The 121,896-nt window shown below is 43.7% G+C and overlaps 2 protein-coding genes across 9 annotated transcripts; both read right to left on the reverse strand.

The window, feature by feature from the left end:
• Positions 1–34,459: 34,459 nt before the first annotated feature.
• Positions 34,460–72,037, reverse strand: FECH (ferrochelatase). 6 transcript variants are annotated; one of them, XM_019013878.4, is made up of 11 exons: positions 71,640–72,037; positions 65,132–65,258; positions 58,334–58,453; positions 56,492–56,640; positions 51,595–51,729; positions 48,014–48,120; positions 44,287–44,385; positions 39,961–40,068; positions 39,378–39,542; positions 36,435–36,494; positions 34,460–35,966 (listed from the first exon to the last, which is right to left on the reverse strand). In XM_019013878.4, the coding sequence occupies exons 1-11, from the start codon at positions 72,031–72,033 to the stop codon at positions 35,832–35,834; spliced, it is 1,599 nt and encodes a 532-aa protein (XP_018869423.2). In that variant the 5' UTR covers positions 72,034–72,037; the 3' UTR covers positions 34,460–35,831. The 6 variants fall into 6 exon arrangements, with proteins under 6 accessions (XP_018869423.2, XP_055224178.1, XP_063555317.1 ...); XM_055368203.2 differs by having other exon boundaries at positions 65,114–65,258; positions 71,640–71,849; XM_063699247.1 differs by lacking the exon at positions 71,640–72,037 and adding an exon at positions 71,305–71,603.
• A 13,713-nt stretch (positions 72,038–85,750) lies between these two features.
• Positions 85,751–108,224, reverse strand: NARS1 (asparaginyl-tRNA synthetase 1). Of its 3 annotated transcripts, none has more exons than XM_004059465.4 (14): positions 107,064–108,224; positions 105,923–106,005; positions 101,196–101,354; positions 101,020–101,109; positions 98,981–99,059; positions 97,014–97,084; positions 94,746–94,832; positions 92,832–93,053; positions 92,522–92,721; positions 92,003–92,138; positions 90,928–91,041; positions 87,904–88,035; positions 87,447–87,578; positions 85,751–86,878 (listed from the first exon to the last, which is right to left on the reverse strand). In XM_004059465.4, exons 1-14 carry the CDS (start codon positions 107,071–107,073, stop codon positions 86,747–86,749), a joined length of 1,647 nt encoding a protein of 548 aa, XP_004059513.1. In that variant the 5' UTR covers positions 107,074–108,224; the 3' UTR covers positions 85,751–86,746. The 3 variants fall into 3 exon arrangements, with proteins under 3 accessions (XP_004059513.1, XP_018869425.1, XP_063555318.1); XM_019013880.3 differs by having other exon boundaries at positions 105,923–106,002; positions 107,064–107,302; XM_063699248.1 differs by lacking the exon at positions 105,923–106,005 and having other exon boundaries at positions 107,064–107,197.
• Positions 108,225–121,896: the final 13,672 nt, after the last annotated feature.

Raw genomic sequence — 121,896 nt, forward strand, 5'->3', positions numbered from 1 at the left:
TCACCTACAGATATGGGTCTGTTTTCATTTTCCTGCTCAGAAATCAGTGCACCTTTTGAATTTGTAAGCTTGTGTTTTTCTTTAATTGTTAAGCTCACACTACTTCAATTTATGTGTTCATTTCCTCTTTCCTCCTGTTCTTTCTCTCATCACTTGAATGCTGGATCTCTTGGAATAATATTTTGTCTCTTAATTTTAACTTCATGCTTTTCATCTTTTCACCATTTTGCTCTGTAGTCTAAGAGATTTTATCAAATTCATCTTCAGTCATTTTATTATATTTTTTAATTTTGGCAATTATATCTTTAATTTCCAATTATTCTTTTTTGTCTTCTGGAGATTCTTTTTCATAGTAGCCTGCTCCTTTTTTTTCTTCTACTTCTGGTTCCTTCTTAAACAAAAAATTTTTTGAGACAAGGTCTCCCTGTGTCACCCAGGCTGGAGTGCAGTGGCATGATCACAGCTCACGGCAGTTTTGACCACCTAGGCTCAAGTAATCTTCCAATTTCAGCCTCCCTTGTAGCTGGGACTACAGGAATGCCCAAGAAATTTTTTTTTTTTTAGAGATGGGGTCTCACTGTGTTGCCTAGGCATGTCTCAAACTCCTGGATTCAAGTCATTGTCCTGCCTCAGTCTCCCGAAGTTCCGGGATTACGTGTATGAGTCACTGCACCTGGCCAAAAAAATATTTTTCAATTTACACATAATAATTGTATGTATTTATGGGGTACATAGTGATGTTGCAATACAGTGATCAAGTTAGAATAATTAGCATATCCATCATCTAAAACACTTAACATTTTTGTGTTGGGAATATCCAATATCATAGTAGCCTGTTCTTGTTTTATGGATGCAAGATCCTGGATCTCTCTGAGGAGTCTAGTAAGATTTTTAAAATTCTCTCCATTCCTGAAATACATTTTTTCATTGGGTTTTGTTGTTCATGTTAATGTTAGTCTTCTCTTGTGTGCAACTTGCTTCGTTCATTGTCTGTTGTCCTTGGGTTGGCAACATTGTCTACTATGCATTCATCTGCATGAATGAAACACTAAGTTGACTAATATGGGAAGCCATGGTGGGCTTCCTCCAAGAAGGTATACATTTCCATACATGACCTCACCTCTTATCTGAATTGGGATGGTTGTGGTGGCTGACAGTCAACTCAGCTCTTGAGAGCTGGTACCTCCTTACACCCTTTTCCCCAACCCAAGGCCACAAATTTAAAAAGGCTTTATAGTAGGTGTATTAGTCAATTTTCACACTGCTATAAAGAAATACCCATGACTGGGTAATTTATAAAGGAAAAAGGTTTAATTAACTCACAGTTCCACATGGCTGAGGAGGCCTCACGAAACTTACAATCATGGTAGAAGGCAAAGAGGAAGCAAGCGCCTTCTTCACAAGGTGGCAGGAGAGATATCGTTTGAAGGAGGAACTGTCAAACACTTATAAAAACATTAGATCTCATAAGAAATCACTCACTTCCATGAGAACAGCGTGGAGGAGACTGCCCCCATGATCCAGTCACCTCCCACCACGTCCCCCCATCGACACATGGGGATTACGGGGATTACAATTCAAGATGAGATTTGGATGGGGAAACAGAGCCAAACCATATCAGTAGGGCACCAGCATCCACACAGGGAGCTCTAGCCTTCTCTAGGCAGCTCAATTCATTCTTAGATACAGCTCCATTGTGATTTATTAATTGAATCTCTTACAGAAACTAGAATCTCTGGGCTGTTGATGCTGTCCCTACTTTCATTCTTAGTGCCGTTATGGATTTTTCATTTTTAGATGTCTTTACTGTCCTTTCACTGGGATTTTGTGTTCATCTGCCATCTTGCACTAAAGGATCAATTACCTTTAAGGGAACTATTCTTCCTCCCCTAAAGCCATGGTTACCTATAAGATAATGAACAAGGTTTTGACTTTTGAATTTTATTTTCATGCTGGAATTTCTATTGCTACTTTTGTCCAAAGCACAGTGTTTTACACTGACAAATAGTGATCCATCTCAACAGAAATTTAAACAGAGCCCAGGTACATGGGTATGTTCCAATTTTCCTCTCCAGAGTTCTTTTTTTTTTTTTTTTTTGAGACGGGGGTCTCACTTTGTCGCCCATGCTGGAGTGCAGTGGTGTAATCTCGACTCACTATAACCTCCACCTTCCAGGTTCAAGCAATTCTCCTGCCTCAGCCTCCTGAGTAGCTGGAATTACAGGTGCTCATCACCACACCTGACTAATTTTTGTATTTTTAGTAGAGACGGGATTTCACCATATTGGCCAGGCTGGTCTCGAACTCCTGACCTCAAATGATTCACCCACCTTGGCCTCCCAAAATGCTGGGATTACAGGCATGAGCCACCGTGCCCAGCCCAGAGTTCTTAAATTGAAACATTTTTTAATGAGATGTGTAGAGATATGGCCAACTCTTGTCTTCTCCCTTAATAATCAGTGGTTTCATAGAATTGAGAAGTGAGGGTTTTTCTGTAATGTTCCATCTACAATAGAGTGGGAAAACACTGGTCTAATGGTGAAGGGAAGTGGATTCCAGTATCTGCATAGTCACTCTCAGTTCTGGTGATGGCCCCCAATGCTGTGCCTCAGTCGCCTCATCTGTAAAGAGGGCATAAACATTCTTCTTGCATGTCTCACAGGGCTGATATGAAGAGGAAAAGAGCTGATGTGCTGACACATACTCAGTACTCACTGAGTATTCGTTCATTGATTAAACGAAGGGTTCAAGGCAGGGGTCTCTTATTAAGGCTGTGGCTGCTCTGTGGCTGAAGGCCATCAGAGACGATCAACCTCCTTGGCAGCAGCCAGCTTGGCATGCAGAGTGGATCAAGCTCTGCCATCTCTCCCAGAGGTCTTTCCAGGATGATTTTGGTGGTCACTGCAAAAGCAAAGATATACTAATCACCCTGATCTGACCACTGTACATTATATATATGACACCATCACTAGGTATCCCATAAATATGTATAATTATTATGTGTCAATTAAAACTTTTTTTAGAGCAAAGATAGCCCTCTTCATGGCCTTCCCCAGCTTGCTGGCCACTGGCCTTGAGAAGCCAATGGTTTCTTATACGATGGAAGAGAAACAGGAACAGCTGCCCATGTTAATACACCAGGAAGCCCAGGGAGCCGATGGGAGGCTGGGGATTATGAAGGGCCTAATCTCATACTCTTCATGTAGACACGGGGGACCAAGTGGCTCTGAGAGGGACAGGATGTGCTCAGTTAGTGACAGAGCCAAGACTAGAGTGTTTTGTACTTGTGTGTACTCATCACAGATGCCATCACCCAAGACAACACCTCACCCTAAAGCTCCATTTTGAAGCACTTCCTGGAGTAGGTATCTCTTCTTACCATTGCGAAGCTGGGTTTTGGGAAACCGCCCTAAACCCACCTCAGGCCCAAGAAGGCTTTGACCCCAAATCCATACAAACACCTGCTGGAACTCACAGTTGGAAGAGATCTCTTGGAGAGCAAGTTCCACTTGCCCAGTCCCCAGGCCACTCTTTTTTACAGTGACCTCCAAAGCCTCTGGACCCAGCTGCCAGCTCCACTCCCGGCTCCGAGGTCCCCCCTGGCAGGAGCACACATGCCACAGCTTTGCACCAAATCCCCAAAGTGCCCAGCACATTCCAGGCTCCCACTGTCTCCAAGGGACCCTAGGGCCCTGGTAGAGAAGGGTAATGGCAGGAAGCCATAATATATTAAAACAGCAGATTAAAACAAACAAGAGCATTTTGGATCGTATTACACATCACTTTCCTCACGTCTGACAACAGAAAAAAATCAAAGGCGGTAAAAGACAATCGTAGACCATAATGGTCCAATAACTTGGTGATAAAAGTGCTTGTGGGAGCAGCGTGGGCGTCGGCGGCTCCGGGTGCAGGAATCAAAGCCCTCTTCCAGATCCACAGTGGTGTACTCAGAGGCATTACTGCTTAAGTGCTCGTTTAAGACTTCCTCCAAAATGCAGCGCACTTGCTGGAGAATCATAATTAGGTCCCAACTGTGGGCCATATTCACACATTGTGCATCATTCTTAAAGATGACAGAAAAAAAATTACCCAGGGCTATGTGGCATGGATATTAGATCTTTTACCATTGTCCTCCATGAAAGAAAAAAAACCACTTAATAATCCCCCGTCTAGACTCATAGCTTTTTGAATACTGAGCAATATGACTTAGTTTTGTTTTCAAATGGAAAAAGGAAAGCTGAGAAAACAGAAGGCTGTGAGCAGTGGAACTCTGGGGTTTATTTTACAGCCTATAGATGTGGTCAAATCCATAGGAAACTGGAGTGTAAAGGATCTTCCATTTATGAGGCACTGTCCAAACCAAAGTCAGACCAAAATTCCAGAAAAACCTCAGATCGCGTTAGGCAAGAGTATACCACCCCAGATCTGATTAAACATTTGGAACATGTCAACTTCTGAAAAACACTTTATTTCTTTATTTATTCATTTATTTTATTTTATTTTATTTATTTTTTCAGACAGGGTCTCACTCTGTTTCCCACCTGGAGTGCAGTGGCAGAATCTTGGCTCACTGCATCCTCTGCCTCCTGGGCTCAAGCAATCCTCCCACCTCAGCCTCCCAAGTAGCTGGGACTACAGGCGCAGAACATCACGCCCTGCTAATTGTTTTTTGTATTTTTTATAGAGACAGGTTCTCACCATGTTGTCCAGACTGGTCTTGAACTCCTGGACTCAAGCATTCTACCCATTTACTTAGCATCCCAAAGTGCTGGGATTACAGAAGTGAGCCACCACACTCGGCTGTCATTTAATAGTCTGTATGCTGAAAGAAAATGCCACAAAAATGTGCAGCCATTTTTCCATGTCTCCTCCCCATTTCCTTCCCTACCCAACCCAAGCCCATTTCCATCCCTATGTTTTGGCTCATGGGAAAGAGCTTTCTAGGAATTGAAAAACAAATCTGCCCATGACTCACATTCTCCATGCCAGCCTCAGTGCCTGGCTCACTGCTGCCTTTGCCCCCAGGGCAAAGGTTTCTTGGGAGAACTTCGTTCAGGTCAGGTCAGCTCCCCAGGAAAACAGACCTAAACCTGAATTGAGGTCATCCTCCTCATTTTTAATCTGAACTTACCTACTGCTGTCATTTTTTCATCTGCTTTTTTCAACTGATCCCCTACCCCAAAAGTGGCATCTATTTATTGTTTTTTGTTGTTGTTTGGGGTTTTTCTTGTTTGTTTGTTTTCATTTTTGTTTTGAGAGGGAGTCTTACTGTGTCGCCCAGGCTGGAGTGTAGTGGTGTAATCTTGACTCACTGCAACCTCCACCTTCCAGATTCAAGCAATCTTCCAACCTCAGCCTCCTGAGTAGCTGGGACTATAGGCGTGCACCATCACGCCCGGCTAATTTTTTGTGTTTTTGGTTGAGACAGGCTTTTGCCATGTTGCCTAGGCTGGTCTTGAACTTCTGAGCTCAAACTATCCACCCCCATCAGCCTCCCAAAATGCTAGGATTACAGGCACGAGCCACCATGCCCAACCTATTTATCTCATTCTATTCACATAGATTTATACATGTGACTTATAGATTTATCTAAAAATAAATAGTATATTTTCATGACAACGCTGGGTGGTCAGTGACAGATTGTTATTTTTCGCTTTACAGATTCTAAAATCTGCACTTTCATAAGAGCCTCATAGCTAATGAAGGAGGTATATTATAAGTCAGTGAGAAATGAATGAATTCTTTGAATGTGATTTGGAAAAAATTGGCTCTCTTGGTGGTGTAAACATCTAAATCCTTATCTCACATCATAAAATAAAATAAACCGACATATTAAAATTATAATACCTGAAAAACATGGAAAACCATAAGAAAATGTAGATAAGTATTTATTTAATCGTTGCATTGAAAGAAGTTTCTAAGTATAAAATAATGAAGGAAGTCACAAGGGAAAGGACTAACAGATTACACAAATATTGTAAACATCTAGACGTCAAAAAATTAAAAGCAAACAATAAACTGAAAAAATATTAGCCACATACATGACAGGCAAAAGGTTAATATTCTTACTGTACAAGGCATTCATACAAATCAATAAGGAAAAAAAACAGAAAAATGGGTAAAGATTACAAATAGATAATTTACAAAAGAGAAAATACAAATGTTTGGCTAATACACATAAGAAAGCTATTCAGCCACAAAAGGAATCCAAAAAATTAAAAATAAAGTCACCAGAGATAGCTTCCTGCTTATCAAATCAGAAAAAAATAGAAATATTAATAGTACCGGATGCTACAAAAGTGAAGTGAGAGAAGAATATAAATTATATGACCTTTCTGGAAGGCAGTTTGGGCAATATCTATCAAGAACCTTGAAAACACTCGTGTTTTCTGACCTGGTAATTCCTTTTTAAGGACTTCATCCTAAAAAGTAATTAGAAATGTGGGCTAAGCTGTTTGTAAAAGATAATCCTTAGAGAGTGAGTTATACCAGCAAAATATGTGAACAATGTCCCTCACCCAGAGAGTGGCTTAAATTATAGTGCATCTATATAATGAAATATCGTAAAGACATTAAAATCGAAAAATAATTTTAGTGGCAAGGAAAAATACCCATGCAATAGTGTTAAATGACAAATGCTGCCTGCAAAATAGTCTATAGTATCTCAAATATATAAATATATGCTTAGGAGAAAGAACTGTAAAGTAGTATCAACAGTGTTTACCAGTGAGTTGAAGAATAGTACATACTTTAAAAAACGCTTTTCTAATTTTTTACAATAACAGGTATTTATTTTATAATCAGAAAAATAGAACTGAGAAAACCCTCTTTTTATTTTTTAATACTGATGTTCCATTTATGTTTTTAAATTTTTTATTTTAAAATATTTAACTAACAAAGATTGAATATATTCAAGGTGTACAATGTGATGATTTGATATACGTAGACATTGTATAATGATAACCACAATCGAATTAATTAATACATCAATTACCATCCATGCTGTCCATTAGATTTTCAGCACTTGGTCATCTTATAACTAAGGTTGAACCCTTTGACCCTGTCTCCCTGTTTTCTCCAGCCCCCACCCCCTGGCAACTGCTATTCTACTCTCTGCCTCAATGAGTTCAACTATTTTAGGTTCCACAAATGCATGAGATCATACAGTATTTGTCCTTCCATATCTGGCTTATTTCACTTAGCACAGTGACCTCCGGGTTCATCCATGTTGCTGCAAACAAGCTTCTCTGTTTTCAATGAAAAAGTTTCAAAAAGGTAAACATCATAATGGAACTCCACATCTGGTCACATAAATCCATAACCACAGTTTTTTCTGCCCTGTGAATTTTTCATTTTACAGTAAGGACAAAACATACAAGTATGAAGCCCACAATACTTTAAAATCACTTCTGAGTTGGTCAATATACATAATTGCAAGTATATAGTTATTAGTAATCAATCCTAATTAGTGTTTCTGTGTTTTGCTTTGTCTATTTAATATGATTTAATATTTAAGTGCTCATGTGTCAGCATAGTCAACATGTGTAACTTGTTGACAGTGTGGCAATCACTGCTATGTGTTCACCAAACAATTCCCCTTCCACCCTGGGCTTATAGCAAGACTACATTTCCCAGCCTCCCTTGTAGTTAGATGTGGCCATGTGACTGGGTTCTGACTCCTAGAATGTGGGTAGAAGTAATGTTGCCTCCAGACCTCTGAATCTGGCTCATGAAACTTCCCTTGCAATCCTCTGTTCTCCCTCTCTTCCCTCATGGATCTATCAGATACAGGGAGGAAATGGTGGAGCCACTAAACACAGAAGCCTAGGTCCCTGAGTGATGGCATGCAGAAACCTCTCTCCCCAACAGACCCACACTGGGTTGTGTGTAAGAAATAAACTTTTATTGTGCTAAGCCACCGAGGTTTGTGGTTATTTGTTAAAGTAGTTGTCCTACCCTAAGCCCAAAGACTTAGCTACTATCCCATTGTCTTGACAGATCATAGTGCTTAACCACTTTCCCTTCTTGGATATTTTCATTGTTTCTAAATAATGCCATGATTATCTTTGAAAAAAAATTATGGTTTTTCATTTGCTCCTTTTGGCTTATGCTTATGGAGTATATTTCACAAAGTGGCATTACCAATGCATTATTGGAGGATAATGTTCATAGTTCTTGTTACAGTACTACCAGACTGCTTTCAAGAAATATTGGAGCAAATGAGTGCAGCATCACCAATACATGCTGTTTCCCACATCTCCAGCAACACTGGGTTTTATTATTTTTAGCTTTGTTTGCCAATGCTGTGGCACCAACTAGAAAGTGCTTCCAAGGTCATTTACACTTGCAATACTTAGTGAGAGTTCCTATACTATAGAGTATGTGGCAGATAATGTTTTGATCTATGAACCTCACCCTACTTACTCACCCTTTGGCCTGCCCTCTGATATAGGCAGCCACAGGGACATTCACACGCCTCGCATTAGTGAAGTGATGACATTGCAAAATACAGTAAAAGGAATCAAGCTTTCACTTCTGCATTACAAAATAGGCTTCTGGAAACTCACAGCAGAGACCATAGTTTTAAGGGGGGAAGAAGCTTTCTGTATTTCAAAGCCTGGCTTTTGAGCATAAGAAGCCTCAGGCCTGAAAGACTCAAGGCATACGGTTCAGGCATAAATAATAGATTTGGAAGAATATGTGATCAGTCAGAGCCAGACAGCCCTGCCCCACGCTGGATAAAGTTTCCCTGGACTGAGGCAGTGGAGAGGTAGAGAAGGAAGAAGAGGCTTAAATGGTGGGTCCTGAAGGCAGAAGGCTGCGACAGGAGCAGCAAGAGGCAGATGGACGCTGCATCCCCTACACTGCTCATGTCCACGTGGTACAGTGGAGAAGGCTGTATGCAAATGCCACTCATTCAGGAGGGGTTCCTGCACAGATGCTGTCTTGAGCACTGTGGATATGGCAGTGAATGAAAAAGACCAAGTCCTTGCTTCTGCGGAATGATGTTCTAATGGGGGAAATAGACGTCAACAAACAAATAAGCAAATACGCAGGCAGACCTCGCTACAGTGCGCCTCACAGACATTGTGTATTTTACAAATTGAAGGTTTGTGGCAACCCTGCATGGATCACGTCTGTCCGGGACATCTTTCTGACAGCATGAGCTCACTTCATGATTCTGTGTCATCTTTTGGTAATTCTCGTAATACTTTGAGCTTTTTCATTATTATTATTGTGTCTGTTACAGTGATCTGTGATCAGTGATCTTTGCTGTTACTATTATAATTGTTTTTGGGTACCACCAACTGCACCCATACAAGATGGCGAACTTAACAGATGAATGTTATGTGTTCTGACTGTTCGGACTCCCTATGCCCTGAGACACACAAATATTGAAATTAGGCCAATGAATAGCCCTACAATGGGATCTAAGTGTTCAAGTGAAAGTAAAAGTCACACAACTCTCACTTTAAATCAAAAGCTGTAAGTAATTAAACAGTGAGGAAGACACAGTGAAAGCCAAGACAGGCTGAAAGCAAAGCTTCTTGTGCCAGTTAGTCAAGTTGAAAATGCGAAGAAAAAGTTCTTGAAGAAAATTAAATGTGCCACTCCAGTGAACACACAGATGATAAGAAAGCGAAACAGCCTTATTACTGATGTAGAGAAAGTTGTAGTTGGTCTGGATAGAAGATCCAACCAACCACAGCATTCCCTTAAACCAAAGCCTAATCCAGAACAAGGCCCTAAGTCTCTTCAATTCTATAAACACTGAGAGGAGAGGACAGGAGAGGAGAGGAGAGGAGTGGAGGAGGAGGAGGAGGAGAAGAAGAAGGAGGAGGAGGAGGAAGAGGAGAGGAAGAGGAAGAAGGAGGAGGAGGAGTAAAGAAAGAAGCAAGAAGAAGGAAGAAGAAAAGAGGAAGAGAAGAGCAGTTGGAAGCTAGCAAAGTTTGGTTAGGGAGGTTTAAGGAAAGGAGCCGTTTCCACAAACATCAGCACTTGAGGTAAAGCAGCAAGTGCTGATGGAGAAGCTGCGGCAAGTTATCCAGAAGATCTAAATAAGATTATTGATGAAGGCAGCCACACTAACAAGATTTTCAATGTAGATGAAACACCCTTACATTGGAAGAAGATGCCATCTAGGACTTTCATAGCTAGAGAGGATAAGTCAATGCCTGGCTTCAAGGCTTCAAAGGACAGACTGACTCTCTTGTTAGGGTCTAATGCAGCTGGTGACTTTAAGTTGAAGTCAATGCTCATTTTCCATTCTGAAAATCCTAGGCCCCTTAAGAATGATGCTAAATCTACTCTCCGTGTGCTCTGTAAATGAAGCAACAAAGCCTGGCTAATAGCACATCTGCTTATAGATGGTTTACTGAACATTTTAATCCCACTGTTGAGACCTACTGCTCAGAAACAAACAAACAAACAAGAAACTCTTTCGAAATATTACTGCTCATTGACCATGCATCTAAGCACCCAAGAGCTCTGATGGAGATATACAAGAAGATTAATGTCGTTTTCATGCCTGCTAACACAAAATCTATTCTGGGGCTCATGGATCAAGGAGTAATTTTGACCTTCAAGTTGTATTATTTAAGAAATACATTTTATAAGGCTATATAGGTGCCATAGTGATTCCTCTGATGGATCTGGGCAATGTGTGCAAGTCACTTTATCATAATATTTGCTTTATTGTGGAGGTCTAGAACTAAACCCACAATATCTCTGAGACATGCATATATATATATACACACACACATATATATATACACACACATATATATATGTGTGTGTGTGTGTGTGTGTGTGCCTGTGTGTGATATATATATATATGTGTGTGTGTATGGTGTATGCATATATGTATATGATGTCAGTGGTGATAAGCGCTCTGAAGACAAATAAAACAGGACAGAGACTGGTGGATGGTGGAATTATTTTAAATAAGGTGGTCAGAGAAGGCCTTTCTAAAAACATGATATGTGAGCAGTTGAAGTGGGAAGGGAGCCCTGAGCATATTTGGGCATAGAGCATTCCAAGAAGTAAGAACAGCGAGTGCAAAGGCCGAGACAGAAATGTGTCTTGGCATTGCCAGACCTATAAGAAGACCAGTGTGGCTGGAGCATGTGAGACAGAGGGAAGAAGACGGTGGAAGGGAGAAAGTCAGAGAGACAGCAGATAGGCCAAGGCACAGTGGATGGGCTGTCTGGACAGACAGGATGGAGGCAGTCTTGGTTAACACAGGGCCTCTCTCCTCCTTTCCCAGCATGGTGTCTAAGTCCCAGAAGGCACTGAGGGGTCAAGGCAATTAGAGTAGTGTGCCCAGGGGGACAGTGTTTGGATGTGGTTGATGGTCCTCGAGGCCTCCACCGCATCCTCCTGGCTCCGCACCACTAGCCTCTGTGTCCACTTTCCACTCCCTACCTCTGGGCCTTTTCTAAGCTACAGCAGACAGTTGGCTTTCCCCGTACGTTTGTTTGCAGGTTGCTGAGCAAAGTTCGGAGGAGAAGTTGGTTCCTGGACCCTGGCATCCCTTTTTCCCCTGCTTTGCATCTGTGATGGTTAATATTGTCAACTTGATTGGATTGAGAGATGCAAAGTACTGTTCCTGGGTATGTCAGTGAGGGTGTTGCCAAAGGAGATTAACATTTGAGTCAGTGGGATGGGAAAGGCAAACCCACCCTCAGTCTGGGTGGGCACCATCTAATCAGCTGCCAGCAAGGCCAGAATAAAACAGGCAGGAGAAGATGGAAGAGCAGATTTGCTGAGTCTTCCAGCCTTCATCTTTCTCCTGTGCCGGATGCTTCTTGCCCCCAAACATCAGACTCCAAGTTCTTCAGCTTTTGGATTATTGGACTTACGCCAGTGGTTTGCCAGGGGCTCTCGGGCCTTTGGCCACAGACTGAAGGCTGCACCATCAGCTTGACTGAAGGCTGCACCATCAGCTTCCCTACCTTTGAGGTTTTAGGACTCAGACTGATCCACCGCTGGCTTCCTTGCTCCTCACCTTGCAGACAGCCTTTCATAGGACTTTACCATGTGATCCCATGAGTTGATTCTCCTTAATAAACTCCCTTTCATATATGCATATATCCTATTAGTTCTGTCCCTCAAAAGAACCCTGAGTAATGCAGCATCCTTGCTCCTACTTAAGGCCACACTACTGCTGGCTTGGCCCACCATCATGTATATGTACCAGTTTCAAAATCCCCACGCCTTCCTTGAGCTCAGGAATTCAGGCTGAAGTCAACTGATTATGTGAAGAAGTAACATGTACATTGAAATATGAGTTAAGGCCAGGCATGGTGGCTAATGCTTGTAATCCCAACACTTTAGGAGTTCGAGGCAGGAGGATCACTTGAGGCCAGGAGTATGAGACTAGCCTGGGCAATATAGCAGGACCCCTTCTCAAAAAAAAAAAAAAAAATTGCCAGGTATGGTAGCACATACCTGTGGTCTCAACTTCTGGGGAGGCTGAGGTGGGAGAATCACTTGAGTCCAGAAGGTTGAAGCTGCAGTAAGCCATGATTGTACCACTGCACTCCAGCCTGGGCAACAGAGTAAGATCCTGACTCTAAAAAAAATAAAAGAAAGAAAAGCAAGGAATGAAAGAAAACAAAAGAAAAGAACCCTCCATGGAAGTTAGTTGCTAAGCAAGATAAATCTCTAGGTGAACATGGAAGAGGAGTTTTTCCTTTTAGCAGCTTCTTACCTATTTCTCCACTCTGGCAGGTGAGCGCGCGCACACACACACACACACACACACACTCGCATGCACACCAACACACCCCTGCATGCTCCAGAAGAGCAAGGATCAGGAATCTGGTCCCAGCTATTGACAGATGGCCACTCCTGTTCTAAATGAACTGCCGGCCTCGGCCTCCCTTTCATCTCAAAGGCCATTTGCCATAACCTCATTCATCTGTGCAGACTGTCAAATTCTCTCTCCCAGACTTCTCCTGTGACCTTCATTTTATTCTCTGCTCATGCCTGAGTGTGGCAGCTGAACTGGATTGATTAAAGTTTTAGCACTGTCTTGTTTTAATTCAAGAGCTAAACTGAGCATTTAAATGAACTCGCAGCAGGACTGATTGGCAGGCTTCTGGAATCTGATTAACATTCCTCCTGAGGCACTCTTACCCTCCTTATCTCTGCTCTGTGTCCGGGTTGGTTTCTGGGTGAAGTTCACTGTTGGTTTAAAATGACATCATTGGAGCAAGTGAGAGTAGACGAATGTTCACTTCCATCCATCCATCCATCACTGGAGACCCTAGGTTCATTAAGCGTGTGCCCGGCACAGTTTCCCTCTACATCCCATAATTCATCCATGGGTCTAATGAACCAAGATGGAGTTTGTCAGTTTCCCCCAGTTTGACTAGATGGGACAATTCTTTGGTGCTCAGAATCTTTTATCCTATAGAGAGAGACTGTGAGGGGAAGAGAGAGCAACTCTCAGCACAGTGACATAAATGTCAGTGCACATCCATTCATCATTTCTACCTACAAACACAGTGCCCACAAGAGCCGGGACACTGAACCCACACCCTTTCTTCTGCAGGTCTTGGTCTGATTGCTATTTTTCAGGGAATCACCTGGCCTCTCCATTCGGTTATCCCACTGTAATTGCCTGTGGTTGCTAAGACAGAGGAGGAAGCATGGGAGGACAGGCCTAGGCATCCATCGCCCAGGGCTGGATCAGGCATATAACTTCATACCATGCCCCCTCTAAACTCTCAAGGGCCTTCTCATCCATCCATCCATCCACCCACCCATCTGTCCGTCTGTCCATCCATCCATCCATCTATCCATTCATATATTTAATTCAGCAAGTATTTATCACTTGCCTTCTATGTAACAGGTACTGTGCCAGATGCTGAGATTTTTAAAAAACATACCCAGGAGGTTGTTCTTATTCAGGGATGGTGTGTTAGGCTGTTCTTGTATTACTATAAAAAAAAATACCTGTGCTGGGTAAATTATAAAGAAAAGAGGTTTCATTGGCTCACGGTTCTGCAGACAGTACAGAAATCATGGCGCATACTGCCTGCTTCTGGTGATGGCCTCAGGAAGCTTCTACTCATGGCAGAAGGTGAAGAGAGAGCAGGCATCTCACAGGGTGAGAACAGGAGCAAGACAGCGAGTGGGGAGGTACCACACTGTTTTAAACAACCAGATCTCACATGAATTCAGAGCCAGAACTCACTGGTCACCAAGGGGATGGCACTAAGCTGTTCATGAAGGACCCGCCCTCATGACCAAATACCTCCACCAGGCCCCACCTCCAACCCTGGGGATTACATTTCAGCAGGAGATTTGAAGGGGACAAATATTCAAACAATATCATATAGTAAGGCCAGCAGATTAAGAGATGACCACAACTGAAAAGATAGTTTGTTACTTACGGTTCCCAAGAGAAGGGGACACACCACGCCACACCATTCAGAGCCACACAGGGAGGCACCAGGTGGAGTCAGGAGGCAGGAGTGAGGGAAAAGCATGGGCAAAGTCTTTCCTTCATTTGTGGTTCTCAAGGGAAGGAACGGGCGAGGCAGGGTAAGCCACTGAGCAAGTTTAGGATTGGATAGGCTGAATAACGTCAGCAGGCTCTGGGCTGTCAGGGTGGTCCCCAGTTGAATGGTATCTGGCCCTAGGGTGATTTTGGGCAGAAGGATAACGTCTAGGGTTTCCTAAGCCTGATGAAAGGAGCCAGTTTGGGGAATGGACTTGGGATGAGTTGGTTTGCATATCAAAGGCATCTTGCAGGCAAGTTGTTTGCTACCTGTAGGAAATAGCCAACCCTGGGAAGGATAGTCCCTTCCTGGGTCCGCAGGGCCCCAAGATGTCAAAGCATCCTAAAATACAGAAAACGAAAACGTGGTTAATACATGGGGTTTCAGAAAATGATGTCTGCCCTTAAAGACTTCACAGACTTCAAAACAAACAAGAGTTTCATAGCATATGGCACAAGCTGTGCCAGTCACCTTTGGGGATGTCTGCCCAGCCACAACCCTCCCATTCGTGGGAAATACACCCCAGATCTAAAGGGGTGGGCTCCTCAGTGGCCGGCCAGCTTTATAGTCCATGGCCCATGCCCCTGGCAGTGGCTAATTGGACCAAGATGGACACATGGTCCCAAGCTCAGCCAATCAGATTTCCTCTCCCACTAATTTGGGATTGCGATTCAGAGACCGGTAGACCTGTGCTGGCGGGAACAGCAGCTGGTAAACACAGGAGCCAGGAGACAGTCTGACTTCACCGTATGTATATCTGTGATCTCCAACCCTGGGTGCACAGTGGAGTCACTGAGAGTTTTTAAGAAATACTGAGGCCAGAGTCCCAATTCAGACCACTTCAATCAGAATCTCTGAGGATGGGGCCCAGGTGTCCGAGCTCCTGTCCCAAGCCTGACTCACTCCTCACACCCACAAAAGTGAACTGTCCTGGGCCTGAGTCCCCCCTCCAGGAGCATCACCTCTGGCCCTGTCCCTTCTTGCTGTGTAGAAGTGACAGGACTGTGCTATGATTGTTGTGGATATTCCACACACACATAGAGTCATGGAGCACAGCAACAGGGAGGGGGCATGCTTAAATTAACATATAACATTCGTGCATTTGCAAGGGGTGCATATGATCTTTTGTTGCATGTGCAGAATGTGTAATGATCAAGTCGGGATATTTAGAATCTCCATCACCTTGAGCACTTATCATTTCTATGTATTGGGAACATTTCAAGCCTGCTCCTTTAGCTATTTTGAAATGTACAATTCATTGTTATTAATTACAATCACCCTACTCTGCTATTGCACATTAGAAATTATTCCTTCTGTCTAACTGCACATTTGTACCCATTAACCACTCTCTCTTCATCCCCTCCTCCCCCACATACACACAAACACTTCCCAGCCTCTGATAACTATAATTCTACTTCCTACCAGAGGGAGCATTTTTTTACCCAGACTGGAGTGCAGTGGCACTTTCTTAGCTCATTGCAGCCTCCAACTCCTGGGGCTAAGCAATGCTCCAGCCTCAGCCTCCTGAGTAGCTAGGACTACAGGCTAAAGCCACCATATCAAGCTAACTTTTTTTAAAAATGTTTTTGTAGAGACATGGTCTCAATATGTTGCCCAGGCTGGTCTCAAACTCCTGGCCTGAAAGCCATCCTCTGTATTTGTCCATTTTCACACTGCTGATAAAGACATCCCCAAGACTGGGAAGGAAAAGAGGTTTAATTGGCCTTACAGTTTCACATGGCTGGGGAGGCCTCAGAATCATGGCAGGAGGCAAAAGGTAATTCTTATATGGCAATGGCAAGAGAAAATGAGGAGGAAGCAAAAGTGGAAACCCCTGAAAAACCCATCAGATCTCATGAGACGTATTCACTATCATGAGAATAGCATAGGAAAGACCAGCCCCATGATTCAGTTACCTCCCCCTGGGTCCCTCCCACAACATGTGGGAATACTGGGAGATACAATTCAAGTTGAGATTTGGTGAGGACACAGCCAAACCATATCAGCCTCCCAAAGTGCTGGGATTACAAGTGTGAGCCACTGTGCCTGGTCCAGGGGGAGCGTGTTAAATCAATGGTCTCCCACTCAACTTCTGATAAAATGAATGTCCATCAAAAGAAGATGTGCAGTGCACCCAAGAAGTCAATACATCAATTAACCAAGAAATATTTTTAGGAAGAGAGATGAATAAGAGGAAAGACAAGGTTCCTGGCCTGGGGGAGCGTTTAGTCCAGCTGGAGAGGGCTTTAGATGTTGATGTAGGTATGTACACATATAAATATGAATGCACGTGGCAGTCTACTTGATTCACATTAGTAAACCAAGCATGATACACACTGGAAGAAAGGCACTCCATACGATCAGAAAGGAAACATTCCTCTGGGCTGGGCTAGTGCAGGAAGACTTCCTGAAGGTGGGGGCATTTAACCTGGTCTTGTGAAGAAAGGTGAGTTTCAAACAGGCCCATGGGCCAGGGTAACCAGCTCTGTAGGTGCTTGAAGGGCAGCCATCCTCTGAACTTGGTGTGCAGAACAGGCCCCATCAGAAGGCATTCTCAGCCACAGCCTCGGGCTGTGTCCTCCTCCTTCCCCACAGAGTGAATTTTTTATCACTCAAGCAAACCAGAGAAACTCAAAAACTTGAACTAATAATGGTGGCCCAAGTCCAAGCATAGGTACGGACCCAGATGAGGTCCTCTAACCTCTCAGAAAGCAGGTATCAGGAGACAAAGGGGGTGATTGGGTAACTAGGGGAGACAGGAGACCTGGACTCACCCCTGCACAGATGCTACCTTTCAAAGACACAGGTGCTACCTTTCAAAGACACAGGTGCATCAAACACTGGAACCCAGATCCACTCACAGTCAAACTGTGCCCCTTCTTTAAAATAGCTGCTCTAGGGAGACAGAGATGGAGAAGAGCTTTGCACTCACTGCTCACTCTTCCCAGGAGCTAAGCCTAAATACTGAGGGCCTGGACTAAGAATAAAACTTAGTCATGGCTGGACGTGGTGACTCACACCTGTAATCATAGCACTTTGGTAGACCAAGGTGAGGGGACCGCTTGAGGCCAGGAATTCGAGACCAGCCTGGGCAGTATAGCGAAACGCTGTCTCTACAAAAAATAAAAATTCAAAAATTAGCCAGGTGTGGTAGTGCACAACTGGAGTCTCAGCTATTTGGGAGGCTGAGGTGGGAGGATTGCTTGAGCCCAGGAGGTCAAGGTTGCAGCGAGTCATGGTAGCTCTGCTGTACTCCAGCCTGGGCAACAGAGTGAGACCCTGTCTCTTAAAAATAAAATAAAATAAAACCCAGTCATTCCAAAGCAAATGTCTTTCCTCTATTTTCATATTCATAAATCCCTCCCCAGCTCTAGAGGAACTAGCCACCCCGTGAGCCGTCTTCCCTCTGAGTCTCTTCTTCTTTCCCTCGGCTGATCCCTTCATCCTCCCATTCTGCCTCTCTCCATCTCCCTATCAGGACCCCTTATTCCTCAGCTGCAATCAACTCCCAAGTATTCGGCCTGCAATTCCTGAACTTCCACCTGGCACTGCTAAGCTTTCAAACCCACAACCTCGGGTCTGAGTTTCAGGCCAGGAGTGTCCCTTTCTCCTGCCCTTTGGGGGAGCTCGGATTTCTACCCATCCACTTTTAAAACATCCCTTCCCTCTACTCAGTTTGAGAATAACATCTGGGGACAGATGTGTCTGAATCATCCCGACTTGGGGCTTGGTTTCCCCCTCTGTGCAATAGAGAGTGGACTGTGCCCTCTCTCTAAGGATGACCCTCTGCACACACCCCATCCTGAGTATGAGCTTTTTCCAGGACGGCAGGTTATTTGCAGCTGTAGGCTTTCAGCCACACTCGCTTTGCTTCTTTCTGCTGCCGTGAAAGATTTTCCATGCCACTATGGAGTATAAATGCTCCTCACATGCATTTTTGAAAGACCTTGGAAACCTCTGCATAAATCAGTAGAAGTTCATTTATGGTTTCAGAATATTCTGGCTAATTTATCTGGTGTCAAAGATCCTGAGCCTGAGCCTTCAATTTCCAAACTGGGCCCTGTAGGGCTCCGCTGCATTTCCCTTGCATGTTTGTTTTGGCTGGCCCTGAAATTCGACCCGGCCACAAGGAGACCTTTATCATTATCCAAAGAGATCTTCCCCTTTCCAATGACACACTCTTCGGAGGTTTAACTCCGAGCCAGTGCTTCTTCCCCTTTTAAAAAACCAACAGCAAAGATAGAGTTCTTCCTTCCAAGCCACCAGGTCGCAGGTCTCAGATTTCAGCCTTGCCCTGATGTCCTTCCTGTGAGTTTGAACTCCGCTGTGCCAGCATGTAGGCCCTCCCAACACCCTCCTGCTGGCCTTACGCAAGCCAGGGCAGGCAGTGTACAGAAACAGGGACCCACTGATGGTGATGCAATGAAAAAAAATAACCTGGCAGTCGGCATGTTTGAGCTTTCTGGGGCTGTCTTACCAGAAATCGCTGTAGAAACATGTGGCTGACATTGTTAGCAATTAGCCCAGTGTCCAGCCCCAGAGGCGATTTTACATCCTTCCTGGCTATGGTTTGAGATTTCATTGTTTGATGCTCCCTGCATTTTGCTCTCTCAGTATTTCCTCTACCCTAAATCATGTGGCCAAGCCTTAAACTCCTGTCCTTTGAGGACAATCAGAATGACACCTTTAGTGTTTGTGCCTTATTTTATGGCCTCATGATCTTGTGCCCTTTGGAGTTCAAAGGTCACATCAGGCAGCAGGCCGGGAGGTTTTTGATGTGACCTTTGAACCCCAGAAAACAAAAGAATGGAGGCCCACAGAGACCATCCATCTAAAAAATGATCCTATAAAGAATACAACTCAATCAGCCCAGAGCATGCAAATCACATAACATTTTTATGGAGCACCCTGCTAAATCCAAACTTACAGCCAGAAGAAGGGACACAAACCCCATGATCCCAATACATAAATCAAAGCTTGAGAAAAGCAAAGACATGAGTTTACAGCTGGCTAAGAATGGAAGGATTTGCAAAATGTGATTTATACATTTGTTTCCTCCCCTCCTCCCACCCAGTCTACACACAAACACACACTCACACACGCTGGTCAATACCACAGCACCACAGGGAAATCCAGCATTTTCCTTTCCAAAGGTTTGCCCTGTGCTAAGTCTACCATGGACAGACATGGGAGAGCAACTGAAGGCCAAGAGCTTCCTCCCTGGCCACCAGAACCATCCTCTGAGACAGGCAGAAAGTCCATAGGGCAGGCAGCCAGATAAGGAAGATGAGGACTTGCCATACAGGTAAAAGGCTGGCCCCACAAAGAAGGCCACATTCTGTAGAACAGATGTCACCTCCCCTATGACATAGATTGTCCCTCAACAGTCCTTAATACCTGGCACACATGTCCCCAGGGCAAAGGTCAGACTAATTTCTGAATTGATGAGAAATACTGTTCAAATAGTTAGAGAGCAGAGCAGGAGGTGCTCCTGTTTCTCATGACTATTGAAGTTTTGGTTTTTTAAAAAAGAAATATTTAAGTGTGTTTCTAGATGTCTAGATAACATGCCGATGCTGGGTAATAGATCTTGAGAAGTCTGCCAAGTATGTCTGTAGTAGCAAATGTTCAGAGACCTGAACCGTGGAGTATGAAAAAGAGATCCCCTTTTAAATGAAGATTGGATTTGCAATTAAAATGTGTGTCTTCTTTCTTTTCTTTTCCTTTTTTTGTTTTGTTTTTTGTTTGTTTGTTTGTTTTTTAAGACAAGATCTCACTGTGTCACTTAGGCTGGAGTATAGTGGCACAATGACGGCTCACTGCAGCCCCGACCTCCTGGGCTCATGTAGTCCTCCTGCCTCAGCCTCCCAAGTAGCTGGGACCACAGGTGCATGCCACCACATCCAGCTATTCTTTTTAATTTTTTTGTAGCAATGAGGTCTTACTTTGTTGCCCAGGCTAGTCCCGAACTCCTGGCCTGAAGTGACCCTCTTGCCTCAGCCTCCCAAAGTGCTGGGATTACAGGTGTGAGCCACCGTGCCCGGCCTTTGTGTCTTCTACAGTGAAACTGAAAAATTGTGTAGGTGCATCTAGATCTTCATCATGGATGTTGCATCTGGAAGAATCTCTGCTCTATCTCATCCAGGTTCCTCCTTTCTTTTTAACTTTGCACCAGATTCTAATGTCTCTGGGAGCTATGAATATATTTTTAACTCTGTCTGAACACTACCACAGCTGTGTCTAATAAAAATGTGCCTTCAACAGTGCCACCCCAAAGCAATTTCAGATGAAATAAGAATCCTAGAAAGGACCCTAGAAAGAAAAAATCCTGGCCTTAGAATTGGAAGACTAACTCTGTATGACCATGGTCAAGTCGCTTCACCTCTTTGAGCTCCCATTTCTGAAAGTTGAATGGTCCTGGTGCTTTGTGAGGGCCTGCTCTGCATAGGTCCTGCCCAGGTGCTGGGATAACCTCTATCCTGTTGGATTTAACACTGCATGACTTCTCTGTTTCCGGGGCATCTTACTTAGACACAAAAGAATGAACTAAACAGCTCCTCCTCTACCCCCGTTCTTTAACTCGAGGATTTCACAACCTGTTTCCTACTTAGGAGAGGCAAAATGTAACCCAGTGGACGAAGCCCCATTTTCCAAATGATTCCTAAGCAGCAAACATGATGTTGAAATGTTCTGCAAAATTCTCCATGCAATTTTGGAAGCCCAGTCTAAGGAATATATATGACTGCTGCTTAAGCTGCTCAAAAATAAGATTAACCAGGGTCTCAGAGTCGTTCTGGCCCAAGACTATTGTGGCTGGAAAGACTAGGAAATCATCCTGGCTAATCTCAGCCTCTTTACACATTCCGCACGTGCTCTGGACAGGGGCTAGGGGACACTCACCAGAGGTCACAGGGCTAATTAGGCACAGTCAGGACCAAAGCTCAAGCTCCTCCAGCGCCGGCACACACTAACAGCTACCCCAGTGCACACTGGGCCGTGGCACTGGCTTCTTACCCATCTCTACAACAAAACTGTGGGTAGATGTTACTATTGCATGTCAGAGATGAGGTGCTAGAGTCCTGGGAGGTTCAGTTACTTGCTTAAATCTCACAGCTGATACATGAGGAGCTGGGATTGGGCTCAGGCTTTGTCTGATTCCAGGCCTGTACTTGTAAGCACCCACCTCAGCCCTGACACCCCATCTCTATGCCACAGCGTGAAGCCTCACACACAGGAGATGATGAGTCCACAGAACCTGAGTGGGAACAGTCTCAGAGGAAGGGAAGAAGGGGGCATGCAGTGAGTTTAATGGTGCCCCCCTAAGAGATCCTAACACATCGTAACTCCCACTACCTCTGAATGGGACCTGTTTTGGAGAAGGCAACTTTGCAGATGTAATTAGTTTAAGTATATCTTGAAGAGATCATCGGGATTATCCAGGTGAGTCCTAACCCAAATGACAAGCATCCTTACAAAAAACAGAGGAGGAGCCGGGCACAGTGGCTCACACCTGTAATCCCAGCTTCTTGAGAGGCCAAGGTGGGAAGATCGCTTGAGCCCAGGAGTGCAAGGCTGCAGTCAGCTATGATAAAAATTTAAAAATAAAATAAAAATAAAATCAGAAGAGGAGAAGACACAGACACAGGAGAGAAGGCCATGTGAAGATGGAGGCAGAGGTGGAGCCATGCAGCCACAAGCCAAAGTATGCCTGGAGCCACAAGAAGCTGGAAGACCCAAGGAAGATTCTTTCCTGGCCCTGCTGATGCCTTGACTTTAGGCTTTCTGGGCTCCAGCATTGTGAGAGAATAAATATCTCTTGTTCAAGCTTTGTAGGCCCGCATAGCATGAGAGTCGTTGGGTACTTAGGCTTCTGAGGCCAAGGCATTAGGTTCTGCAGAACTGAAATCTCCACACTTTGGTAAGAATGGGCACTGAATAGGCCCCTGGCAAGTCAGCCCCAGCCCCAGCTGTGCTCTTTACCATTACACAGCTTCTAAGAACAGAAGGCCTTTTGCCCAGTGGAACCCAGTTCCTTACTCTTAGTAAGATTTGGCAATTGAGCCAAGACATATTCTAGCCTGAGTCAAATATCTAGATTGATAAATTGTCCAAGTCAGGTGTGTGTTGGGGAAAGATTCTTCAGTGAAGGTTTCTTGTAGATCCTAACCCTCCCAAATACATGTTCAATGCAATTAGATTTTTAAAACTTCCATGATATGGTTAGGCTTTGGTCCCCTCCCAAATCTCATCTTGAATTGTAATCCCCATAATCCCCACAGTCCCCATGTGTCAAGGGAGAAACCAGGTGAAGGTAATTGAATCATGGGGGCAGTTTCCCCCATGCTGTTCTCATGACAGTGAATGAGCTGTCATTCACTATCACGTGAATGGCCGGAGATGACCTGCTTGGGAGCTCAGGCCACCTCAGGCCACACCTGGCTACACTCCAGGCTGAAGAAACTGATAAGTTCCAAGCAAACTGAGGAAACTCCCCAAGCACGAGAGTCAGGAGCTCTTCCCCCTTCACTTGGCACTTCTCCTTCCTGCCATCTTGTGAAGAAGGTGCCTTCCTTCCACTTCGCCTTCTGCCTTGATTGTAAGTTTCCTGAGGTCTCCCCAGCCATGTCGAACTGTGAGTCAATTAAACCTCTTTCCTTTATAAATTACCCAGTCTCAAGCAGTTCTTTATAGCAGTATGAAAAGAGACTAATGCATTCCATTTCAATGGACATTTTCAGAAACACACTTTTATGTAAAGCAAGTTCCATAGTACAGACTTCCTGCTTGTTCCCAATGGGTCCTTGGGTTATAAGACTACAAAGACAGAGGTGGCTGGGCTTCCTTATTGAAACTTGCTGGCTCTGAGACAGAACATTCCAGCAGGCAGACAGGAGATGAGGATGCTTCATCACTTCAGCACTGATGGACTGAATGCTTCTTCTCTGGATCATTGTATCCTAGAAGCCCAGTCTGAGGATGTGAATAGCAACATCTACCCACAGCTTTATTGTAAAGATGAATAGAGTTGATGTGTAAAAAGCCAGTTCTCTGGACTGGCGTGAACACGCATGGAAGTAGCCATTATTACAGGCTGGGAATGGAGGAACATGTGCTTCAGTCTTGACTGTTCATAATTAGCCGTGTGTACCTACTTTTCTCATCTATAAACTGGAACGAGCATCTGCCCTAACTAAGGGGCAGATTTTAAGGGAATGGCACAGACTACTTCTCAGGCTGTAAACTGGGGACATGAATGTTTTTAATTGTCATCCTTGACACTTGATTCCAGTGTTTTCAAATATTTTCCCAGTAAAACAGAGGTCAGATCCTCCTTTGCTCATGCTGCTGTCAGAAGCCCAGACAGCACTGTTCTGGTGGCCGGAGATGACCTGCTTGGGAGCTCAGGACACCTCAGGCCACACCTGGCTACACTCCCGGCTGAAGAAACTGGTAAGTTCCAAGCACACTGAGGAACCTGCCCAAGCACGAGAGTCAGGAGCTCTGCGTTACATATGTCATATTTTTTCTATCTAGCCCATATTTAATAAACCCAATTTTTTAAAAAAGTAATTAAGTCTTAATCCTCAGAAGCAAATCTTGGAAATATGGAAATATTTGAAGACGCCTCCAAAGAAGATAAAAGGAAAATAGAGGGTTTCAAAAATAGCAGCTTATGCAAGATTTTTGATAAAATGAAATCCCCATAATATAAAATTCCCATAATATAAAATTCCAGAATACATAGTGAGACCTCTGACAAGGAATAGAGTCAGACACTGCTTCCACCTATGAATCATGCCAAGAAATAACTACCTCTCATTGGGTGTTGAAAAATCCTTGTAAATATATAGTTTGGAAGAAATATAAAAGCCCTACTTTCCTCTGATTTCAGAATAAAGACTCTTCCTCCATCCTCTGACTCCCACAAACTTCGGGTGCACACACATGCACGTGTGCTTACACACGCACACACACACATACACACACACACACACACAAAATGAACCAAGAAAGGAAGGAAAAGAGATCAGGAATGAGAGAGCCCACTAATGGATTGGCTTAAGTATAGAACAACATCCCATCACTGTTCTAGAAAATAATCAATCGAGCACTTAATTTTAAACATAAAAGTAAGCTGCCAGGAGACTGTTAATAGATAACCAAATAAATTAACAGTTGTAGGTGGGATTTGAAACCAGGTCAGATTTTCCACCAAGCTCCAGGCCCTATACATACAAAGGGCCTCACCAGCTCGGGTACTTGATCTCACACTGTTTCAAAGTGGGAGATCTCCTTTTAGCCAATATCCCTCCTCAGCGGGCTTGTCACTTCAGGGGATTGTTCTTTGTGCGTCTTCCATAAATTTTATAACACCACTACTTTAAAATTTTGATGGGCAACTTGGCCTTGGCCCAGGCCCACAGTGGGTTAGCATGGACATGAAAACCTTCAGGAGGGCAGAAACGGGAAGAACACATTCCCCGCTGCCTTTTCGTAAGGGACAATTGTGTAAGTGCGGTGGTTACCTGAGCTGGAGACCTGCCCAGCTTTGATGGATGGCTCTGCCCTCTGGGAGGCTGCTGAGAGCTGTTTGGGGACAGGAGGGCACTCAGGACACACACAGGCAATACTGAGATACCTGTAGACCTGCAAAGGGTAAGTAAAATCCACATATAATCCCCCAAGTTGTTCTAACCTGAAACTCAACTTTCTTAACACTCAGACTTTTTGCAAAGTTATTGATAAATAAGAAAAAATGGCTTTGTCATCTGTCTCTTCTTCCTATGCCCATCAATCCCATTCTTCCTATAACCCTATCAAGGCAAGTGACCAAAAGTAAATGGTAGCAAGGAACAGAAAGAGCAGGACAGGCTGGGTGTGGTGGCTTATACTTGTAATCCGAGCACTTTGGGAAGCTGAGGTGGGAGGATCTCCTGAGCCCAGGAGTTTGAGTCCAGTCTGGGCAACATAGGGAGACATCATCTCTACAGACTCACACACACAGAATTAGCTGGCCATGGTGGTGCATCTGTAGTCCCAGTGATGTGGTTTGGATTTATGTCCCTACCCAAATCTGGTGTAGAATTGGAGGAGGGGCATGGTGGAAGGTAATTGGATAATGGGGGCAGATTTAACCTTGGTGATCTCGTGATAGTGAGTCCTCATAAGATCTGATGGTTTAAAAGTATATGGCACTTCTCTCTCATTCTCTCTCTCTCCTGCCACCATGTGAAGAAGGTCTTTGCTTCTTGTTCACCTTCTACTGTGATTGTAAGTTTCCTGAGGCCTTCCAGTCATGCTTCCTGTTAAGCCCGCAGAAACTGCAAGTCAATTAAACTTCTTTTGACTTTGACTACCCAGTCTCAAGTAGTTCTTTATAGCAGTGTGAAAACAGACTTACACACCTAGCTACTTGGGAAGCTGAGGCAGGAGGATCACTTAAGCCCAGGAGGTCAAGGTTGCAGAGAGCCAGGATTGTGCCACTGCATTCCAGCCTGAGTGACAGAGCAAGACCTTGTCTCAAAAACAAAAACAAAACAGGACAAGAGAACTGATCCCCTAGATTCCTGCCATCACACTCTCTTCATAATACTCCCAGAAAAAAACTATAACACCACTAAGAACAATACAGCAATAGTGTGCTAACCAAATTAATACAAGTTAATAATGACTACCATTTATTGGGCCTTCAACACACATACACACACTCATGCACACACACATACCTCAGACACTGCACTGTACTGAACACTTTACATATGTGATCTCATTTCATCCTTTAAAAAAAAAATCTGCAAGAATAGCCTTTGACTCAGACAACACACTTCCAAGAACTTTTCCTATGGAAATGATCAAGGATATGTCCAAAGATTTTGTCTATAAGGATATTCGTCAAAATCATTGTTTAGTAATATGTCATGACAAATAAGACATGTCCATGAGATGTTAAATGAGCAATACAGAGTATAGAAGAAACATATGAGTATTTTTTTAATTTTAAAGTATGCATAAAATATGTGGGGTTAGTTTCATCAAAGTGTCATAAGATCATGGGTAATTTCCCCTTTTTTATGTATCTTACTTTCTACATTTTAAGATAAATTTTAGTAAGAAAAATATATTTTAAAATTATGACCTAGGTACTATGTCCAAATATTCATAGATGTTAATGAATAATAGCCCACTACAGATACAAAGCCCTTTCTAGTCTACATTCTGGTTTTACATGTTGTCTCAGATGATTCTCACACCATCTTTTCAGGTAGGCAGAGCAGATGGCTTATAATGCTAAAGATTTTTAAACATACAAAAAATAATTAAAAGGCTGGGTGCAGTGTCTCATGCCTGTAATCCCAGCACTTTGGGAGACAGAGACAGGAGGATCACTTGAGGCCAGGAGTTCGAGACAAGCCTGGGTAACATAGCGAGACCCCATCTCTACAAAAAGAAAATTTAAAAATTAGCCTGGTGTGGTGGCATGCACCTGTAGTCCCAGCAACTCAGGAAACTGAAGCAGGAGGAGCCCAAGGGTTCTAGGCTGCAGTGAGTTAAGTTATGATGGTGCCACTGCACACCAGCCTGGGCAACAAAAGGAGACCCCATCTGTTAAAAAAAAAAAAAAGAGAGAGAGAGAGTAATACATCGAACCAAGAGCCTTTCCCTGTGACCCACAGGCAGGCACACTGAGGCCTCTCTGAAAAGAGGCTGCCCTTGGCTGTGGTCCACGGGGTGTCTGCTCCAGGCTCCCAATGTCCATTGTGGGGGTGCTCCAACTGCCGTGAAAATAATCTGACTTATCACTCCTTGGGCTCCCCATACTCCCATTACTTCTTAGGTTCTGTAGGATTCTGCTCTGTTCAGGGCAGGAAGGGAGCAAGGTGGGGGAACATTCCAGAATACATAGTGAGTAAGACCTCTGACAAGGAATAGAGTCAGCAATGTGCAGGAGCTGGCTCATGCTGGCTCAGGAAAGCCAATCTTTAACAACTCCTCCCAACTCTATGATCAGTAATGCCATGTTGGTAGCTTGGAGCCAGCAGCAGTGGTAGTATTTACACCATGAAAATCAGCTAATGCTACAAATCAGGGTTCCTTTTTCTCCCAGAGAGCCCGTTGTTAAACATTTATCAGCACACCACTGGATGCAGTCTCAGAAAGAAAAATTCGTATATTCAAATGAAGGTTAATCCCTCCAGACCCCTGCTTTAATTAAGCAGGACTACAGCTCCACAGACTAAGCAGACTGTGAATGTTGTTTTAAAATAACATACTATTCAGAAAACTGTTTATGTATTTACAAACCTTGCCAATCTGCCCACTCTCCACCTCTCCTTGAGGTCACTTGTTTCCTTTTGCTGTGTTTCCCCCAGAGTCAAAGAAAGCCCACCTAATACAGTTCTTTTGTTTATAAACTTGATGGACCCAAACAATGTTTGAAACAGCCCAGCTCTGAGCAGGGACAGAAGAATGTCCTGCTCACCACGGCAGTGCCCACATCTGTGTCAGACAACCCAGTCTTGCCCCGAAGTCAGACTTCGCTGAGCAGAAAGCCTTGATAACGTGTTTGCCCCTGTCCTCCGGCTTCCCAGTCGTTGGGCCATCTTCACTGGTGCTTCCTGAACAATCTCTACGCTGCACTTGAGGATGGCTCAGCTGGGAGTGAAACATGATCAGGAGATAATTTGGCCCAGATGGCTCTAATGCAGGCAGGAGCATTTGGCTGTGCATATCCTTAGTCTAGGGAAACCCATTTAAATTTTTTTGAGAAGGGAATGTAACCAAGCAGCCACACAGCCTCAAAATGCTACCTCATGTTATACAGCTGCAATGAGATGTCTGATCACGCTCCTGGAGAGACATTCGGCCCTTAGGAAGGTAAAGCCAGGCTAGCCTTTGCTGCTGGATACCACCACGGCTCGGCTCGGTACTTGGCCTTTGGGGGATTCAGAAGGGATCAGGCATAAAACCTTGAATATATTCCTAGCTCCTGAGGATCAAGGGATTGCAGCAAAGGGTAATACCGCAACTGGAAACAGGAGAAAGCATCGCAGAAACACAGAGTGAACCAGGAGTTCAGAAGAGGCCCAGGGAGAGGCCTGGGGGACACAAAAAGGTGAAGTGGCTGCACAGAGCAGCTGTCTTTATTTCTGTCGAGCTCTGAGGTATAGGAAGGGGTTAGAATTCACTATTTGACACAGTTTTTCTTTTCTGTCATGCAATTGACAGGAGAAAGATACAAATAAAAGAAGCTGCTTGTCTGCAGAGTGTAGCTTCGGGAAAAGATTACTTTGCTTCAGGAAAAATAGGACCCATGCAACCCGAGGCTCTAGAGTATGATGGGGACACATTGGTGAGAGAGTCTCACCAGTGTTAGTGAAAAGGTCGGCTGCCTTCAGGAGCCAGCTGGAGCTCTACAGCTGTGCACACAGGGTGCCATCTCATTCTCTCCAGTGTAGTCATGGACACTTTAACGTGGAGCCCTCCCAGAGGAACAGACGGGAAGAGACCACTTTGTTCCCCACTGCCTAATCTGGAGAATGAGCAATTCATGCTCCCCCGAAGTGGGTCCTTACCCACTGCTGTGTTGGTCTTCCCCTTTGACAAGTTTTCAGGGCCGGATGAGATGACAAGTAAAACAAAATGTACTTTTCAGACAGACCTTTGTCATCGGAAAGTTTTTGTCCCTTTTAGCCCTCTGGCTGAAACTGTTGATTGGGAATCACTTTCCATGGATTCTGTTAGTACTACAGGCCCATGGGTTTTTGGTGGAGACAAATGGAATCTTACTAAGAAGACTTATACCCCTAGTCACTGTGGGGGTAACTTTTGCTCCAAATAGGCAGTGATTATAGAGAGAGCTGCCTCTCCAAATCGTGAATGTGGAGAATAATACAAGTATGCAATCCATAGATATCATTTCCACCATCCCAGAAAAGTTCCCTTTTAGGCAGCAGTGTGCTGGTAAATGGTGACTAACCAGCAATCTGAAAAACAGTCTATGCATATAATGTAGGTGTGAGAGTATGTTTACTATAAATTTTACTAATCTAAAAGATGTGGAATACACAATTTACAAATAATAATAAAATACACAATACACTTTCCTACAAATTCCATATAGTCAATTCATTCTCAGAGAATGCTTTTGTTGATGTTTACCAAGCTCTTGCATCTGCAGCCAACCTATGGTTGCAATTGATCAACAAGTATAGTTCACACATATCGACATTTTGTTTACATTAATGAGCAATGCAAATATGAAACAACTTCTTTGTATGCCAATACTTCACTTGGATAAGTTGAATAATAGTTTTCAAATAATGGAAGACTATTCAAGTGTTCAAGTGTTTGTGAAAATCACAGTGTAATGGCTACAGAAACAACTTATGTACTGTGTTATTAACGTTTTTCCCATCACTTTCTTAAGTCTAAATAATCAACGACAAAAAAAAATAGGGTGAAATAATTAGAAAGTAATGAATTTAGAATGTTACCTTTGTTTTTAATATAACTTAATTTGAAAGATATTATTTTAATGATTAACTTGAAATTTTAACAATCGGTTCACAAGCCAACATGCCATGTGCCTGTGCAATCAATTCCATGCCATATATACACTTTTTTTCAAATAAGGGAAAGGTAAAAATACAGAATACTACATGGATTATCAAGGTTAAATCTATTCTTTCTTAACATGACAGGAAAGTAAAGCTTTGACCCGCAGGGGAGACTGGAGAGGGGAAGTTGGCCTGTCTGTTCCCATTTCAGGAGCAGGCTAAGAGTGCGTTTCTGGAAACAAAACTGTCAGAGTGAAGGCTCACAAGAAATCAGAAACAGGACCCAGATCTCTACCCAAGGGCTTATAACAAAGGCTCAAAGCAGGCTTTTTTCCAAAAATGTTTTTAATTCCAACATCCATCTTAATGGCCTACTGTAGCCTAATTTAGCCAATAGCTGTTATTCTAAAAATGGAAGCTAATGATTCCAGCTAAAACAACGAAGCCGGTACTATCACAGTATGTTGTAAGAAACTGATTATCATGGGGTGCATTTTTCACTTCCTTTTCTCTGAAGAAAGGCTTAGTAAGAGTCCCACATCGAAAGCAAAAGCATTTCTTTCTCTCACGGGACCCCAGAATAGGAGGAATGTGTTCTCTAGAGGCAACCACCTCCCAGAACTACTCTTTGGCAAGATGCATCACACGCACGGAGCGATGGTCTGGCTGAAGGGCACTACCTGCTATTGCTCATCATATTCGTGCCATTCAACAAATATTAGCAGCATCAATTTACTTCTCTGAAGCACCTGCAGGTACCCACCACTTGGCTGAGTGCTATATAGCTCTACACACTTTATATTTTGCAACATACGTGCATATGGAAAAGAAGCACAACATTTAAGGCAAAGATCAGATAATAGCCTTATTGCACAAGTGTCTAGCTGGAGAAAATTGACAAAAAAAATAGAAAGTTTGTAAAATGATCAAAATTTTAGATATGCAGGATAAATATGTTCTGGGGATCTAACATACAGCATGGCGAATGTAGTTAATAATACTTCAAGTACTGTAGACAGTTGTCCTTCTATATTGGCAGGGAATTGGTTCCAGGATCCCCCACAGATACTAAAAGTTATCCACACTCAGGTCTCCATTTTGCTATTAAAAATTGAGAAGCTAAATAATCTTAATTTAGGGCATTAGTTTCCGGATGAGCTCAGAATTTTCTTATTCCAGCTTGTGACATCTCAATGAGTTTCCCATTTCCACCTAACGTTAGGAGCCATGTTCCTGGGCCACCTTCAGGATTCTGGCAGAAGGGGTTTCAGGTGAGGTGAGAAGGTTAAGAGGTGAATTAGAGGTTCCTGGCTGATGCACCTGTGCCTTCACGTGCCCCCGTGCGCACACACAGACATTCGCTTACAGCTGCCAGCTTTAAATTCTGCCTTCCCGCTGTCGTTGGGCAAGGTGGTCCTTTGCCGCATCGACAGGAGCTCATACGGCAGAGCCCCTAGGAATGCAGGTGCCCCCAGTCATCTACACTCTGAGCAGGGGGCAGGCCTTGCTGCTCACTCCACTTGGGGTATGGCTGCAGCCTAATCTCTCACCCTTTGTGGGTAATAATATACTTTGGATAAGCACAATGGCATCACATTGAGCAAAGGATCTCTTTTACATGCCTTAAGTTATGGTTTCTTGAATTAAATACCCAGTTTATGAGAAAGATTAGCCCACCTCTTGCATCAGCGTGACCTGGAGGTGAGACATGGAGTCAAAGGAGACTTTAAGATTTAATGAGTAGGCTGGGGATGGTGGCTCACGCCTGTAATCCCAACACTTTCGGAGGCTGAGGCGGGTGGATCACGAGGTCAGGAATTAGAGACCAGCCTGACCAACATGGTCAGGCCCCATCTCTACTAAAAATACAAAAATTAGCCGGGCATGGTGGCACACGCCTGAGTAGCCCAGCTACTCTGGAGGCTAAGGCAGGATGATCCTTTCAACCCGAGAGGCGGAGGTTGCAGTGAGCCAAGATCGTGCCACTGTATTCCAGCTTGGGCAACAGAGCGAGACTCCATCTCAAAAAAAAAAAAAAAAATAGATTTAAGGACTGCCCTGCCGGGTTTCAGACTTGCACAGTGGAGTGCAGTGGTGCATGGGGCCTGTAGCCCCTGTGTTTTGGCCAATTTCTCCCATTTGGAATGGGAACATTTACCAATGTCTGTACTCCCATTGTATCTTGGAAGTAACTAACTTGCTTTTAATGTTACAGGCTCACAGGCAGAAGGGACTTGCCTTATCTTGGATGAGACTTTGAACTTGGACTTTTGGGTTAATGCTGGAATGAGTTAAGACTCTGGAGGACTGTTGTGAAGGCATGATTGGTTTTGAAATGTAAAAAGGACAAGAGATTTGGGAGGGGCCAGGGTGGAATGATATGATTTGGCTCTGTTCCCCACCCAAATCTCATCTCAAACTGTAATCCCCATAATCCCCACGTGTTGAGGGAGGGACCTGGTGGAAGGAGATCGGAACATGGAGACAGTTACCCCATGCTGTTCTTGTGATAGTGAGTTCTCACGAGATCTGATGGTTTTATAAGGGGGCTCTTTCCCTTTGCTTGCTCTCACTCACTGCCATGTAAGACATCTGCTTCCCCTTCTGCCATGATTGTCAATTTCCTAAGGCTTCCTCAGAAAGCCAAACCGAGTCAATTAAACCTCTTTCCTTTGTAAATGACCCAGTCTCTGTATTTCTTTTCTTTTTTTTAGTTTTGGGACAGGGTCTTCCTCTGTCACCCAGGCTGGAGTGCAGTGGTGCAATCACACCTCACTGCAACCTCAAACTGCTGGGCTCAAGCAATCCTACCATCTCAGCCTCCTAAGTAGCTGGAACTACCAGCATGTGACACTACACCCAGTTAATTTTTACTTTATTTTTTGTAGAGTCAGGGTCTCCCTATGTTGCCCAGGCTGGTCTTGAACTCTTGGGATCAAGCAATCCTCCAACCTCGGCCTTCCAAAGTATTGGAATTACACATGTAAGGCACGGCACCCAGCCTCACATTTAAAGGGCTTTCAATAATGAGTTCAGGGTCGGGTGCAGAGGCTCATTCTTGTAATCCCAGCACTTTGGGAGACTGAGGCAGGAGAATCCCTTGAGCCCAGGAGTTCAAGACCAGCCTGGACAACATGGCAAAACCCCATCTCTACAAAAAATATAAAAAAGTAGCCCAGCGTGGTGAAGCACTCCTGTAGTCCCAGCTACTTGGAGGCTGAGGTGGGAGGATCACTTGAGCCCAGGAGGTGGAGGTAGCAGTGAGCCGAGATCGCACCACTGCCCTCCAGCCTGGGTGACATAGCAAGACTCCACCTTAAAAAAAAAAAAAGAGTTCATTTCTCCTGATATGAAGCAAATTTTGAGTGCAAAAATTTATTTTGATTTTTAAAAAGTTAAGTAGTTCAAGAATGCATATTCTTTAGAAGAGCACTATACATGCAGGGACCTGGGCTTTATCATCACCCTGGCAAGCTAAACTGCCTCATCAACACTGTCCCTGCAAAAGTTTCTGTAGAAGTTGATTCATCAATTAAAAGCCAGATCTGTACATACACAGCTTGAAGAAACTGCCAGCAGTTAATTGCTAATTACCAGGGCAAACATTTGTATTTCAAAGTTGACCAACAGGATGACAATTCTCAAAGCTCTAAAAAGATTTTGTCCTACCAAACACTAGCCTAATGTATGACCGTTACCCATCCATGGTTAGTAACAATCAAAGGCAACACTTCTTACAGCAACAAATGCCATGAGCAGTGATCTCAATCAATCCCTCTTTGCCTGTCACTATAAAAGCCAGTCTGGTCCCAACTCAGTATCAAGGACATTATTCCAGACAGCACAGTACTGCTATCAATTCAGGTTTCCTTAGCAAATAAGTGCTTCAGATACACTCGCAAGGGCTCCTGAATTGGAGTTTTCTGCATCATCTCCATAAAAATATTTTTTCACCTCTAAAGTCATCAAAGAATTGAAGCAGACCCTTGGGAAATTTCCTTAAGGAGAGAGAGTGGCTCCAAAAATAACCTTCCTTCCAGCACCACACCACTAACTCAGAGAATTCACTTCATGGTGGGACGGTCACTCAAAGTCTACTGTGAACCTAATCCCCAAAAAGGTAATGGCAAAGGCTAGAGGAAAATCCTAAACAATTACCTATGCCTTGTGTCTTTCTCTAGAAACACAATTTACTAATAGAAAAACCAATTTGAAATTTTAAAAATGTGGATGCTACTCATGAGGGCTGTCATCAACGTAGGAAAACTATTAACTCAAGTGGATGGCATGTTTCTTTTCCTGTATTAAAAAAGCTCCTCACATTTAATAATTTTGATTTAGATCAGTTTTGATTTAACAGACAGCATGAATCAAACTTAGCTAAAACCTTAATGATGTTGTAATATTTATTAACATAGCCAATTCTCAATATAGAAGATTTATGAATCTCCTAATACTTCCACTTTATAAACTGGCTTAAAAAAAAAAAAAAAAGAAACGCTCTTTTGAAGAACAAAGTTTCAGGGCTTGGAGGAAAGAGAAAGTGATCTTTACAAATTCTTCATGGAACCACCGGGGATCTTTTAATCCACTTAAATACAAACATAGAAGATCAGATTCTGATCTGACATTATTTCTATATTTTTAGAAACACTTTTCACTCATAAATCCAAGGTGACAATGGCATTAAATGGCATTAAAAATATCTACAGGAAAGGACTAGCGTGAAATACAATATTATGATAATAGTTATTGCATTAAAGTGGTTACTTTTCTGTATTCTTCACATGTCCCATTGTATCGCTATAAATTTTTATAATAAAAAATCGTAAATTAAGAAAGAATTCAAGCAAAGTATTGTTGACTTTATAAAATAATTCTTAAAACAAATGTTCAGAAAGAAGGCATTCAACTAAGATAGAGAAGATGCTGGATGGAGAGCTTGCAAGGTCCCGGGAGGAGCTCCAGGGTGAAGCTCATCACTAGCCTTTCCAGCAGCACTGTCCCTGGAGACCAGAAGCAGTGGGAGCCCCTTCCCTGTGGCACCACGGACTCCCACCAAGGCACGTATCATGAACACTGTACTTGTACACGTTTATTAGCCTTGGGTGTATGGGGAATCTCAGAGCACTTCTGAAATCCATACTTGATTCCTTTTTACATTGAGAAAAGTGAGATTCACACACAAATACCAAGATGACCAATGAATGGTGGCCTCGCTGGCAAAAGCAGCCATTGCAGGTAACCAAATTGCCTCCCTAGCATTCTGTAACCCATGGGCTTAGGGAAAGATTAAGTAACAGTTCTTTTTCAAATTCACTTCAAATACTCAACTATGTTCATTTAAAAAACAGCAACTATATGCACGAGACTAAACAGATCTCATTCACACTGCCAGCCCACAGAGGGGACTCTCCGTACCCTTTCAGGAGGGTTTTGGGCAATAAAGCCAAAATCTGTACTTAAAATAGATGTGTCTCATAAGACAAATTTTTAACTCATTTATTAAAGGTCCTAATGGACATTCCAAACTAGTAACTTATACCTAGAGAGAGAAAATACAAATGCTTACTGTATAGTTATATAAAAATAGAAATCCATCAAGAGTCCAATCCTCAAGAAACCACACAATTTTTACCCAAAGGCTGTATATATATCAAGGAAGGATGACTTCCTTCCTTGATCTCTAAATAACATCCTCTCCACATCGGAGGTATCTGGAGGTTGGGCATTTGCCTAATGCCACGGGGTCCACCGGCGGGGGTCACAGCTGCTGGCTGGTGAAGAAGGATTTAGTCTCCCTGCAGACAGGATTGACACAGAGCGGACAGCTCAGGGTCAGCTGCTTGGAACACAGCTCGTTTGACTGGATGTGTGAATGCACCAAGTCGGCCAGGGCCTGGAAGATAGACAAGAGGCAAAGATGCATGAGAAGCACAGGGTCTGCTCGTCTGCCACGCCCCCTCCTCCAGCTGCCCAGGTCAGCGCTCTGGCTTGGGGTTTCTTTTCATCCGAGTGGTGAGCCCTTTGAACCAAATTCTACGGCATCTTCCTTTCCTGAGAATCCTCAGCTTACAGAAAGTTAAAACAGAGATTTCAGGAAATGAAAACCTCTTACCCTACCCACTAGGCCTTTTCTCTGGAAAGCAGGTTTTAAATCAGACATAGTTATAGGTGGGTAGAAATCAGAAAATTGGGGCTATCTGAAGGAAAAAAGACTGAGCAGATAAGGAATTCGATTTTATTTTTGTAATTAATTGGAACTCCAAATGTTCTAATATGTGAGAAAAACCAATATTCTGCAAGAGTTTCTCAGAGGATTACTCTCTGGTATGTTCTACTAAAACGATTGTAACACTGTAGATACCTTAGAGAACAATGGATTTCCATTAAGAGACTCAGCTCTTCTGATGTTTTCAACTCCACACTGAATCAAATGAGAAAAGGGAGGAAAAACACAGACATATTTTATTTTCCTTTTTTTTTTTCAAAGAAACTGCTACAAAAAAATAAATACACACAGATACACACACACAATTCAAAGTCTGACTTCAACTGTTCACAGACTGCTCATTAATGAAAAATACTCATGGGGCAGGGCTGTATGTTGATTCTGTTATCATAAATTATTCCTCAATTCTTATGTCCTTCCCCTTCCCCATTACCTTCCTACAGGTGGTTTGTTTGCAAATCCTTTTTGTGGTTACACTTGATGAAATTCTCAAGCAATTTAAATCTGTTTACCATTCTTTTTTTTATTCTCTTTTGCTAGTGCATAATTTTACAGACTCTTCCTAAGTAGAATGTTACTGTAAATATAGTTTCATACTTGTTTTGATCCCAAGTGCCAAAATGAGGTAAATTAACTTATCGACTATAAAATGTGTATTGGACCTACACTGAACCAATTCAGAGTTGGGTTTTAAAATATATTCTTTTTTTCTTTTTTTCTTTTTTTGAGATGGAGTCTTGCTCTGTCACCCAGGCTGGAGTGCAGTGGCGCAATCTCGGCTCACTGCAACCTCTGCCTCCGGGGTTCAAGGGATCATCCTGCCTCAGCCTCTCAAGTAGCTGAGATTACAGGCATGCACCACCATGCCCAGCTAATTTTTGTATTTTGGGTAGTGGCAAGGTTTCACCATGTTGGCCAGGCTGGTCTTGAACTCCTGACCTCAAATGATCCACCTGCCTCGGCCTCCCAAAGTGCTGGGATTACAGGTGTGAGCCACCAAGTCTGGCCTGAAATATATTCTTATGGAGAAAAATCTAAAGGAAAACAATGGGAGGATTGTTTCAGTACCATCCCTGCTCCCGGCTCCAAAAATATCCACTACCTAATAACTGAAAATGGTCTAATTATGATTTACTCAGGTAGTTAGGATTCTTCTCTTTCCCTTTTCTTTTGATAGCTTTTCAATTACTTGATCTTTTATTTTTTATTTATTTTATTTTATTTATTTATTTATTTTTTGAGAGGGAGTCTCGGTCTGTTGCCCAGGCTGGAGTGCAGTAGTGCGATCTCAACTCATTGCAACCTCCACCTCCCAGATTCAAGTGATTTTTCTGCCTCAGCCTCCCAAGTAGCTGGGATTACAGGCACGTACCACCACTCTTGGCTAAGTTTTGTATTTTAGTAGAGATGGGGTTTCACCATGTTGGCCAGGCTGGTCTCAAACTCCTGACCTCAGGTGATCCACCTGCCTCGGATTCCCAAAGTGCTAAGATTACAGGTGTGAACCACCACACCTGGCCTCAGTTACTTGATCTTTTAGATTAGCATTAACATCAGGAGACTGGCATGGGAAAAACGTTGAGATTCAGCAAACACATGGATCTCAGCTGAAGAGGCTGTATTCTCAAACTTCATATAAAAGTCAGTTACAACAGAATCACCAGCGTTGGTAAAGGGCATTCTCCAACAATGTTGATGGGAGAGTCAGCGATACACTGACTAGAAAAATATATACCAACGCTGAAATTCCATGTGCACCTGTAGTCCCAGCTACTCAGGTAGCTGAGGAAAGGATCACCTGAGGCTGGGATTTTGAGGCTGCAGGGAGCTATGATTGTGCCACTGCACCCCAGCTTGGTTGACAGAGCCAGGTTTCATCTCTAAGCAATTTATAAAATCATAATAAATTTAAAATAACAAAATTGTTTTCCAAACATATTGGTATAACTATATTTTCACTGAAGTTTTAGCAAGTTCACAATTAGCCAAGCTCATAGTGAGATGCAGAAGGCATCTTTAAACAAAATCCATAGACAATGCTGCAACCATTTCTTAGCCAATTACAACTTGCCTGCAAATCCTGTGTCAGAACCACTGACAAGAAACTTAGGTGCTCCCTAACTTCACCCATGTCTGATTGATGTCCAGCATGGAAATTCAAATTCCATGGGGATCAGGTGTTGGCTCAAGTTCTGCCCCCACCCACTCTCTACCCTGCCCTATACGTGCTGCCCAGTCCCAGAGAGGGTGAAGTCTCCCGCAGGATGGGCCTCCATCTATCATACTTGGGGTGACCAGGGCCAGAAACTCTGGCAGAGAGGGAGGAAACGGTTTCTTGGGTCCCAACGCTTCCACACTTCCCATAAAAATAAAGCTATATATTGGAATAGGTTTTAGGCTGGCTCTCAAAAGCCAGGACATAGATGAACAATAGTTTTTCTTCTCCCTGAATGACAATTCACATCTATCTCATATTACAAGACACCAAAGATGGTATTTGTTATTTCAATAATCAGATTGATCACAACATGGCAGCAAACAGCTAATTAAGTGAGTGCATAAAACAGGTCAAGGAAATCACACCACACATTGCTTCCACGTTCATTTCACGCTCTTCTTTTAAATGACAATGACTCCTATATGCCTTGACACTCAACAAGAAGCCATGTAATAATAGCCGTGAGTAAAGGTCATGATTAGGCAAAGAAAAGAAATTATAAAACAATAAAATGTTTTCCTTTGGAATTAGTGAGAAGTACATTTCTTTTTTCTTAAAGAAATATAGTTGTTATTACTTTCGAGTAGCCCAGTAACTCAAACTAAACAAAATGATATCAGCCACAGTGATCCCTGGGGCACCTGGTTTAAGGAAAGCACAGGTTTCCCCTCCCACTGCACGGAATTAACTCAATATGTTGAGATTATTACTCAGATGAAGTATTATTCAGGAGAATGAGGACACCGTACATGCAAACAAATACAGTAAACAATATTTCTGAATGATACATTAGTTAGTTGCAGAGAAAATTTCCTTTTAAAACAAGTCATGATGGGATAAAGGCAGATGGGTGCATTTACCTCCTTGGCTAAAACTTGAGAGTACTCGATGTCCAGCTCATACAGCGTTTCAATATGGTCACTGGTAAACGCTATGGGAACCAAGAGGATATTCTTCCTCCCCCTCTCACAAAGCCCTTTGATAGATTCGTCTGTTTGAGGACCCAACCAGGGCATCGGACCAACCTATGCGAAAGACAGACGAATGCATAAGTGGACCATGCCTCCTGATGGTCTGTAGTACCCGTTTGCCCCCCTGGGCACACACACTGCCCACTGCGGGCAAGAGCCACTCTTTACACCTGCTTGAATGGATTTTGATATTTTCACATGGAAACTTGAATCCTAGAAGTTGCCTCAATATAAATAAATAACAGTTTCTGTCATTGCAGCTAAAGGCAAAATATTAAACCAATGGAGCTCCACAAGTCACTTGATTTCCCCTTCTATCTTACTCGCTTGCAGAGTTCTTTCTGCCCATGGTGATTAATCAGGTTATGGAAGAGCCTGTCCATGTGTAAGAGCCAAATCTAACCATTTTATAACTCATAAAATAAACTTTACCAATAAGAGCTGGCTGCCCACCAGTGTGGAAGCCACCTACCTTGGATTGCCACACCAGTCGGTAGGGGTTGCAGTACCCCAGCCTTTCCATGACTTTTTGGACAGTGGCGCTTACCTCCTGAGGATATGGGTCGCCTCTGTTGACCACCTGCAGCAGAGATACAATGGGTGTTCAGTCATTAACACTGGGAAGGCCCCGAGAGCCTCTGACTATGTGCTGATACGGTGTGAGCCCTGGAACAAAGCCCTCCCTTTCTGTCTCCTGCACCAATGATGATATGGTCTGAGTTCAATCACCAAACTTCCTTGGTTCCACTTCTTCATCAGCCAAAGAAAAACACCACAGTCAATCATCTCTAAGGTCCCTAAGAGGGTGGAGAATTCCATGTTCCATGTTATTCATGGGAGACTCACAAGATCTAACTAAAGAGGATGGTTCTCTCTCCCTCATCCAATATACGAAGAAGACACAGAAAAGCTGGGCAGGATGGGAACTTCTACCCTGGTGGTCATGTGTGTAGTTGATTTCACAACAGGAACTGAAACAGTGCTGCATGGACAATGTATAGAACTGCTGGATTTATGGTAAACCCTGCTGGAATTAGAGGAGGAAAGCAGCAGCACATCACTGCAGGTTACAGGCACCTCCAAGAGTGTGACCTGCACCTTCCACTTCCTCTCTCCCCACTCTTCCTGCAACAATGGACAACAGGCAAACACTTTGTGCACAGCAAATGTTTCATACGCGATCCCTTTTAATACCTTTGAAAATTTTCAAGGCAAATGTTAATGCTTTAAATATTTACTGTGTACTGACTCCCTAGCCCTCACCTGGCTTTATTTTCTTCTATAACATATATTGCCTGCTAATCTACCATACCATTTTCATATGTATTATGTTTATTATCTTTTCTCCCTACTCTCTGCAGACAAAGATTTTTCTCTATTTTCTTCATTCCCATATCCTATGATATGGCTGGAAACAGTGCCTGGAATATAGCAGGTGCTCAATAAATATTGGTGAAATGAAATATACTGATAGGTGGGGCGCAGTGGCTCACGCCTGTAATCCCAGCACTTTGGGAGGCTGAGGTGGGCTGGTCACCTGAGGTCAGGAGTTCGAGACCAGCCTCGCCAACATGGTGAAACCCTGTCTGTACTAAAAATACAAAAATTAGCCTGGTGTGGTGGCGCACACCTATAATTCCAGCTACTCAGGAGGCTGAGGCAGAAGAATCACTTGAACTCAGGAGGCGGAACCTGCAGTGAGCCGAGATTGCACCACTGCACTCCAGCCTGGGTGACAGAGCAAGACTCCATCTCGAAAACAAAAAATTATATATATATATACTGACAAATTATTTTATGATTATTACTACTGGTCTGTTTAAAAGCCATGGGAGGCATAAATGTAGATGGAATGAAGGAAACACAAAGTTGCCATTAGGACAGCAATGTGGTAATTACTACAAACACGATCTACCCATAAGATTAGGGGCAAAGTCTAAGAAATAACAAAATCTCTGTATTGTCTTAAAGTATCTCCTCCAAGATATTTTTAATTACAAAGAGAAAAATAGTAATTTTAGGATGGATCAACACAGCAGATGCACCCTTAAACAAGTGACCAGGGATCACATCACCAGTAGAAACGCACGCTGGCATCACAGACCCCCAGGTGTGATGCACAGAGCAGGGCCCTGCACCCCTGTGGGTTCTTGCCAATGATGCATCACCGCAATCTAATCATGAGAAAACTTCAGACAAACCCAGATGGAGGGACGCACCACAAAACAACTGACATCCTAAAAATGACTCCTCAAAAATATCAACGTGTGGTGGGGCGTAGTGCCTCACACCTACAATCTCAGCACTTTGGGAAGCTGAGGTGGGTGGATCACCTGGGCCCAGGAGGTCGAGACCAGACTGGGCAACATGGTGAAACCCTGTCTCTTCAAAAAATACAAATATTAGCCGGGTGTGGTGGTGTGCACCTGTAGTCCCAGTCACTCGGGAGGCTGAGGTGAGAGTCTCACCCAAGTCTGGTAGGTCGAGGCTGCAGTGAGTCGTGACTGCACCACAGCACACCAGCCTGAGTGACAGAGTAAGACCCTGTCTCAAAAAAAAAAAAAAAAAAAAATCAAGGTGATGAAAGACAAGCCAAGTATCAGGACTGTCACAGATTGGAGGATGCTGAGGAAACCCCACAGCTACACACAGTGTGGGACCCTGGACTGGGTCCTGGGAGAGAAAAAGGACATTTTTGGAAACACAAGTGGCATCCACATGAAGCCTGGAGTGCAGTTAATAGTATTGTACCAGCGCTGGTTTCTCAGTGTTGGTAACTGTACAGTGGTTGTGTAAGATGTTAACACTGGGAGAGGCTGAGTAGAGGGTATATGTACTCTTTTAACTCTGTACTCTTTTAATCAGTTTTCTGTAAGTCTAAAAATTTCTTCAAAATAAAAAGTTTAAAAAGTTGTCAGAAGGGAACGTAGGGGAAGAGAAGAGTGTGCTAGATCAGTGTTCTTTCTCAACTCTCCAATGTCCTCCCCATACCTGACTTATCCTTATGACACTGTGGCATTTCCCGGTCCCACAAGGATGCTCCAGCAGCCAAACCTGGAAGCAGCGTGCTCCATCCCCAGGTGAAAGAATAAGGAAGCGAGGCCACGGTCAGAGGAGGCAAGGCAGCACCTGGAATCCCCACATACAAAAATGGGTTTCAGCCAGGCACGGTGGCTCATGCCTGTGATCCCAGCACTTTGGGAGGCCAAGGTGAGTGGCTCACTTGAGGTTGAGACCAACCTGGGCAACATGGGGAAACCCCGTCTCTACTAAAAACACAAAAAATTAGCCAGGCATGGTTGCGTGTGCCTGTGGTCCCAGGTACTCAAGAGGCTGTGGCAGGAGAATCGCTTGAACCCAGGAGGTGGAGGCTACGGTGAGCTGTGATCGCATCACTGCACTCCAGCCTGGGCAACAGAGCGAGACCCGTCTCAAAAAAAAAGCAAAGCAAATGTGTTTGCTCCAGGCTGGTTCAAGGGCTTCCCTTCTGGCATCTCAGGCGAGGTCTCACCTTACATAGGATGAAGTGGCAGGAGGATGGACATGTGAAAAGGATTGCATGACACCAGAAAAGGAAAAGCAAACCCATTAAAATAGGCAGGCTTCCAGAAGAGAGGAATTTATCTTCAGAGCCTCCTACCGCCCACACGAGGCCCAGCAGAGACGATGAGTGGAAAATCTGCAGAGGCTTCGCCCTAGTAGCCACCAGGGGGCGGTAAGGCCCAGTTACAAGAGTGGCCCAGACACTGAGGCTGACTCCATTCCCGACATTGTTAAAACCTCAGTCACCCCTGTGAAGATGTAATTATCCACCTCTCCAGGTTGGAAAGCACTGGTTTTAGGATACAATGCTAGTTCTGAGCAGATGAAACTGGTTGCTTATTCCAAGCCCTTCTATATATCATACAGTACACTAGCTTGATCATTCTTGTTTCCAACAATACAACAGCTATGGCACAGACTGTAGCATCTGGATGAATAGCCTAGTGTAATATGATGAACTAAGGAACAGCCAGATCCCAACTTGATCCTCTATATTCACTTGCAAAAATGTGGTCCTGAGTCTTAGCAAACTGCAATGGCTGCCTAACAAGTCCTGAGGACAAAAGCATGGGATTGAGAGCGCTTGTCTGAATGGAGACCCTCCCACTCAACACACAGAAACATCAAGCTGAGCTCTGCCAACAGGGCAGGCAAAAGCAGCCTTCTCTTAACTGTCCCACTTATTAGAAAGTCTTATATATGAATATATCTTCAAGTTATCATTTTAAAGAAAAGAGGAGCTGGGTGTGGTAGCTCACACCTGTAATCCCAGTACTTTGGGAGGCCTGGGCAGGTGGATCACCTAAGGTCAGGAGTTTGAGACCAGCCTGGCCAACGTGGTGAAACCCAGTCTCTACTAAAAATATAAAAAATTAGCCAGGCATGGTGGTGGGTGTCTGTAATCCCAGCTACTTGGGAGGCTGAGGCAAGAGAATTGCTTGAGCCCATGAGGCGGAGGTTGCAGTGAGCCGAGACTGCACCATTGCACTCCAGCGTGGGTGACACAGCAAGACTCTGTTTCAAAAAAAAAAAAAAAAAAGCAAAGAGGAAAAGATCTATTTACAACATTATAATTTGAATTCATTGTTACGAGGTTTTAAGAAGTGAGGCTAGTTAGCACCAAGTCTGAGATTTGAGAATTCATTCTTGCACTGGGCTTAGGACATAATGGAAGCTGGACCCATTTTACACATTTAGAAAATGAAATCACCCAATCCTCTATCACTAGGTCATCCAAGAAAATGTTCTTACTTACAGACATCGGCAGTGAGTGAGCAGAAAACAGAATGACCACCTCGCTTCTCTTCTCAAGTGGAAAATGGTCCAGTTCCTTTAGAATATGATCTGCAAAGCACTGAGTGAGTAACAAGAAAGGAGGATAAGGAGGAAGGGAAGAGAGAAGTGGAAGGAAAAAGAAAATAATTTTAAAATGAAGCCTACACCAAAAATCTCAGAGCAACCCTCAAAAATCCGAACTCTCTTTTTTAAAAAATTGCAAACAGTCCAGCCTCTCAGCATTGGTTTATCATCAAAATGGATCATAACAGTTTCAGGGGCCTAGGGAATTTGCTGGGAAACTTCTAAAGCTCGCTAATGGCTCACTGCAAATGCGCGCTGTGGATATGCTTCCCCTCGGGAAGGACAGGGCACACTTCCAGATGGAAAGGAAACACAGATGGGAAGGAGAAGTTGTTTTAAGACCTCTCATTTGCTCCGTTAGCAGGAAAACAGCTTACAGGGTCTTTCTAAAGCCTCCTTAGTTTGGCTTTCAGGCATACCACATTAAATACATTAGTCAGGAATAGTACGGAAATAAGAAAATACTGTTCTATTTTTATAACAGTTTCTTCTGAGCCTCATATCCCCATCAAGTCAATTTTTATAAAAACCTTCACAACAACAGATGACAGGTGATACACACCCATTAAATTCACAGAGCGGGGAAAGATATGGTAAACTTAGGGGCCCATTCAGTCACATCTGTGGAACTTGGGAAAGAACATGGTTCCTGCCTCCCCCTCCAAATCTCTGTCCACCAGACCAGGGAGCTCCCTTCGTCTGGTCGGCACTTTGATTCACGTCGATAGGTGCTGAAATACCAGAACTGAAGGGGCTTTCTTTCATCTTATACTTTAATCATTCTCTGTCATTTAGCTTATAAAAAATGCTACAAAAGACACAAATGGGTCAACTGACAAAATCAGAATATGAATGTAAATTAAGTAAAAGTTTAAATATTGACGTTAAATTTACTGAAGTTGAATGTTGTATTGTGGTTATGTAAGAGAATATTCCTGATTTTAGAAAACACGCTTAAGTGTTTAGGTGTAGAGGATGGTGATATATGCATAACTTATTCTCAAATGGGTCAGAAAAAAAATCATGTATATACAAACACAGACACACACACATACATACACACACACAGGGCATGTAAATGATAAAGCAAGTGGGATATACATGTTAATAACACATCAATAGGCCAGACACAGTGGCTCACGCCAGTAATCCCAGCACTTTGGGAGGCCAAGGTGGGAGGATTGCTGGAGCCCAGAAGTTCAAGACTAGCCTGGGCAACATGGAAAGACCTAATCTCCACAAAATTTTTAAAAATTAGCAGGGTGTGATGGCACCTGCCTGTGGTCCCAGCTACTCAGGAGGCTGAGGCGGGAGGATCACTTAACAGGAGGTTAAGGCTGCAGTGAGCTATGATCGTTCCACTCAACTCCAGCCTGGGCAACAGAGTGAAACCCTGCCTCAAAATAATAATAATACAGTAATATAGGTAAAAGAGTAGATGAGAGTTCCTTATACTATTCTTAATCTTGTAACTTTTCTGCATATCTAAAATTATTTCTAAATTGTCCTTTGTAACTTTTTAAAAATTATAAAGGACAATTTATCAGAAACATGTAAATCTGTACTTGTTGGTATTTTGATATATCAGTGGTCAGTGAAAACTATGGGATAAGCAAACTATTCCCTAATAAATATTGAGATATTATTAATCTTTCCAGAACTCTCGAAATTTGGTAAATAAATATCCTAAGGCATAAAATGGTACCTAAAGTTAAGTTCCCTTTTCAGAATTTATAATGTAAATTCTCAGCAAATGTGATAGGATTAGATACAAACGAAACCAATATTTTCTGGTCTTTGCAGTGTTTGGAAACTAAGGATGCTCAGAAAGGATTATTTTTGGACCTCAGCCTAGATAAGGAGGCCCACTGCAAGGTTTATACAGGAGCCTAGAAGATAAATTTCCTCCAATTAACCCAACAGCTAAATAAATACCAATATTAGAGAAAACAGTAATAAAGTGGCTGTTTGGAGCAATTACTACCTATGCCAAGTAGAAATGTGGATTCAAAACAGAATTTGTAGTTTTAAACTATATTTTTCATTTTAGTTTAGGGTTTTGTTTTCTGGTTTCCAAAAATGTCATATCGTATCCAAAGCCTAGTGTTTTTCTTTTCTCGGCTTGCAAAGCTGCAAGTAAAAACACAAATCATATGGCTTGCAACAGCCTCTAAGCCATCTTCAAAACTGAGGCGCCATGGGCAAGGAGAAGTGCTATTTAAATCACCTAAAACCCATCTGCGGTATTTTCTACTCCCAACCTCTCTGCAGAATGAAAGAGGCACCGAGCCTCTCAGAACCTTCAATCACACCATCTAGGAGGGCAGATAAATGCCTCTAAAATTCCCTTTCATTTTATGAACAGAGACTTCCTCAGTTAAGAGACCTTTCCATCGTTTTGCTTCCCTCCTTTTCAAAGGGCTGAATTTTAATGCAAATCTAATTACTCACTTGATCAGGGCAGGCAGATGCTGTGCAGATCCCTCCATTCCCTGCTACCACATGTCAATGCTGACCTGAAACCCCCCTCCTTTCCAATCGCAGGCCTCCCAAAGCAAAACCCAGGCTGCTGGTGCTTCAGGCAGTACTGGCTGGACCCAGCAACACAGCCGTCAATGGTGCACACAGAGACCACAACTACACCCACCCCTAAGGGTAAGCTCCTTCTTTTCAGTTTTTACTTAAAATTGGATTTCGACCCAAGTGTTAACCCTTTATATGCCTAAGCAACACTGCTCTGGGGAGAGCTGGCCTGATTTCAATGATGTCTAGCACCATCTAGTGGTCACAGATTTAAATGACACCAGGCTTCTAAAGAAGTTGTTAGTAGGGTTTTTTGCCAGGAGTAAGAAAACGTTCAAGGAGTGAAAAATAAAATGGATAAAATCTAAATGACTTAATATTTCCCCTACCTAAAATAACTCAAAAGCAGAAACTTCTACTAGCAGAACAAAATTATATTTGCATAATTTAGGGCAATATTTTACCAATTGCTCTCTCATATTTGACAGGCAGAAAAGAATATGGTAACATCAGTTCAAAGCTATTAACTTTAGAACTGTAATTTTAACTTATTCTCCTAAAATCAAGCATCTGTTAAGAAAAATATTATAAATGTAAATTGCATAGAAGAAATATGAAATTTCTTTTAATATGTGAAACTTTCTCAATTGAAATGTTCGATTTATTTTCATGTCTCAGAACATGTAGATAAATTACTTTTACATTATTAAAATCGTTTGACATTTTAAAGGATTTAGAAAACAGAAAATTTAATTCGTTGGTCAGTCACTCAACCTACAAATGTAAGTTAGCTGAAACACCATGCACAATCTTTAATGCTCTTCTGGTCATAGGAAACACAAAACTCAACATATCGTTTTGTTATGGTTTGGGACTAATAGCATTAATCCGAAGAAAGAAGAGTCTAGTCACTTTAATCTTTAAATGTATTTTCTCTTTTCATAATAAATCAAGAATATAATACTTTTATTTAATCCCAAACACACAATTTAAGCAAGGGAACAGTAAGGCTCAGAAGGACATCCACAAACCCAGAAGGGATGAGAAGCTGATTCACACTAGATGCTGGGGTGACAGGCAGCTGGCAAGCACTGGCTTACCTGGATGAGGAGGCGATGTGTGGGCCACCTGTCAATAGTGCTCCACTTCATCGTGGGCTTCCGTCCCACTTGATTATAGTATCTGTAAATGGCATTTAAGCTGCTGCCTGAAATATACAGAGGCCACTTAGTAGATGCATTCTGATTACGGTGAAAATAAAAAACAGACTCGTAAAGGTAGTATATATAAGTTCAAAGCAGGTAACTGCTTCTACACTGAATCAGTCTAATTACAATCGTTTCAATACTCTAAAATGCATATAGATTTAACTACCCTGCAAATGAAGATCACTAAAAAGCAATCAATTTCAATGGACTTTCAAAGATTATTGATGTCAGTTCTAGTGAAAAACAAGATGGCTGTAGAGTTATGAAATATAAGCAGTCATATTTACAGGGACCAAGTCTTACAATTCAAAGTATGTCGGCCAGGCACGGTGGCTCACGCCTGTAATCCCAGCACTTTGGGAGGCCAAGGCTGGTGGATCACCTGAGGTTGGGAGTTTGACACCAGCCTGACCAACATGGAGAAACCTTATCTCTACTAAAAAATACAAAATTAGCCAGGCATGGTGGTGCACCTGTAATCCCAGCTACTCGGGAGGCTGAGGTAGGAGAATCGCTTGAACCCAGGAGATGGAGGTTATGGTGAGCCGAGATCGTGCCATTGCACTCCAGCCTGGGCAACAAGAGCGAACTCACAAAAAAAAAACTCACAAAAAAAACTCACAAAAAAAAAAAAAGTATGTTATTTTTTTTCCAGTTACAAAGGTTATCAATCCCATTATAGGAAATGTATGCGATGGGGAAGAAAGGAAAAAAGAAACTGACCATTATCCCAGCATGCTAATTACAGTCATTGCTTTACTCTAATATGGTTCTTTTTTTCTTTATAGATGTTTTGTTTTACAAAGTTGTAATTTTTAATACATATGCAATTCTGCATGCTGAGTATTTTGAGCATCTTTACTTAATATTATGAAATAAATATTTTCCATGTTACGATAAAAGCTTTGTAACTATTGTTTGTGAGATGGAGTTTTGCTCTTGTTGCCCAGGCTGGAGTGCAGTGGCGCGATCTCAGCTTACCACAACCTCCACCTCTTGGGTTCAAGTGATTCTCCTGCCTCAGCCTCCCAAGTAGCTGGGATTACAGGTATATGCCACTACGCCTGGCTAATTTTTTACTTTTAGTAGAGACAGGGTTTCTCCATGTTGGTCAGGCTGGTCTCAAACTCCCAACCTCAGGTGATCTGCCCGCCTGGGCCTCCCAAAGTGCTGGGATTACAGGGGTGAGCCACCGCGCCCAGCATAACTATTGTTATTAATGGCCTCATGATAAGGAGAGAAAATTATTGAGGTTTCTGTGAGTTCTCATTCCCTAGAATAAGCTAAATGGACACCAAATCCTTATAAGTAATCTAATAAACTTATATTTCTAAGAGAGAGATGGAAATCATGAAAACTCAAAGCCTAAAGGAAGGCAGATGGTGTCAACCCAATGCAACTTTTTCCTGTCTAGGGGAGTTAGCATTGGGGTCACACCTGAATCCTATGAAACCAAGTCTAACACACAGCCTCTTCCTCAGTCTTAACATACGGCAAGTCCCAAAACATTTCCATGCTTTCCATCACCGATCCACTGGGCTCTCTAACTATAAGAACTATTAGTTAGGTTTCCAATTGAAAATGCTGGTCAGGAGAGAGCATACTTTAAATCATATATACTCTCAGACTAAGACTCAACTTCCAAAAAGATAAACAGGTTCAATTTTGGTGAGTAGAATACAGTGAATCAGAAGAATTCAAAGGGACTCCATTCAAGGTTCAAAAACAATCTCTCCAGAAATCAAAAAGTTGTCACCACCATATTCACATTACAGACCGCACTTCACAGGTGGATATCATTTTCATATGTGCAAGGGGGCATCTGGAAGCTACATTAGCTCTTTCAGGTTGTGTGGAAACATTCAACAAACAACCCAAAGAAGTCATTAAGAAGGAGAAAATGTGACTGAGAAATGTGTTTGTGATAAAGACACACACTGGCTCTGCCACAATAGTGCATGTCTAAAAGATACAACAGATAAACAGCATTTGAGTGGCCTTGAAGAATTAACGTACTTCCCAAAGCCTTCCACAACTTGGATAGACGGATGTACCTGTCCTTACATGAGATACAGTCAAGAAAAACTAAGCATACACTGAAGTTTTGCATACACTGTCACTTGGTAGAGCCAGCCCTGAAATAAAAACCATAGTCAATCTTCTGTCATGTAAATAACAATCTTAATTTATCTAATTGTGAGAGCAGCCATTTACATATTGAGGTATATTTCTTAAAACAAGGCAAAAGTAGAGCTTAAAAATTCATAATATCTGACTTCTTCTCCAGTAACATATGACCAGACATTTTGAAGTTGTAGTGGTGCATTTCAAAAAGAAAAATAATAATTCAGGCTGAGTGCGGTGGCTCACGCCTGTAATCCCAGTGCTTTAGGAGGCTGAGGCGGGTGGATCATTTGCGGCCAGGATTTTGAGACCAGCCTGGCCAACATGGTGAAACCCCATCTCTACCAAAAATACACAAATTAGCCGAGCGTGGTGGCACATGCCTGTAATCCCAGCTACTCAGGAGGCTGAGGCAGGAGAATCACTTGAACCCGGGAGATGGAGGTTGCAATGACAGAGCGAGATACCATCTCAGAAAAAAAAAAAAGAAAGAAAGAAATGATAATTCAAACTCTTGAGGGTATCTGAGAACTCAGGCATTTTAATGGGTTCTCTGAACAAATATTTAAGGCACATAACAAGTTTTGACTTTTTCCAATAGCCTTTTGATTCTCCTTATGGTTATAGAAGTGATAAACATTAATATCCAAAAGCAATTTGGGACTAAGAATGTGCTGACTTCAATCCTTGCAATGGAATGCAAACAAATGTATCTGTGGGTGACAGTAGCAGCTTTGCCTACAACGAATGATACAGAGATTGCCAAACACCGATTATTCCCCAGCTCCAGTTAAATATACAGAAAACGACAAGCAGTAACATTTTCCAAAATCAAGAAAACAGAAAATTCTGCAAAGGGAACCCAAACTGGGCTTTAGTTTTACCAGCAACCAACTCATAACTGAAGCAAAACAACGACAACAGCAACAAAATATCAGTATTTCCCATGTTGTATGGGCATCTTTGCTTTCAAAATGCGAACAGTTACAATCTTTGCTACATCAGTAAGAAAATCTGGGTAGCCATAAAAAGGTTTATCAAACAAACCTAGAAAGAGCCTTAAGGTTCATTACTGATCCATTACACAATGGCATTAAAGCACTGAACACTGACAGCCACTGCCTACCATCCACACCATTTGTAATTACCAGCCAAGTGGCCAATAATTCAAGCGACAGATGGACCATGAGATTTCAAATGGACTGACCTGAACTCTCGTGTTTAAAGAAGACAGGTTGAATTTGCCATTCAAATTGCAAATAATTCAGCCTTCCCTTCAGTACTTAGACTCCTTGGTTATTTTTGCCAGCACCGTATCTACCTTTCCACTGTCAGAGAGATGCCCTTACCTGTGGTGGAGCAGCTGTACTGTGGATACTGTGTGAAAGCAATAGCCCTTTCTAGGCCATCTCTCTCCATCTCTTCAATTGCTTCTTCTGTTAAAGGATGAACGTACCGAAATCCAATATAGTATTTGTGAGGGGCTATTAGGAAGCACATGTGGAAAGGAGAAAGTGTTAATCCTTATATAGATTCCTCAGAGTCAACAAAGATAATGCAATGCCCAGAACAAAGAACAGTTCATGTAATTTCCTATGGCACTGACGGTGAAGGCAAGTTTAGCATATTCCTTGGATCTTATCTACTCTTCAGCTGGTATGTGGACTTTTAATGATGACTTTCTAGGATCAGTACCCCACCCACACACCTTTACTGCACAGTGGTTTTTAAAACTCAAACTTCTCTTCCTAATTCTCTGTTCTTGGCTGGCTGGCATAAGAGAGCCTCAAGAGAAAGGAGGAAAAAACAACACTTATTCTAAAATATAACTTCCTCTTGCATACCAGATACTATGGTAGCCACTGGGCATTATTTTTTTAATCATTTAAACCTGATTTTTCAGATAAGGAAACAGAGACTCTGAAGGTTAACTGAACTACCCAAAGTCATACCTTGCAGGTGGTTGAGCTGGAATTAGAGCCTGGGTCTCCCAACCCATGGTTCTCACTCCTCCCAGGCCCCCCACCTCACCCAGTTCTCCGAACCCCCAGGCCACCTCGTTTATATAAAAAAATGCAAGCGCTCTTGGATACGTAAAAAAATTCATTGATAACAAATTATTAAAATGATTCTCCTCATTACACATATAAAACAGTGCTTAATTTGGAGGTGCCACATGGGATTGAAAGCCATTGTTCTTGGTACCTAAATGGCCCATGCCTGCTGTATATCCTCATGTTCTTTCCCTGTCCCTTCCCTGTCCTTTCACGAATACCCTCCTCTATCTTCTTTATCCTCTCGCGTCTTCCTTTCCTGTAGTTCAAAAACATCCACACCACATAATTGCTTAAGCATGTATAAAGTCATAAAACTACAAGTTTCCTAAACTTACTTAGTCTTGTTTCCTTGCCTTTTCATAGGATTACACATAACTTACACTCAGGGATGATAGTGAGAATCACTACATGAGTGTCAGGTAATAAATAATAAGACCATGATAATGTTACCGTCCAAAGCATTAGCAGGGGCTGCAACTATGAATGTGACATAAATTGCCACAAGAAATATTTAGGTTAAAGTGAAGGAAAAGACAGGAGTTTATCTCATTTATACCTAGATATATACAAGGACGACATTCCTCCTAACTTGACCCAGAGAACTAAGAGCCAGTGGAACACATTCCCAAGGGAGAAGCAGAATGCCATTAGGCGAGAGAAGCACATGTGTGCACAGAAAGGCTGGTCGGACTCAGTATTCTCTGGTTGGGTACTGCAAAAAAGAAGAAGGAAGTAAAACTGAATCATTTTTAGCACTCTGTCTATTTTCTGGCCACCAATTTCATGCTGCCTTGCATAAAATGGTCACTAGCAGTTAAAACATATCAGAGGACATGATCCCATAAGCAAACTCCAAATGACTGATTGTTCGAAGATTATGCGCTTTGTGCTGAAAACCGCCAACTATTACAATACCATCAAATCCCTTGAAGCAGCTCTTGGTGATTTGAGCTGAGGTTTAGCAAGCAAGTAGAAACTGCTTTCGATTCTACTTTGAAACAATACGATGATCAGAATGACATCCCCAATGCTGCAGGTCAACCGGCTTCTCACATTTTCTTTTCACCTGTCCGGTATCTGAAGGTTATGGTCTAAATGCCTAGGGTCTGGGAGTTCCTCAAATCATGCATACTAAGAGGTAGAAAGGCTGCCCTTGCAGATAAAGACATGGCAGGTGGCCACATTTTAAAGTGCGACAGAGTAAAATACCCTGGAAAGAACTGATAATGTTTTCTAAATGCTTTCTAAAGACAACCTGTAAACACATATTGGAGAAAAAGCGGCAAGGTACTCTCCAACTGGGCATATCCTGAGGAACCAACAAACAGTGTTCATGAAGGACCCGTGTCCATCAGGGTGGGTTTCACAATGCAGCTGGCTGTCCCTGGAAGGATGCAGGGATGGGAAGGAGCCTCTCCGATGTTAACCAGTGCCACATCTCGTGGGCAGATCTGGCCAGAGTGAGCCCAAAACACATGACTCACTGGCCTAGCCTACGTACCCTCAGAGCAGCTGTTCAATGAACAGTCTTCAGCAAGAACTACTAAAAGACAGAGAAACTAGATTTTTAAACAGCAAAAACTTCATTAATTTAGCATGTACAATAGTTCAAATGTCCGATTTGTACATGATTTTTTGAAAGAAAAGTTTGAAATATGTAGCAAATGCTTCTTAATTTGTATCAGATCATGAACCCTGTGCCAATGATGAATTAAAAAGCTCACGTATATTGAATTTTTGTCATGTTAATGCCTCTCAGGATTATCTCATTTAATTTTCGCAAGGATCTAGGAGTTGGGTTCTGTTACCATCCCCATTTTCTAGCTGAGGCTTAGTGAAGTAAGTAAACTGCCTGAACCAGAGCAGGGAAGCCAACACCATCAGAGAAAGGAACCCATACTCCTATCCATGCTGCATCCGGGAAAGAACAGAATTATTTCATGAGCAGCCCTTACTTATAGCTTCACTAAAAGCAGTTACAAGCTAAACAGTTAAACTATAATTTGCAAAGCATATTTGAGATTTAGACTTTCCATCACATGATTACACTTCTCATCTATTTCCGTATCTATTCTCTACATTTCTGCAATGCAATGTAACTACATGAAACCATTTCCTGACATAACTCACTGTCTTAGTTAACTGGTCAATTCTATGAAACCAGTGCAAGTCTCAAAACGTCCGCACTGGCTACCAAGCAACAACCACTTCCCTAAAAAACGACAGCATGAAACATGTTTATCTATTTGCAATCATCACATTTTCTGGCCTAAAGAGAATTTTTCTTAATAGAAATAAATCAATAGACATAGTTCAAAAGTAAACTTTACAACTGTATAGGAAAGAAAGGATCAGAAGAGAAGAGGAATGAGAAGGAGATGAAGAGGTACCCCAGCAGCCTCACCAGAGACAGGAGGTGGTGGGAAGGATGCCCTTCTGTCTGTATTGCTTTTTCAAGTCTGACAACTCTACCAGGGCTTTAACTCCTGGGCTCAAGCAATCCTTCTGCTTCAGCCTCCCAAACTGCTGGGGTGTGCCACACCCCCATGCTCACTAGGGCTCTTTATAATGATGGGTACTACAGTAACATAAAAACAGGAAAAATAGGAACCTTTCTGCCTCCTCTTCCCATGAGAGACAGCATAGCAATTGCAAATCTGGTTCATAATAAAACCTTTTTTTTTTTTTTGAGACAGGGTCTCACTTTGTTTCCCAGGCTGGAATGCAATGGCATGATCATGGCTCACTGCAGCTTCAACCTCCCTGGCTCAAGCGATCCTTCCACCTCAGCCTCACAAATAGCTGGGCCTACAGGCGTGTGCCACCATGTCTGACTAGTTGTTGTTGCTGTTGTTGTTGTTGTTGTGTGTGTGTGTGTGTGTAGACAGAGTTTCACCATGTTGCTCAGGCTGGTCTCAAACTCCTGGGCTCAAGCGATCCACCTGCCTTGGCCTCCCAAAGTGCTGGGATTACAGGCGTGAGCCACCGCGCAGGCCCCAAGAAACCTCTGATCATGATAAACTGTTAATGACTGGAGTTTGTTCTCTAGTAAGTAGGTGTGAATGGAGGGCTGACATTTTAAAGATGCACTGCGGCATGCACGGAGGAACTGCATAAGAAATGCCCTTGAGCCACAGCTTTAAGCAGGAAGCAAGCCGAATATGCAGAAGCACAGTTGAACAATTTTCAAAGTGAGGTGATCTGAGAAGGGGCCAGGGCCCTTTGTTACTTTGTGCCATGGGAACCAGTGGATTCTGAGAGCAGCTGGAGTGGATGCTTGCTCAGTGATGTCAGAAAAGAGTGAAATGCTCCTTTTGGTCCTGCCTAGTGGAGCTGTTCTCCCTAAGGGTTCCCAGTGTCATACACCTATCCTGATCCCAAAGCTCTAAGATATATTTGCAATGAATGTAATTCATGTGTCCTAAGATGTACATTTTTTTGGTTTTAACATTTCTCATATCAGTCCAGTCTACAATAGATGGTGTCTTAAAATTAACTGGTAGTGCTTTCGTATCTTAGTATTATACAAAAACAGGGTGTCCTGCAATGAATTGTGTCTTCAATGTGTTTAATACAGCATTTTTACTTCATCCATGCATTTAGTGGTTCATTCTGCACACTATTATTCTGGATAGAGGTTCTCAGATGTGCACAATCCTCTTTTTGGTGCCATGTCCAACAAGGACCTTCAATACCTTACAATGGTGATATTCTGAGAGCTGAAAGCATCACTGCGAGTTGCTTAGTGTCTTGTGGCTTCCATGATAGCTAGCTAATACTGCTCTAAATATTCTAATCAGCTATCCAACCAGAAAGAAAAGGCAATAGCAGCAGCCTCAATCCATTTCCTAAAGATTTCTTTCCAGTGTAATGATATATGCATCTTTCATTCATGGTATGTTGCTTATGCCTTATACTCTAGCAACTTAACAAACATCTCGAACTTCCTTTTGAAACTCATGTCCCAAATCCTTAGCTTTTTTTACTTGTAATGTAAGAAGTCATAGCAAAGGCTAAAGGTCAAGGGATAATGCCTGGAGACCTAAATTAAGTGACCATGTATTATGTAGAAACACCACAAATTGAGTTGCCAGTACATATGAAGCATTTAGAATCTACTACTCTTTTGAATTTCATAACTACTTCGAAAGAACTAATCTAGTTACATGTTAATGAAGAAACACCATACCTGTGTTGGGGGACAATTCATCCAGCAGCTTCACCATGCCCTCTCCCTGCTTGGAAGTCCATATCTTGATGGGGGATCCGCCTCCAATCCTGCGGTACTGCTCTTGAATCTTGGGAGTTCGGCGTTTGGCGATGAATGGTGCCAGCTTACTAAATCATTTAACATACAGGTAAGTGGATTTTATTCCAGCTTAGCAACCTGAGAAATGTTTTCTACTCAATAAAAAAAAAAAAGCAAAATTTTAGAGAGCCTAACAAGATTAAGCCTTTAAAACAGAAGCTTGAGGTCATTGACAATAGCCAGCTCTCTTGTTGTAGAATAAGGAGCTAAAGCTATACCCTCTCTGAGGAATACCCAGCTGTGCTCCACAAGCTGTTCCAGTAGCACACCTGAAGATTCAGGACACACAACACCCATGCAGAGAACCCTGGATGTGTGCTAGCTACTAGCATAACACATTTTGATCCCACACCTAACAAGAACTAGGATATAAGACAAATGAAGTAGACATTTCTCTTAATTTAAAAAATAAAGTCTATTAATCTTATAGATACACTTGCATATAGGAGCAAAGATGTAAGCACAAGAATGTTCACTGCAACACTGTAAACAAACTAATTGTCCACCATGAAGCATGGATTAAACAAATTAAGTTACAGCCATATGATACAATTCTAAATAGTAATCAAAAAATGAGCCAGACCTATATATCGATATAACGTTATGAAACAAGATACAGTGTTAAGTTTACACATTCACAATAGCAAAGACTTGGAACCAACCCAAATGTCCATCAATGATAGACTGGATTAAGAAAATGTGGAATACTATGCAGCCATAAAAAAGGATGAGTTCATGTCTTTTGTAGGGACATGGATGAAGCTGGAAACCACCATTCTCAGCAAACTATCACAAGGACAAAAAACCAAACGCCGCATGTTCTCACTCATACGTGGGAATTGAACAATGAGAACACTTGGACACAGGAAGGGGAACATCACACACCAGGGCCTATCGTGGAGTCGGGGGAGAGGGGAGGGATAGCATTAGGAGATATACCTAATGTAAATGACAAGTTAATGGGTGCAGCACACCAACATGGCACATGTATACGTATGTAAAAAAAAAAAAAAAGGAAAGTCTCAAATATAGTACATAAGTACCTTCACATTTGTGTAACAAAGTGGGGGGGGGGGTGTGCGTGTGTGTATGTATGTATGTGCGCACGTGTGTGTGTATGTATGTGTATGCTTGGATATGCACGGACTATTTCTGGATGTAACAGCGCTTTCCTCCAGGTGGATAACTGGGAGTGCAAGGTGAAAGGGACACTTGCCTTTTACTGTAATTACTTTTATACTGTTTGTAGTTTTTATCACATGCATGTACTAATTTTTCATAATAAAAATCTATTTTGAAAGAAAAAGGAGAGAAGGAAGAAGGGAAAGAAGGATGAAAGGAAAAGAAGGGCAGCAACAATCCATATTTATAGTACAAATGAATAATAATCATTGCTTCCCTGAGTGTTAATCAGCCGTTAAGTGACAAGTACAAATATATCTTTAAAAATCTTTAAAGGTACTTAGGCTATGTCAAGACAACTGCAATTTCCAGGGCTCTGGGGAGCAAAGGGCTCAAGGAGAATCCCCACTAACTTATTTGCTCTCTCCCCCTGCAATTTTCTGATATCATATCCTTCTGATACCCAACAGAAAACAATGCTGCTGTTTAACCATTACCAGATATGCATTAAAACTATTTACTGGTTTGAAACTACAGAATTGAGAGACACATGTCAATGTAGTGCCAAGGTTATAATCAAGGTATTTATATATATCTCACTTCTGAATAGGAAGCGTCATGAGGTCTCGGTCCAAGAAGAGTCTCAGAAGGAAGTCGTGAACATCTCCGAGAGTTTCAGGGCCTCCCATGTTTAGCATTAATATTCCAGTTTTTGGCTTCCTATATAAAATAAAATACAACGGTTGATTTGTCACACTTCTTATTTTCTTCCAGGGTGGAATCTTGGTTCAGCCAGCAAACTCTAATGTGTTCCATACAAAGGTAAATACTATGGCTCTTTTCACTGCCATCACACGGATACCTATTCGGGGACATCTGTGGCCTCCAGTTCCCCATGGTCCCAGTTCAGACTTGGACCTTTGTCTTTTGGCTTAATTCATGATATCAGTCTTCACTCCACTGGAAATGTTTCCCTTTTAAAGTCTCGGCCTGAACAGAGATCAAATCTTTAGGGACTGGGAGTCAAGGTAGAAATCTAAAATTGTCCTGCCGCTAAAGCACCTGTGCATGTGAATGCCATGTGAATACAGAGGTTACCTGACCTCTCCCAACTTCAGGTTTCCTCATCTGGAAAACACAGCACCCACCACCTACTCTAAATGCTGTTTTGAGAATTCAGTGGGTAACATCTTCAGTCACTTAGCACATGCTGGCACATGGTAAGTTCTACTCTACACAGAGCAGGGTTCCCCCATAATTTTAAACCTCCATAGTCTAATACCAGCCCATCCCCACTCTTGCATCTGCTCCTGTCTCTTTAGTCCATTATTAAATTAAATGACTACTGACTGAAATTAGTTTTTACATTTTATTTTTGAAATGGATTCTCACTCTGTCACCCAGGCTGGAGTGCAGTGGTGCGATCTCAGCTCACTGCAACCTCCGCCTTCCAGGTTTAAGCAATTCTCCTGCCTCGGCCTCCCAAGTAGCTGGGATTACACGCACCCAGGCTAATTTTTGTATTTTTAGTAGAGATGGTGTTTCACCATGTTGGCCAGGCTGGTCTCAAAATCCTGACCTCAGGAGCCTGCCTCGGCCTCCTAAAGTGCTGGGATTACAGGCGTGAGCCACCACACCAGGACTGACTTAAGTTATTGCTTGCTCCTCTGCTTCCTTCTCCAGGACCTCCCTCTATTCCTTCAACCATGGCTCCTGTTATGATAAACTTCTCCTCTCCATCCTGCACGTAAATTCACTGTGTAGATAATTCCTGCAAGAACCGGTGCTAACATTCAAATTAGTCCCAGGCTACAGAATCAACCCCTGAATAAGCAGGAAGAAGCAAAAAGAAAGCAGAGCTCCATAACAAGTTTTAGGTCAAGCAGCTTCTGGAAACTTAAAAAAAACAAAGTACTATGCAAAAATGTAAACCTAAAATCCAGATCAAGCTCCGGAGTCAACACAGCCCAAAGTGAGCCAGGCCAGGAGCTCCCCACTCCTAAGCCCCACCAGAGGGCAAGGTGAAGTCGGAGCAGGACCAGGTGCCTCTGGCATGCTGGCAGGAGCCACCAGAAGACCTTGCGTGTCCCCATGAACAGGTAGCCATGGGATGGCAATAACTGGGGAACTAAAGATCAAGGAGCATTTCTTCCATTCATTCATTCATCTTTTTTTCATATTTAAAAATTGAGATATAACTCACATACCATAAAATTCACCATAATCTGAACAATTCAGAGGTTTCTAATACATAAGGAAAGGCAGGAAACCATCACGACTATCTAACTCCAGGACATCTTTACCCCATAAAGAATCTTTGTATCCATTAAAGCCACTCCCTGTTCCCTCCCCTCTCACCCCTGACAACCACTAATCTACTTTCTGGGTCTATAGATTTGCCTATTCAGGACACTTCATAGAAATGGAATCACATGATTGTGTCTGGTTTCACTCAGCATAAAATGTTCATGATTGTGTCTGGTTTTACTCAGCATAAAATGTTCATGCTACGTGTCATAGCATGAATCAGTACACTTCACTCCTCTTTATTGCTAAATAATATTTCATTATATGGTTATACCCTCTATTCACTTTCAATAAAGCAGCTGAAAAATAACCAGCCTGAAGTTTATCTAAACACCGTTATTATGAATGCTGAGGGGTCTACTTCCTGAATCTCCTACACCAGACTACCTCTGACTACTGCAGTGACTAAACCAATGCTGCTGAGACAGAGCCTGTATAGAGAAACATTCTTTATGTGCTCGAAAACTAAAGATACTATGATGACATCTTTTTTTGTTTTTGTTTTTTTTTGAGACAGGGTCTCACTCTGTCACCCAGGCTGGACTGCAGTTGCACAAACAAAGCTCACTGCATCCTTGACCTCCCGGGCTCAAGTGATCCTCCCGCTTCGGCCTCCTGAGTAGCTGGGACCACAGGCACATGCCTCCATGCCTGGCTACTTTTAAAATTTTTTATATAGACAGAGTCTCGCCATGTGGCCCAGACTGGTCTTAAACTCCTGGCTCAGGCTCCCAAAGTGCTGAGATTACAGGTGTGAGCCATTGCCCCAGGCTTATGGTGACATCTTAATGGGCAATTTTTAAACAATTATTAACAACATTTGGCAATAATGTAAGGCAGCAGGGATGTCAAATGTAAACAGGTGGAAACTGTTTTCTTGATCAAACCTGTTGTATAAGTGGATGAGGTAAAAATCTGAATTCTCAACCTAATTTTTCAGAATACGAATCAATTCCTGGGGAAGGAGAAATATGGCATTACAATGAGGTCAGGGATTTTCTCATTTAGACCCCATTATAAAGATTAACTAAGGTCCCTTTTCACATCAATGCCTTTGACCGGGGTTTTTCAACCTCAGCACTACTGACGTTTGGGGCTGGAGAGTCCTTTGTTGTAGAGGACTGCCCTGTGCAATGCGGGAGGCTTAGCAGCATACCCGGCCTCTACCTGTACACAACAATAGCACACACCCCACCCCAGTGTGACAACCAAAAACGTCTCCAGACATTGCCAAATTTGTCCCAGGAGGCAAAAATGCCCCCTTCCCCCTATTGAGAATCACTGTCTTAGAGAAAGAGGGCTTAATCCCCTTCTAAAAAAACCAAGCAACTGCACTGAAGATGTGGTTGTTATATAACTCTTCCATGCTCGAGTCCTACAACTGCATTAACGGGTGTGTTGAGTTTTCTTTCCTTGATATTTGAAAATTCCAGATGCATTATTTTGTGAAACTAATATTCCTTTAATCTTTCTACTTAGACCACTAGTCTTCTCCTGGGATCCTGTCTTTCACCCTCAAAATCTGTGACTCACAATAAATTAAGTGCATTTTCCCATGGATTGCTGCCAGTTAACAGATTACTGGTTAAAAAAACCTCAGGCTAAAAGACTTACCTAAGCCATAGACGGTATCAGTGTGCAAACGGGATTTAGAGCTGTTTTTCATCTATAACACCTGAGCTCAGAACAAGAGTGGCTTTAAAGGGGATGCTACTCTGCCCTGCTCATGGTTTTGCAAACGCATGTTGATCTTACACATGAAAGAGACGCACACGACTTGAAAATACCTAAATACACATGCACTTAATTCAAAACTGTGTTGTGCATGATGAATAGCGCATTAGTAAGCCCCAGTATGACACCCCTCTATTCCAGAATGTGAAGTGAAAGCTTTAGTCAAGGGTCTCCATCTCCTCTCCCTCCAGACAGAACACACCTGAGACCAAGGTCTGAACGTTCATGTTCCGTTTGTTTGAATATAAAAGTGTATACAGCAAAATATATTTAAAACTTCTCACTTGGAAAGGTTTCAACATTTTGCCATTTTTATATCCCAGGACTCTCAAAATACAAGGTTTTTCCGTGAAATATTAAATGTACGTAACAGAAACTTAAGCTTGTCAGTTAGTAAACAATAATTCTATTCTACTCTATATGGTCAGCCTCAAGAAAAAGTAATACGATCCCAGCTCTTCATTAAACCTCTAAGACATGATTGACCTGTGGGTCTATGATGCCTCTAGAACAGAATTTGGTGAACTATAGCCCATGCGCTAAATCTGTATACACACATACACCCCTACTGCCTGTTTTTGTAAATAAAGTTTTACTGGAACACAGCTCCCCTCATTGTTTATGTAATATCTATGGCTGCTCTCACACTACAACAGCGGAGTTGAATAGCAGCAAAAGACAGAGTTTGGCCTACAAAGCCTGAAAAATTTACTACCTAACCCTTTACAGAACTAATGTCAACCCCTAGCCTAGTGTAGTGTCTACTCTAGTATTGCAGTCTAGTCCAGCCCAAGCATTAAGCAGCACAATGCCTTCATAATGACTGCCATCAGAAGAATCCACAAAGACACTCACTGCTTCACCATTTCTAATATTAAAAAACTAGAAATCACCTACGTGTCCCAGAATGTTGGACAGGGTAGTTTATGACTTAATAAAATACTCTTCAGTTACTAAAATAATATAGACAAATATTTATATGATGATAAAGTAAATAAAAAGAGGGCATTATAAATATATGATGTACAGTACGGTCACATCTTGCTAAATACATACAGAGTGAATATTAATGGTCATACAGACAAAATTGGCCTGGCTGGTCGCTCACACCTGTAATCCCAGCACTCTGGGAGGTTGAGGCAGGAGGACTGCTTGACCCCAAGAGTTCAAGACAAGCCTGAGCAACACAGTAAGACCTCATCTCTATTTTTTTTTTAAGAAGAGAGAGAGAGACAAAATATTGGGTGGTAAGATTATTCATAATGTTTAAAGTTTTTTTTTGCCTATCCGTATTCTCTAAAATGATCCCATTTATTTTATATAAATATGATCTAAAGTTACTTAGTAGAATTTAAAGACTTTCATTTAATTTTAATAATATTAAGCCTACTTATATTACTGAGTTGCCGCTAGAATAACACACAAATGAAATAATTTTTCTTCTAGGATTCCAAACTGAATCAGTTCTTCATTTTCTATCAAATCCCAACCCTCAGTGCATATGGCTGAGGTGGGGAGAGGGGCTGGGAGGGGCAAGGAGAAATGGAATGGGCCCTGCTTGTCAGGCTGCCAGATGAAGAAGGTATCTAATGCCCATCCCCAACTAACCTCAGGTTACACAGCACTCAATCATCATACCCATGATGATATAGCAAAAAACAATAAACACACAATAAGAAAATTTTGGTTCTGGCCAGGCACGGTGGCTCGTGGCTCATGCCTGTAATACCAGCACTTTGGGAGGCCATGGCAGAATTGCTGGAAGCCAAGAGTTCAAAACCAGCCTAGGCAGCAAAGTGAGACCCCCATCTTTACAAGAAAAAAAATTTTTTTTAATTAGCTGGGTGTGGTGGTGTGCACCTATAGTCCTAGCTACTTGGGAGGCTGAGACAGGAGGATCACTTAAGCCCAGGAGTTCAAGGATGCAGTGAGCCATGATCACACCACCGCGCTCCAGCCTGGGTGACAGAGCTACACTCCTCAAAATAAAAACAGTGGCTCACGCCTGTAATCTCAGCACTTTGGGAGGCCAAGGTGGGTGGATCACTTGAAGTCAGGAGTTCGAGACCAGCCTGGCCAACATGGGGAAACCCCATCTCTACTAAAAATGCAAAATTAGCTGGGTGTGGTGGCATGCACTTGTAATCCCAGTTACTTGGGAGGCTGAGGCAGGAGAATGGCTTGAACTTGGGAGGTGCAGGTTGCAGTGAGCCAAGATCAAGTCACTGCACTCCAGCCTGGGTGAAAGAGCAAGACTCCCTCTCAAAAAAAAATAAAATTACAGGCTCACACCTGTAATCCCAGCACTTTGGAAGGCCAAGGTGGGCGGATCACTTGAAGTCAGGAGTTTGAGACCAGCCTGGCTAACATAGTGAATTCCCGTCTCTACTAAAAATACAAAAATTAGCCAGGCGTGGTGGTGTGTGCCTGTAATCCCAGCTACTCGGGAGGCTGAGACATGAGAATTGCTTGAACCCGGGAGGTGGAGGCTGCAGTGAGCTGAGATTGTGCCACCACACTCCAGCCTGAGAGATAGAGTGAGACTCTCTCAGAAAAAAAAAAAAGATAGATAGATAGATATGTGTGTATATATATATATATATATTCATACCTGTATAATTTTCATCAAACAATGTGTGATCTAGCAGAAAGGTCATGGAGTTAAATAGGTCCCAGCTACTTTCTCTCACTCTGCCTGATGTTAAAGGGTGCTGTTTCTATGTACTCATCTCGATAACTTCCCTTTATAGAGTCTTCTGTTGCCTCTGTACAGAGGAAGACTTGGGAGCAGTTGTGACTCCTGTCACTAAAGAGGACCCTTGCAACAATGCCATGCCTGCTGCCAGCCACCAGCAACAGAAGAGGTGAGGTATGAAACGTGTACTTCACTTCTTTAATAGATGATAAATCCTATTACTTCCTTTATAATTACGTTCACTGTGTTAAGGGATGAAAAACAATACTCTAGTTTCCTATAGAAAGTCTTGGTAGATCAGTTATTCGTTATCCTGTACAGAACATACATTTCATAGGCATAATTATGTTAGGTTCATAAATACATTTCCAGCATATATAATTTGTGTTATGTGACATATTCCAGAACCAAATTCTTAACACAATTTGCAGACTGTTTGTACTCAACTCTGTGTCTTTTAACAATAGCCCTGTTGCAAGGAAGGATCCAGTGGGGAAGGAGGGTGTAAAATCTATGGTTTAACAGCTGTTGAAAGGAAGCCAAGAAAATAGCTCCTTCCACACTGACTTTTCCCAGCACCTTTCCTCCTAGGCAGCTTGTGTCTACTGGTGTCTGCATCGATAAAGAGAAATTCTTATTTGTACCTGATGTTAGACTCATACCTCTTCTGCGGTTGAACTTGAGGTTTTGCACCCTGGGCATGCTGGGCTGTTTCTGTGGTGGCAGCCGCTGCAGCTGCACCTGACTTCCACCTCCATGGCTGACAGACCCTCCAGCTGCTGGACGCCACTGTGACAAAATTAAAGTGCTCGCATGAAATCTAGCTAGAAAGTAATTTCTTCTGAAGAGGTTCTCAGAGCATAATTCCTGACTTTAAAATTTAAAGAGATCCCATGGCAGAGATGATTTTCCTAGCATTTCTCTGCAGGCAGGTAAAGGAACTTAAGCCCTCTCCAAGGGGATGGGGTGGAGGATCGCTCCCCTAGGATGGCCGATGAGAGCCTGCAGAGAAGCATTTTAGAAACTACACACACCTCCTCTCCCCACCTTGGCTGCAGATTTTGATACAGTCCCTCACGAGAACCCCTGCAAGAGACCAACATGACTGACAGCAGCGTGCTGCTCCTGTGGAAGGAGAAGGGGCTGCAGAAAAGTGAAAAGCCGCCGATTTCGGGAGTGGCAAGTGGGCCAGTTTTCAAATAGCTGCAGTTCTCCTTTCTGCCTCCAAGCCTTCTTCGGAAAGCACTGGTGCTGAGAACCCAGTACTGCCCTTGAACCTTGACAAGGGGCCTCTGCTTCCCAGGGCCTGTTCCGGCCCTCCTCCCACTGCACCCCACCCCACGGGGTATGCAGTCTCTACCACCAAGGAGACATGCCACCCCAGGAGTCCACATCCCGCGTGCCAGACCAGGCTCCCAGCGCCCCAGGATTCCCTGTCCCCCAAGCTCCACACCCCCTCCCAGGGTCTGTGCAGGCATTTTTTCGGATCCATCCTCCTGAGGGAGATTGTGCCATCAGTGGATCAAGTCTTGACCTGAATGGTGGCCAAGGGATAGCTGTTTGCAGGGGCAAGAGTGGAACTGGGCATGAAGACAAGAGAGTCCATCCAGGCTGTGTGTAAGGCTCCCCACAAGGCCAGAAAGAGCCAGCGGCAAGAAGAGAAGCAGGAAAGCATGTCAGTCTCAGAGGCAACTCTCCAAAGGCCTCTACATTTCTGCAGGAACTCAGAGAGTTCAAGAGCTCACCCTTCCAGGTTGTGATCAAGGTCTATTTGTCAACATAGGAGGACAGAACATATTTCCCAGTTTGTTAGCTTGCTATATCCCACATACCATATATGTGCCTTCAAGTATACCCTTGTCCTGGGCCCCACAGGAGGTGGCAGTGGGTCTGAAGAACCCACCTGAATTGAGGAGATCATGTGCCATACTCAGCTGTCATATGAAGAGTACCGGTCCTTAAACAGCCAGTGAAATGAAACTGAAGCCATACAGGAAGTACTGAAGATGGCCATGTGAGACGGTGGTTACTGTGGCGCCCGGTGCTATGCACATGACCTCTTCCCCATTCTCAAACCAGCCAGTTAGAAACCAGCTTGCGATCAGTCTCCTTCTGCCCTCCTCCTCCTAAGAGGCAAAGGTGCCCTGAGGAGGAATTCAGGCTGTGGGTCAAGCAGCTCTGACTCTCAATTCAGCTCTGCCACTTACTAGCAATGTGACCTGGGGCCAGGTCTTCCTGAGCCTGAGTTTCCCCACCTGTAAAATGACACCTTGCTACAGGGATTCTTGTAAGGAGTAGAGCAGAGGAGTGAAGTGCTCTGCAGTGTCCACCATGTGATTAGTACTGGTGTTAGTTTCAATTGTCAGTTTCTAGAGGACGGGAACTATACCTGCTCTGATTTTATCACCTAGCATGTCTGTAAAATATAAGAGAATGATATCTCCAGGCCATTAGATTTCCAACCATCCAGATTGTGCACATTCCCAGCACAGCCAATTATGTCAGCTTATGCTGAATAATCTTTACCAACTCAAAGTGGAAGTGCAAAGATTCCATAAAGAAGTTCAATTCCATCTGGTTTGAGTTGGTGTTTTTTTTAAAAAAATTCAATTCCAAGGCTCAAACCAACTCACATCTCCTTTTTTACATAAGTTTAATTCTGAACTTCATCGTGGGATTTAACCAGGTTCCTAATCATGCTGCAATGTCCCTAATTCCTTATGAGTGAGATTGTATCGGATTCCATGGGGTATGAGAATAAAACCTTGGCATTCCACAATTTGACTGCTGGTACGTTTAGCATCCCAAATGTGAAAATCCAAAATCCAAAATGCTCCAAAACCTGAAACTTTTTGAGCACTGACATGACGCTCAAAGAAAATGCTCATTGGAGCATTTTGAATTTTAGATTTTCAGATTTGGAATGCTCAATCTGTAAGTAAGTATATTCCAAAACCTAAAAAAAATCTGTCCAAAACACCTCTGGTCCCAAGCATTCTGGATAAGGGGTACTCAACCTGTAATAAAATGGCATTTCCTCCTTCAAACCTAAAAAAAGGAAGGAGTGCCAAGTGTGGTGGCTCACACCTGTAATCCCAGCACTTTGGGAGGCTGAGGTGGGAGGATCGCTTGAGCCCAGCCATTTGGGGGCAGCCTGGGCAACATAGCAAGACCCTCGTTTCTACACAAAATTTAAGGAGTTAAAAAAAAAAAGAAAGGCCAGGCGCGGTGGCTCATGCCTGTAATCCCAGCACTTTGGGAGGCGGAGGCGGGTGGATCACGAGGTCAGGAGATCAAGACCATCCTGGCTAACACGGTGAAACCCCATCTCTACTAAAAATACATAAAAAAAAAAAAAAAATTAGCCAGGCATGGTGGCGGGTGCCTGTAGTTCCAGGCTGAGACAGGAGAATGGCATGAACCCTGGAGGTGGAGCTTGCAGTGAGCCGAGATCACACCACTGCACTCCAGCCTGGGTGACAGAGTGAGACTCTGTCTCAAAAAAAAAGAAGAAGGAAGCGGTGGGGAGGGACTAGATTTTCCAACTAGTAGATGAGGATTTCCTAATAAATTTGGGAGCTAGTAGCTTTTCAAGCTGCTTAACTATTACCATGTCCTACTTACAAAATTATTTTCTCCATGGTTCACCAGATTCTCAGAGAGGAGAATGATGTTGCTGCCAAGGGACCCTTTCCACTCAGGTTCGTTAATATACTCACCCTTCAAGGAGACTCATCCAAAACACTCCTCTCCCCTAATGATCTGAAGATTCTAGAAAAATGAAGAGCGTCTCCTACCAAACAATTAGCATTCGTCCGGGCTAAAGGAGTTTAAAGTAAACATTCAAAGGGCCAGCTGAGACTCTGGAAAAGACTCAGCTCACAGCTGAAGAGAATCTGATGGCACGGGCAGCACTGCGTGGCGTAGAGAGTATGTGTCCGGAAACCAGAGAGATCTGAGCAGAAATCCCACACAGGACCAAGAGGCTGTATGGCTGGGCCTGGGCAACTCACTGAGAGGCTGCGAGTCTCACTTTTCTCATCGGCAAAATAGTGATAAGGCTACTTCTGCAGGGCTGCTGTGAAGATAAGAGGGGAAAAATATGTCCAGCCCCAAGAGCAATGCCTTGCACACTGCATGTGGTTGAGCAAAGGGGTGAAGAATATCCAATAGTATAGACTTGCCCATTTATGAACTAAGACCAAGTAATTCTGCCCCTCCTCCTTACATGGGTAACTGATCTACCTTTAGAAGGCCTACAAACAGGCCAGGCATGGGGGCTCATGCCTGTAATCCCAGCACTTTGGGAGGCCGAGGCGGGAGGACTACTTGGGCCCAGGAGTTTGAGACTAGCCTGGGCCACGTGGAGAGACCCTATCTCTATTTTTTTTAATTAAAAAAAAGAAAAAAAGAAGGCCTACAAACAATAAAAACGATCAAACTGAGAGATAAGCAGCAAAACAGAAGATGACATAAGAAAACGAAACTTCACCAGGCACAGTGGCTCACGCCTGTAATCCTAGCACTTTGGGAGGCTGAGGCGGGCAAATCACAGGTCAGGCGATCGAGATCATCGGTCAGGAGATCGAGATCATCCTGGCTACCACAGTGAAACCCATCTCTACTAAAAATACAAAAAATTAGCTGGGTGTGGTGGCACGTGCCTGTAGTCCCAGCTACTTGGGAGGCTGAGGCAGGATAATCCCTTGAACCTGGGAGGCGGAGGTTGCAGTGAGCCAAGATCACGCCACTGCACTCCAGCCTGTCGACAGAGCGAGACTCTGTCTCAAAAAAAAAAGAAAAAGAAAACAAAACTTCATAACTCCTGCTGTGGTGGACACCTGTAGTCCCAGCTACTTGGAAGGCTGAGGCAGGAGGCTCACTTGAGCTCAGGAGTTCAAGACCAGCCTAGGCAACAGAGTGAGACTCGGTCTCAAAAAAAAAAAAAAAAAAAAACAAAAACTCTCAAAAAACAAACTTCATAATTCCCGGACAAATCCAATAGGTGATCATTCAGAAGTATACCTATGACTTAAAAAGTTCCTAAGTTATGACTTCACATTGTTGCAAAAAGAAATAAAGAAAAAGGAAAAACAGAAAAAGAAAGTTCTTAAGTATCAACTGGTTCTTCAAAACCAAATTAATATTTTGGATCCTTGCGGGCGAGGCAGAAGAGGGTAGAAGGCGAGATACGCAAGTACTGAAATCTATAATGGCACTTTTCTATCACATAGGAGATGAGGATTACTTCAAAAGTACTTATAAAATATGCACCATTTTTAAAATTAACAAAAGAAATAAGGTTCTATATTGTAACTATTAATAAACATAGTGGGTGCTTCAAAATATTGGTTAGTTGCTGATATGGAGCCAAAATGTTCTAATGTCTTTTATGTAAACCCTACAACTCTTTTATTATCCTAGAATTGTTTTTCTAATTACATAAGACAATATATGCTCAGTGAAAAAGAAAGTTTGGAGGGCCAGGCACACTAGATCATGCCTGTAATCCCAGCTACCAGGGAGGCTGAGGCGGGAGGATCACTAGATCCCAGGATTTCAAGGCTGCAGTGAACTATGATGGCACCGCTGTACACCAGCCTGAGCGACAGAGCAACACTCCATCTCTTAAAAAAACAAAACAAAAAACAAAAGGTTTAAAGTTTGGAAAGAAAAAGGCACCAAGAAAAAAAATAATTCATATAGATAGCTAAACAGACAGATAATATATGGCTTACCCCCGGAAGCTTCTTATTAATTCTGTAATATGCTAAATACATAAAGTATAAAACTTTGCTTTTCCACTTTTACTTTCAGAACTCATTTTCAGAAATAATCCTCAGTGTTTTCTCACACAGAAGTTGATCTTTTCCTATCAACCAAAATGATGAAGTATTATAACTACACCTTCAAATCAAAGTCTGTAACACAGACTCCAAATCTACTTCTGCTAGAGTTTCTGAATCCTTCCACTTTTAACCTAGACTACAAATAATTTAAAGTTTCACATATTGTTCCACGATCTCAAATCTAGGACCTGTCACACTTTATTTGCCACAGGAAAGGTCAGTGAAAGAAAAGATTAGTTCAATACTTCTTTCAGCCCCACGACTGGCACTGTGCTGCCTCTTCTTAAAAAACAATGCTCTTTGTCCCGCAGCGCCCTTAGTGAGCTAGCCTCATTGTTCACTGGGTCCTTATTATTTTCCTAACAAAGGCACCTCTAATGAGATATGGAGGTTCAGAGGGGATTCTTTCCACTCCAAGTAGGTGTCAGACTGATGAACGTCTTAGAAAAATATGTCCGGTCTGTGTCCAGTCACCGTTCAGATGCATTAAATAAGCATCTTATTTGTGGCAGCCTTCTGCACGAATGGCTAGACATCTTGAGGATGCCTGTGTACCTACTGTATGCCAGGCAAGGTGCTCATGTTCAAGGCAAGCCTTAAAAAAAAAATTAGGATTTCAATGTACATTTACCAAAGCTCTGGCGAGGTTAGGTGCCTTGTTCAAGGTGTCACAGTTGGAAATGCTGTCCCAGCCAGGTGTGTGAGATCCACAGTCCCATCAGCTCATCCTGTGGTCACAACCTATTCACGGTTTGCATCAGAAACGTGGGAGGCTGTTCCTGGGTCTTACAAGTTCCCCAGATATCTCTAGAAAACGCTAGCCCAGGATGCCCCACGGTGGGTCCCGCTGCTAAGGAGAAGTAGGCACAGAGGGACCAAGGACCATGGGCTTTCCTCAGCAGGGAGGGAACTGCAGGGCAGATGTCCATGGTGGTGATGATGAAGATGCCTTCCTTACTGTCCTCTATGGCAGGCCCATAACATACCTTCCCTCGCGTAATCTTCTCAACAGTCTGGTTATTGCAGGTGACAATAACCAAGGCTCTGGGAAATTCCAGCCACTGCTCCAAGCCACCCAGCCGACCGATGGGACTTGAACCTGCGCCTCCTGGATCCGGGCGCCCTCCCCGCGGCCTCCCGAGCCCTGAGTGCTGCCCTCAGCCCTCCCTTCTCCGCGACGCCCCTCGCCCGGTTGCTCGCAGCACCCCCAAGGCCGGTCCCGGAATCCCCCGGGCGCGAAGGCCCGGGGGCCAGCTGCCCGCTCTGCCCACGCCTTCTCAGGGATCCTGGCCCTGGCGGCCGCCGCGACAGACCCACTTACGCGGATCGCGGAGCAGGACGCCCGCGGCGCGCAGGGCCGCAGCCATGTTTGCGCCGAGTGAACGCATTGCCGGGGCAGCCTCAGCCCGAGTCCGGGCTCCTCCCGCGGCGGCGCGCCCAGGTGTCCGCCCAGCAGTGGCCGAGAGGGGTAGCGATCCCCACGCGCGTCCCCAGCCCCCTGACCTCGCGCCCTCCCGGCGCGCCCGCTCATTCGCTGCCGGGCCGGGGCGGGCGAGGCCAGGCAGAGACACGCCCCTCGCGGAGAGCCCGCCCCAGCTGGGCCCCGCTCCCTGCGTGAAAATGGGCCCGGGGGCTGAGCTAGAAGCCCGCTCCCCACCACCATCGCAGGTCACTGCAAAACCTGCTGGACTCCTAGTTGCGTGCCCTGGTTGCATCTGCCAAACTAGCGAAGTCAGGATCCTCAGGCATGACTCAGCAAGTAACTTTTTTCGACGTTTCCATTACTATTACTTAGATATAAGGATGCTTTTGCCTCAGTTCTCCAGTTTGCCTGCCTAGTCACAGCACAAGTGTGCAGATCCTGTTTTGTTTTGCTTTATTTTCAGAATAGAAAAAGGGATTATTCAATTTCTCTGCACCCTCTCTGCGCAGCAGAATTTGACAGGTGAAACTCACAGAAGAGCATTAGGAAAAGTGAAGGCCAGCCTGGCAAGTGCATTTCTTGGAGGGACGGTATGATGAGGTTTGTCTGTATCATATCCGCGCACCTTCCCAGTTTAGCCACCCGTCCCGCCCCCAAGGTCGCACACTGAGACCACGGGGAGGAACAGGCGCACATTTCATTCCTAAACCTCCGCCAGCCCACCCTGCCTATATATGTTCAATGCATTGTGGAGTAGGAAACCAGCCCTTGGTACAGAAAGGTCTCAGGCATCGGTATTCATTGAACAAATATTGAGCACCTACTATGTGCATTGGGAAAACAGTAGTGAAAAGAGCAGACGGGGGCTTACATGGGGTTAGGGGAGACACAGAAAATAATCACAACATGTAATACTTTGAATGATGGAGCCCTTCCACGGCCTTCCCTCTTCTTTTTCCCTCTCAGGACAAAAGAAGAATGAAGCAAGGTAGAAGAGATGGGGTAGGGTGGGGGAAGGGACTAATGCAATTTGAAGCAGGTGGGTCAGAGTCTCACACATTCGAGCAAAGGCCTTATACACATTTGAGCAAAGGGGGCAAGCCATATGGAACGTTTAGGGAAGATGGAGTCTAGATTCAGCTGAAACCCAGTTTTCTGTAGCTTAAATATGTGCTACTGATGGAATTAGTTTATTTCTTATTAAAGTTGGTCCTCCTGATGGTTATAAGCCCAATGCAAAATGTCAAATTAAATGGATAGACTTTCATATTACCTACATGATCTTCATATCCAAGTGGATGTCCTGAGAAAAGCACAGTAAAACCTGCTCCAGGTATCAATCCACCTTCCTTATATGTGTGGCTAATTCTCTACCCTCATAACAAAAATTATAGTCTTCTTAAGTTGCCCTGTAAAGAGGTGATCTTCATGGATAACATACTTGTCTACCTACAGTCTGAACCCATTTTTGTTGTTGTTGTTGTTTGTTTGTTTGTTTTGTATTTCCAGTAGATACAGAGTTTTGCCATGTTGGCCAGGCCGGTCTCAAACTGCTGACCTCAAGTGGTCCACCCACCTCGGCCTCCCAAAGTGCTGGGATTACAGGCGTGAGTCACCATGCGCAGCCTGAACCCATTTCTTCTAAAGAAACTAAATTAAAAGGCTGCACACCTCGCAATGCTGTGCTGGCAGACGTGTAGACAAGGCCAGAGAATAAAATGGCCGGGGGTGTTAGACGTCTGAGCTATGAAGGCTCTTCTTGTCCCCTCTGGGAGGCCCTGGAGAAAGTCATCCCCTCCATCCAGGGTACTGGGCCCTCCTGCTAGGTAGAGATAAGGGGGCTTCTGGTCCCTCCCAGGCAAACGCTGATGATTAGTGACAAGGCATAAAGATGCCAAGTCTCACCAGTACAAAATCAATGGCTGGCGCGGGTTAAATTTGTTTCTGTCCAGAAATGATTAAGGAACTAGCAAGACATACTTTATTAAATATTTTAATGAATCAGCATCATTTCATTTCTTTTATTCACATCTTGCACTTTCATTTTTACTGACTTTTTTATTTTTTATTTTTCATTAATTAATTTTTTTTTTTTTTTTTTTTTAGAGGGAGTCTCACCCTGTTGCCCAGGCTGGAGTGCAATGGCGCGATCTCGGCTCACTGCAACCTCCCCCTACTGGGTTCAAGTGATTCTCCTGCCTCAGCCTCCCGAGTAGCTGGGATTACAGGTGCCTTTACTGACTTTTAAAAACTCATTCAAAATTCCTCATGTATAAAACCTCCTGGTGCACATATTAAGAACTCATAGGTTATAACTGAAAACAGAGCTTCATTCTTTTTCCCCAACAGAGAGTACCATAACAATTGTTATTCCTAGTCTATGGCTTATTTCTTACAAACATTGAATATAACAGCTTTCCAATGGTAAATTTTTATGTTCTTATGCAGTGAAAGCAGATAAAATGTGCTTTATGTTGGTCCTTTTCAAAACTGGTAGAAAACACAGTCCTTAACCCAGAAATTGTGAACTCTAAATACAGGCTTACCAGAAAAGCCCTTGAAAGGCTAAAGAAATTTGCGGAACCATATGCTATACATAATATGAATTTTTTCTGACTTAACATATTTTTAACAAAATGACACACCAATTCCATTAGCAAACAGAAGGCTAAAAAGGCACAGTCTGTGAGCTAACGGAGATAAGGAGCACCCCAACCAGGAGGGAGAGGGTTTGTCTGGGGCCTGGTGACTTCATTAGTGAATATAGCACTCACCTGTCACAGACACCACTCTGAGTGCAGCCTGTGATCCTAAATAAAATGAATTTGTTGGTTTCAGCTCAGTGCTTCAGGGAAAGGGGTGGGAAATCTCTTCATTCATTATTTGCCATGATTGGCACCTCTGAGCTACACAAACTAAATTTAGATTATTCAACTCTGATTCCTTAATCAGAAAAAGAACTGGGGAAGGGAGGAATCAGGAGGCCTTCAGGGCAAGAGAAACAGTGGCTGCATGTAGCAAATGGTAAGCTATAATGATTACTCAGAGAAATCTGATCAATTGTCCCTAGAATCATTTTACAACAAAGAGGCCACCAAATCCAGGCCAACATGCCATGCGTTTTGACTTGCCCCTCTTCACCACGCAGAGCCTTCAGCCCAATGGTGGTGACGGGTTTATTGATCCATCTGCCCATATTTCCTGACCGTCTACCATGAGCAAAACATTAGGTCATGTAGAGGATAAAAGAGTTAAAAGGAAAACAAACAACATTCTCAAACAGCTCATTCGCTTATGAAACAAACGTATGGGAGACTCCAGTCTATGTCAGGCACATGGCAGGCACTGGGTGTGCAGCAATGAACTGGACGGTCCCTACTTTCATGGAACGTACCTTCTAGAAGGCAAGGCAGACGATCGTTTTACAACAAAGATGAAAGACATACAACATATTGTCAGGTATGGCTAGGGACCGGAAGAAAGCTAAAGGAGGTGGAGGAAGGGAGAGAGGCCACAACTGCCCAAGTCAGTAGTCCAGTCAGGACCAGCCTCTCTGCAAAGGTGGCATTTCAGCAGGGACCTGCAGGGAGTGAGGGCATTGTCTGGGGAAGGGCTTGCAAGCAGAGAGACCAGCAAGCGCTGGAACACATTTGAGGCTTGTATTCATTTCCTAGGGCTGCTGGAACAAAATACCACAAACCAGGCAGACAAATTTGTTGTCTTGAGTTTTGAAGGCTAGAAATGCAAAATCAGGTTGTCAGGAGGGCTGTACTCCCTCTGAAACCTGTAAGGGAGAATCCTTCCTTGCCTTTTTTAGCTCGTGGCGGTGGCAACAATCCTTGGCGTTCCTCAGCTTGTAGATGCAGCACTCCATCCTCTGCCTCCACAGTCACAGGCTGTCTTCTCCTCTTGGAAGGACGCCAGTCATTTTGGATTAAAGGCCTACTCTAATAACCTCATCTTAACCTGACTGCGTCTGCAAAGACCCTGTTTCCAAATAAGTTCGTGTTTACAGGTACCTGGGGGCTAGGATGTCAACATGTCTGTTGGGGGAACACAACTCAGCCCCATAACAAGGCTGTCAAGGAACAGCAGGGAGGCCACATGGCTTGAGTAGGGGGGCGGCGGGAGGTAGGGGAACCAGGGCGGATTGATGTAGAACTTTGTAGGTAATGAAAAACTGTGTCTTCTGAGTGACCTCCATTCTTCACTTACACTGCATGACTAAATGTGCCCATTTGTGGCTGGGCGTGATGGCTCATGCCTGTAATCCCAGCACTTTGGGAGGCTGAGGCGGGCAGATCACCTGAGGTCGGAAGTTTGAGACCAGCCTGAGCAACACAGAGAAACCCGTCTCTACTAAAAATACAGAATTAGCCAGGCATGGTGGCACATGCCTGTAATCCAGCTACTGAGGAGGCTGAGACAGGAGAATCGCTTGAACCTGGGAGACGGAGGTTGTGGTAGGCCAAGATTGCACTGTTGAACTCCAGCCTGGGCAACATGAGCGAAACTCCGTCTAAAAAAAAAAAGTGCCCATTGTGATTTTTTTTTTTTTTTTAGCTCATTCATACTGAGTGTTTTTTCCAGAGTTCTCTGCTTCCTGGGTGGTGGAAGGGTCCCTAAGAGGCCTTTCTGATTTGCTTCTTCCAGGACCCAGGGGTCCCACCAGTCTTAGACCAAGTTTGTGTGAATATCTCAACTTGGTTGTCCTGTTCCCTGCAGTTGTATAAATTCACAGCCAGGGAGTAGGCATTCCCCAGAGCCCTGGGAAGATGGCAGGCTTCCTTGTGCTTCTCTGGGCTAGAGGGCCAATTTTCTGGATTACTTTTCACAGAAGTGCCGGGCCTCTGCGGCCCTGCTTCATGGAGGGGTCTGGTCCTAGCTCCACCTTCCTATGGCTGCATGGGCATTCTAGGAGCTGGGCACATCATGTGTTCACTGTGAAAACTCATGGAGTTGCATGCTTATGATGTATGCCTTTTTCTGTATAAATGTTATACTTTAATGAAACTTTTTTTTTTTAAGGGGCCCCTTGGTGTCTTTATCTGGCTGGGCACTGGCTGGGCTCAATTCTCCCTGGAGCCCCCATTCCTAACCTAACAGCTCTGACTTTGAGATTCTCTCTAGCCCCTCCCCTCCAATTCTGATGCCCAGAGATGTTCCTTTCTCACCTAGGATTTTGAGAGCAAATAGATGTATCTAGTAAATCTGTTTATAATGCGGTAACAAGAGGTGAGCAGAAGTTTCCCTGATAAAAGTGAGAGAGGGTTTCAGGCTGAGAAGATGAAGGAATGCTTTCCATTGAGGAGGTATCTGAACTTACAATAAGAGGACTGAGACAGGCTGAATGTGCAGAGACACCAAGAAGGTGGAAGAGCACATGAGAACCAGGAGCAAGACCTTCACTTGGCCACAGCACAGGGTATGGCGAGGACTAGGAGAAAAGGCTGGGGTCCTAGCCCGAATGCACTGAGGGCTTGGCCCTTCATAGGCCAGCAGAGGCATCAAGAGCCATGACAGTCAGGGAGGTGAGCAGCTGCTCAGGGCTGTGGCAGAGGAGAATACTGAGCAAACAGGGTGTGGGTCATAGGACGTAATAGGGGTCAGGCAAGGAGACCAAGCTGGACAGAGTGGCCACAGGTGAGGATTGAGGTGTGGAACAGAGTGGCAATGGAAGTGAAGATGGCAGAGGAGCAAAAGGTATGGAGAAGGCCAGGCCCAGTGGCTCACACCTGTAATCCTAGCACTTTGGAGGCTGAGGCAGGAGGATTACTTGAGCCCAGGAATTTAAGACCAGCTTGGGCAACATGGCAAAACCCCATCTCTACAAAAAATAACAAAGATTAGCTGGGCATGGTGGTGTGCACCTGTAGTCCCAGCTACTCACGAGGCTGAGGCAGGAGGATTGCTTAAGCCAGGGAGGCCAAGGCTGCAATGAGCAGTGATCATGCCACTTGCACTCCAGCCTGAGCAGCAGAGTAGGACCCTGTCTCAAAAAATATATTTAAAATTTTTTAATTAAAAATTTAATTTTTTTTAAAAAAAGATATGGAGAAGTTGAGAGGACAGGCACAGGTTATGGCATCTTAAAGATAAGAAGCAGGCTGGAATCGAGTAATTCCAAGGTTTCTGGTCTTCATGAGGCCGAAAAAGAGAAGCACATTAGTTAGCAGCAGAGCTGGTCTGAGACAAAGCTGGGGGCTCTTTGTCATTGCTGTTCTCATTTTGTTTTGTTTCTAACCACATATATTTTATGCTGCAGGAAGTAGAAAAGACAAAGAGGTACAGCTAATTTTTTTTTTTTTTTTTTTTTTTTTTAAGACAGAGTTTCACTCTTGTTGCCCAGGCTGGAGGGCAATGGCACCATCTCGGCTCACTGCAACCTCCGCCTCCCAGGTTCAAGCAATTCTCCTACCTCAGCCTCCCGAGTAGCTAGGATTACAGGTGCCTCCCATCACACCCAGCTAATTTTTTGTATTTTTAATAGAGACAGGGTTTTACCACATTGGTCAGGCTGTTCTCAAACTCCTGACCTCAAGTGATCCACCCGCCTCAGCCTCCCAAAGTGCTGGGATTACAGACACGAACCACTGTGCCCGGCCAAATTTTTTTTAAAAGTTTTAGTGGTCATTGATATAGCAATCGTGATTGAACCTAGCCATTCATTCATCATTTTTTCAGAGCCTGCTATGTGCCTTGCATAGCCCACCACTGCCCACAAGCAGCTTATATACCAGCAGAGAAGCAGCTATCTAAACAAAGAGAAATAAAAGGTACAGAGGTCTGTTCTGGGTTCCATACAGCAGCGGGAGGCAAGGGGCAGGGCTGTCAGGACAACCCCCAGGCAGGGGCTGCTGGTGCCCTGCATCATTTCCAGGAAGAGGGGGCGGCTGCTGGGGGACAGGCCTTGCAGGTCAGGAGAGCAGCAAGCCCTGTGACAGCAAGATGTGTTCTGCAGTTGCTGGTTGGTCAGTGAGAAGGGATGATCTGAAGGATTTAGCGAGGTGAGTACTGAGTCCTGGAGGTGGGCAGGGACCGGCTCACAGGGAGCCTGGTGAGCCAGGGTCAAGGTCTGGGCTGGGTCCTGTATGCCACAGACTAGAGTAGCTGCAACAAGGAAAGTTAAGACAGGCTTCTGGGTCACACTCACATTTAGCCCGCAGGAAAAGGAGTCACAATAACTGTAATGGCTTCCATTTATTAAGTGCCAGACATGGAATCGCTGCAACTGGCTTATAAAGAGGAGGTACCACCCTGTTTTACAGATGAGGAAAACAGAGTCACGGAGGTCCCCTGACTTGCCTGAATCCAGTTAGCAAGGGGCAGAGCCAGTATTTGGACCCAGGTATGTTTGGCTCCCAAGCCAGGGCTGGCTCCATACCTTCAGGGTGCATCTCACAAGAGAAAAAGGTGACAGAAAGCAGGGGTCAGGCCAGGCATGGTGGCTCACACCTGTAATCCCAGCACTTTGAGAGGCCGAGGCACATACCTGTAATCCCAGCACTTTGAGAGGCCGAGGCAGGCTTGAGGTTGGGAGTCCAAGACTAGCCTGGCCAATGTGGCAAAACCCCATTTCTACTAAAAATACAAAAATTAGCCTGGTGTGGTGGTGTATGCCTATAATCCCAGCTACTAGGGAGGCTGAGGCAGGAGAATCACTTGAACCCAGGAGGCAGAGGTTGTAGTGAGCCGAGATCACACCACTGCACTCCAGCCTGGGCAACAAAGCAAGACTCTGTCTCAAACAAAAAAAAGAAAGAAAGCAGGGGTCAGAGAGCGCCTATGGAGTTCTCACCACTCACCCAGGTGTTCCTGTCACCAATGTCACGGATTTGTTAGAGGCACTGAATTATGAATTCAAATTTGTGCGTGAACCTGAATGCACTAAAGGAAATTCTTTTTTAACAGACATAGCCAGAGAATAATAGGTATCTATCTACCCATTCCCATAACCCAGTTAAATTTCACTTATAACCTTTCAGAGTTATATACTGCTTTTTTCCCATTTACAGAGAATTCATCATTCTCCTTGCTATTTTTTCCTTCCTAATAGCTAATAATGGATCATTTCTTCCCTTTTGTTTATGCCCACTCCCTTTTGATTGGTCTTCAAATACAGAGTAATGACCTCTGGGTAAAGATGGGGCTTGAACACAGGGGTATAGTTTCACTCTCTCCCAAAAACCACACTGAAATGATGGTAGAGGTTTTGTTCATGATGGTGGTATTTTTTGTTTTTAAGCACAAACCTAAAAGGATGGGAAAAAAGAAAAAGTGAACCATAATAGAATTTTTAAAGTGGCAGCAGATGAATAAATACTTAATGTTTTAGCAGAGCCAAGAAAACTGAATCCTAAGCTGGCCATCCGTATTAAACAAAAACCATCCAGATTACACTAGGGGGCTCAGGACTGGCAGTCGCAGGTACCACTGGAAGTAGGGATGAAAGGAGATGCTAGAATGAGATGGACTCAAAGTCTGTTAAAGCAGGCTGGGGACGATGGCTCACGCCTATAATCCTAGCACTTTGGGAGGCTGCGACAGGAGGATCCCTTGAGCCCAGGAGTTTGAGACCAGCCTGGGAAACACAGGGAGACCCTGTCTCAAAAAATAAATAAATAAATAAATAAATAAATAAATAAATAAATAAATAAATAAATAAAATAAAATAAAATAAAATAAAAAAAGAGTCTGTTAAAGCAGCAGGTTGCCTAGATTCCCACCCTGCAGTGGAGTGACTGCTCCCCCCAAACCCCCAAAGCCAACTAGATGTTTGGTTCCTGGAGAGGTAACAGAGGGCTATGGACTGCAGATTCCAAGCACAGCTGAGAGCAGGGCCACCACAGAAAACAGCTTAGTGAACTGTACTAACTGAAGGTGCAGAGACCCAGCCCTCTTCTTTTTCCCTCCCCAGGAAACCCAACTAGCCTAAGAAGAAAGACCTAACAGACAATGGCATGGGCCTCCCCTGCTAATCCACCTAGGGCAGATAGCCTACAGTAAGGCTCACATCTATTCACATGCTTGGAGCATCCAATGGACATTTTAATCTCCTATCCTGAATTATCTCTGAATTTTCAGCAGATAACCAAGCAGCACCTGCCATCTCAAGAAAGCCTGTAACAGGAAAGCCAGAGACTAAACAAAGCAGGAAAAAAAAAAAAAAAAAAAAAAGCAACCCAACGTGGAGGAAACTGGAATGATACAGGAAGAAAACTAGAAAACTTAGATAAAAAACTAAAGACAGAACTTTCTGAAACCAGAATAAGAATTTTTAAAAATATATTTTTACTATGGTTAACACAAATAAAATACTCAAAGGACTGGGGAAGAGTTGAGGAAAACGCCCCAAATTAGCAGCTTAATAAAAAAGATGGCCAGGCGCGGTGGCTCATGCCTGTATTCCCAGCACTTTGGGAGGCTGAGGCAGGTGGATCACTTGAGGTCAGGAGTTCGAGACCAGCCTGATGGACACGGTGAAACCCCATCTCTACTAAAAAAAATGAAAATTAGCTGGGCACGGTGCCATATGCCTGTAATCCCAGCTACTTGGGAGGCTGAGGCAGGAGAATTGCTTGAACCCGGGAGGCAGAGGTTGCAGTGAGCCGAGATCACGCCATTGCACCGCACTCCAGCCTGGGCAACAACAGCAAAACTCTGTGTAAAAATAAAATAAAATAAAAAGATAAGGGCCAGGTGGGGTGGCTCCACTGTAATCCCAGCACTTTGGGAGGCCAAGGTGAGAGGATTGCTTCAAGCCTAGAATTCAAGACCTGCCTGGGCAACATAGGGAGACCCCATCTCTACAGATAATTTTTAAAATTAGCTGAGTGAGCTGGCATGCACCTATAGTCCCAGCTACCCAGGAGGCTGAGGCAGGATCACTTGAGCCTGGGAGGTCGAGGCTGCAGTGAGCTATGATCATGCCACTACACTCCAGCTTCAGTGACAGAGTGATAACTTGTCTCAAAAAAAAGAAAGAAAGAAAATTGAAAAGAGGAGGTCTAGTATCTAAATAGCAGTTGTAGAAAGAACAAAAAAACAGAAGGGAGACCTTCAATGAAACAATTTAAGAAATTTTTTCACAACTGAAGGGCATGACTTTCTGTATTGAAAAGGGCAACTAGAATGGATACTCTCAATAAATATCATCATGAAATATCAGACACTGAACTAAGCTTCCAGAATAGACAGGTCATATGTAAAGGACCATATATCAGAATGCTTAGGAATTCTCAATAACAACACCAGAAAGCCAAACTTCAAAATTCTGAAGGAAAATGCTTTCTTTTTATTATTATTTTTAGAGACAGGGTCTCTCACTGTCACCCAGGCTGGAGTGCAGTGACACAATCATGGCTCCCTACAGCCTCAAACTCCTCAGGGCAAAAGATCCTCCTGCCTCAGCCTCCCAAGTAGCTAGGATTACAGGTGTGTGCACCATCACACCCAACTAATATTTTAATTTTTTTGTAGCGACTGGGTCTCGCACCAGCCTGGCCAACATTGCAAAACCCCATCTCTACTAAAAATACAAAAAATTAGCCAGGTGTGGTGGCTCGTGGCTGTAGTTCCAGCTACTTGGGAGGCTGAGACATGAGAATCACTTGAACCTGGGAGGCACAGGTTGCAGTGAGCCAAGATCGCGCCACTGCACTCCAGCCCGGGTGACAGAGTGAAACTCCGTCTCAAAAAAAAAAAAAAAAAAGGTGGTGTCAAACACCTGGCCTCAAGCAATCCTCCCACCTTAGCCTCCCAAAGTGCTGGGATTATAAGCATGAGTCATCACACCCAGCTGGAAAATGCTTTCTAACCCACAATTCTTCATGGAGAGTATGTGAAGATAGATTTAAAACATTTTTAGACAAGCAAGGTCTCGATGAATTTACCTTCCATGAGCGCTTTCTCAAAAAACTACTGGACAGCCAGGTGCAGTGGCTCAGGCCTATAACCCCAGCACTTTGGGAGGCCGAGGCAGGTGGATCATCTGACGTCAGGAGTTTTGAGACCAGCCTGGGCAACATGGTGAAACCCCGTCTCCACTAAAAACACAAATAATCTGGGCGTGGTGGCAGACGCCTGTAATCCCAGCTGCTTGGGAGGGTGAGGCAGAAGAATCGTTTGAACCCAGTTGGTGGAGGCTGCAGTGAGCCAAAATCATGCCACTGCACTCCAGCCTGGGCAACAGAGTGAGGCCTCAACTCAAAAAAAAAAAAAAAACTGCTGGAGGATGTGCTCAACCAAAATGAGGATGTAAACTGAAAAAATCAGGAAACATGGAAAACAGGAAACAGGATGTCCAGTACAAAAAAAAAAAGGTAAAGGGAACACACAGGATGGTAATGAAAGATCCCAAGATGACAACTATGTTCCTCGAGGGCAACTCGTTCGGATTAAAGCAGGCAAAGGCTCCAGAAGATGGGAAGAAGTAACTGATAGACAACCCAATATATCCAAACATCTTTTGTGATTGAATTATTAAAGAAAAAATAAGACAAATTTAGTATAGGGAAAATAAAAAGTTGGGCAGAAAGAGAAAACAACTATTGTGAACTACGCAGCCAACCAAGATTATAATTGAACTAAGTTGGAAATATGGCCACATGGTTTGAATGTTTGTCCCCTCCAGATCTCATGTTGAAATGCAATCTCTAGTGTTGGAGGGGGTGCCTGGTGGGAGGTGGTGGTCATGGGGAGGAATGGCTTGGTGCTCTTCATGAAGTGATACATGAGTTCTTGCACTGAGTTCACATCAGATATGGTTGCTTAAAGGAGTGTGGCACCTCCCCCATCTCTTGCTCCCTCTCATCATGGGATATGCTAGCTTCCCCTTTGCCTTCTGTCATGATTGGAAGTTTCCTGAGGCCTCACCAGAAGCAGATAGCAACACCATGCTTCCTGTACAGTCTGCAGAACGGTAAGCCAAAATAAACCACTTTTCTTTGTAAATTACCCAGCTGCAGGTATTTTTTTATAGCAACCCCAAAACAGCTTAATACACTTGGGGAGATGAGAAGGGTGAACACAAATGGTGGGGATAGGAAAAGGAAGAAATGAAATCCTCATATGCCAGAGAAGGGCAATAAATAACACCTAAAACTGAAAAATCAATAAAGTAATATAAGCATGTTATTTAGCAATATGGAGGTAAATACTGAAAAAAAGCTAAAACTTTTGAACACCTTCATTTCTGTAAGTTGGGGTACTAAGACAAGTTATATCCAATACAAACTTGATTTTGACTGTAGAAACTAGTCTTTGTCCCACAAACAAAGTTTATCAATATCTCTTCAAAGATGTTCTTCACCTGATCATCACATTGGTTATGATCCATAAGGCAGAAGGAAACTTTTCAGCATTAGAAACTGAGTCATTAACCAGCAATTTCCAAATACTAGAATTTGCAGTATTTGTATATCATGACGTCCCTTTTTTCCCAGAAGGGCTGGATGAAATATACTGATTCTATGGCAGTTCAAAATTCAAGCTTTGAAGTTTCTCAGCCCTCAGTGTTCCCATTTCAACTACAGAGATTAATACAAAATCAATAGAGAACCTACAGCAATAATAAGAGAGGCTTAAGGTTGAGTTTAGAAGTAGGAGGAAGCCACCTGGCAACTGTCAACCTCACTGTCCAACCACCTCCCCTGGGGAGCTTTTAAAAAATACCCTGGTCCCATTTCTGAAATTCAGATTCAACTGGTCTGGGGTAAGGCCCAAACACCATTATTTTTAAGGTCCCCAAATGATCCCACTGTGCTGCCAAGATTGCTTTTCACAGAGTTGAACTACTCTACATATTAAGGACAACATTTTTAGGAACTGTTAAGAGGCAGCAAGGTGGCAGGGGCTGAACGGCAAGGTGGGAAACTGGGTCGCTTGAAATGGCTGAAGGACATTTAAGAGGGCAAGTTGATATTTAAGCAATTGAATTAGCCTCCTGTTTGTCTCCAAAACTGAGCAGGTCACACAAGTGCCAAAGGTGGAGGGGGTTTTTGGTATGAAAAGCAGGGAGTTTCAGGGAGGAGAAAGTCACGTGATGGAAGTCCTGAGAGGGCAGGGGTGTCTGTGAGCTAGCCATGGGAATGCGGGATGGCATCTGTGACACCTGAATTAGGGTAGTAACTACACAGCGAAGGGAGTGAAGTCCACACGTGTGAGGTTTGCTGCTCGCCATGCTCAGTCTCTCGGCCTGAGGTCACCACCTTAACTCCCTTATCCATATCCTGGCTCTCCTTTAATATTTTAAAACTTTTGACCTGTTTACACCATTAAAATTTAGGCTACCTGAGCCTAACCTCTTCACTTTAATTCTGATAAAATGAATTGCTTAGTTGAAGTCATCTACAGCCCATTCACACTCTTCCAAGTATTTTTTATTTAAAGATGCAGGCTGAATAGATTATAAATGCATCATTTCTTTCTTTTTTTTTTTTTTTTTTTTGAGACAGTCTCACTCTATCACCCAGGCTGGAGTGCAATGGTGCGATCTTGGCTCACTGCAACCTCTGCCTCCGGGGTTCAAGGGATTCTCTTGCCTCAGCCTCCTGGGTAGCTGGGATTACAGGCACCTGCCATCATGCCTGGCTAACTTTTGTATTTTTGTAGAGATGGGGTTTTACCATGTTGCTCAGGCTGGTCTTGAACTCCTGACTTCAGGTGATCTGCCCACCTCGGTCTCCCAAAGTGGAGGGATTACAGGTGTGAGCCACTGCACCCAGCCTAAATGCCTCATTTTGACCTGTCATTTCACTTAATTGCAAAACAGGATAAAATCTAATGTGTCCAACAGTAACACAAAAAAGATTATAAAAAAGATTTAACCATGACCCACATATCTAATGTTAAAAAATCATTCCTTCTCATTACCATATAACATTAGCAATATCTACTAAATTTAGTAGTACTTAATTTCACATATATACATCATAAAAAAGATAAAATTGCAAAAGCATGAACGAATGTGACAAAGAGATGTTTAGCTTTAAGAAAATTAAGCCAGCAAAGAGTTTTTACGGGTGTTCATTTATTGACTGCTGGGAATATGGCCTATTGAGAATACACGACATGCATTTGGTGGAGAAATCAACTAAATCTGAAATGAAGCCATTCAGTAAGCCTGCTGTGAGTTAATAAGGTAGCACAGATTAGATCTAAGGACATGGTGGGGGCAACTCAAACAGCCACTCACAATTGTTATTAAGATTCCAGCTACAATTTCTTTTGGAACTTATTTATTCTTAATTACTTAGGAATTACCAGCAAACAGGGAACATCAATCTGCCTCTTTACCTTAAACTAATGCTAAGAGGGACATTGTGAATCACTAAAAAACTCTCCCCAAAATTATGTTCTTACTTCAAATCCTTTAAGGCAATTCTATTTTTACAAATTCTTCAATTTCTATGCCTCAGGATTATTAGCAGCTAAGCAGAGTTAGAAAAGATTAATAACTGATACAAAAGGCTATTCATTTGATTCTAGTGTCTACTGCTGAATTATACTGTTCTAATATGAGCAGATTTTTATAAGATATTGCCAATTTCTTCCCCCAAGATTTTTGTTTTAATTCATTGATGCAATAAAATAAATCAAAGAATTCCAGGTACACTTAAAAGGACAGAAAGATAAGTTACTGGAGTATCTTACACCATAATCTAAAATTGTTGAATTATACATACATATAACTTGAATAAAATGAATAACTTGGATAAAGTGAGTAAAATGCTGAAATGTATCCCTAACTACAGTTTCATGCCAGGTATTTTCCCCGAACTTTGTTCCCCGAACTTAAGAAAAAAATGGATATTTTTTCTTAAGATGACAACCTTCATATCACTCGATGTTCAGGTGATTTGAGATAGTTTTTATGGTAGTAGAAAGAAAAACAGAAAGAGAAAACCCCAATGAAACAAAAAAAGGAAGATTCTGGCTCTTTGTTTTCTTTTTTAAAGAGCCTGTTCCTTTCATAATCTTTTCCTCCACGCTTCTGGAGAAAATGGTTATGGCGTGCAGCGCTGGACAAATCGAGGGTATAAGCACACGTCCCGGATGTGATACCTATTCAGAATCCACGTTAAGAATCGTTCCAAGCCCAAGCCATAGCCCCCATGGGGACATGTACCGTATTTTCTCTGTTTAAAAAAAAAAAAAAAAAGAGGAATAAATACGTAGTTAAAACTTTCATCTAAGAGAGTTAAAATTTTCCACCGTGAAAGGAGTTAGCTCACTGTGGTTAAGAATTCAACTATAGCCAGATTCAGTGGCTCGTGCCTGTAATCCCAGCACTTAATCTCTATGCCTTCGTGAACCATGTGTAAAGAAATAATTTGGTATGAAAAAATCACCCAGGGAATAAGTACCACCCTGGAAAGAAGAGATTTTTAAAAACTTTTAAAATAAGTCAATGTCTCTTTATAAGAGGAAAATGAAGAAGGGTACTAGATACTGGTAGGATCAATTTTTTAAAACTCAGTTGCAATCAACAAGCCAGCTGTTAAACAGGTTTTCAAATGAAATTAACATATAACTTGGCCAAGACAAAGCTGGCAATATTCACACACCACATTATAACCTGCAAACTGAATATAGCTCATTCAAATACCAAAGTACTACCCTGAATTCTCCCCTTCTAAAAATTTCAATATATACAGAACGATTACAGTGGAAAAAAATGTTGAGTGCTTAAAAAATTGGTTTTACCTGATCCGTATACCAGTAATAGGGAGTGGGGTCAATCCCTTCCCTTTTATAACCTGCCAGTATTTCTTCACTGTTGAAGATACGCATTGAGCCTCCCACAATCTCACCAACATTGGGCATCAACACGTCGACCTTTAAATATAAGTGAAAGAAGATACACAATTACTATCAAGCGATCAGACACAGCACTGCCCTAGAGTTTAAAAGAAAATTACAATTAAGCTCCAAGGGCTAAAGGAGCCACTATGATCATGTAATATTCAAATATTTACATTTCTCTAATTTAACAAAGCATGTCAACTTCAATCAGGGGAGAGTGAAAAAACCCAACGTCTTTAAATATTGTCATTCTAGATAGAGAATGAAATATTTGGCATGAGCTGTACCTGATTCCAGATGACAGTCCCCACCCCCTTAAAAAGCAAAATTATTAATACTCTTTGAAACAGAAACTGACAGATTCAGTAAGACGGGAATCCTCAGGACATCGCTGCATGTAGAAGGACTTGATCTCCACAGGAAATCGACACAGCAAGATTGGTTCATTAATGGCGTCTGTCATCAGTCTCTCAGGAGCTTCTGGGATATCCTGAGGTCAAACAAGACTTCATTAACATTTACAACTTGGATCGCAACAAGACAGAAGCAGCTCCTTCACCCTGTACCAGTCCTTCCTCCTATCAATTCAACAGAGTAGAGGATACACACCTACCCTTAACCCATACACATCTGTGTAAAGAATAATTTCTTTCAAAAAGAAATAAACATATTCTTAAAACTCAGTTATTTAATGAAGCATAAAAGATCTGTCTCCCTTTACAGCATATCTCAAGCACCATGCTGTTTGATGAAGGAAAATAAAAAAACAAAAACAAAAACAAAACCCAGCCCCAAGCTGTGACTAGACACAGCTCAGTATTTTTCTCAGTGGCCCGTTTTGTCTAGCTCTGAAGCAAATGAGGTCCACTTAGTCCCGTAAGGCATACGGTAATCATGAATGCTCCAGAACATCATTGATCTACACACAGAGTATATTACTAATGAAACTCTCCTGTTATCTGCCCTTCTTTCCTGTTGTAATCAATCAGTTATGCCTTTGATGACAGACACAATCATAAGACAAATAACCAATGTCAAACTGGTAAGTGTAAGCACACCTGGAATAGTTACCCAAACAATGTTAGATGATGACTTAAGCGCATCAGTTTCTCTCTCAAAACGTCCTTCTATACCACACATAAATTAAAGTTAACACATAAGTTAAAACTGACAACTCTCGTCCCAGTAAAAATGGATTGAGAGAACTGGAGAAGACTCATAGATTTGTTTAATGAAGAAGTGAAATGGAGGTAGCAATCACCTAGCACACCTGTTTTCAAGCTCCAGGCTCTGGAGCCCTTGCGTCCTCGGAGACGCCGAGAGGTAACAGGAGATGAGTGGGAGAGCTCTGGTCTCTCAGCTTGCATCTGCTTTACACAGCGGGGTTCTGCATAAGATTTAGTTAGGGGAAAACAGGTCTTATTTCATACCCCCCAAAGCCTGAGGGTCATGTATCCACTCTAGTGTCCTCATGTGTGTGGAACAGTAGCAATGTATAGTAAATGCTGACAGGCTCCCCCTGCCATTGTCCTGGCTAGGCATTTAGCTCCGGTAGTCCCCACAATCTTGTAAAACAGATGTTACTTCCAAGGTAGAGATAAGGAACCTGAGAGGGGGTCAATGGTCTTCAGTTACACAGCACAAAAGAAAAGAGGCGGGAGCTAAGCCCACCTGGGGGGGGGACTTCTGACTCCACAGCTTGTGTTCTTTCCACTCAACTACACTATTTTACTAAGTATTAGGTACACTAAAAGTATGCAAGTTCTCAATACAAAATTTTGTCATTATACATCATAAACTGAATTCATAGGCTGGGCACAGTGTGGCTCATGCCTATAATCTCAACACTCGGGAGGCCGAGGTGAGAGGACTGCTCGAGGCCAGGAGTTCGAGACCAGCCCAGTCAACACAGCAATACCTCCATCTCTTTTAAAAAAAAAAACCAAAAAACAAAACTGAATTCACAAAAACAAGAGTGCTTTACATAGACCTAGTATATTGTTTCACCTATTAATTCCTTCTAAAACCCAAAACTAGTTAGCAGCTGCTACACACATTTCAACTGTAAAACAATTAGATGTGCAAATATTATGTAAGTAATGGTTAAATGCACAGGAAAGAGGGCCTAGCATAGTCTTGGAAACTTGAGCCAGATGCAGTGGCTCACGCCTGTAATCCCAATACTTTGGAAGGCTGGGGTGGGAGGATTGCTTGAGCCAAGGAGTTTGAGACCAGCCTGGGCAACATAGGAAGACGCCATCTCTACAAATAATAAAAAATTAGCTGGGCATGGTGGCTCACACCTGTAATCCCAGCACTTTTGGAGGCTGATGTAGGAGGAACACTTGAACTCTGGAGTTCAAGGTTGTAGCCAGCTATGATCGCACCAATGCATTCCAGCCTGGACAACAGATGGAGATGCTGTCCCAAATAAAGAAAATTTGCAACCCGAGTGCATGCTGGGAGAGTGGTTCTCAGGCAAAACCGAAATGCTAAGTTTATCTGGGGCACTAGGCTACCTTCTCCAAGACCTTCTCTCTTGGTTTTGCATTTTTAACCAATGGCTATCTTCTTTCTCACCTTCCACATTAAGAAGTTTTAAATCACTGTTTTGGGGGAGGGGATGAACCTCTTTTTAAAAGCACAAGATACATTCTCCAGAAAAAAAAAATATATATATAGATCTATATACCAACATTTTGCATGTGATTTCAAAGGCTTCACAACCTTCTAAAGCACTCCTACCAGCCTAGAGAATGATAAAGAGAGCTTATAAGCTGTGGCCAAGGAAGAACAATGAAGGAAGAGGGAAGAGGCAAAGCATGAGACATGAAGGCAGCTTAGAAACTCACACTTGGCCAGAAGCGGTGGCTCACGCCTATAATCCCAGCACTTTGGGAGGCTGAGGCGGGCAGATCATGAGGTCAAGAGATCAAGACCATCCTGGCCAATATGGTGAAACCCTGTCTCTACTAAAAATAAAAAAATTAGCTGGGCATGGTGGTGTGTGCCTGTAGTCCCAGCTACTTGGGAGGCTGAGGCAGGAGAATCGCTTGAATCCAGGAGGCGGAGGTTGCAGTGAGCCAAGATCGGAGATCATGCCACTGCACTCCGTAGGCGACAGAGCGAGACTCCGTCTCAAAAAAAAAAAAAAAGAAAAAAAAGAAACTCACTCACACTTACTGGGTGGTACAGAACAGGCACTGTCCTAAGGCTGACTCTGTTAACTCAGCAAATCTGCAGGCAACCCAAGAAGCAGGTTCTGCTGTTACCATTCATTTGAGGACAGGCAGATGCCACCCATGTTACTAGTTCATTAACCAGAAGAAGAGAATTGGAGCCCAATCCCACCTTGGAAACAATGAGAGAAAGGAATACATACTTCTCCAAATTCATAGAAAGTTCCATCTTCTTTCTTTACATCATGTTCTTTTAGCCAAACGATAGCATCTGAATAGTTCATCCGTTTGAAAGGCCGTTTGGGGGGCTGAAAGTTCTACAGAAGAAAGGAAAAATATAATGTGTATATATACATAAATATAAACATTAGCACTAAAATTTCCATTAAAAAACTATTATAAAGTATTACCTCAGTGAGGTGTGGTGGCTCATGCCTGTAATCCCAGCATTTTGGGAGGCTGAGGTGGGCAGATCACTTGAGGTCAGGAGTTTGGGACCAGCCTGGCCAACACAGTAAAACCCCATCTCTACTAAAAATACAACAATTAGCTGGGGGTGGTGGTGGGCTCCTGTAATCCCAGCTACTCAGGAGGCTGAGGCAGAATCGCTTGAAGCTGGGAGGCAGAGGTTGCAGTGAGCAGAGATCGCGCCACTGTACTTCAGCCTGGGCGACAGAGTGAGACTCTGTCTCAAAAAAAAAAAAAAAAAAAAAAAAAAAAATATATATATATATATATATATATATAAATATATATAAAAAACTTCAGACTAGAAAACTATGTAGACATTCCTAAAATGGAAAACATGAGCCTCTTATATAACTGAAAACATTATAAAATTATTGACAGTGACTGACATCAAATTCTAGTCTTCAAAATAATTAGTCACTTATTTCTGGGTGTATCTGGGTGTTGCCAGAGAAGATTAACATTTAAGTCAGTGGTCTGGGAGAGGTAGACCCACCCTCAATATGGGTGGGCACCACCCAATCAGCTACCAGCCTGGCTAGAAAAAGCAGGAGGAAGAAGGTGGAAGAGCAGACTTGCTAGGTCTTCCAGCCTTCATCTTCCTCCGGTGCTGGATGCCTCCTGTCATTGAACATCAGACTCCAAGTTCCTCAGCTTTTGGACTCTTGGACTTACACCAGTTCTTTGACAGGGGCTCCTGGGCCTTTGGCCACAGACTAAGCCATCAAATCTACAAAAACTGAGGGTGAAGACTTCATTGTCTTCCAAAAAAGGACTGTGACTTTTTCTTTCCATAAACACTGCACCTACCGGGTTGAGCTCATGCACTATGCTCCCTGCAGGTGACTTCAATATTCGATCTACCACATCACAAACCAAGTCCTCCAACCGGTTCAGGAGGTCGTCAAAGGTCAGGAAAGGACACTCAGCTTCCACGTGAGTGTACCTGAAGAACGAGACAATAGTTCAGCACTGCTTTTCTCCTGCACTGGTTTTTTATCCAGCAAGGCTTTTAACATTGGGAAGCTGTCCATAAAATGCCAACAATGCTACCAATTCCCAACTTTGCAAATTAGCTGTGGACTCCCCTCTTCTCCACTGAGTAGCAATTTCTTGTTTGCTCCTTTATATATAAAAGATCAAGTCAAAGTGAAAAAAGAGAACTTAGCTACGATCTAAGGTGGCAAAACTTTGTTATATGTTCTTCCATTAACCACTTAATATTATCAGTTGGTTTTTTTTTAAACATAGACATAATTTACCTACACTAAGATTTCTTCTCTAAAGATATTACCTAGAAAGAAATAAAACAAAAAGACAACTTCATACTCAGCCAGGTGCCTTCGTGTTCTGGACTGCTCTGCCCGGTATGACTGAGCAATACAAAAAACATCTCCCAGGGCTGGGAGGCAGGTCTCCAAGTACAACTGAGAGGACTGAGTCAAAAATGCCTCTTCCCCAAAATAGTCAAGCTTGAAGAGTGTGGCACCACCTTCTACTTGTGTTTGCACTAATGTTGGAGGAGTAACCTGTTCAAATGCAAAGAAGGAATAAATCAATGCTATCGTGAGCACCACTATTCAAGTTTCAAAACGGCAAAAAACGTATTCTTTGCAAAAGCTGACGAATGCATACTTACTTCATAGTACCCCCTATCAAAGAAGTGATCTCTAAAGCACCTGGTGACCATGGATCGTGCTTTTAGGATTTTGGACATGTTTTCTCCTCGGATCATCATGTGTCTGTTGTTGAGCTGGACGTCAACGTCAGACTCCTCATTGATCAGGTTGTCAGCTCCTCCAGCAGGGGCCAACCCAATTAGTTCCCAGAAGTCACAACTCAGCTCATGGCCACCTGGAGCCTGCATTTTTTAAAAGTGGGGTCCAGAGAAAGAGGGAAAAGGAAATAAAAAATTAACAGTATTGAGGATTTTAATTTATGTCAAAGTTTTGGTAAGCTGAGATTTTTAAGAACCTCCTAATTCTCAGCCTTAGTTTAGTTTTATATTGATATTTTTACCAATGTTCTTTCTGGATAAATACACACTCACATACACACAAATATCTTTTTTTTTTTTTTTTTTTTACGGAGTCTCACTCTGTCGCCCAGGCTGGAGTGCAGTGACGCAATCTTGGCTCACAGCAACCTCCGCCTCCTGGGTTCAAGCGATTCTCCTGCCTCAGCCTCCCGAGCAGCTGGGATTACAGGCGCCCACCACCACGTCTGGCTAATTTTTGTATATTTAGTAGAGATGGGGTTTCACCATGTTGGCAAAGCTGGTCTCGATCTCCTGACCTCGTGATCCGCCCGCCTCAGCCTCCCAAAGTGCTGGGATTACAGGCATGAGACACCATGCGCAGCCTGTGCATTTCTATTTTTAAAAGATATTTGTGTCTGGGCGTGGCGGCTCACTGAGGCGGGTGGGTAACGAGGTCAGGAGATCAAGACCATCCTGGCCAACAAGGTGAAACCCCATGTCTACTAAAAATACAAAATATTAGCCAGGCATGGTGGCGCACGCCTATAGTACCAGCTACTCAGGAGAATCGCTTGAACCTGGGAGGCAGAGGTTGTGGTGAGTGGAGATCGCACCACTGCACTCCAGCCTGCACAACAAGAGCGAAACTCCGTCTCAAAAAAAAAAAAAAAAAAAAACAATAAAAACAGGCTCAAATTCTAATAAGAAATTCTCTGAACACATTTAGGTGGGTTGTTAAGTTTTTATTTCCATCTGGCTGAAAAGTAATTCATATATCTACAGCACAGTGGCTATATTATAGCCCATGAGGATGATTCAGGAATTCCGTAAGGCTGGAAATCATTGTATTCTTTTTATCACCTGAGTTGTACAATGTACATATTTCACTGGAAAAGGCATACTGAATTTGACATGAACTTCATATTTATTGTATTTATATGCTGTGATGGTTAATATTAAGAGTCAACCTGATTAGAATGAAGGATACAAAGTATTTTCTGGGTGTATCTGGGTGTTGCCAGAGAAGATTAACATTTAAGTCAGTGGTCTGGGAGAGGTAGACCCACCCTCAATGTGGGTGGGCACCACCCAATCAGCTACCAGCCTGGCTAGAAAAAGCAGGAGGAAGAAGGTGGAAGAGCAGACTTGCTAGGTCTTCCAGCCTTCATCTTCCTCCGGTGCTGGATGCTTCCTGTCATTGAACATCAGACTCCAAGTTCCTCAGCTTTTGGACTCTTGGACTTACACCAGTTCTTTGACAGGGGCTCCTGGGCCTTTGGCCACAGACTGAAGGCTGCCCTGTCGGCTTCCCTACTTCTGAGGCTTTTGAACTTGGACTCAGCCACTACTGGCTTCCTTGCTCCACAGCTTGCAGATGGCCTATCGTGGGACTTCATCTTGTGACCTTGTGAGCCAATTCTCCTTAAAAACTCCCTTTCATATATACATCTATCCTACTAGCTCTGTCCCTCTGAAGAACCCTGATACATACGCCAAATGTACAAACAAAGACACTGGAAAACAAACCAATAAATAAACTATTCATTCACCCAGTGCGAAACTCAATCCACTCACCTGCTTGCCCTTTGGGGTAAGATTTAGCATTCCATACACTGCAACACTGCTCTCCGTGGACAAGAGAACTCCATTGTAGCACTGACACTATAAAAAGGTCAAAGCTCAAATTTAGTTATTCACATTGATTTAAAAATTCTACCATATAGAAAGTTAAAGGGATTGTTTACAAACAAGTTATCTGATCAAATACTAGTAAAATAAAGAGTGAGATGGCCACTGATTCTTAATATTAAAATACAGATTTTTTGTGGAAGACAGAGGTTTATCTATATATAGACATATACATGTAAATATATACATATACATGTAAATACACATTTTACATACATGGATAAATGACACTGACCCACATCACTTAAAAATATCTGGACAGTTTATTTATTTTTAAAAATGTAGACTATTAAAGTAACATACAGGTTAGGCACAGTGGTTCATGCCTGTAATCCCATGAAGGAGGCTAAGGTGAGAGGCTCACTGGAGCCCAGGAGTTCAAGACCAGCCTGGACAACAAAGGGAGAGATAAATAAAATAAAAATTGGCTGGGTGTGGTGGTTCTTGCCTATAGTCCTAACTACTCGGGAGGCTGAGGTGGGAGAATTGCTTGGGCCTGGGAAGTCGAGGCTGCAATGAGCTATGATGATGCCACTGTACTCTTTCTGAGAAACCCTGTGTCTCAAAACAACAAACAAACAAAACCATACAGAGCCCATCTACACTATAATCACTTCTTAATAAAGTCATTAGGAAAAAACTGATGGGGAACTTTAAGAGGAAGAAGTCAGGCTGCCAACACCGGAACCCACTAGTCATAAAAAAGACAACCGGCCGGGCACGGTGGCTCACACCTGTAATCCCAGCACTTTGGGAGGCCGAGGCGGGTGGATCACCTGAGGTCAGGAGTTCAAGACCAGCCTGGCCAACATGGCAAAAACCTGTCTCTACTAAAAATACAAAAGTTAGCTGGGTATGGTGGCACGCACCTGTAGTCCCAGCTACTCGGGAGGCTGAGGCAAGAGAATCACTTGAATCTGGGAGGCAGAGGTTGCACTAAGCTGAGATCACGCCACTGCACTCCAGCATGGGTGACAGAGCGAGACTCTGTCTCAAATAAAAAAAAGAAAAAGACAACCACACCTTACATGCCTCTTGACGTGATGCAACTAAAAGAACACAGCTTTGCCCATGAAGTAGTTGTGCCAAAAAACTGAACCTAATCAGACCTAACCTCCAATTTATAAAAAATGCAGACACTAGAAGAACATGTTAAAGGACACAACAAGGATGCAAACAACCAAATCCATAATGTGAGAAGTTCCACAGGACAATCCACCAGGGTTTTCCCAAGAAATACATAGTAATGGGTGGGGAGCGGGGGCGGGCTGCAAAAGAAAAGAGAATGCAAAGAGAGCAGCAGAGTTATAAAGAAAATTTCAAAGTCATATCACTAAATGCAGCATGTTAATCTTGTTAGAATCCTCGTTCAAATCAATCAACTATAAAAAGGCAGTACGAACTGATAACAAGAATCTGGATATTAGATGATATTTAGTAGTTGTATTAATTTGGTGGAGGGTGTGATAATAGTAGGTGACTATATTATCTTTTTTTTTTTTGAGACAAGGTTTCACTCTGTTGCCCAGGCTGGAAGGTGGTGGCATCATCTTGGCTCACTGCAACCTCTGCCTCCCTGGCTCAAGAGATCCTCCCACCTCAGCCTCCTGAGTAGCTGAGACTACAGATATGCACCACCACACCTGGCTAATTTTTGTATTTTTTGTAGAGATAGGATTTCACCATGTTGCCAGGCTGGTCTCAAACTCCTGGGCTCAAGCAGTCTGCCCACTTCAGCCTCCCAAAGTGTTGAGATTACAGGCATGAGCCACCATGCCCAGCCACATTATTTTTCTTAGAGATGCATAAGCATGTGTAATTAAATAAAATGATATGATGTCTGAGGGGCAGTATCATACCAGGATTAGCCATATATAGGTAGTTACAGAAGCTGGGTGATGGGCATTTGAGGATTTTTTATATGGTTCTATTTTGTAATGTGCTGGAAATTTTCCACAAAAGTTTTCTCCCCCTAGCCTTATTAAGGTATAATAAACAAATAAAAATTGCATGTTTATGGTATACAATGTGATGTTTTGATTCATTGACATTCACTGTTGACATAATAAAAGTTTTAAATAAATGTATACAAAGCAATAAAGAAATCTACTGAAAACATCTAATTTTCAGGCGTAAATAAGAGAAAATATTTACCAACTCATCCGCCAAGACACACTGAAGATAACCTGTACCATCTCGCAGCACCAGAAACATTAAATTCTTTCCTAAAAAATGAGAAATAATTTAGGCAGACTGTTCTCAAGGCATTAAATTTTATACATATATATAATTTTAAAGATAGGGTCTCACTTCATCACCCAGGCTAGAGTGCAGTGGCACAATCACAGCTCGCTGCAGCCTCTACCTCCTGGGCTCAAGCAAACCTCTCACCTTACCCTCCCAGATAGCTGGGACTACAGGCACATGCCACCACACCTGGCTAATTATTTTGTAGTGACAGGGGTCTCACTGAGTTGCCCAGACTGGTCTCAAGCTCCTGGGCTCAAGCAATCCTCCTACCTCAGCCTCCCAAAGTGCTGAGATTACAGGTGTGAGCCATTGCACCCAGCCATGACTTAATCTTATCTAAAGGAAACTCCAAGGTTAGACATTGAAGTTCAGACCTCCCACATGGCTCCCTGCCCCTGAAGTACCCACTGGTAATACCACTATTCAGTATTTGTAAAATATTTTATTTTCAATGTATTGGACTTTCAAATCCTACATGATCCCCAAGATCCACACGACCAGGGGAAAGCAGGACAGAAGGCAACATGAGTTAAGGGATTATGCCTTATCTACCCTTGAGTCCCCTGCAATGCCTGGGGTAGTACTGTGCACTCAGTGGGTGATACATAAATGTTCTTGAACAAAATCACTTTTTCTTATTTATGTCCTAAAGGTCCAATTACTGAAATCTACTTAAAACATTTCATTTGTATTTTTGTCCCCTCCACCGCCGCTTTTTTTTTCAAATGAAGTTTCACTTTTGTCACCCAGGCTAGAGTGCAATGGCATGATCTCGGCTCACTGCAACCTCTGCCTCCCAGGTTCAAGTGCTTCTCCTGCCTCAGCCTCTAGAGTAGCTGGGATTACAGGTGCCCACAACCACACCCAGCTAATTTTTGTATTTTTAGTAGAGACAAGGTTTCACCATGTTGGCCAGGCTGGTCTTGAACTCCTGACCTCAGGCGATCCACCCGCCTTGGCCTCCCAAAGTACTGGGATTATAGACGTGAGCCACCGCACCTGGCCTGTCCCACTTTTCAGTGAAAGATTTGCTAATCCCTTATAATATATAGTAAAAGTGACATGTTTATATATTATAAAATATATAATAAAAGGGGAAAGAGAAAACAAAATGTCAGAACCAAGGAAGAATGCAAATATACTGTTTATAAGAGTCAAAACTATGGCCAAGTTTCAGACTCAGATGTAAACTTCCTATGGTAACATCCCTTGATTTTCACTAAATAATTAAAACCCAACTTGACAAATATTTACTGGACACATCTTCATCGCTATAATTGCTAACCATTAAAATAGCATTTAAAAATTTTTATACTTTCAATAGTCATTTTAAACAAGAACAAATTTAAGATACAAATCACTCTATCCTTTAAAGCCAAGTGAGGTGCTATGTGCCTGTAATTCCAGCTGCTCAAGAGGCTGAGGCAGGAGGATGGCTGGGGGGAGTTCAAGTCTAGCCAGCATACCAAAAAAAAAAAAAAAGACGGCTGGGCGCAGCGGCTCATACCTGTAATCCCAGCACTTTGGGAGGCCAAGACAGTGGATCACCTAAGGCCAGGAGTTCCAGACCAGACGGGCCAACATGGTGAAACACTGTCTCTACTAAAATTACAAAAATCAGCCAGGTGTGGTGGCAGGTACCTGTAATAACAGCTACTCAGGAGGCTGAGGCAGGAGAATTGCTTGAACCTGAGAGGCGGAGGTTGCAGTGAGCCGAGATAGCACCACTGCACTCCAGCCTGGGCAACAAAGTGAGACTCTAAGAAAAAAAGAGGGGGAGAAAAAAACCCCTGCAAATCTTTGTATGTTTTTCTTCATCTAAGAGCAGGGATATTTAAAAATTAAAAAGAAGGAAAAGCTTTGCCATTTACCTTGCCTGCGCAGCCTGTGGACCCAGCCAAACACCTTTACTCTTTGGCCTCTATATCCTTCTAATGCACTAATCTTCACCTGTCAAATTGAAATAAACAACATTTGTTCAATAATGTCATTTATACACACCAACTTTTTCACTAATATTAGGCAGATGGTAATAAAGTGTTAAAAATCACAAATGGTGCAAAACTAGAGACAGCCCCTCTGCTGCAGCTCAGAACCAAACACATTTCACTGTATTGGCATGGTTTAAAACAAAACAAAACAAACAATCCAAGTCTTCTTTCTTAGTGTAAAACTGATAATGAGAAACACCCAGAAGAATTTCAGATATTGCTAGATAAAATTAATTAATAAATGAATTCCTTTGTCATAAGTGGAGCACTTGCCTCCCACAACAGCAACAATCCCAGTCCCACATGGAGCCTTTTCCGTGACCCCACAGTTCTTCAATACCTTCCAGAACATGGTACTAAAAAGGCTAGCTTTTGTTTGGGGGATGAAGGAGAGAGGAGATGAGTAGAGGAAGGGGCTGTTGAATGTGGCCAAAAAACCCCAGCTCCATCACTAAGGAAATAATACAAAAATTCATCAGCAATAAGAACTACTGGAAATCTGGCTGGGCGTGGTGGCTCAAGCCTGTAATCCCAGCACTTTGGGAGGCTAAGGTGGGCAGATCACCTGAGGTCAGGAGTTTGAGACCAGTCTGGCCAACACGGTGAAACCCCATCTCTACTAAAAATACAAAAATTAGCCAGGCGTGGTGGCAGGCACCTGTAATCCCAGCTACTTGGGAGTCTGAGGCAGGAGGATCACTTGAACCCGGGAGGCGGAGGTTGCAATGAGCTGAGATCTCCCCACTGCACTCCAGCCTGGGTGACAAGAGTGAAACTCTGTCTCATAAATAAATAAGTAATAAAATAAAATAAGAACTACTGGAAATCAAACCATTTTCATTCATAGTCCAGCAATCTATTTGGGTTCCAGAAAGAACAGAAGAAGAGTGAATCTAATTTCACAATTCACAAACTTTTACTCTATTTAAATAAAACATGAAAATCATAGATTTCAACCTGTTCATTTTATAAGCAAACTGACACTAGAGAGGGTTAAATCACTTTACCAACATCATGAAGCGTAGCCAGGCCTGGGTCCCCCATCTGCTGGCATTCAGTTGGGACAGAATTCATTCAACATGCATTTACTCAACTGTGTAACAAAATGAACCCCTAAAGAACTAGCCTCATAACTCTAAAACATTATTTCTCTATGTCCCTTCTGAAAGGAAAGTAGGCCAGGCATGGTGGCTCATGCCTGTATTCCCAGCACTTTGGGAGGCTGAGGTGGGAGGATCCCTTGAGCCCAGGAGTTTGAAACCAGCCCGGGCAATATGGGAGACTGTTTCTACAAAAATTAAAAATAAATAAAAGTTAGCCAGGTGTGGTGGTGCATGCCTGTGGTCCCCCCTACTTGGGAGGATCACTTGAGCCCAGGAGGCAGAGGTTGCAGTGAGCAGAAACTGCACCACTGCACTCCAGCCTGAGCAACAGAGCAAGACCCTGTCTCAAAATAAATAAATTAAAATTTAAAATTAAGAAATAAAAAATAAAAGGAAAGTAGGCCGGGCGCAGTGGCTCACGCCTGTAATCCCAGCACTTTGGGAGGCCGAGGCGGGCGGATCACGAGATCAGGAGATCGAGACCATCCTGGCTAACACGGTGAAACCCCGTCTCTACCAAAAATACAAAACATTAGCCGGGCGTGGTGGCAGGCGCCTGTAGTCCCAGCTACTCGGGAGGCTGAGGCAGGAGAATGGCGTGAACCCAGGAGGCGGAGCTTGCAGTGAGCTGAGATTGAACCATTGCACTCCAGCCTGGGCAACAGAGCAAGACTCCGTCTCAAAAATAAATAAATAAATAAAAGGAAAGTAAAAACAAAATGTAAAGGAACAAACCATGTGACATGCCCCTCATACACAGAAATAATGATCTGATGTAGCCAAGTCCACAGTATTTGAAAAGATAAACAAACTTACACATTTTGGCTCTGGGAGACTCGGATCGTTTTTAATGGTAATCTTCTTTGCTTCTTCCAGGTTCTTTTCTCTTCGTAAACTATCTTCTGCCTAATTTTAATGATGAAGCAGTTTGTTAACATGGTTTCCAGAGTTCTAACTTTAACAACGTTCACGATGGCAAGGTCAGGACTCACCTCTTTCTTTTCCCGGGATTCACTCTTCATTTGTTCCCTATGCCACATCTTTTTAATGTTCTTCAACTGTGATTTAGAAATAACATTCCACCTCTCATTTTCTTTTTGTGAATCTACGTAAATGGTAGGAAATGGTTCTTTCCCTACTGTCATCAAAGCCTTGGGTAGGGAGGAGAAAAAAGACAGTTCTTGAACATTGTACAATACTTAAAATCAAAATAACATCTCAAGTATAAGGCAACTGGAACAATCTAAGCATAAAGACCCCAACAGCCAAAAGCTGATATTGGCGCAGTGACTGGTTGAACATTTAAGAAGCACACTGGTTGGCTGGGCGTGGTGGCTCACGCCTGTAATCCCAGCACTTTGGAAGGCCGAGGTGGGTGAGGTCAGGAGATCGAGACCATCCTGGCTAACACGGTGAAACCCCGTCTCTACTAAAAATACAAAAAAATTAGCCAGGTGTGGTGGCAGACGCCTGTAGTCCCAGCTACTCAGGAGGCTGAGGCAGGAGAATGGCGTGAACCTGGGAGGCGGAGCTTGCAGTGAGCCAAGATCGTGCCACTGCACTCCAGCCTGGGCAACAGAGCGAGACTCTGTCTCAAGAGAAAAAAAAAAAAAAGAAGCACACTGGTTAAAGCTGAAGCTCTGAGGTCCTCTCACAAACAATTACAGCAAGTTCGGGTATACACTATACAGTTCCCCAGGAAAAGCAGACTATAAGCAACAGATCTTAAGTGGCTGTAGCAACCAGCACAGGTACAAGGACAACAGAAGAGACACCTGACAGCAAAACTCAACTGCAAGTGACATCTAAAAGGTTAGTTCTCTGTGAGAAATCAGAGAAGTGTCAGACATTTTTGAAACTTTCAACAAAACAATGGTTAAGAATACAAAAAGCGGCCGGGTGCGGTGGCTCATGCCTGTAATCCCAGCATTCTGGGGGGCCGAGGAGGGAGGATCACCAGGTCAGGAGATCGAGACCATCCTGGCTAACACAGTGAAACCCTGTCTCTACTAAAAATACAAAAAATTAGCCGGGTGTGGTGGCAGGCGCCTGTACAGCTTGCAGTGAGCTGAGATGGCACCACTGCACTCCAGCCTGGGCAACAGAGCGAGACTCCGTCTCAAAAAAAAAAAAAAAAGAGCACAAAAAGCTAAACTCATTTAATCTGAAAAACTCCCCCATGTAGAATACCTCTTTTCCCCAATGGGACATATCAAGCATTGCTGTGTTATATATCATTTGATAAAATTTATTGTTTGTGGTTTTTAAAAAATAGTTCAAAGTACATAAAAGATGAATATTTTAAAGCCTCAAATAATCTTTCAAAATCTCTTCCAAGTTATTAAATCAAACAAGAAATGCAGTGAATTATTCTCTGTCGCAAGATCTGCAGCCTGCAAAAATGGACTTTTTCTCAGTTCTACGACTGCTGCAGAGAAGGAGGGAATCTGAGGCCGGGCGTGGTGGCTCACACCTGTAATCCCAGCACTTTGTGAGGTCGAGGTGGGCAGATCACGAGGTCAGGAGATCGAGACCATCCTGGCTAACATGGTGAAACCCCGTCTCTACTAAAAATACAAAAAATTAGCCGGGCGTGGTGGCGGGCACCTGTAGTCCCAGCTATTCAGGAGGCTGAGGCAGGAGAATGGCGTGAACCTGGGAGGCGGAGCTTGCAGTGAGCCAAGATCGCGTCACTGCACTCCAGCCTGGGTGACAAGAGCAAGACTCCGTCTCAAAAAAAAAAGAGAGAAGGAAGGAATCTGGATCTTTTGAAAACATTCAAGGGCTGGGCGTGGTGGCTCACGCCTATAATCCTAGCACTTTGGGAGGCCGAGGTGGGCGGATCATGAGGTCAGGAGTTCGAGACCAGCCTGGCCAATATGATGAAACCCTGTCTCTACTAAAAATACAAAAATTGGCCAGGCGTGGTGGCACACGCCTGTGGTCCCAGCTACTCGGGAGGCTGAGGCAGAAGAATCTCTTGAATCCGGGAGGCAGAGGTTGCAGTGAGCTGAGATTGCACCACTGCACTCCAGCCTCGGTGACAGTGTGAGACTCCTTTTCAAAAAAAAAAAAGAAAAAAAAGAAAACATTCAATAGTTCATCCTTTTAACAACTAGACATTGTAAGAATACATGTAGGGGCCAGGCGCAGTGGCACATGCCTGTAATCCCAGCACTTTAGGAGGCTGAGGTGAGTGGATCACCTGAGCTCAAGCGTTTGAGACCAGCCTGGCCAACACAGTGAAACACCATCTCTACTAGAAATAAAAAAAAAAAAAAGAAATTAGCCAGGCATGGTGGCGAGTGCCTATAATCCCAGCTACTCAGGAGGCTGAGGCAGGGAGAATTGCTTGAACCCGGAAGGCAGAGGTTGCAGTGAGCCGAGATCATGCCACTGCACTCCAGCCTGGGCAACAAGAACAAAACTCTGTCTCAAAAAAAAAAAAAAAAAAAAAAGACAGCCATTGATGAAAATGCAAAACCAAGAGAGAAGGTCCCATGAATACATTTAGGTCATTTGGAATTCACTTATTACCTGACAGTCTGTACTGATCCCTCCTTTTGTATCATTGAAATTGAAAGAGCCAAACTATCAGTTCCCAAATCAGAATGCTACACTTTTGTTAACAGTGACATTCTGTTGTTAACAGTGACATTCTGCAAACATTCATCTAAACGGTGTTGTCAGTTTTCAGGAGCTGCAAAACGAGGCACCCGATAATCCAGAAATGAAAGATTTCCCCTTAAGAGTGGTTAAAAAGTAAAACCCAGCCAGGAGTGGTGGCTCACACCTGTAGCCCCAGCACTTTGGGAGGCCAAGGTAGCAGGATTGCTTAAGCCCAGGAGTTTAAGACCAGCCTGGGCAACATAATGAGATCTCATATCTACAAATAAGAAACAAATTAACTGTGTGTGGTGACATGCCCCTGTGGTCCGAGCTACTTGGAAGGCTGAGGTGGGAGGATCCCTTAAGCCCAGGAGGTTGAAGCTGCAGTGAGCCATGAATGCGCTACTGCACTCCAGCCTGGGCAACAAAGTAAGATCCTGTCTCAGAAAAAAAAATAAATAAGTAAGTTAAATTAAAAACAAGTACCCATGTATGACACACCGAAGTATAACCATATGGTATGACCTAAAAGAGAGGAGAATGCTCCCAGATTAGGAGGACTTGATAGTAACTATAAATGTTGTAACAGTTAACAAAAAAAGGGGATGCACAGAAAAAGGAGTGTCAAGGCATTGCTTTTCCTAATACAGTTCAAAGAAGGAACTTTTTTGTTGTTGTTGTCCAGGCTGCAGAGCAGTGATGCAATCACGGCTCACTGCAGCCTCAACCTCCTGGGCTCAAGTAATCCCCCTATCTCAGTCTCCCGAGTAGCTGGGGCCACAGGTGCATACCATACCACCATGCCTGGCTAATTTTTTTTTTTTTTTTGGTAGTTGGCTGAGTGTGATGGCTCACTCCTATAATCCCAGCACTTTGGGAGGGTTAATATCCTGTCTCTATTTATTTTTTAAATTAAATTTATTAAAAAATTTTTAAGAAGTTAAATTTTTTGTAGAGATGAGGGTCTTATCATGTTGTCCAGGCTGTTCTCAAACTCCTGGGCTCAAGCAATCCTCCAGTCTCAGCCTCTCAAAGTGCTGGGATTACAGATGTGAGGCACCAAAGCCCAGACCCAAGGAAGGAACTTTTAACCATCTTCCTTATGTGGCAGTTATAGCCAATGGATTCTAGCATATGAGTTCAACAGCTAAGTCCATGGTCTATTTTAAGAAGGTTGTCTTAGGCCACACTTTACTCTGATATAATCAACTACCTAACACCCATGTTGTGAGTCCAAGCCCTTTTTTTGTTTTTTCTTCTGAGACAGGGTCTCAGGCTAGAGTGCCGTGGCGCAATGATGGCTCACTGCAACCTCCACCTTCCAGGCTAAAGAAACCCTCACCTCAGTCTCCGGAGTAGCTGGGACCACAGGCACGCACCACCATGCTGGGCTAATTTTTATGTTTTTTGTAGAGATAGGATTTCACCAAGTTGCCCAAGCTGGTCTCAAACTCCTGCGCTGAAGCAATCCACCTGCCCCGGCCTCCCAAAGTGTTGAGATTATAGGTGTGAGCCACCACACCTAGCCTGAGTCCAAGCTCTTGACAAACCCCTTTGAGAATGAGCGAAACTCATTCAAGGATTCTAGATCCTGAGAAATAACAGCACTGTTAATTCATTAACAGAATGTTAATAAATTGGCATTCTAGCTTTAAGCTCCAGACTCATGAGTCAGCTCTGACAAATGAATCCATTCTTGGTGGTCTTGGAGTCAAATCTCAGGATCACACTCTGGATTGTGGTAAATTCACCAAAAGCCCTCTCAGGAGCCCCCTGGTCATGAGCTCACTGTAACTGAGGAAAGGTAACTTTTATCTTTACAAGAATTGAAAACCCAGCAATCTGACTCAATGGAGAGAAAAATTCCAAGAAGCAATGCCATGTGGTAAGAAAGAAGATAACCTTTTTTCAAAATGTTAAAAAGTAAGTTTAGACTTTGATCATCTAACAATCTTAAAGTCACATATCTGTATGCATTCCTTACTTTCCCTTTTCTGAAAATTCTCTTTGGAACCTAGTGTTTGAAATTAAATTCTTGGCAAGTCACACGATAATTGACATAAGTCACTAATAAATGTAGTCTCATTTTCCTAATGAGAAGAGACTCTACCTTTAGACCTGTTTTAAATGGTTTCTCCTTGGTTCCATCTCCCGTGGCATCGCTTCCCTCTCGGTCAGAGACGTACAGCTCTGCTGTTTGACAAAATGAGGGTAAGTCACGGTCTGGCCATTAACTATTAGTCACCTTACTACTTTATTCATTCCTTACCTTTGTAAACAGAACAAGCATCGATTAATAAAAATTATTGAGGTCCATTAGTAATTAATATCCTAGTTATTTCCCCACTCCATTTCAATAACATCCATCTCATAAAAACATTAGTTAATAATCCAGGTTTTCAAAATGAACTCTGATCATTTTAATTTGTGATATTTATTCTATCTAATTGGGCACCCAAAAATAAAACATGGGCTTTGAAGTTGATCAGACATACGCTGGAATGTTGGATTTTGTACCTTAAAAGGCAGGGTGACTCTGGAGAATTTACTTAACCTTTCTGAGCTTATTTCTTTATCTATAAAATAGGAAAAACAATCCCCATCTTGAAAGGCTGTACTGAGGATGAAATAAAATAACACATACAAATCAGATATCCCAGTGCCAGTTTTTGTAGAGATGGCAAATAAACACCAGCTCCCTCTGGTCTTTAAAGGAAACAGAAGCTCTGAGGTTGGAAAATTTCAGAAGGCCTCACAACTAGTAGGTCTGAACAGTTAACATCCATCCAGGTATCTCTTTTTTTTTTTTTTTTTTCCTACTGCACTGTATGGTCTCCCCGGAAACCTCAATAAAAAAATGAGGCTGGGAGAAAAACAACTGGAATCCTAAAGCTCCTTCCTGACGATCACTTTGAAGAACTGCAGGAGTAGGGGCTACCCTGTGTCTGAACCCGTCCCAGCGCCTGAGTCTCAGCGCAATCGGGAGGTTTCGCAGCGGGGCAGGGGAAGGGCCCGGAGCCACCGCCATCGCAGCCCGGGGGAACGACGGACTCGGGGAAGCCCGGCCTGGCCCTTCAAGTCCCGGGCCCAGCAAAGGCCAGGACCCTCCCTCCCTCCCTCCCTGCAATCGGTCCCCAAACATTCGCGGGGCGCCCACTCTGGTAGGCACTAAGGAAAGCGCCGGAACCCGGCTGGAGCAGAGTTCCTGCCCCAGGCAGGGATCACCGCGCCACACACTGAGTCTCACCCACCTAGCACCATGCCTGCAGTGGCCCTGGTCACCTCCAAGGACACAGACTGCAACACCGACGCCGTCTTATGACTCCAACGTGCACCGGCGGTTTCCGCGATTCCGGCGTTGCATCAGAGAGCGTAGATCTGAGGGCTCCCGCGAGAATCGGCCGAGCGCCGCGGTTCCATTGGTTACGAGAGGTGGGCGAGCGGCGCCGGGGCCGCCATCTTTGGTGAGGGCAGAGGCAACTTCCGGATCCAGAGACGCCCCGCCCCACGCGTTTGTGCAGCTCGGAAGGCGCCGCATGTCCCAGAGCTCCGCGGCCCTGGAGACCCTGGCACACTGTCACTTTTGCACCCTTCCTTCCCCGCCTCCCCAACTTTCCTTTCTGAATCTTCCAATTCCGCCCCAGCTGGAGGCGTGCGGGTCCTCTTGCAAACCAGACCAAGGATGTCGCCCCGATCTCCAGATGCTGGAGGCTGGTTGAGTTCATGTCACCAGCAAACACCGCGCCAGCTGCGAGACGGGGTGCGCGGCGGTGGAGGGGACGCAGCGGGTTGCGTTAACTTCCTTTTTTTTTTTAGACGGAGTCTCGCTCTGTCACCCAGGCTGGAGTGCAGTGGGGCGATCTCGGCTCACCGCAACTTCCACCTCCCGGGTTCAAGCGATTCTTCTGCCTCAGCCTCCCGAGTAGCTGGGATTACAGGCCTGTGCCACCATGCCCAGCTAATTTTTGTATTTTTAGTAAAGACGGAGTTTCACCATGTTAGTCAGGCTGGTCTCGAACTCCTGACCTTGTGATCCGCCCACCTCGGCCTCCCAAAGTGCTGGGATTACAGGCGTGAGCCATCGCGCCCGGCCAGATGCGTTAACTTTCTAACCTCCGTGACCCAACGTCCCTCGGTGTTCAGGAGAGGAGCTATGGTATATGTTCATTTAAAATTGTAAGGATTACCGTTAGGAAGGCCATAATAATGTGGTGGAAAGAACGAGGACTTCGGAATACAAACCTGGGTTCTGCCTTTTACTAACCGTGTGTCTTCAGATAAATTACCTAAACTGAATGAGCTTCATTCGGCGAGTTTGGGGACCGATTGCAGGGAGGGAGGGAGGGTCCTGGCCCTTGCTGGGCCCGGGACTTGAAGGGCCAGGCCGGGCTTCCCGGAGTCCGTTGTTCCCCGGGCTGCGATGGCGGTGGCTCCGGGCCCTGCCCCTGCCACGCTGCGAAACATCCCGATTGCGCCGAGAGTCAGGCGCTGAGAGGGGTTTATCTGTGTCTTCAGATAAGTTACCTAATCTGAATGAGCTTCAGTTTTTCTATTTGTGAAAGATGATATAAATTCACTGCCCGGGCATGTAAGAGGTGCTAATAAAGGGTCTGTCATCATTTTCAACTTTTTTTTACTTTTTTGGTGGGCTTTTTTTTTTTTTTGGAGACTGGGTCTTCTCTGTTGCTCAGGCTGGAGTGCAGTGGTGCTATCATAGCTCACTGCAGCCTCGAACTCCTGGGCTCAAGTGAGCCTCCCACTAAAGCCTCCCAAGTAGCTGGGACTATAGGTGCACGCCACCACGCCTGGCTTATTTTCTTTTTATTTTTGTGGAAATAGGGGAGGGGTCTCCCTGTGTCGCCCAGGCTGGTCTCCAACTTCTGGGATCAAGTGATCCTCCTGCCTCAGCCTCCCAAAGTGCTGGTCTTACAGGCGTAAGCCACCACGCCCAGCCCATTCTCAATTTAGTGGAATACCAGAGTTTGTCCCTGAAGCAAAAGAAAACCCTTTTTTTTATGAGAGGTCCTCAAAAAAATAACTCTATATATAGGTTCTGGGCCCATCAAGAATATGAACCAAGTCCGGGCACAGTGGCTCATGCTCGTAATCAATCCCAGCACTTTGGGAGGCTGAGGCGGGTGGATCACTTGAGGTCAGGAGTTGGAGACCAGTCTGGCCAACATGGTGAAACCCCGTGTCTACTCAAAATACAAAAATTAGCCGGGCGTGGTGGCACGCGCCAGTAATCCTGGTTACTCAGGAGGCTGAGGCAAGAAAATCACTTGAACCCAGGAGGCGGAGGTTACAGTGAGCTGAGATCGTGCCACTGCACTCCAGTCTGGGTAACAGAGTGAGACTCCATCTCAAAAAAAAAAAAAAAAGTACCAAATACTATTCCTAAGGAATATTTCACCCAATTTTATGAACTTTCCCTTTTCCTCTTTGCTGAATGTTTTCTGTTGGCTCATGGATTAGTATCAATTGCTACAAAGCAAATTTTCCCAAACCTTAGCAGCTTAAAACCCCGAACATTTATTACCTTAGCAGTTTCTTTTGAGACAGTCTCAGTTCTGTTGCCCAGGCTGGAGTGCAGTGGCGCGATCTCAGCTCACTGCAACCTCCACCTACCGGATTCAAGAGATTCTCCTGCCTCAGCCTCCCGAGGAGCTGGGATTACAGACGTGTGCCACTACGCCCAGCTAATTTTTGTATTTTGAGTAGACATGAGGTTTCACCATGTTGGCCAGGCTGGTCTTGAACTCCTGACCTCAAGTGATCTGCTTGCCTCGGCCTCCCAAAATGCTGGGATTACAGGCCTGAGCCACCACGCCAGGCCCTACCTTGCACAGTTTCTGATGGTCATGAATAAGGTAGTGGGTTAGCTGGAGGTCCTGGCTCAGGTATCTCATGAATCATGCTGAGGGCAGGGTCTGTAGTCATCCGAAGGCTTGGGTGGGTGGGGATCTGCCTCCAGGCTCATTCACAAGCTGTGGTCAGAAAACCTTTCCTTGCCAGGTGGGCTCCCGATAGAGCTGCTAATGACACAGCCGCTGACTTCACCTAAAGCAAGTGATCAGAGAGAGAGAATATTAGTTACCTTTTATTTTATAATAAATTACCCCTAAACATCAAATGGCATTTGTTATCTCACATTTCCGTGGAATAGGTATCTGGGCACGGTTTAGCTGAGGACTCAGAGCTGAGTCCTTCCGGAGGCTGCAGTCAGCTTAACTTGAGATTCTTAAGTCTCACCTGGAGTGGATCCCCTTCCACACACACTCAGGTGGGTGTTGGCCAGAGGTCTCCCTCAATTCTTTCCACACGGGCCTCTTGCTTGGCTAAAGCCAGCAACCAAGATGGAAGTTAGAACCTTTAGTTGCCTAATCTCACAAGGGATATATCCCAATACTTTCGCCATATTCGATTAATTAGGATCAAGTCACTTGGTCCAGCATACACTCAAAGGAAGGGTATTACACACTGGCATGGATGCCAGCAGCTGGGAATCATGGGCCGTCTTAGAAAGCTCCCCACTGCAGTGACCAAAACTGAGGCTGCAGTGCCTTTTCTAACCTGACTTGTTAGGTGAAATGTCATTGTCTCTGCCATATTCTACTGGTCACACAGACCAGCCCTGGAGGTGAATGCCAGGAGGTGTTGCTCACTGGGTACCATCTTAGAGGCTGCCCACCATAGCCTGTCCAGATGAATTTCTCCACTTCATCCTGCTCCGCCCCAGAGGCTGACTCATGTGAACCACATCAATGGGCTCCCTCGTTCTCTGACTCCTGGTCAGCTGCAGCCAATGGGGAACACTTGTGGAAGAACAGAGGTGGGATGTGAGGTTGGGGTCCTTATTCCCGTAGCTCCTCATTGTAGGCTGGCTGCATCCTCACTTGAGGGCCACCGGTCCTGCCAGGTGGCACTAAGAGATTCATCTGAACTGCCCTTCATGAATTTAGTTTCATCTGATTGTTAAAACTGAATTTACTGGCCGGGCACGGTGGCTCACCTCTGTAATCCCAGCACTTTGGGAGGCTGAGGCGGGCAGATCACTTGAGGCCAGGAGTTCGAGACCAGCCTGGGCAACATGGCAAAACCCCGTCTCTATTAAAAATACAAAAATTAGCTGGGTGTGGTGGCATGCTCCTGTAGTCTAGCTACTCAGGAAGCTGAGGCAGGAGAGTTGCTTGAACCTGGGAGGTGGAAGTTCCAGTGAGCCAAGATCAGGCCACTGCATTCCAGCCTTGGTGACAGAGTGAGATTCTGTCTCAAAAAAAAAAAAAAAAAAAAAAAATTGAATTTACAAAGCAACATTCCATTGTGAAATAAAAAGTGTATATAGGACTGTGCAAGCAGGTTGTACAAGAGGATCATTTAAATTCCTACCCCCGCCTCAGTCTACACCTATAGACTCAGGATTTCTCTATGTCCAGTTAGTGCAGGATGGAAAAAATGGGCCTACTGTTCACATCTGCATAATATGCTGGCACATGCCAGACATGAACAGCCATTCTACTCTAGCCTTACTTAGGAGAAGCCCTAAAAAGACAGTGGGGAGGGTGGGCAAGGTGGCTCACACCTGTGATCCCAGCACTTTGGGAGGCCGAGGCGGGCTGATCACCTGAGGTCAGGAGTTTGAGACCAGCCTGGCCAACATGGCGAAACCCCATCTCTACTAAAAGTACAAAAATTAGCTGGGCATGGTGGCAGGCGCCTGTAATCCCAGCTACTCAGGGGGCTGAAGCAGGAGAATCGCTTGAACCCGGGAGGCGGAGGTTGTAGTGAGCCTAGATCATGCCACCGCATTCCAGCCTGGGCGACAAGAAGGAGACTCCGTCACAAAAAAAAAAAAAAAAAAAGGAAAAGAAAAAGAAAAAAAGAAAAAAAAAGAAGCGGTGAAGGGAAGTCATCTCAGATGGTGGAACTCTGAGCACTGTGCCTGGTTTTCCACTTCTCAGCTAAGTAGGGATGGCCTGAAGGACCAGGCTGGCAACAGTGGCTCACGCCTGTAATCCCAGCACTTTGGGAGGCCTAGGCGAGTGGATCACCTGAGGTTGGAAGTTCAAGACCAGCCTGACCAACAAGGAGAAACTCCGTCCCTACTAATAATACAAAAATTAGCTGGGTGTGGTGGGGCATACCTGTAATCCCAGCTACTCAGGAGGATGAGGCACAAGAATCACTTGAACCTGGGAGGCAGAGGTTGCAGTGAGCCAAGATTGCACCATTACACTCCGGCCTACACAACAAGAACAAAACTCCATCTCAAAAAAAAACAAAAAACAAACAAAGGACTGATGGACACTGGCTCACGGGTTGGCCAGTTGATCAGGGACTAAGAAAGAACAAGATTAAAGATTAGGTACAGGAGGTCTGCTGGGGATGTGGATGGACCTTTTTGAATGGGCACTGAATGTGAAGATTTCTTGTCCTCTGCAAACATCTATCAGAAGGCATTTGGTATGGAGGAGGTCTCTGTCATCTGTGGATGTTGGACTTTTCCTCCCAAAACATCTCAGTTCTTGCTCAAAGAGCCCATATGTGAAGTGGCTATAGTAACAGGATAGAGGCTATGCATGTGTTCAACCTCATAAACTGCCCTTCGTCCTGGCTGATCTTGCTGGCCACTGTCAGTGTTAAGTACCCAACCTGCCAACAGCAGAAGCCAACTTTGAGAAACTGACAGGACACGATTCTTTTTTTTCCTTTTTTCTCTATTCTTCTCTTTTTTTTTTTTTTTTGAGACGGAGTCTTGCTCTTTTGCCCAGGGTGGAGTGCAGTGGCGTGATCTTGGCTCACTGCAACCTCTGCCTCCTGTGTTCAAGCAATTCTCCTGCCTCAGCCTCCTGAGTAGCTGGGACTACAGGCGCCCACCACCACACCCAGCTAATATTTGTACTTTTAGTAGAGACAGGGTTTCACCATATTGGCCAGGCTGGTCTCTAATTCCTGACCTTGTGATCCCCCTGCCTCAGCCTCCCAAAGTGCTGGGATTATAGACGTGAGCCACCGCACCTGGCCAGGACACGATTCTTTAGGGAGACCAGCTGGCCACTTGACGGCAAGTAAATTAGATCAGACTCCTGGAGGAGGCAGTAATATGCCTCCCAGGTATAGACTCAGTCCACACAGTGATGCGCCTTCTCTGCCTGCAGCACCCACATCTATGGACTTACAGAACGCTGCATGTGTCTTTATGGTATTCAGCATCTCTCACCCCAGGACACATTTTCAGTAAAGGAAGTGGGACAGTGAGCTCATACTTATGGAATTCAGTGGTCTAACCATGTTCTTTGTGTTAGATTATTATTTAAAATAATCAGACATACTTCTGTGGACCCAGAAAATCAGAGACAGGTCTCTCAGTTAATTTAGGAAGTTTATTTTGCCAAGATTGAGGATGCATCCATGACACCGCCTCAGGAAGTCCTGACGATACGTGCCCAAGGTAGTCGGGCACAGCTTGCTTGTATACATTTTAGGGAGACACGAGACATCAATCAGTAGAAGAATTACATTGGTTAGGTCTGGGAAGGCAGGATAATTTGAAGCAAAGGCAGGAAGACTTGAAGCAGGGAGGGGGTTTCCAGGTCACAGATAAGTGAGACACAAATGGTTGCATTCTTTTGAGTTTCTGATTAGGCTTTCCAAAGGAGGCAAATAAGATGTGCATCTCTCTCAGTGAGCAGAGGGATAACTTTGAGTAGAATGAGAGGCAGGTTTGTCTTAAGCAGTTTCCAGCTTGAGTTTTCCTTCGTAAAAAGGAAAATATTTTGGGGGTCCAAGATATTTTCCTTTCACACTCCCTTCTCCCATACAGAAGGAATATACTTCCCTGCTTCATTTCTGCTGGGCTTAGCCATGTGCATTTACTTTGGCCATAGGATATTGGCAGGTGTGATGCAAGCAAAGGTTTACAATGTGTTTGTGCAGTTGGACTTGTGTTCTTGCTTCTGCCTTTGTTAGAGAAGCCGGGGCCTAGGAGGGCCAGAGTGACAGCATTTTAAGTTCAGCTCCATCTTGAGACTAACAAGGCACACTCCTTGCCAGTCACAACCCATGGTCATAAGATGTTTACAGTTGAGAAAACAGCCTAAAGATACCTGCAAGGACACAATCCTGTAACAACAGAAAGACCAGATGTCCTAATACCCGTAATATATGCTTTCAAGATAATTATAGTTATGCTTTAATGTACTTATACACTAAAATGTCAAGGAGAGTTTTCTTTAAATCAATAAAATAATAAATTTTGTCATGCTGTCAGCCCACATGCACAAAGACACAGCTTAGTTTAGCCTTTACATAGACAAAACCCCTATATATCAAATTTTTTTTTTCAGACAGAGTCTTGCTCTGTCTCCCAGGCTGGAGTGCAGTGGCGCAATCTCGGCTCACTGCAAGTTCCACCTCCCGGGTTCACCCATTCTCCTGCCTCAGCCTCCCAAGTAGCTGGGACTACAGGCGCCCACCACCACAGCCGGCTAATTTTTTGTATTTTTAGTAAAGATGGGGGTTTCACCGTGTTAGCTAGGATGGTCTCGATCTCCTGACCTCGTGATCTGCCCGCCTCGGCTTCCCAAAGTGCTGGGATTAGGCGTGAGCCACCGCGCCCGGCCTATATATGAAAAATTTAAAATGGCCGGGCGCAGTGGCCCAGCACTTTGGGAGGCCGAGGCGGGTGGATCACCTGAGGTCAGGAGTTTGAGACCAGCCTGGCCAACACGGCGAAGCCCTGTCTCTACTAAAACTACAAAAATTCGCCAGGCGTGGTGGCGGGCGCCTGTAATCCCAGCTACTCAGGAGGCTGAGGCAGGAGAATTGCTTGAACCCAGGAGGCAGAGGTTGCAGTGAACCGAGATTGTGCCATTGCACTCCAGCCTGGGCAATAGAGCAAGAGTCCATCTCAAAAAAAAAAAAAAAAAGAAAAAGCTAAAACAAAGACGGGGCATTCCTTTGCTTGCTTCCTAAGGACGCCCTACTCTGTAATGGAGGCGCTTTCAATAAACTCTCACCGTACCCTGCAACTTGTCTTGAATTCCTTCCTGCGTGTAATTCAGGAGGCCTCTCTTGGGGTCTGGATCAAGACCGCTTTTTCTGTGAACCACCACCATGAGAAGAACACGCCCTGACTGACCCACTGATCCAAGGAAGCTGAGACATGGAGAAGACAGGGACCCAATCTTCAGCTTGGAGACACGTCCAGCTGAACTCAGCCCACATCAGTGACCTGCAGATGCATAAGTGAGAATAAACGATTGTTGGGTTACGCCTCTGAGTTTGGGAGGCATTTTGTTACACCTCTTTAGTGTGGCAATAGTAGACTAATAATACATGCTCTATTATCCAGAAGTGTGTGGCTTAAAATAATAGTTGAATGACCAGGTGCGGTGGCTCAGGCCTGTAATCTCAAAATTTTGGGAGGCCATGGTGGGAGGATCACATGAGGCCAGGAGTTCAAGACCAGCCCGGGCAACATAGTGGGACCCCCGTCTCCATAAAATTTTTTAAAAATTAGCCTGGCGTGGTGGGCGCACGCCTGTAGTCCCAGCTACTCGGGACGGCCAGAAAGAACGGCATTGTTCGTCTGTCTCTTCATTCTGATTCTGGCCAGCAAGGGGTGGCCTCCCCCTGCGGTCCTTGCTGTTAGGTCCCTGCGCCCCCTCAGCTTTGCGCTGAAGGTCGCTTTACCGGACCCCACTTCGCTCTACCAGGCGCAGGATGAGCGTCTCTGTTCTTTTAATGTGGCGTCCCCCACAGGCCACCGTACCAGGCCGCCGGTCCGGGGTTAGGGCACTTGACGCCGGCGCCGCCATGTTGTCTCCGGGCCACTTCCGTGTTTCTGGCGCGTGGTCTTGCATTTCCTACTTGGTCCTGTTCGTGGCGCCGCGCCTCCGGGTGTTGGGGAGTCCGGGATGATGGGGAATCCGGGGCTCGCCCTAGTCGCGGGGACACCGCCTTCCAGGAGCTGTCCCCAGGCAAACTCACAGACATCTTCAAAGAGCCTTCTTGGACATTCTGCTTTTTGCTTCTCATAACAGGCTTCGGAAAGAAAACAGGCAAACATCACTGCGGGCGCCTCTAGGGCTCGTTTCCCTGTCCCAGTACCGGGAATCGGGGAGGGGTCCAAGCGGAGTTCACTTAGTTAACAAATCAGTGAAGCAGTTGGAAAATCTCAGTTATATTTTAAATGAGATCGAGGGCGGTGACTCACGCCTGTAATCCCAGCACTTTGGGAGGCCGAAGCGGAGGTGGAGGGTCGCTTGAGGCCAGGAGTTCGAGACCAGCCTGGGCAACGTGGTGAGCCACCCCCGCCCCCGCCCCTCTATAAAAAATACAAGAATTAGCCGGGCTTATTGGCATGGGATTGTGGTCCCAGCTACTTAGGAGGCTGAGGTGGGAGGTCGCTTGAGCCATGGAGGTCGAGGCTGCACTGAGCTGTGATCACGCCACTGCACTCCAGCCTGAGGCTACGGAGAGAGACCCTGTCTCTAATTAATAAATAAATTATAGATAGATGATAGATAGATGCAATAAAAAATAAAATTGGCTTGTAAACGGCAAACTAAAAGTGGAAATTATCATTACAATGAAAATATTAATTTGAGGAACCGAAAACTTAACTTTCCTTTTCCTGTAGTTAAGTTTAAGCACTTAGATTTGCTTCAGTGATTCCTAGGCTTCATGATTGCAAGCTGCTTGCTTGTAAGCACCTTGTCTCTCACTAAAAAAAATTACAATTATTTTAAAGTCCCGCTGGATGCTCATTCTTTAAGGAGGGTGAACAATGGTAACTCCTGTACAGTTAGAGCTCTGAATGAAGCCAGATACGTTCCATAGATCACAGAACTCATTTTCTGGCTTGGTGAGCCTGGTCAAGTTTCTTAACCTTTCTGAGCCACAGATGTTTCAATTATAAAGTGATAATAACCCTTCACTGGGAAGGTTATTGTGAGGATAATACGAGATCAACTATACCAAAATATGCCTAACATGTACTTGACATCCAGTAAGCTTTCTGAATTAGGATATAAATGGCATTAATGGTTAATCATTGTTATTCTTTTGTTCCATGATATGCATGAATAACAACTTGAAGCCTTCAAACTGCTGAGAGCTGCTTGCTGGACCTCGTCTCTCAATTTGCCCTTCCCACTAAACCCGTCTTCCCTCAACAGTGGGCTTTCTGGTCAGCATTTCAGAATGTCTCAAACCGTAGGTCCTTCCCACAGCCCCAAATCTCAGCAAATGACCAGTCTCTTGCTTCAAGCTATTAAATGGATGCTGTCTGACAGCCCTCCCTTGAAACCTGCAAACTCTCGTGCTTTGGCATCCAACCTTTCCCTCTAGTGCAATGCAAGTCACATCCTCCCTCTGGCTAACCTCTCCACCCATCTTCTGGATTCCCCACACCTCTCCAATCTAATCTTCACACTCCAGCCAGGGCGAACACTTACAAATATAAACACAGTCATTTCATTCTCTATCTAGCAACCTTCCATGGACTTCCTTTTGCTCTCAGGGTTCACCTCAACATCCTTACAGGCTTTCCAGGCTGTGTATGCTCTGGCTTACCACTGCTTCTTATTTTTATTTTATTTATTTATTATTATTATTTTTTTGAGACGGAGTTTTGCTCTTGTTGCCCAGGCTGGAGTGCAATGGAGCGATCTCGGCTGACCGCAACCTCCGCCTCCTAGGTTCAAGTGATTCTCCTGCCTCAGTCTCCCAAGTAGCTGGGACTACAGACATGCGCCACCATGCCCAGCTAATTTTGTATTTTTAGTAGAGACGGGGCTTCTCCATGTTGGTCAGACTGGTCTTGAACTCTCGACCTCAGGTGATCCGCCTGCCTCGGCTTCCCAAAGTGCTGGGATTACAGGCGTGAACCACCACGCCCGACTATTTTTTATTTGTTCTTTTGAGACAGGGGTGATCCTCCCACCTCAGCCTCAAAAGTAGCTGGGACTACAGGCACACACCATCACACCTGGCTAGTTTTTTTTTTTTTTTTTTTTTTTTTGTAGAGATGGGGTTTGGGGGTTTTGCCTTGTTGCCCAGGTTGGTCTCGAACTCCTGGGCTCAAGGGATATGCCCACCTTAACCTCTCAAAGTGTTAGGATTACAGGTGTGAGCCACTGCGCCCAGCCCTATTGCTTTTTAAAGGTACAATTAACTTTAGCCCAGGCTAGCTTTTTCACTGAATTGATCTGGGTACGATGTGGGATTTGGGATAGCTGTTAAGAAAGGTGAAGACAGAGTCAAATAGAGAAAAACATTTTCTCTATAGAGGTGGGGAAACTTTCAGAGCAGAATTAATTGTGTCCTCTAAAAGCAATGAAGTCCTCTTGGTTAGTTTGAAGAACGATCATGTATCAGTTTATAGGAATTGAGACTTTTTCTTTTTTTGAGATGAAGTCTTTCTCTGTCCCCCAGGCTGGGGTGCAATGGCATGATCTCAGCTCACTGCAACCTCCACCTCCCAGGTTCAAGCAATTCTCCTGTCTCAGCCTCCCAAGTACCTGGGATTACAGGCGCCTGCCACCACGTCTGGCTAATTTTTGTATTTTTAGTAGAGATGGGGTTTCACCATGTTGGACAGGCTAGTCTTGAACTCCTGACCTCAAGTGATCCGCCTGCATTGGTTCCCCAAAGTGCTGGGGTTACAGGCGTGAGCCACCATGCCCGGCCGGAGTTGAGACTCCTAAGGGGTCTCGGGGGGTCTCAGAAGCTCAGCTGATGATATCTTAATCAGGTTTGGGTTTTTTTTTTTTTTTTCTGTTAGAACAGGTCATAAAAATACTTTCACCCCAAGCCACAAAATCCTATAAAATAGCTCAGTCTTTGACAAATACAGTAAATATAAAAGAGCCCTTTTGAGTTTCTATTTACTCAAGATGTTTGCAGTGATAAAATCTTGATATAAGTTTTCTAGAATCTTGAACTTTCAAAGCTCCTTTAGAAACAGTCCTTTGTGTTGTTTTTATTAAACTCTTCAATGAACACAAAGTTTTTATGTTGTTCACACAAAATTTAAATAAGGAAGCTGAAGGTAGGTGGGAACCCCCAAATGGATGGTAATAGAAAACCTCCTATAGCATTTCCATAGACTGGTTTATTCATTATGCAGCTTGGCTCAGCAGAACCATTTTATAATGAAACTGCAAGATGACTCCCAGTGGGCAAATCAACCTCTATTCTAAAGGTTGATTCTTATCAACTGGGAGAATTGATTCCTGATGAGAAATGCTAGACTAAAAAACCCTCCCACATTCACTTCACAAGCCAGATCCAATATCTTTAATCCTCTTATGGAAAAGAAACAAGGAGACATTTCAGGGCTTACAACAGCCTTCCAGAATAATTGCAACAGTCTCACAGCATCAGGGGCCAAAGGAATACTGACATCTTTCCAACTGGAAATCATAAACCGGTTATCTGGAGTGAGACAATCTATATCTTAAACTTGGCCAGAGCACCTTGGATTTTTTTTTTTTTTTTTTTTTTGACGGAGTCTTGCTCTGTCGCCCAGGCTAGAGGGCAGTGATGTGATCTTGGCTCACTGCAACCTCTGCCTCCTGGGTTCAAGCGATTCTCCTGCCTCAGCCTCCCCGTAGCTGGGACTACAGGCATGCGCCACCATGCCTGGGTAATATTTTTGTACTTTTATTAGAGACAGGGTTTCACCATGTTGATCAGGCTGGTCTCCAACTCCTGACCTCAAATGATCCACCCACCTCAGCCTCTCAGCGTGCTGGGATTACAGGCGTGAGCCACCGCACCGGGCCAGCACCTTGGATTTTAACCACCATCCTAGATCAGGAAGTTTAAATTTCTCTCCATGTTAAAATTTTCCTTCCTCATATTGTTAATACATTACTATTTGATTAATACAAATTACTATTTGTTAATACAAATACATTCTATTTGATTCAGGTTTTGAAGCAAAATTCCTGATAATTTTAAAACTATGAGAGTTATTTCTTTCTATGCATCTTATTGCTGAGGTCATCTTAGCTGATCATTAATTGGACAATATAGTGGTAAATCCATACTGGTCTTTGACTCTAAAAACATTCTTTCAAATTCCATTGGTGCTTTCCACTGTTTTGACACGACTTTAAGATGTTACCCAGACTCTTCTGAGCGCAAAGAATATGTGTGTGCATATAAATGGCCTAACAAAACACACCACTCTGTCTATAGCCATGAACAGGAAGTCCCCATCTCTGGGCACTGCCAGTCACCCAAGAGGACAATGTGAAGAGCTGGGGTTGCTGCTCTAGGGAGAAGCTTGTGGGCTTGGGCGAGTTTCAGTTTGGGAGGCTTTGTGACTTAAGCAGGAAAAATATTAACTCAGATTACTCCCTTTGGCCTAAAAATCATTTCTATTTTTTATTGTTTAATTTTTGAAATAGAAAATGTATTCATATGGTTCAATATTTTTAAAGTATGAAAAGATAATTCAATATTTAAAAGTCTCACTCCTCACAACAACTGTAGTCTCTTTTTTTTTTTTTTTTTTTTGAGACGGAGCCTCACTGTGTCACCCAGGCTGGAGTGCAGTGGCGTGATCTCGGCTCACTGCAACCTCTGCCTCCCGGGTTCAAGTGATTCTCTGCCTCAGCCTCCCGAGTAGCTGGGATTGCAGGCATCTGCCACCACGTCCGGCTAATTTTTATATTTTTAGTAGAGACGGGGTTTCACCATGTTGGCCAGGCTGGTCTGGAACTCCTGACCTTGTGATCCACCCGCCTCAGCCTCCCAAAGTACTGGGATTACAGGCGTGAGCCACCGCACCTGCCCTACTAGTCTCTTTTATATCTAGAGATTCTTGTTGAAAATATGACTATATTCCTCTAAATCTACCTCCTTTATTCCTTCCCTTAAAACGGCCCCCTTTTTTTTTTTAGGCATAAATAATATACAACAGCCTGGGCACTGTGGCTCATGCCTGTAATCCCAACACTTTGGAAGGCTGAGGTGGGCAGATCGCCTAAGGTCAGGAGTTCAAGACCAGCCTGGCCAACACGGTAAAACCCCATCTCTACTGAAAATACGAAAATTAGCTGGGCATGGTGGCGCATGCCTGTAATCCTAGCTACTCAGGAGGCTGAGGCAGGAGAATCTCTTGAACCTGGGAGGCAGAGGTTGCGGTGAGCCAAGATTGTGCCCCTGCACTCCAGCCTGGGCAACAGAGACTGCATCTCAAAAGGAAAAAAATATATATGACAAAGTGTACACATTTAAAATGTGCAATTTGATATGTTTTAACATATGTGTATGCCTGTGAAACCATCACCACAATTGGGGTTAGGGAAAAAAATCCATCACCCCAAAAAGTTTTCTTTTTTTTTTTTTGAGACAGAGTCTTGCTCTGTTGCCCAGGCTGGAGTGCAGTGGCCTGATCTTGGCTCACTGCAAGCTCTGCTTCCCAGGTTCATGCCATTCTCCTGCCTCAGCCTCCCGATTAGCTAGGACTACAGGCACCCACCACCATGCTCGGCTAATTTTTTGTATTTTTAGTAGAGACGGGGTTTCATCGTGTTAGCCAGATGGTCTCGATCTCCTGACCTCGTGATCCACCCGCCTCAGCCTCCCAAAGTGCTAGGATTACAGGCGTGAGCCACCGCGCCTGACCTACCAAAAAGTTTTCTAATGTATTTCCCTAGTGACTAATGATGTTGAGCATCTTCTCATGTGCATTTTTGCTTTACCTGTATCTTCTCTGTTGAAGTATCTGTTCAGATCTTTTGTGAGGACAAGGTACGGGGTTCCAGGTAGGGATCCAAGTTCATTTTTTCGCATGTGGATATCAAATGTCCCGGCACCATTTATTGAGATGGCCATCCTTTCTCTACCTCATCGCTTTTGTAACCTTGTTCAGTATCAGTTGTCCATTGATGTATGGATTTATTTATGGACTCTATTAGGTTCCATTGATCTATCTGCTCTCTTTAAGCCAATACTATGCTGTTTTGATTGCTATAGCTTTATAACAATTTTCTCTTTTTTGGCCCTAATTTCACATTTATTTTATTTTTAAAATTTTGACTTTTATTATAGACTAAAGGGTATATG

Source organism: Gorilla gorilla, chromosome 17, assembly GCF_029281585.2.
Source record: "Gorilla gorilla gorilla isolate KB3781 chromosome 17, NHGRI_mGorGor1-v2.1_pri, whole genome shotgun sequence".
Lineage (NCBI taxonomy): Eukaryota > Metazoa > Chordata > Mammalia > Primates > Hominidae > Gorilla > Gorilla gorilla.

What these genes read in the sequence shown, in the direction of transcription:
- FECH (XM_019013878.4), bottom strand. Translation starts at nt 72,033, where the DNA reads ATGCAACCAGGGCACGCAACTAGGAGTCCAGCAGGTTTTGCAGTGACC. An exon ending in ATGACGCTTCCTATTCAGAA is followed by an intron (nt 56,641 to 58,333) that starts GTGAGATATATA and finishes TAAATGATTTAG; the next exon opens with TAAGCTGGCACCATTCATCG. An exon ending in CTCAAGTTTTAGCCAAGGAG is followed by an intron (nt 36,495 to 39,377) that starts GTAAATGCACCC and finishes CATTTGATTCAG; the next exon opens with TGTGGAGTTGAAAACATCAG.
- NARS1 (XM_004059465.4), bottom strand. An exon ending in GTGTCTTGGCGGATGAGTTG is followed by an intron (nt 94,833 to 97,013) that starts GTAAATATTTTC and finishes ACCTTTTTATAG; the next exon opens with TGTCAGTGCTACAATGGAGT. An exon ending in ACACGAAGGCACCTGGCTGA is followed by an intron (nt 92,139 to 92,521) that starts GTATGAAGTTGT and finishes CTCGTTCTTCAG; the next exon opens with GTACACTCACGTGGAAGCTG.